Source organism: Aphelocoma coerulescens, chromosome 3 (genome assembly GCF_041296385.1).
Source record: "Aphelocoma coerulescens isolate FSJ_1873_10779 chromosome 3, UR_Acoe_1.0, whole genome shotgun sequence".
NCBI classification, from domain to species: domain Eukaryota; kingdom Metazoa; phylum Chordata; class Aves; order Passeriformes; family Corvidae; genus Aphelocoma; species Aphelocoma coerulescens.
Genome location: NC_091016.1, coordinates 122,404,316 through 122,543,680, shown reverse-complemented (window position 1 = coordinate 122,543,680; position 139,365 = coordinate 122,404,316). Strand labels below are relative to the sequence as shown.

The window sequence follows — 139,365 nt, the reverse complement described above, 5'->3', positions numbered from 1 at the left end:
GCACAGGAAAACCAGCGAGAGGGTGGGACTGTGGGGAGCTACAGCACTGGGTGGTTTTCCTGCTGTCTCTCTGATTAGGTGTGAGCTCCAGCTTTCCTCAGAACCCAGGCACTCGCAGCAGTGTGGATTTTCTCATGACCAGTAGAAGATTCAGCACAGCACACGCTCCATCTGCAGCTGGACTCTGGAGCTGCGAGATGGGCTTGGTCAGCTGGGTAAAGCAAGACCAAAGCAGCATCAAAGTCATGTCACAGAACCACGGAATCACAGAAAGATTTGGGATAGAAGGGACCTGAAAGTTCATCTCATTCCACCCCCCTGCCATGGGCAGGGACACTTTCCACTATCTCAGGTTGCTCCAAGCCCCGTCCAACCTGGCCATGGACACTTCCAGGGATGGAGCAGCCACAGCTTCTCCACAGACGAGAATTTCTTCCTAATACCTTATCTAAATCTACCCCCCTTCAGCTTAAAGCTGTTGTCCCACATCCTGGGAAATGGGATTTTATTTCAATGCCATCCCATGCTGGGCTCTTGTCTGGAGCACACTGGCTGGCACAGCTCACCCACATGCACAATGCCACATTACAGGAGCTCAGGATCTCTCCCAAAGGGACGACCCAAGTGTCTCCACCTTCTCTGTGCAGGACAGGGTGCCTGGAGCTTGCCACGCTGCCACTGAAAATCAAGGCATGGCTGCTGGGGAAGGGAGGTGGTGAGGAGCCCTCACCTGGCTCTGTTTTACCTCCACCCACACACAGCGGGGTAAATATTCCCTGGCAAACACTGCAGAGCAAACAAGGGCACCAATGTCCTGCCAGGCTGAGCTCTGGTCTCCGAGCTGCTCCACCAAAGGGAACAATGACCCCTTTTTCCAGGAGGGCTGCTTCCCCTGGCCAGGCAGCTCAGGAGCCCAGTGTCAAGGAGATTTCACCCAGCTTGCTTCTCCAAGGAATCTTGGTTCAGAACATCCCCAAGGGTTGTGGCGTGCCAGGCTGGTTCTGAAAAGCATTTGTGGCCATCCCTGAGCACCCCTAACCAAGGAGATGCTGGGGCCATGTGTCACAGCCAGGCTGTGAGGGTGGCAGAGAGCAGAGGTGTGTTCCTGGTGGGAAGCAGAGTCCTCATCTGCCCAAGGAAAGTTGTCTCCATCCCCAGTGGGTGCTCAGGGCAACATTCCATCTCTGATACCAGCCAGGAGAACTCTTGGTGGATAAGAGGACTCAAGGAAAGGACCCAAGGGAAGGATTAAGATTTTCCTTAATCACTCAGGGCCCGTGGCTGCCCCAAAGAGGTTTCAGTTGGGTTGCAGGCAGAGGGCTGGGGCTCTTTCTGGAGGATTGCTCATCCCTCAGGGGGCTGAGCCGGGTGTTACGACACCATGCCTGGCTTGGAAAGCTTCTAAATCTCTGATTTCCTTGTTCTGCTCTCCCAGGGAATGGGCTGCACCCTTCTCCAGGGGATCTGGGATTGCCCACCACTGCAGACAGGCTGTGACCTGCCATGGGTTCTCCTTTCCTAGGCTGCTTCCAGACCTCCTTTCTCCAGGGTTTCCTCCTCCCTCAATCTGTCCAAGGTCATTCCCAGTTAAAATTAGGAGTTTATCCAGCTTTGGAGAGAAGGGATGGGCAGCTGCTCTGGCCTGTTCACAATCCTGGGAGCTGGCAACAGGAAATCCAGCTCTGACTGTCCTTGGAGATGAGGATGGCCTTGCCATCCCCATGGTCACAAGCGAAGGATTTGCAGCCAGCTCATCCTCTCTGCCTTAAACCTGAGCTCCAGCTCTCTGCCAGCAAAGCAGGAGGAAGGAGCATCTCCCTGGAGTCTCCAGTTCCTGACACCATCCTCTAAATGCCAGATGTCAGCCTACTTGTACCAGAGACAGATGTTTTGCTGGCCATCATTGTCTCTGTGATAGCAGGAGATTCCCCTCAGCCTTTCAAATCTATATTTAACTCATCCTCACCTGAACCTTCTTTCTGGCCTTATCTTTTCTCTTTTTTTTTTTTTTTTATTTTTCCAAGGCAGGCTGAAGCCACAGGGTGGAGACAGTAGAAAGGTAGCTCTGGCAGGGTGGTGGGAATTTGGCTGTGGTCAGTCCACTGCCCTGGGCTGAGGATGCTCAGGATCATGACCAGAAATGGGAGTTAAAGCCATATTGGTGTCTGGGAATGAGAACACTGCTGGTAATGAGGGAACAGCGTGCCCAGGGCAGTGGCTGAATCCCCATCCCTGGAGGGATGAAAAGACACATGGAGGTGGCACTTGGGGACATGGGTGAGTGGTGGCCTTGGCAGTGTTGGGGGATGGTTGGACTTGGTGATCCCAAAGGGCTTTTCCAGCCTAAATGATTCCATAACCACAGGGAGCCTCCAAGCCACAGGGAAAAGCCTTGACTGGGGAATTTGCTCTGGCAAGCAGGGGGATCTTCAGCTGCTCTGAACAGGTGAGTGTGAGAGGCTTTACCCCTGTTTTCTTATCCAGATCAAATGCCCAGAACAACTCATCTGTCCCATCCAGGATATTAGAAATTAATATCAAGCCTTGCTTCTCCCATCTGCATCTGACCAACTTTCATAAAATCACAGAATCACACAATGGTTTGGGTTGGAAGACACCTTAAAGACCATCCAGTTCCAGCTCCCTGCCATGGACAGGGACACTTCCACCAGACTTTGACATTGCCATCTTCAAACAAAGACTTGGGGCCTTCCTCTGGCTTGACAAACACTGCCAGGGCTGCTCTGTCTGCTGTTCACTCTCCAGTACCTTAAACTTTGGCACCTACTCCGTACAGCTGTGCTGGTAAACAAAAAATACCAGTTCTTTCCCCTGATCCCGAGGCCAGTTGGTCTGCCCTGGCCATGTCCATGCTATTAAACTCTCTCAGCCTCCAGAGCAGTGTGGACAGATCCAAAATATATTTTGGGAGCAGTTCTTGGTGTGTGCTGTCTCCAGTCTGATGCCCAGGGATTGTTTGGGTCTTTGACAGTTTCTGGGAACAGGTTAAGAGTTTGGCAGTGCAGATGATCGGATTCCTGGCTGTGTTGAATTTAATGCTACAGATACATCCAATAAACCAAATTCTGCCTGAAGTCACCAGCATTGGTTTTCTTCTGGTGGACAGAGCCACCTCTCCATGTGCCAACACCACAGAGGATGCCAGTCAACCCAACTGGTCAGACTGGAAAAAGTCACCTCTGCCATCCATGGTCCGGCAAAGGTTTATCCCAGGTGTTTAGATGCTCCTGTACGTTCCCAGCCCTGGCTCTATACAGGCCAGGAGCCCTCTGTATCTCCAGATCTCATCCCCTTGGGCTGTGCAGCATCTCCCCACAGCTCCCCTCACACCCTAGGTGGTCCCCCAGCCCCACCGCATGGTCGCTTCCCCCTGATAACTCCAGGGTCTCAAAGGTCACCCCAAGGGCAGCGGGGGGACATGTATCAACCAGCCCCGGCACGCTGCACTCCAGGAGTAGCTGTGTTTAGAGCCAGCGACTCTCTGATCTTCAATAACCTGGCAGCAGCTTGTAAACAGAGCGTTTGACATGATAGCATCCTCCGTGAGCAATTTACACCCTTCCCCCCCAGCCCCCTGCCCTCTTCTCACTCCCGCTTTGGCTGCTCCAAGGCAAAATTGCTGGGAGAGGCTCAGGCTGGGGCTGAGTGTTGGATACAGTGGGCTGGGGCGTCAGGGAAGGCTGCAGGGGTGGGAGCACTGGTCTGTGTGTGTGCTCTGCGTGCGCAGTTTGAGTGTGTGGTGCTACAGAAGCACTTGTGGGTGTTTCTAAAATATTGCCTTGCTTTGTCTCTTATGGATTTGGTCTAAAAAGAGTGGGACAGTGGAAGACTGCAAAGCCTTTGGCATGGACCAACAGCATCCCAGCCCCAAGGTGTGGCCTGAAAATTTAAAGCCACTTGTTGGGATAAAAGCAACACGCACCAGGCTGGTGATCTAATTGTGCCTCCAGTTTCATAGAATCCTTGAATGCTTTGGGTTGGAAGGGACCTTAAAGATCATCTTGTTCCACTCTCCCAGGTTGCTCCAAGACCTGTTCAACCTGGCCTTGGACACTTCCAGGGATCCAGGGGCAGCCACAGCTTCCCTGGGCAACCTGGGCCAGGGCCTCCCCACCCTCACAGGGAAAAATTCCTTCCTAATATCCCATCTACCCCTGCCCTCTGTCAGTGGGAAGCCATTCCCTGTGTCCTGTCCCTCCAGGCCCTTGTCCAAAGCCCTGCTCCAGCTTCCCATCATCAGCTCCTTGTACACAAGCAAGGAGGGCCTGAGCCCTGGGGATGGACTGTATTTTACTCAGAGGGACTCCCACAGCCTTGTCCCACTTGGATTGAAAAGGAAGGAATATCAGGATAATTTGTTGCAGGGGAAATGCCCAACCAATGTTCCCTCTGAAGCAGGAGGAGCTCAAAAGATGGATGGAGGGAAAGGGGATGACCCCATTGCTCTGTCTCTCCTAGAAACATGGAAAAAACCCTTTGAAGCTCCACCTCCAAACAGTCCATCCTGCTTAGTCTGGCACAGGTCTGGCTTGGCCTGGGTAGCACTGACCCAGGTGAGTCCCAGGCATAGTTTGGGGGTTTTTATGAACCAGACACCATTCCCAAATTCCCAATAATCACTGTGAGTCTGGCCATCCTTTTCTGAAGGTGAAGAGAGCCTAACAGGATGGACCCAACCCATGCTGCAGGACCAGAGTGTCCTTCCACCTGGAAAGAAAACAAAGTATGAAAGCAGGAGAAACCAAAGAGCTCTGCAGCCACATCTCCCCTTTCCTTTTTCCCCTGGCAAAGCAGCAGGTGAAGGCCATGGGACGGAGCCCAGCTGTGCTGGCTATTTCCAACACAATCTCCCACGAAATCCCTGCTGTCAGCCCCACTCCTCCTCCTCCTCCTCTTGCTTGGAGCAGGATGGCAAAACAATCCTGCTGTGTCCCTGCTCGCTCTGGAGCTGCTCAAGGTGACTGTCTGTGCACATCTGTGCCCTGTCCCTCCCGGCCACCCCTCGCCTCCCCTCGGGAATGTTCTGTCCCCGGGAGCGGGAGCGTCACCGGGGGAGCCGCCTGCGTCAGGCTCTCCTGCCACGGAGACCTTGACTCCTGCCTGGGAACGGGAAGGACAGGCCAGGGCTGCGCTGGCAGACAAGTGTGGAGTAACGGGGTTGGGGTGCAGGATGCTCTGGTCCAATGTCCCCTCCCCAGGCTGGTGGCTCCAGGGTGATGCTTCAACAGGAAGTGCCAGATACCCCCAGCAGCAGGTTGAGCAGATCCCATGGGATATTTTTTAGATCCCATTCTTCTCCTCCTCCCTCAGACATAGGGGTTTGTACCCCTTACCAAGCCCTGGTGTGTTATTTAAAGTCTTGCTGGTATTAAATTGGGTTTTCTTTCTTTTATTCTTTCTTTCTATCCATATAAACATCCACACTGTTTTCATGTGGATTATAAATCCACCATGAATTTGACCAGGATTTTCCCTGGTCCACAGGCCCAGTCACCTGTTAGTGCTAATGGCCTGGACCCGAACTAGGACAAGGCCCTGGGATGCCTGGAGATGAGATTCAGAAGGGCACTGGAACCTGCACCCACCATGAACAGGGACAATCTTTCAGCCTTTGCTGCAGTCCAGTCAGCCCACCAGTATGGATAGTGGGGGAAAAAAAGATCTTTTCCATCCTAAAGAGAAGTCTGCATTTAGCCAGAGAACATTTCTCCTTCCTTGGTCACCCACTGAGCACAGCCAGCCCAGAGGACATCAGCTCTCCTCCTCGTGCCTTTCCTCCTTTAACCTTCTGTCAGAGGTACAACATCTGCAAGGTCCTGAGTGCCCAGCAAGATGGAATCAGTTCCTCCCTACCTGAACAGGAGCCTTGGAGCCACGGGAAGCTCAACCACCCATGAGCAGGGCAGCGCCTTTGCTCTGTGTCCCCGAGGAGAAAACTCAGCACCAGGAAGTGCCACAAGATCTCAAAGATAAGGCAGGACCTTGGTGGTCACCAAGACACATCTGAGCCTCCCAAAACCCCTCAGTGCCCTGTCCATCCAGCACACACCACAACTGACAGTCGGCCCTCTACGGCCCTAAACACAACTCTCAGCCCACACTCAGCAAGAAAACAACAGAATTTTGGTGAAATACAGCATCCAGTCTGCCCAGAAATGTTTCTTCCAGCTCCTTCACCTCCTCCTGTTGTTTCAGGAGATATCTCCATATCTGTCTGTTTTTTAGCTTTCCTCAGCACAAGCCAGGAGCAAGAGAGGTTGGCTGCCACTGATCTGCTGCTGCTGAGTGGATTTGGGTAGGCAAGAACCTCTTTGGCACCAGGGCTGACATGAACAGCTCAGGCTATTTAAAAAGGGTGATTTAATCAGCAGAGGTATTTCTGCCCAGCTCCCTGCACGGTGCGTTTGGCATTTTGCTGGAATCAGACCAAGGTGTTTTATCAGGAGCAGCGAGGAAGGGAAGGAAAGGGCAAAGCAGATGCAGGCACAGATGAAAAAAAAGAGACAGGCTTCCAAGGCTCTTCCATAAAGAAAGGCAAGGAAGAGAAAACAGAGTTAAAAATAATGTCATGGCATGTTCTGGGCAGAGATACCAGCATCCTAGGAAAAATATACGCGTTTATTTTTTGCCAAGAGGGAAATAAAAGGGAGGATGAGGGAGGATGCTGAGGCCATTCTTTGATTTGAAAACGAAGCAAGGCCAAAGAGTAGAGACAGTCACTGGCATTTTTCAACAGAATCTGCATTCTACAGCTAAGGCTAAAGCAAACTGGGCTTGAAACGTGCCAAGAGCAGGAATTTGCTCAGAGGAAGAAAGGTTAGATCCAGTCCTGTGCCACCAAATGTTTCTCACACTGTCCTAAAAGGAAATCTGTGCAAATCCTTGGATGGGGTGAATGGAATTAGTGTGAACTCTGCTTTTTGCTTTCAGTGGTTGTTGGTTCAGTCCCTTCTGCTGTCAAGAACAGCCATCACCATCTAAGCATGAAAGGCCAACGTCATCCAAGAATTAAGTAGTGACTCTCCATCATTTGAGAGGGAGTTGGGTACATGCATTCCTTTAAGGAGCTAACCATAAAGGCTTGTCTGGAAAGACTTTTGCACCATTTCAACTTTATCTCTTCAAGACAGCTCTGGGTTTTGTCTGAGCTGGCTGAAATTTTTCATGACCATCATTAATTCACTCAAAAATGCAGGTTTTGGCAGATCAAGTCTCTTTGCAAGTTCAGGCCAAATTTGGCAAGTCCAGCCAAAAAACAAAACAAAACAGAACAAAACAAAACAAAACAAAACAAACCCCAAACAAACAAAAACAAAAAATAACCAACCCAAAAAGAACCCCAGAGAAAGCTTGGAAGCATTTTGCCCTGAGTTTCAAAATGACTGAACAATGCCAATTACCTCAGCCTTTCCTCTAATCATTTCCATGGCTTCCCAGTTCTTCCTGTCTGCAATCACAGGAGGAATCATTGCAGCCAGGACAGCTAAAGGTACAGCCCCATATCCCACTGCCATGTGGACATCAGGGGACACCAGAGCATTTCTCTCTCTGGTTGGCACCTTTTCCACGAGCAGCTCTTTGGAAGAGGGGTCCCACTTTCTGGTGCCTTTCCCAGACTGAACTTGTTCATTATGGCTTTGTAAATGAGGAGCAAGTGCAGGCATGGACTGAATAGCGCAGCTTGGAGAAGCTGAAGGTCCCAAAATTTGGGAGAAATTAGCAGAGCAGGCACTCAAGGTCATCTCTGGTTTGGCCTGGAGTAAGGAATAAAGGATGTGGCTGCACCACAACTAAAGCCAACCTTCTAACATCCCTTGTGGAGAAGCTGTAACTAATATTGCTTTCCCTGGTGAGTTGGATCACTCAGCTCAGTTCACTGATAAAACATCAGCTCCCACTGTAAAATCCCAAGGTGGGAAGTGCTGAGCCACCGGGGTCTGCAGGAACCACTGGCTGTCTTTCAAGAAAACCTGCACACCTTGACGTCCTAAATGGCTCCAGAGATCAGCAAAAGGGCAATAATGGGGGTCCCATAGGGGTTCCTCATTCACTTCAGCCTAAAATAGTTGTACTGGACACCCCCACATCAGCTCTTTTGTCCCTGAATGCTGATTCTGGTCCATTTTCAAGCATCCCTTGCTGCAGAGACACAAAAGCTGCCACACCAGCTCATGGATCTACAGGAATTTTCGGAGTGCTGCTCTAAAGGATGGGCAGAAGACAGGCTGGGTCACATTCATGGGCTTTCTTGGCCACACAAACATCACAGCACGTCTCCTCTTCCCAGATAAATGGCACCACTCAGCATCAGAGCCAACGGACCCCAAAAAATGATCAAGGATGTTTTTAGGCATCTGAACTCATCGTAGCCCCCAGGCTCCACAGTCAGTGGAGCTTGGAGAGTAATTCAGCTGGATGGAGGTGTCTGCTTTAAGATGAGCTGAATCCCTCCAGGCTTTGCCGAGTGTCTGGGTGACACCTCCAGTGACCATCACAGGACATGTTCGACAGCCACCGTGAGCAAAAAGGAGTGGAAAAAGCCCTGTGCTGAGATATTTTCCATGCAAAAGCAATAAATTATTAAATCTTATCCTTCGCCTGGAGTCTGATCTGGAGGAGGTATTGAGATGTGTAGGAGCCTTGAGATTTGAGAGAATCCTTGCAGCACTGGGTTCCGCTTGGAGGAAATGGAAAATCCTGGTGGAAGTTTCTGTTCTCATTACAACACTGTGGCACAGAATGACTTGTGACAACACAGGGACAAAAATCCCCGCTGAAATCTTCACTTCCTGTTCCCTCCACCCGGCAAACTCCATTTCTAATTGTCACGGGTACTTTTGGAGAATTCCTTGGTTTGGGTGGATTTCTGTGTTCCAGGAGGGTTAAAGGGACAATCAGCTCCTGGTTTGCTCTGGAGGAACAATGTCCATTGCAATCAACCCTCGGTCACAAGACACAGGAAGAGCAGTGAACGCTGGGGTGAACAAGGAAAATTTGGATGTTAAAAATGCGGAGGGACTGCCAGGAAACACTTGGAGGATATCTAAGGCAGCAGGGGATATGAGATGGAAGCAAGGTCTAATTTAGGGATAAACAGTCCAATTTGCATTTATTATCCTCATCCCCCTCCCTGCCTTTGCTTTGACCATTTTTAGATCCAGAACCTTTTTTAGGCTCCCAGATATTCAGGTTTGCTTTCATATTTACTCCAGCCATGCAGAGGTAAATGATTCTGTGGGATTTGTTGCCTGTCCAGACACCAGACGTAAATGAAATCTGCAGAACAGATACATACACAGCTCCACTGCTTCCAAATCCATGTCTAGGGACTTCCTCCAGCTGGAGGAAAGGTGGCTTTCTCCTTACATTTCAGATCTTCTCCCTGGACCAAATTCCCAAAGGCAGGGGAACTGCAAAACACACAGTTGAGCACCAAAAATGCTTTTTTAAGATGCTCCTGCAGGTCAGGGCTTGCTAATCACAATCACCTTGCATGAGTGGTGACAAAATTTCAGTAGGGCCTGTTGTGATGTGGAGTGACGATTTTAAACTAAAAGAGGCTGTATTTTGACTACATATAAGGAAGAAATTTTTTACACTGGGGGTAGTGAGGCCCTGGCCCAGGGTGCCCAGAGAAGCTGGGGCTGCCCCTGGATCCCTGGAAGTGTCCAAGGCCAGGTTGGACGGGGCTTGGAGCCACCTGGGCTAGTGGAAGGTGTCCCTGTTTACTGCAGGAAGGGTGGACTAGCTGACTATTAAATGTCCCTTCCAACCCAAACTATTCCATGATTCTTAGTACAAATCCCAGAGGACCACAAGAGAGGGAGTCTGTGCCCATAAATCGGACTCCAGCTCCATCCCCACCTTCTCACTGCATAAGGCAAAAGCAAAGACAGCACAGCCACCTGTGCAGGGGAGCAGCCCAAAGATGAAAGGCACAGCCTTCCCTCCCCTCTGCTACCTTCACGCTCCACAAGTCACTTATTTTTTGTTAATAGACATGGCCACCTTCAGCAGGAAGACTGGAGAGAAGGTCATGGCTCCTTTCTGGGAACCAGATGATTCCAGTTTCACTTTCCTGAGCCTGAGAGAGGCTGTGAACTGAAATCTCTTCTTTTCTCCTGAACAACTCAGCCATGAGGCTCCCCTGCACCTTCCCTGCTGTGTCACAGAGAGAGTGTCCAGACTGGGACAGTGTTTGGGAGCATGGTGGGGATGGACACCCAAGCCTCTCTCATTAGGAAATCCCTCAGCAGCCTTTTGAGAAGGAATTTGTCCATTTGCAACCAAACCATGATGAATTTACAGTTTTCAACCATTCCTTCTGGTGACAGAAATTTCTACTGCAAAGGAAAGCAAAAAAAGACACACACACACACACCAAAAAAAAAAAAAAAAAAGGCAAGCAGAAAGCATTAAGAAGAAAACTAAATCCTCAGTCCTGTATCCCCCTTTCCCCTTCCAAACACATTTCAAGTGAATAATTTCTGGTTGCTGCCACTGCAGTGCCGTGGGCAGAGTGAATGGAAGCAGCTGAGTCCGGCCAGCTCAGTGCATGCCGGGCATGCAGGATTCCAGCTGGGAAGAACCACTGGGCCACAGATCCCTGATCACTCATCAGCAGGCCCTGAAAAGAGATGCGAGTCACTGCAAAGAGTCTCACTGATTTGGGGGCAGGGGATGGGGCCAAATCAGTGTTTTCTCATAAATCTGGACAACGTGTATATCACCCTAATTGATGTCAAACTTTCAGCCTGACATGCTTTATAAACCCTGGGCAGCTTTGATCTCCTTGTCTTTGCCTATAAATGCAAGGATTACAAAAACATTCCGAAAAACGTCACCAAAAAATGTCTTTCACCGAGGTACTTTGCTCCAGCAGATAAGGCTAATAAGCAAAGAGACCCCAGGTATTAGGAAACGAGGCTTTTCAGGAACGTACTCCGGGGTGGAGAGAGCGGGAGGAGAAGCAGCTGAAGGATATTGATGCTTATGCTCCCCCTGTCATTATTTCAGGATATTGTTTATATCCCTGGGAAGTGGATAAAGGTAGCTGTCACTTCTGGCACCGCTCTCCCCCCGGGAGATTACAGCGAACTGTGTCTGACACTGCCCAACGTTGCCCTGACTGACAGCCCCCTGTGGCATGGTTACTGTCAGAGCCCTCCCAGGGTTGGGGGTGCCCGGGTCTGGGAGCCATGGAAAAGGGAAGGGGGGTTTCCATGAAGGAATGGGCTCCGCTCGGCCTCCAGCACATCCCCAGGCAGGAGGAGGCAGCTCCTCTCCAGGCTAAGCTCAACAGTGAGAGGAGAGTTGAGGGAAGGTGTTTTTCCTCTGTACAAGACTCAAGTCCCAAAAGTTGGATGTCTTAGTCCCCTGCTCCCAGGGGATGCTCAGGGACAGAGAGGGAAGGGGTCCTGCAGTGCCTCCACCGAGCAGGGAAAGGGGAGTCTTTGCACAGGGAAAAGTGATGGGAATGGAGAAGGGAGATCTGAAATACCAAGGGAAGCTGTGAGACTTGGCATGCCAAGTCAGGGCTCAGTTGTGGATTAAGACTAATAAATTTCTCCAGGTCAGTGTCTTTGTGTGATCTGGATGTCTAAATTCCCTTTATTTTCCCTTTATTCCCTTTATACCCTTAGATATGATTCAGTTGGCTGAATAGAGGCACTGGGAAAGTCTGAAAGCACCTGAGATATCAACAGGAGGCCAACTGGTGGCAGGATCTCAGACTAAAATGACCTTAGACACCCCTGTGGCAACCAAATCCCACCCCAGTGCTGATGGAGCCACCACAGCTCCTTGTTCCCCTTGGCAGCAGAGCCCTAGGCTTGGCCAGGTGGATGTGGACACCAAAATGTCTTAGATCTGCATTCCCAGTCTCCTTCCACAATGGGAACTCCTCTTCCCAACCTCTGTGAAGCTGGGAAGCCTCTGAGCCGTTGGGAGGCTCCATGGAGTTACGGCGTTATCTTTGAAGTCAGCTCTGGAGTTATCTCCTTGGTGCTGGGAAGGTCTCAGCTGGAGCACTGGGCCCCCATCCAGGCTTCAAGGGAAAAAGGGGTCAGACTGGGGACAGCCCAAAAAAATGCCAAGAGAATGACTAAAGGAGCAGGAAAGTCAGATTAAGGAGGGAGCAGTGAAATTGGTTCGTCTGCAGAGACGCTTGAGGAGTGACATTCCTTCATGAGAGGTAAAAGAAGGGAGGGAAGGGACTTTTAATGGCAAGGACAGGGAAGTGAAGGAAGGAGAAACTGCCTGGGAAACTCAGCATTGCTCAGAACAGCCCTGGCAAGGGTAAGGAGGCAAATACTGACTCTGCCTTGGGGCAGGAGGGTGGGGGAGATGCCCTCAAGGAGCACCTTCACTCCCGGGGTTCTTTGATCCTTGGCTGGGGTTGTGGCAGCTGCCATGGAATGGGACTTGCCCCAGGCATCTTGGGACTTTTGGGATGGAGCAGGGAACAAGACCCATCTCTGGGGGAACCCATGGCAGTGTTTGGCTGCAGGGCCACCCCCTCTCTGCCTGCATCTGTCAAAGGAGCTGATTAAACCCTCTGAAAAAAGCAAAACCCACAGGCTGGGACTGGTGTGCGATGGCGTTACTTGGGTCACACTGGGTGAACTCCAGGAGATTCCATCAAGGAAAAAAGGAGCAGGGACTTCCAGCCCTGGAAAACACAGCCCTGGCTGTGCCATTCCAGTCTTGGATATCTTTCTCCAGGACATTTTTCCTTTTCTCACTTTGTTGGCTTTTATTTGCACAAACAACCCCCCTACAAGGTAGATTTCCTCTCCATAAGGCTGGGGAATGCAACTAAACTGCCCACATGATGGGTTTTGATCACAACATGGGTTTCTAAAAAAAAAAAGGGAATCAGGCATTTCTATTAATTAAATGGCATTGTTAATTAGCATGATTTAAGATGGCAGAACATGTAGAGCACACATTAACTCTCCTGCTTTGAGGTTGAAAGCAAGCTCCACTTTTTACAAGTCTGGATAAGTTTTGTTTGAGAAATGGGAATTTGGTTCCTAAATCAATTAGGCCTGCCAGCTCTACCAAGGGAAATTCATAACGGAGCACAGAATTAACCCTTGGACCTGGCAAACTGTCTGCCAGAGCTGCTGAGCTCTGCCTCTCGCCTCTTCCCCTGATGAAGTCGCACCGCCTGAAGAGAGAAATTACTTTGTAGTAATGCTGTCAATAGACCAAAGCAAATCTGATGCTCCCAGACATGTGGAGGGCACAGGCCTTGACCTGGGACTGCAACCATCTGCAAACACAGGATCCACCCCTCCAAGCACAGGAGGAAGCCAAAGAGTGCAGCTTCACTGGTTTTCTGCAGAATGCCTCTTGGCTGGACCTCAGCTGGGCTTGTGAGGAGCCCTGGAAAAGTCCAGGGTTGTTCTAAGATCCACCAGCACTGTCCTGAGCTCAGCTCCACACACATAAAATCATTGAATGGTGTGGGTTGGAAAGGACTTACATCTCATCTTGCTCCACCCCCCTGCCACGGGCAGGGACACCTTTCACTAGCCCAGGTTGCTCCAAGGCCCATGGACCAGCCTGGCCCACATCATCCATCTTCATGAAAGGTACAGTTGGGACCCTTCAAGGAAGCACTGGGCCACTTTGTCTGTCAGACATCATGACCATAAAGACTGATGAAGGTGGAGTTCATGCCTAAACAGTCTTGTAAATATGCCTTTGAGTTTGTTTTAAAGGATTTGGTGATCTCCCTCTTACAACAAACAGGTCACTCAACAGAAATCATGGATGGCCAGGCAATCTGACCCCAAGCCTGACTTCAGTGACGCTTCTTAACCTGGTCTAGTGGAAGGTGCCCCTGCTCGTGGCACGGGGATTGGAATGGATGATTTTTAGAGTCCCTTCCAACCCAGACCCTTCTGTGATTCCATGATTCTGCACAACTGTGTATTGAAGACATGATCAGCTAAGGCCAAACATCCAGAATCCGAGTCATCCACAGTGACTTTATCAGATTGATCCATTGCCCATGCCTTGGCATCAAGTGCCATTTTAGATGCCCTCAGCCTCCAGCTGTTCTCCAAGACCTGCACAGGCCTCCCACAGATCTGTTGTCCCATCTGTGTGACACCAGATAAATATAAACATCCTGCGAAAAATTGTCTTGGAGTTGAATCTGGATGATCTTTAATGTCCAGTCCATCCCAAACCATTCTGTGATTCTATGATTCCCACCCAAACCATTCTATTGTCCCTTTCCAGCCACTCCAGGTCTGAATCATTTGACGTCTTTCAGATCCTGTCTTAGTGTGACTCGATTGTCCCTCAGAAAGCGCCTGTCTCTCTTCGCTGACTACAGAGTGAGCTGGGGGTGATTAGCTCAGCTCTGGATGTTTACAGTGCATACAGCAAAATCTGACCAGCAGACTCTCACCCTCAGGCCTTTGCTGTGTCTCTGCGTCCCTTCCAAAGCTGGGTTTCCACCAGAAAAAGGGAAAAAAGAAAGCCAGAGAGGCCCTCCCACTCTGACTCTGCTTACATTGGCCTTACACTAAATGGAGAGGATCCTAATAGGATATTTAGAAGAGGTTAACTCTTCAGAAGCCTCCGGCCCTGCCCTACATCCTGGACGCCTGCCAGAGCAAAGCCAAGGATAACAAACCAGCTTTCGTTCAAGTATTCTGAGCCAATTAAAAAAGACAAATTAGTTTGTCCTTATCTCTCCCTCCTCCTCCCCCTTCCCACCCGAGAGACAAGAGGGGATTCGCGGAGGAATGTTTCTCCTCTGTGATGGCTCTGCCTCGCTGAACTCTTCAAGGTCTGTGATGGATGAAAGTTCTCTCTTCCATTACGCTTCCGACAGCCCGCTGGGTCCTAATGGGACGGGGGCCAGGGGCAGTGCTGGGGGGACCGGAGTGGCAAAGTGGGGGGAAAGCTTTACATGGAAAATGAAGGAGACGGACCTAATGGACATCTCCTCTCCATCCAAGCTCAGCCTGAGGATCTCTGCAACCTTGCAAGCCCCAGTGCGAGATAAACAAGAACTGCCCTGTGCTATCTGCCCTTTTCTTCTGCTCTTTATTCCCCGCATTTTTTGACATGCAGTTGCTGCACTTTCCATGTGCTACAAGCAGAAACGCTGGCATGACCTGAGTACAGCAGGAGTGGAAAAAAGAATTGATGAAGAAAGCCTTTGGGAAGAGCTATCAGGTTCAGCGCTGGGCTTTTTAAAGATATCCCGTGCTGGTTTGACCTCTGCCATGGTCTGAGCTCATCTGCATGAAAAGCAGGGCAAGAACATCTGAGCGGCTGCATGGAGTCAGAGCAGAGCCCTATCTGCTCACGGGCTCTTTCCCAACCCTGGCCACTCGCAAATGTTTATGCAAAGGGTCTAAGAAGCAGCACAAGAGGAGTGATGCATCAACAGGCTCAGCTGTGCTTGGCCACATGCTCCTTGCACCCAGAGGGGGTTCTTACAGGGCACCCCAAAACACTGGGTGTTCCACCAGGATTTTGTCTGGGTGAAGCAGCACCCCTGTGCTCTGCCCTGTGCAGATTTAGGGTGGCAGTAGCTGGCTGGAGCCAAAACTGTGCCAAGCACTGTGTCAACGACAGAGACAATCAAGCTCCAGTGTCTGTGTTTGGCACTGTCTTATTTATTAGTGGAGCTGTGTCCTGTGACAGAAAAGATCATCTCATCTCCAAGATTAGAAACACACTTGTTCTTGCAATTCATGATAACACCGAGCTCTCTTCATCCCACTCTTGCACTGCCTCTGTTTCATAGCTGGGGAGAAGCATGATGAGACACTCAAGGAGGAGAGTTTAAATCCCACCTCACTTCCCAGACCAACACTACCCAGTGGATAAATAAATCTGCCTCACTTGGGACACAACACACTCTCTGGACAACCCTAAGATACTCTGTCCCCACTCCATGGACCTCAGGATGAGGAAAGCCAAAACATCCAAGCAATTCTGGAGAACAAGACTCCTCAGTTTCCATCCAGTCTGAGTCTCCCAGAGTCCTCAGAGATTTTGCAACATCCTGCTTTTGCAATCTAAGAGGAACACTCCAGGATGGCTTCACAGAAACACTGTGTCCTTACAGAAGGAGCAGGAAGGACTTCTCTCCAATCCCCAAGAATTGCATGCACTTGATTTTCTGCTAATATCATCCAATAGTTGGGAATGTGGAAAACAACAGCAGGCTGGGATGTGTGGGGACAACCAGAGGATGGGCTCCCAGAGACAGAAACAGAATGGAAGTCACAGGTCCACAGGGAGAAGATGATGCTCATTGGTGCTTTGATATTTCCATGTGATTTAGGCTGAAAGTTGGGTTTGAACAGCTGGGAAAGCAGCATGTAGTGATGTTCTCCCTTCTTCCTATTTAATCGTCCTGACTAGAGACTGCTGTCGACTCCCAGGATACCAAAAAGGCACAGATTTCCCACAGCACAAGCACCTCCCAGACAACAGAAGTGCAGGATTTCTCATCTCACCCCACCCCTTGCATCTTCCCCACCAGCACCACGGCTCTGGGAGCAGATCATTGCAGGGAGGGTGGCTCCTGATCTGTATCCTAACACCTGCCCTGGCATGGGCAAAACCCAGGCTGAGGTAAAGGGCTCCTGGATTCTCTAGGAAGTGGTAGAAACAGAGCTCCTGGAAACAGGAGATGTGCACGACTGGGCAGTTCACGCTGCAGAGAATCACAGAACCATTAAGGTTGGAAAAGCCCTCTAAGATTGAGTTCAGCCATGAACCCGGCGCTGCCAAGCCCAGCCCTAAACCACGTCTCTAAGCCATAATGTGAAATTTTTCAGGACCTTGTCTCTGAATAGTGTCTGCAGCAGCAGAGACTTTGCAGAGACACAGGCAGAGCTGTCCCAGGGCAGAGCTGTGACTGTACCCCACGGGCAAAATGCCAGGAGGGTTTTCTAGGAACCACTTAAAGGACCTGCAGGGCTTGAGGTCAATGCTGCAGCACTTTCACGCCACTCCCGGGGACAGAGGGTGTAAGAGAGACACAGGAGCAGCCTCTCAGAGGGGCTCTGGCCAGGCTATAAAAGGAGCTGGTGTCTCCTGAATTCCACAGGGAGGGAACACGCTGTAATTACACTGGTGGTGTCTCAATGGCACAAACCAGAACCTTCCAGTTCTGCAGTGATCAACAGCTGAAAAAACGCCGGGTGCCCTTGAGAGAGGGAGCGTGCAAAATAAAGTTTAGTCTGAAGCTTCACTCCTCTGCAAGCTCAGCCCTGGCCTTGGGAAGGGGGTGTGCATGTGGGCTGCTGGGAGAGAGAAACAGTGGGAGAAAAAGCAGGAAAGGGAGAGGTTGAGGGGGAGACACGAAAAGGAGAAAAGAAAGATTTAGGATAAACATATCTCAGCTGATAAGCAATCAGGGTCAAAACGGGAGGGGCTGGAAAACCTGCTCAGAATGAATGGAAAGGCTTTTTTTTGTCTTCAGCCGTGTAATGAAAGGTATCAGGGCCTCTCTCTATGCAGGAGGCTGCAGCCCCTCCCCGCCCTGCCGAGGGCTGTGTACACAGGGCACGAAATCCTTGATGTCCCCCAGGGTTGGGAGCCCACCACCGCCTCATATGGATGGGACTGGTCTGACTTCCAAAAGATTTGGATCACCACTGGTTCTGTGGGAGTCTGAGAAACTCAGCAAGAAGAGAACACAGTATTTCCATTGGCATATCGGTATAAAAACTCCTGGAAGCTGAGTGTTTGTGAGAATACAGTAATCTCCAGGGAACAAAGGTTTGTGAGGAAAAGGTGGATTTAGGAAAGAGATCCTGCATGCAGTAAGGTGGGATTGATGGGGACCAGCCACAAGGCAGCATAGCAGGAGCAGAAGGGAATCTGCATTGCAGATCAGAGGCTGAGCATCAATCAGCTGGAGCAAGGGGCTTTTATTCCACACTGAGATGCATAAACTGGTCCAAAACCTGCAACAGAGGAGGTCCAGCACAGGGTCCAGCCTGGGCACCACACGGAGCTACAGCAGGAAGTGGGGGAAATGCAGAAAACAGCAACAAGGATGAGGAGAAGAGTGAAAAACACAGACGAGGAGGAGCAGCTGAAGGACATGGAGTGTTCAGTCCTAGATAAGGCACGGGGTAAATGTGATATGTTCCTCATTTCCCTGTCTAGGGAGAGAAGGGAGAGGAAGAACAGTGTCTCCATCACCAGTGGTTTACAAGAACAGGCTGCACAAGGAGGAAAGGTTATGGAGGTTTAATCCACTGTTTGGACTGACTGAGTTCTTCAAGGCCCCCTACCTGTCACAGTATCCTTCAGTCCTGTTCACTTTTTATCCCTCTGTTGCTGAAAATTTGCTCAAAATTCCTTCAAGTTGCTCTCTTGATGCTCACACCTTGCAGCCTGTGGTCTAAATGGGGTTTTTACACCCTGTTTAGCTGCTGGAGGCTCTCCCCAACAGAGAATCCTCCTCAGAATGGCAGGCAGAGCTCAGGAAGAACATTTTTCAAGCAACACATTTGTTGAAAGTCTCTCCTGTAAATCTTGCCCGGTGAGAAAACCGAACATTGATAATGAAGCAGCTGGGAGTGAAATATGCCTTCAAAGAGAAAAAACAATGAAACAAAAGAAGGAAGAAGAGGATGAGTATTAAAGAAAGGACAAGTCCATTTTGAAGAGGTGAAGTACTAAATCCAACAGCCTTCCTGTTTGCTTATGACCTGCACACCCAGAAGGATAAAGAGTGTAAAAACACCAGCAGAAAAGCACAAAAACCCATAGAGTCAGAGAATTATTTGGGTTGGAAAGGACCTTACATGTCACCTAGTTGCAAACCCCTGCCATGGGCAGCGACAACTTCCTCTATCCCAGGTTGCTCCAAGCCCCATCCAGCCTGGCCTTGGACACTTCCAGGGATGGGACAGCCACAGCTTCTCTGGGCACCCTGTGCCAGGGCCCCACCACCACCCTCACAGGGAAGAATTCCTTCCCAATATCCCATCTATCCCTGCCCTCTGGCAGTGGGAAGCCATTGCCCCTTGTTCTGTCCCTCCATCCCTTGTCCCAAGTTCTTCTCCAGCTCTCCTGGAGCCCCTTTAGGCACTGGAAGGGGCTCTGAGGTCTCTCTGGATCCTTTTCTTCTCCAGGCTGGACGCCACAAGCTCTCCCAGCCTGTCTTCATAAGCAGAAACATTTCCTGGACTACTCCAAGATTTCCCAGTGGAAATTCCAGTTGGACTAGATGATCTTGAAGGTCTCTTCCAACCCTGATGATTCTGTGATTCTCACTATGGCTTCCCCATCACCTTGATTTGCTGAGCCATTGCCTTACCCCAATCAGAAGCTCTGGGATAGGAATAAAGGCTGTGCCCTCAAGCCAGTAAGAAATCTCATAACTCCCATAAACCAGCCAGCAAGGAGGTGTCAGGTCTCCCTCTGCAGTCCTTCCAGAACTTCTGAAGCAAATCCAACTGGAATCTCCATCCCTCAGAGCTCATCCCGTCTCATTTCAGCACTGTGAGTGTGATATTCAGATGCAGCTCCTGCCTGCAAACTCAGCAGCTTGCACCTGACTGAAGCATTGCTTCCAGAAATCCATCTGCTCCTAATTTAAAGGTATCCAGGGATGAAGAACCTGGTGACTAATTCCCCTCAGCAGCAACCACAGGTGACTTAGCCAGGTGACTAATTCCCCTCAGCAGCAACCACAAGCCTGGGTGTTTTGGCTCTGCTTTGCAGCCATGTCAAGGCCACTTTTTGCCAGATTAAAGACACTTTTTTCACCAGACATCTTTCTCCCGAGGCAGTGCTTCTCCAGTTACATCTCCATCTCCTTTTCTGATAAGCCAAGCAGCCCAAGCTTTCTGAGCCTGTCATGCCAAGGCTTCCTCTTCACTCTTTAGATAATCTCTGTAGCCCCTTTTCCATGCTCTTTCTCATTTTTCAGGGTCTTCTCTAAAGCAGCAGTTTGGCTTTACCAGTGTCTAACCACAAACTATCCCAGCATCCACTGAGAGAAGATCCCTCTGGTTTAGGCCACGTGGCCTGGTTAGAAATGACAGGAAAAGTCTGGTGTTTTATAAAGATAAAGAAATAAGGATGTTTTCATCTTTCCTTTCTGCATTCTCATATTTGGCCTCTTCGCCCAGAGAACCAGAGATAGGACAAGGGGAAATGGCCTCAAGCTATGCCAGGAGATGTTCAGGTTGGTTATCAGGAAAGATTTCTTCACTGAAAGAGTGGTTAAGCACTGGAACAGGCTGTCCAGGGAAGTGGTGGAGTCACCATCCCTGGAAGTGGTAAAAAAACGAGCAGACGTGGCTCTTCATGACATGGTTCAGTGGGTGTGGTAGTGATGAGTGAAAGGCTGGACTTGATGACCTAGGAGGCCTTTTCTAACCTTAATTATTCTATGATTTGTTCCTTTCTACTTACAGCGAAAACTCAAAATAAAAAAATCACTGCAGAATCTGTATTTGGGGGAACTCGTCTATCTGGGTGCGTGTGTCTTGTTTTTCACCTTCATTTTCTGAAAAGAGCAGGAAAGTTTCAGGACTGGAATCATCCCCTGGAGATTCTTGTCTTTCCCCCAGTCATGGAAATGGGGCCAGGAACACCCGTTGGCACCAACCCCCATCACCCACACCAATGACGTCGAAGTCTTTGCCACTGGCCTTTGCCCTTGGCCAACTGGCAGTTGAGTTCCCCAAAAAGCAGCTGAGCTTCCAAAGACCTGACTCCTACCTGGAAGACACAACCAAGCCCACAGCAGCACTGAGCCTGGACTGCAGGGATTTCTGAAAATCCCAAGAAAAGCTGGCTAATTAACAGGAGAACCAAAGCACAGCGCTGTTGGGTGGTGGGGAGAAGTGAAGGGGAGGGAGGTGTTGTTCAGATGGGGACTGGTGTGGGTGTTTTAGGGGAGATTTCTTTACAGCCCCTCAATATTCCCACCCTGACCAGGTCCCGGGAAGACCAGGACCACCTGGCTTAGAAGCAGAATCCCACTGAATGTTGGATGTGGTGCCCAATGTTGGTTTGGAACAGCAAAAGGGAAAGGTCCCCGGAGGCTAAGGAGTGCTGGGCTTCAGGGGCAGAGCTTTGCCCCATCTTGTTCTACAGCCAAAACAAAACCCATGGAGTGCACAGAGGTGAGTGCCCCACCTCTCCTCCAGGAATGCCATGGAGAAATACAAAACGAGGGCAAGGACAGAGCAATGCTTCCCCAACACCCTCTTCCAGCCTTCAGCGCCTTTCTGCCACGTGACATCCTGAGCTGGATAAGCTGATCTCGTATTTAATCGCCCTTGATAGAACATTTTTCCTCCACCCAACTGTCCAGTTGCTTTCTTGAACCCGTATGAACCTCCAGCTTGCCCTGGAGTTGATCCCATGCCCCGGTGTCAGGAGGCCAAGCTTCTTGCAGATGTTTGAGGACGCAGTGGGGGCCAGAGGAGCCCTATCAGCCTTACCCACCGCTGAACTCCCGCTGACTCCGAGAGGAGCCGGCCAGACTCCCCGGGATGCTGAGCGCGGGCCACATCCCAAACAAACAGGAGGGAAAAGGCAGAAACCGGCCTGTGTGAAAAATGAGAGGGGGAAATAAGGGGCGAAGTGAGAAGGGAAACGGCTGATTCATTATGCGCTTGTTTTGCTTTTGTCTTCTCCAAGGAGGAAGAGAATGGAGCGCCGTCGAAGACATAGACAGAAGGATGTTTCCTGGCCCAGCCTGGGAGAGGATCAGATAATGGGCAGATAACAATAGAAATGATGACTGAGACGAAACCGCAGCCACTCGCTGTGAGGAGAGAGCAGCCAGCCCATCCTGGGCAGGGGAGGCTGAAGAGGAAGAGGTGAGAGCAAAACAGCTTCAGTGCATGAGATGGCTGGTCCAGGTAGGACCTCTGCTAGATGAGATCCTCCAGGGCTTCTTCACCCCATTGCATGAGCCTTTCCACACATTTATTTGTGGCCTGAGGACACAGCAGCCCCTCAGATGTGGCTGGCGATGGGCAGTAACCATTTACCACAACTCTGCCCACCACAGTTTGTGTTTCTACTCTTGCTTTCAGAACTGCCACCCAAGCACTCCATTTGAACTCTTCTGAGTCCCCATCGTGTGGGATTCTCACTTATCTGATGGGTGCAGAGGAGAAAGAGCAGCAAGTGAAGGAGCAAGAAATGAAATTAGCTCTGAAGGTCTTCTCAGAAAGGCCTGTTTTAGTTTCTCTGCTGCAAGTAAAACATGGTGTGGTCTTCACTCATCTCCAGGGCTCAACATGCAAACACACTCACCCAGGGTATGCAAACACAGATGCAAAAGTGCCGGTAGGCAAACGCCAAAGCCCCAGGCTGAAGCCTTTTGGGGATGGATGAAAAGTCCAATTGCTCCCCCAGCACTGCCAGGGCCACCACTAACCCACGTCCCCAAGTGTCACATCCATGGGGCTTTTAAATCCCTCCAGGAATGTGACTCCAGCACTGTCCTGGGCAGCACATGTAGGTCCCACTCACCCTCTCCTCTGCTGTGTGTGAGAACTCCATCACACCCTGGGTGGTGGCACAGAGGATGAAGATTGCATGTGTGCACAGAATTTTCCTGGGGCTGTTATTTGCAGTTCACTGTAAATTCCTCTAGTCTCAAGGATACATTTTGAAGAGATGCAAATGGGTCCTGAGTAGCTTTTTGGAGCTCCACGTGCTACAGAAAAGCCTGAAATCTCACTGTTGCTATTTAACAGGTGTTCAGGGGTCTACAGCAAGACATGTGATTGCTTATTCTTCCATATCAAACAAAACTGCTGAGCTAATCAGAGCTACCACGCCGCTGGGGTGGTGGATTTGCAGCAGGCACCTGTCTAGGGCCACAAAATACAGCCCCTCACACATGGTGCCCCACCCAGCATTTGAACCCAAAGTCCAAAATCAATGTTACCCTCTGCTTGGTCACCCCACGAACTGGGCACCAGTGAAACAGCAAAGGAGGAGTCAAACCAGGTCATTATTAATGACACAGTGATGAAGAGGAGGCTGTAGGGAGACCTTTAAGGGGCTTATAAAAAGGAGAAAGAGGGACTTTTTCTATGGGCAGATAGTGATGGGTGTCATAGGCCAAGGGGTAATGGTTTTAATCTGAGAGAGGACAGGTTTGGATAAGAAGTTAGGAAGAAATTCTTTACTCAGAGAGTGGTGAAGCACTGGAAGAGGTTTCCCAGAGAGGCTGGGGCTGCCCCATCCCTGGAAGTGTCCAAGGCCAGGTTGGACACGGCTTGGAGCAACCTGGGATAGTGGAAGGTGTTCCTGTCCATGGCAGGGAGTGGAAATAGATGATCTTTAAGGTCCCTTCCAACCCAACTGATTCTATGATTTTATGATTCTATTTCATGTATGGCTTCTACAAGCAAACACTTTATGAGGGAGTATCCTGACAGCAGCATCTTTACCAGGCCACTGGGCTTGAGTGAAGCAAAATACGAAATTAATAACTTCATTAAAACAAGAGGACAATTAAAAACATCTTCTGGTCCTACCTTCACACATGGAATCAGGAGCAAAGGATAAACACGAAATCCCACCAAGGAAGGAGCAGAGAGCTCCTGATGGGGTCCATCCCTTCACCCCAGAGACTGCTCCAAGAGGAAGTCACAGTGGGCTTGAAAAGATGATTTTGGTCAGTATTTGGTGCTGCTGACTTTGGCCAAAGCATGGCTGCCACGTGGGCTGGGGGAGCTGAGTGAAACCAGGCCATGGTAGTCACAGATGATGCTCGGAAATGGTTCCAGATGTTCTGTGCCCTGCCTTGACAACCTCATCGCTGCTCTTTCCACTGCTGAATAAGGCAAATCTGACATATAATTGATCCTACCTGGCCATAAACCTCGTGTTGCTGCAGTAACAGAAATCCAATCTGCTCCTCCCTTCTTGTGTAACAGCTGAAGTGACTCTGTCCCTGTTGCTGTCATGGAGCTGGGTCCTGAGGGTTTAAACTTAAAATATTCTGAGTTGGAAGGGACCCACAAGGATCATCAGGAAGCAAAGCCTATGAGACCACATCATTATCTTAATACTTCATGCATGAGGATTAATTTATCCTTCTCATTCAACCACAGATTTTTATTTTTTTTTAAGTGGTTTTAAGGATGCTCAGTTGCTGGCAGGATTTTGAAAATAGATGTTTAGAGATGTAAAAAATCTGGGGGAGAAAATGACCCTAAGTGCATCAGCCAGTGAGAAGCTGCCCAGGAAAATGCTCCTAGGGATGATCCACACTACAGGACATGTCAGGACTCACACTGCCAACAGCAGCTGAGCCAGTCCTGCTGCAGAAAGCCAGGTCTGAACCTTCTGGGACTTGCAGAAGGAACCAGAGAGGGCATTCATCCTGATGAGCGAACACTCCGATTAAAAATATTGTCTGGATGGGAGGAGCAGAAATCATGCTCATTAAATTGTGGGTTGAAAAAAAAAGTCTGCTTAGTTTGGGCTGGTAGACCCCCTCCACCACCCAGCCAGCCCTCCCTCCCTGCTCCGTGCAAGAGAAGGGTTCCTATCTCCTGAGAATCCCGATAAACCCTCCTCTCGCACCCTCCCCTTCCCCCCCCCCCCGAAATAAAAGTGAGCTGTCTTAGTGCTAGGATGCAGAAACCACTTCCAAGCCAGCATTACATCAACATTGCAGCTGATAAAGGGATGCACAATGGAGTGTTAGACTAATAGAAAAACACAGCTCAGATAAGGCAGGCTCCTGATAGCCTGGGCTGATGTAAAATGCCATTGTCTCCCTTTCTGTCAGCTGAGTCACTGGAGTGATAGGGAATTCCAGTGGCAACGGGCAAGTCAGGGGTCAGAAACCACAAACCCTGGGCAAGGCAAATCCCCTGGTGTGGGCACTGCTGGGCAGATGGAGCTGGGGTGGGAGGATGTGGCTGGGAGTGCAGCTGGTGGCAAATTCCCTGCAGGGATAGGGAGGAGGATGAAGGATGGAAAAGGTCCAGCCTGCCAGGACTGTGCCAGGCTCTGTGTGCAACACAGATCGCTCAGCACCACCACTCCTGGCATGGGACCACCACTTTCCACTGCTTTTCCTTGCTGCTTCACCTCCCTCCCACTGCCTCATCCATCTTCTGTGTTTTCTCCGGGTGTTCTGAAGTCAGGGAGAGTTGGGAAGCCAGCGGGAGAATGCAGGGGAGGGCATGCTGGTGGCACTGCAGTCTCCCAAGTTCTTTTGGGTCAAGAACATCCCTTCCGTGGGATTTGAGCAGGCACAAGAGGAGCAAAACCTTGTCTCCAGCTGCTGTCCCACACTAGTCTGAAAGATAAAGTGGGAGAGGCACGGAGGAGGACACCCTGCCCGCACCCAGCCGGTGACAGGGGCCAGAGGATGTCTGTCTCCATCCCTCCTGTGAACGGGAACTCCCAGAGCCCGCCGAGGGCTGCGATAGTGCCCTGCCTGGCGGGTGAGGGTGTTTTTCCCTCTGTGGGCTCCTCTCTCGTTTTCCTGTGCTGCCCTTTGATCTCCTCTCACAGGGCCCCGGCGCGAGCTGCCCCAGAGGAGGAACTCCAGATTACGTGACGGGGTTATGTCATTTTTCCAGCAGACGTGCTGGCCTGGCTCGCAGTGGAGAGGGCTTTTTTTAGTGCCGACACTGCACTCGTTGGGAAGGCAGGTCCTACAGAAAGCCTGGAACGGGGATGCTGCAAAACCTTGTGTCGCAGGGAAAATGTGGGACCCAGGATAGGCTCAGGAACCAGCTCAGGTCTTTCTCTCCGTGTTTGTTCATCCCTCTGTGGGAGCACTAGGGGTTCAGAGCCTGCCACAAGGCAGTGGGTGCAAGATCAGCCCCAGCTGGAAACTCAGTGTAAAAGCAGAAAATGGGTTTTGTGCTGGGAAATGGGTGATGTTTTTGCCCAAATCCCCAGAGGTGGAGCAGATCTATGAGGACATTGCACATTACAGGGGTAGAGAGCACAAAATTCCACTGAGAGAGAATCAAATCTGGCTGAAAAGCTTCATAGATTGCCCTTCTGTTTCATCAGGAGTCAAGACTTACAAACAAAAATAAAAATAAAGTGCTTTTTCTACAGTCCTTTTTACATGTTTTTCTGCTGAAAAACTTCTGAGTATGACCTTTGTCTTTCTCCCAAACTAGAGGACTTTCTTACCCATCTGGTCAACTTGGGGACCCAAAGGTAGAAGCAAACCCTAAAACCCTAAAATGTTGAAGAGTGCAAAAAAAGGGGATGGAGGTCCGTGTTTGTGAAGAAGCCAAGATGCCCAGGGAACACTGCTGAAGGTGGAATATTGCTGAAGGTGGAAGCCTCATAAGAAGCTCCGACTCTTGCATCTCCATCCTTCCTCCACTCTCTTTGCTTCAATAAACTGATGCTGGCCAAAGACACCTCATGACAATCCCACCCAAGACCTCATGAGTGTAGAAGGACCCAGTCTGGATCTGGTTTCTGACACCAGCTAAATGGTTGGAGTGAAATTTCTTGTTGCAGTGCCTGGCTTTAGTGCTGAGGTGCACAAGGAAGGAGAGGAGGTCCTCTCTGGCTGGATAAAGGGAGGGATGAAGGCTCAAACCCCTGTACTCATCAGGACTTCTGGGGGTACAGTTTGTGCCCTGGGTTGCACTGGTTTGTAGAGGTCTCTGAATCACAGAATCATGGAATAGTTTGGGTTGGAAGACACCTTAAAAATCATCTAATTCCAACCCCCTGACGTGGACAGGGACGCCTTCCACTACACCAGGTTGCTCCAAGCCCTGTCCAACCTGGCCTTGAGTCAATCAATATTTCAGAGGTTGACTTCTGTTCCCTCAAAACTCAATATCCCGTTGGAAATCCCCATTCCCGGAGGGAATTCCCTGAGGTAGACAAGAGCCACACTCTGCACACATGGGCATGGATCAGGGATTGCAGTCTGCCTGCACTGACCACCTCCGGGACAGAGCAGGAGGAGAAATCTGGCTTTGTGTGGAAACTCCAGGGACATGCTCACAGGAGAAATTAATTGTCTGCTCTGGAACACCAATGAACACCTCTGTTCCCATGGGAAATCTTTAATGACCACAGACTGTGAAATCACCATTCCACACAATGAAATGCATCAACCCTTCAGGAAAGAAAGAGTCCTTGGAACAGGCAATCTCTTCCAGAAGAATCCATGATCCCTTTGACTCAAGACTACTTGAAGAAGGGCTCTGCAGTGCTGAAGTGCAGCCCACAAGAGGAAGGTGATCAAAGATGCTCAAGGATTAAAAATCCAGTTTATACAACCTCAGTGCTGACCCGTTTCCCTCCCCTGACCTCGCTGGTTCTTCGATCTGGCTTTGAAAGGTGGAAGTTGTGCTAACAGGAGAAGTGGTTGGGGACTGGGAAAGAGGCTTCAGAAACTCAGGGAGAAGGGATGTGTAGGGTTAGATTTGGGATTTCAGGAAAGACAACAGCCAACCAGCCTGGGTCTGGTCTCAAATTCCTGCAGATGGTCTGTGTTGTTTTTTCATGGAATCATAGAATCAGTAATGTTTGGAAAAGGCCTGAAAGATTATCAAGTCCCACCTTCCATTTTGGAAATGCTTTGGTGGGAATAGTTACGTAACACAAGAGTCTCCAGACCACATCCTCCAAGACCTCCTGAACCCAATGGGATTTCCTAATTGATGTGGCTGTGGGGATACTGGGGTCTTCATGAAACACCCTTTACCTGCCACAGTACAAAACCCCTGGGGAGATCTTTAGCTGCAGGGAAATGCACAGTTTTTATCTTCCTGGGCTTTTCATCCCAAAATATTGGGATGGGATTCAACTGTAAGTTCCAGGAACCTAAATTTAGGGTTTAAGATGGTTTTCCTCACTGAAGATGCACCAGAGCGGCCAAGATGCCCTCATGGGGCTGGAAGGCAAAAGGAACACAGGTGACCCACGCTTTGCTGTCCAGCAACTGGAGATTGAGTGGAATATGGACTCAGTGATCCCTGTGGGTCTCTTCCAACACAGGATTCTATGATTCCATGATATCCCAAGGCTGGGACGTGGTGGGAGAGGAGCTATGAGGATAAACCCTGGAGAGTGCAGCTGGGCTGCTGCAGAGAGCTTAGCTCTGGAGAGGCAGGATCCCACCCTTATGGGATCCTCACCCTTTTTCAGGAGAGACAGAGACCGCTGAGTTTCTGCCAGGGAAGAAAAATACAGTCTGGCACTGAACCCTTGAAAGGTTTCCGGCCCCTGGATTAGATGACCTCAGTATGCCTTTTCCATATCTGCTGCCGCAGATATAAGGCTTACTTGAGTCTGCTGGGAATTCTTGGACAGAACTACTCTTTTTTTTCTGTTTTTTTTTAATAGAGAAAACCTGTTTGTTTAGTTGTTGTTATTGTTATTGTTACATTTTTATATGGAAATGTACTCACTGTAGTGAATCATGTAAAAATTATCAGTGCTAAATGGAATTTCTGCTCAAAATTATCACATTTCTCACCCAATAGATTTGAAGACATTTACAGTCCCAGTCAGGCATTTAATTCTCCATTTCGCAGTACGGGATCAGTTTTGACTCTTTGGCCATCTCATTTTACTGTTTCTCCATGACAATCCAGAGTTAGGCACAAGGCTTGTGGCTTGTTGCTTATAATCAAATGTTACATTACCTTGTCTCCCTTCTCCAAACCCCTTGTAGGTTGCTGGTCCTGGCCTCCCATGCACCACCACATCCTCTGAAGGAGATACGGGAAAGGAGGACAGCTGTGGTTTGGATCAAACTCTGGTGTGATCCCAACTTCCCTCCTCGAGGATTGAAAAGGATTCAGACACGAATCAGTTTTCTACAGAGCACAGGTGTTGTTGCTTGCAGGTGGTGCCTTTCTGTGACCTCTGCCTGCTTAGGTGTGAATACAGATCTGTTGTGATGCTCTGTAACGCCAGAAGGTTTCCATAATATTTATTAGGAAATCTGGAATTGGATTCTTTATGGAAAACAGGCTGGCTTAAAAAGATGACTTTGTTTTGGAAGTGATCAGGTTTGCATGCGTTGAAAACATCTTGTTTTCATCAGTACCAAAAACATCCATGGAATTGCGGAATCATGGAATAGTTTGGGCTGGAAGGAACCTTAAAGATCATCCCATTCTGCCCCTTGCCAAGGGCAGGGACACCTTCCACTATCCCAGGCTGCTCCAAGCCCCATCCAACCTGGCCTTGGACACTTCCAGGGATCCAGGGGCAGCCACAACTTCTCTGGGCAACCTGTGCCAGGGTCTCACCACATTCATCATAAAAAATGTCTTTCTTATATGTAACATTTATCAACCCTCTTTTAGTTTAAAACCATTAACCCCTGTCCTACCTCCTGCCCTCAGATTGTAAACTTGTAAATTGTAAAGTGGTCTGGAGTCCAACCTTCCCAAAGCCATTATTGAATATTCTGGCCCATTTCAAGAAATTGATTTTCCTGAAGGAAACACCTCCCAGTCTGATCATTGCCACCACCAACCTCCTGAGAGCAGCTGTGGGGTTAGGAGAGACATCAGCAACCAGGAACCTACATTTTGCCCCCAAATTGGGGCATGGAGAAATCAGTGCCACTAAAACATATCTGTGTGAAAGCAGCTTTGCAAGGATGCCAATGCTCTATCTGAACACCAGCAAGTTGAAAGGTCCAGGTTGTTTTGTTTTGTTTTGCTTTTCAGGGAAGGGAAAGGAGTTTCACTTTCAATCTGTGTCTTTATGACAAAGTTTGGAGTTGTAAAGACAACTTGTGGCTTGAATCGATTTGCAACTGAGGCAAAAGGAAATTCTGCACCCAAAGAAATTCTGAATCAGATGTGTTCATTTTATAAATGTATTTTGAAGAAAAGCAGCGACTCACAGAGGGTGTCTTTCCATGGGAGCAGAAGGGTTTATATGCTCTTGGGAAAGATTATGCCTGAATTCCCCTTTTTAGTCCCAAAAATTCCATCCCCACCTCAGAAGAACCCAGAGGGGAGACAGGATGGGACAAGTACAGCATCACTTTGGGCTGTCCCGTCACCCCAAGGGGAATATCATCCTCCCCTTCCCATGCTGCCCATGGGAAAGGGTCCCAGAGCTGGAGGTCCTGGCATGGAAAGAGACCAGGGCAAGCACTCAAAAGGAAGGGGGATGAGGCTGGAAAGGGCAAAAGGAGGGGGGACGAGGATGAAAAGGGCAAGGGGAGAGGTGAGTTGTATCGATTGGTGTGTGAAGGGCTTCCCGGGAGCCCCGTTGCTGAGAGACAGCCCTGGGAGATGCAAGGCTGGAATTAATAACTGCTCCATTGGGGCCCTGTTTGCTCTCCTTGCCCAGAGCCGGAGGACTTTGGTCGCAGCTTATCGCCCGCCGAAAGCCCCAGGAATGCAGTCACAGGCAAATGTGTGCGTTCACACGACATCTATTAATCAAACGGCTCCCCCACCCTTTAACCCTTCGCAGCTCAGGGAGGGGGAGGAGGGGAGCATGGCTCTGCTTTGTCTAAAATCAGGGTCCCAGGAGTCTCTTCAGAGCAACCAGAGATAGGGGTAGGTTACTCCCGTTAAGATACCGTCCCCTTACTCTGCATCCAGGGTTTTCTGGAATTCTTATGGAATTTGTTTTGGTACCTGCACCCGAAGGCATCCTATTCCAGTAGGGGCCAAGCACCTAACCACCCTAAAATGCCTTGAAAGCCCCAAATATTGGCACTGAAAAACTATCACAGACTTTTCTTCCTCTTCACTCTGTTTCACATTTCAGGTGCTGTTTGTGCTCACACCACGGTGGTTGTTCCGCAGCTGCCCTGAGCTGTGGTTCCTCTGCAGCTGGACACATCTGTAATGGGGTTTTCTCTGCTCTGAAAGGCACAGAGCCCATCAGACACACCCTGGGGACACAAAACACCACAGGCAAATGTCTCTGCTGCTGCTTACAGCTGGTAGGATTTACCCCAACTTCACAGAATGAACACAACCATAGAATATCCTGAGCTGGAACTTGGCGTCTCCATGGCAACACCCACCACCCTAGAATTACAGAATCATGGAATCATCAAGGTTGGAGAAGATCTCTAAGGTTATCGAGTCCAACCATTAACCCAGCAAGGCCCCTAAACCATGTCCTTAACTTCCATGTCTCTCTTGCCTCGCTGCTGGGTGCTTTAGTCTCTGAAACGTGCGGAGAAGTGCGTTCCTGCCTTCAGACACGAGGCTGAGGAAGATTTTTCTTGACCTGGAAGCAGTAGTTTAGCCAGTTAAATTAACCAGAGAGGCTCTGTAGGCCCTCCATGGTGAGGGAAGAGGCAGTGGCACCTCCTGAGGACAATTTAGCATGCCAGAATTAGGCTCCTGCTCTGTAACACCCCCTAGAAAACATCCCACTGAATTTAGTGTTGTAAACTGGCCAGGATGGACATTGCTGCATTGATTACCCTGCGATGTCACCTCATCCTTGTCCACACCCTGAAATCCATGGGTAGAATCAACAAGTCAATCAAAAATACCCTTCAGGAAGGTACCAGGGATGCTTCAGTGCTGTAAGACACATGTGAGCCTGAGAAATGTCAGCTGGACCTTAAGAGATGGCTCCTACAGGGGCTCTGGAATGGCCTCCCAGGAGCAGCAGCTGGGACAAGAATCCCTCCCATCCTATGGAAGGACTCTGAGCAGCCTCTGGTGTGGTGACCCAGAGTAGAGGCTGATGCTGCTCCTCCCTGTCGTCTCTCCCCTGTTCCTGGACAAACAGTGCCCAGTGATAAGGAGACCATTTGTGAAAGGGGTGGGGACTCAGCAGCCTCAACAAGCGTGGTCAGTTCCCCATCACCTCAAGTTTTCCACCCTGGTCAGCATCTCCTCGCCCAGTGCCACCCCAGGAGCCCTGTTGGGTGACAGGGTGAGGCTCTGGCTTTAGCCCCAGACCAGGCCAGGCTGGAGGACGGGGTGGGTGACTTTTAGCCTTCCCACACCAGGAAGGAAGGATGGATTTTTGTGCGTCATGTCCTGAGAAGTTTTTAGCCCTTGGTCCCGTCTTGTTGGCCTCGTGTCAAGAAGGAGGAGCATGAGCTGGAGGATTTTGAAGAAAGGCAGAAGGCACCACACCAGAGGTGGGATTTGGGGCATTTTTACCTGCATTTGGGTTCTTTGCCTAATTAATGAAATCTCACAAGGCAAAGGTGCCAGGATCACAACCCCCTTCTTGTCAGAGCAGGTTTCACCTGTTCATGACATTGGGAAAAAAAGGACACTTTTATTAGCTGGCATTTTCAGGTATGCAGAATTTGGGTTTTCTTCTAGCTGTCAAAGAACAATTCTTTTGGGATTGAACCAGCTCATTTCTGAAGCATCACCACACTCCAGTCTCTGTTTTGAGCCTTCAACATTTTCCCCTCCAGATCACACGGTGCCTAAAACCCTGGATTCATTTTGGATTAAATCAATCCGAAAGATGCACTACAGCTGCCCATGGGTCTGTTTTCTACAGGACCAGAGCAAACCCCTTCTGAACCATCTGCCGTGGGGACATCATGTGCTCAAGGCCAATATTTTGGCTGCTTTGTCCTACTCCTACATGGCCACCTCTCCTCTTGCTTTGCCACAACTTATTGAGTAGGACTTGCCACATAGAAAAGGGACCCACATGAAAAGACAAACAGGAATCAGGACTTAACTGGATTACAGCATCCCATTCCTTATTCCTGATGGCTCAATGAACAGAGAAAAAGAAATATAAGCAGGAAAAATAAAAGTATTATGAATTTTGCAAGTCAAACAACCTCCAGCAAACCAGGTTTTGAGAGGGAAGAGGAAAAAAAAATAAGTCACAAAGCAATTTGACACTTCTACCTGTAAGTAATTATTCATCCAAGCTCTAGTGATAAGGACATGACACTCTCCATGCAGATTAGGACCTCATAGGAGAAGAAAACCCTTCTTGCTTCCCCTCTTCCCATATTGTTCCCAAAGGGTTAACAGCAAAGCAGGTCTGCAATTACCCGGGAATAATGGGGTGTGATTGGGGCACTAAAGAGCTGGAATTGATTTTTTTTTTCCAGGCTTTCAGCTCTAGAAGCCCCTCCCTGACTTCCTGGTAACTCATGACCAGCAGGGTCAATAGAGCAGAAATCCTTCTAAAGGGCCAATCTGTATTTGAATTATTTAAACAATGTCGTACAGCCAAGTTAAATGGGGCTTATCAAACGTTACACCTCTCCAGGCACAATTGGAGACAGAAGCATATTAACTGCTGAACACTCCATGGATGGCCTGGAGAGACTGAAGAAAAAGGGGGAAAAAAAAGGAAAAAGATAGGGGCATCAAGGCAGGCTGATTTGGACAAGGGGAGAAGAAGGAGTCTGCCCAGAGATGGTCTCTTCTCCCATTTGGAGACTCTCCATGCTTTTCCTGGAGATTGGCTTCACCATCCTAATAAAACCACGAATTTGGGGGTATTTAATCCTTAATCTGCATCATCTCCTCCCTTCCCAGGATGAGAGCACCTGGAGGGATCTGGAGGATCCCAGTCTTTTCTTCATCCTTCTGGAAATGAAAATAAGGAAGGAGCTGTTTCCACGTCACATAGGCTGGGGTTTATTATCCCCAAGTGTGCACTTTGCCCTGGGAGGGCTGGGACATGGAGCTGCCTGCAGGGCACAGTGGAAAAAAAGAGAAGGATAATAATAACAATAATAATAATAATATAATAATAATAATAATAATAATAATAATAATAATTTCCCTCAAATTTAGGAGCGATACAACAAACTTTCATCAGTTGAGAAAGGTTAAGGACTTTGCTGAGCAGCCCCAAAAGGTGGCTGAGATTATTTTTTCCCCTAAAATCATAGAGTTTGCTTAGGTTTGGGAGCTGAGAATTCATCCAGGAAAACAGCTCTTGATTTTCTTATGAATGTGGAAGCAAACAAGAATCCACCTGGGATTTCCTGGACGTTTATCCTGCTTTACCCCAAAACTTTCCTGGTATTTCAGGTGACCGGATGTACATTGGGAAGCTCAGGGGGTCCCAGGTGGGACACAGGGGGTAAATAGTTCACAGGTAATTAATGCACTGACATTTTCACATGACTTATTTGACCTGGAGAGAAAACAAATGTGTTTGCAAGTAAGAAACAAACTGCAAACAGACCCCAAAGGAGCCCAAATTCACTAGATGATGTATGGCTGGCTGGGAAATAATTCACCCACATACAGCTCTGCGGTAAGGATAGAGAGGGAAAGGATTTGTACAGATTCATGGATCAAAAATGTATAAATATTGTTTAACTGAGCCACAAGGGTTTCAGCAGAAAGCCTCAAGCTCAAAGCACATGAGAAAAGAGGGGAAAAAAGATTAATAACACTGGCTTAAGGACACACATCCTTCACTTACCCAGCTACTGAGCTGCCTCTGAGCTAATTAAACCTGTTAATTAATGGGGGCTCAGGTATCAGCCCCCTGAGAGCTGATTTTTGTGGGGGCAGGGGATCTTTGCCCACCCTGATCTGAGCTGCCATGCCCAGGTTGGACCTTCAGCTGGAACGTGCAGCCAGAGCTGGCCAGGAAAACCCAGAGGGAAACATTTCCTGCTGTGAAAGGCTCTCCCATCCAAACTGGAACATTTCAGGAGACGTTGCTGATTTCACTGAGGTTGGGTTTTTTGGTTTTGTTTTTTTTTTTTTTTTAAAGAAAAATAATGAGGGGAAGGAGAGGAAAGTTTTCCTGACTCTGTTCCATCCTTTTTATCAGAAGTTAGGACTATAAGAAGGTGCCTCGCGGCTCAAATCCAGCCCGGTGCTATCTCAGTATTTGACATTATTTGTCATTTGGGGAAGAATTTCAAAATGTTTAGATTTCGTTATGGTTCAGAATGAAGCCCCAAACTCAACCCTTCCTCCCCCTCCTCTCTAAGCGGCGTTTGCTGCCCCTCCCCAGCTGTGTTTTTAGGGACTGCAAATCCCCAAAATGGGTTTTTCGGGGACAATGTCCGAAACACAACCAGGCACTGGGTTTGCTCCCTCAGATCCAGCCCCAGGCAGCCTCTGCCTCCCCTCCATGGGGGAGTCCTGTCCCTGCCAGCTCTGGACGTCACATCTCCAGCGGGTTCTGCCACCTTGGACGTCTTGGTGAAGGTCACCGTGGCCAGCAGCCCCTGCTTTCGCACGCTGCCTTCGCCGGGCGATGCTGGGAGGGGATGGGACGGTCACAATATTGGGAAAGCTCAGCCCAAGCAAGCTCAGGGTTTATAAACTCCTGGCCTACCCCGCAGGCTGCAAGGTCGCCCCTTATCTGAGTTTGCAGAGGGTTTGCAAAGTGCTGGCCGCCCTCCAAATATGTTTGGGAGTTTTTTACTCGAACCTAAGGCTGCCGGACTCCCACATTTGACATTTTCCAAGTGCTGCACAACGGCGAGGGAGCAATGTGTGGTTATGGCAGCCGGCTGGGATCGGGAGAGCTGCTGGCTGAGGCTTTCCAAGAGCCAGAGCAAGTGTGAAGGCTCGGCAGCCCCGCAGGAGCCGCCTTCATCAGGGATGCTGCGGGGTGGAGGGGGTGTTGGGCAAAGCCAGTGCTCACCCCTTGAAAGCCTTTGAATTGCAGCCCAAGGATGGAATAATAAAGTTTTACAAAGCAGGGAAGGTTGGGATAACCTGGTTGCCTCTGCTTTGCCTGCACAGTTTTGGTGCAAGACTCTGCAAGATACTCAGCCCATGGGATGTGGGCTGAGGCCCCCATTTCATAAAGAAATGAGACAAAAAGTAGCCACAAATTGGTAAAGGAGCTTGTGGACTTGAACCAGGGTTTCTCCAGCTCTGCATTAACCCCTGCATTGACTCTGCTTCCCTTTCTTGCCTTAATTAATCCATCAGTAGCAAGGGCTCGCCATAATTAAAGAGCTGGGTTTATTAATAGGTATTCTCAATATTGTACAATAAATGAGCCGAGGTGCCCTAATTCTCATTCTCAGCTGGGAATATTTCCATTATTTGGGGGGGGGGGGGGGGGGGAAGGGAAGAGAGGAAAGCCACACTGAAGACAGATAAAAACACAAACTCACTCGTTGTTTTATTTCCCCTTTTTCTTCCTTTTATCTCGCTGGAAAACTGAGAGTGCAGGACAGGGAGTAAAAGAAAACAAAAGAAAGAGGAAGGAAAACCAAAAAACAAAAGTACTGTTTTTCTTTCTTTCTCAAGAAAAGAAGTCCAGAAAATTTCTTCCAAAACAGTTTTTCACCCAACAGCTGCCTGCACTTAAAAATAAATTTTTTTCAGAGAGGGAATGAAAGGAGAGGAATGGCTGGGGAGAAACGGGATGTGCTTAAATACAAATTGCACTGGAAGTGCAAAGGGGGTTATTAGTCAGATAGGGAGGATTATTTTACATCTTGACCACCTCCACAACCACGCGTGCAAGCGCCTGCATGAAATGTTGCCTTAATCATCCTGGTCAAAGTCCTTTGGCTACAAGCAAGGCCTTGTTGTACTGGGGATTAACAGCAGGGGAAAATAATAAGGGATTCTATATATACAATTTTCTGGCTTTGGTTGGAAGCCCCAGGGTCAGAGCAAAGCTCTGATTTCAAACAACTGTATTTTGAGTGATCCTGTTTATTCCAAGTGTCTGCTGAGGCTTTGACTCCGAGCTATTAATACAAAATAAATAATTTTCGCACAAGCTATTTTTACCTCCCTTGCCAGAAAAATGAAGCAGAAGTGACACGTGTGAGCAGCAGAGAGGGTGTGAGGTGGGGCCGTGGGCTCCTGGGATTTTTTCTGGCTGCTGGATGACACGTGGAGCACCGCTGGCTGAGGATGCTAAGGGAGACCAGCAGCCAGCACAGTTAAAGATGCTTCTGCAGCACATAGGGGATGGTGGGACACTCTGAGGGTGTGTTACAGCATTTAAACTGCTGCTGTTTGAGAGAGGCTCTGAGCTGACCCTCTGTGTGCAGTATGTGAGCTCAGGTGATGCAGATGTGCTGGTACAAGATCCTGTGCTGCTGCAGATGCATCCACAGCACTGTCCTTCCATGTGGCTCAGTGAAAATGTGGGTTTTTTGGGAAGCACCATCCCTCCACAGAGATCCCTCGAAGTCTCTCATTCCCTGTGGCATGGGAGCCAACCAGGCTGGCTGGAATGCACTCGGACCCACAACATTTGGATGCTCAGGGCAGGGAGTAGGAGGTCGGGAGATAAAAGCAGCGAATCCCTGCTCAGCTGTGTTCCCAGCAGATGCCAGGGGTGAGCTGTATTTGCACACCTGAAGCTGAGCCCACTCCCATGCTGATGGCTGTGCAATCACAGCCCACTTCCCTTCTCCAGCAGCTGCTTCCCTGCTCCCCTTCTTGCAGGTTGATGTCAACTGGGTACAGAATTTCAGGCCTAGTGATGGAGTGAGATGGGAGGGGAGTTCAAATGGTGCCATGCACGGCACATATGAGGGCCTCAGGGATGGCAAATAATCATGCAAAGCCTCTGCAGAGGCCACTTGGCTTCCTAGCCTGTGCCTGAAGGGCAGTCTCCTGCTATTGCTGTCCAAAAACCACTTTAAAGTCTTTACTGCTTGCTGTGCATCTCATAATAAAGGAGCTTCTCAGAGTTTAGGAGTTCAGAAATGAGGGTGGGCTTGGGGGCATCAGCAAGGTGAGGAGAAGGCAGCTGGTGAAGGTGCCTCTCAAAATCCCAGCCCTCAGGAAGGAATTCTTCCCTGTGAGGGCAGTGAGGCCCTGGCACAGGGTGCCCAGAGAAGCTGTGGCTGCTCCATCCCTGGAAGTGTCCAAGGCCAGGCTGGACAGGGTTTGGAGCAACCTGGGATAGTGGAAGGTGTCCCTGCCCATGGCAGGGGGTGGCACTGGATGAGCTTTAAGGTGCCTTCCCACCCAAATCATTCTGGGATTCCATGATTAACCTGTGTCCATGTCAGGCACTCAAATCAGCCTGGGAAAAGGGGGAATCCCTGCTCCCTGCTCCCACCATGACCCCTCCATCAGAACAAGCACCAGAGCTCTCCCATCTCTGCTGGATGTGCATCAGGGAGGGATGCACCTGACCCGGCGTGTTTTCCATGCTCAGACTCACACAGGCACGAGGTAGGACCTTCAAAACTGCTGGACCAAGCACCTGATGTCCAAGGCTCCTTCCAGAGCCAGCGGGGGAAGCGGCTGCTGGGGAGATGTGGGAGGCACTCGCTGGAGTCTGGGAGTCTGAGGGGAGAGCAGGCAGCTGGAAAAGTGCCTGGCATTCATGTCTGGGTCCTGTCCCTTTGGTGCTGGGTTTTAAGGATCTATCGAACTACGCATTGATCAATCTGGAAAACCAGTTCAAATCATCAGGTTATAGAAAGACATAAATTTATTTAAGCTGTAAGGTCTCCAAGACAGGGCTGTGTCCCACAGTGGTGTAAAAACCCTGTTAAAACTACTGGGATGCAGAAGCAGACAAGGCTTTAGATACACAGGTGCTTCTTAAGGGAAAAAAAAATGAAGATAAGGATTTAAACACATTTATATCGATTCTGGTTCTGGTATCCATCACCTGTAATTTTCCATAGGCAGGGGGAGCAGAGCAGGGGAAAACCACTGCAAGATCTACTTGGTCTCATCTTTTTTTTCCACCAGTATCTCCTAACAGCCACTCTTTCCAGTTTGGAGCAATGAGGTATGAGCACAGTTCATCACTGTCACAAGTTATACATTTCAATTTTCCATGTTTGGCAAAGTCAGGGCTCAGCTTAACCCTAGTGCAAAGCACCAGCTTGATTTCGGTGTCACCCTTGGAGCTTCCAGATGTCACATTAATGAGGTCTGGATCTCAAACAGAGCACCTGGACACCCAATAATGTAATTAAATACCAATAAAGTCATGTGGATCCTGCCCACCATTCCTGACACAGGTCAGGATCTCCAGTGTGCCAAAGGCAATTCAGGAATAACCCAAATCTGGGGTCCCACCAGCATCGAGGCAGGAGAGCAGAGGAGCCAGCTGGCTTTCCATGAGCCATAGGCATCTATTAACAACCAGCTTTTGGGCTCCTCTAAGTGCACTCAGCCTGACTTGGTTTTATTGGCATCACCCATCTCCCAGTAAATGTGATAAGAGAGGCTGATTAGCCATGGCCATCAGACTGGGCTCGGAACAAGTCTCCAGCACAGCTGTCTGAAGGCTCCTGACCACATGTGCTTCCCATGCCATGCTTCCAGGCCCAGGAGGCTCTAATGAAGATTGTCCCTGGACCTCATTGTTTACTCTTAAGCCAGCATCAGAATTAAGACCAATTTAGCTGCCCCTTCTTTTCCTTTTGCTTTTTTCTCCCAGTCAGTCTAAACACGCATCTCAAGAAAGAGACTTTTTTATTGCCAAGACAACACATGATAAGGAAAGATCATCTGTCTGGGAGAAAATTACTTCTATGGGGCTCAGAAAGTGGTCCCCAGGGCCCGATTCCAGAGCAGGAACAGCCCCTGGAGAACATTAAGGAATTATAACCCTCACGATAAGGCACTTTTCTTTTACAGTTTTTTATTTCATAGCAATAGTCACAGCTCAGAGATAAGGGCAACACACATTTTGTTTAACTAGGCTCTTGTTCCTTGGTGTGGGGCTCGGAGTGAACTGGCATCCATCAGACCCTTTTGTGATTTACATGAATACCTGATTCTTCTGATAAGGGAAAGTGTAAGTCAACACAGTTCTGTTGTAATTGGGTGTTACCTGTTGAGATACTGAGCTGCTATCTCGGCAAGCTCCACTTTACCTTTCCTTGCTAGGTGCACAGAGAATGTCTCCTGCTTCTGCACTGGCCCCAGGTGTTGCAAGAAGCTGCCTGGATCCTTTCAGTCTCGTGGAGGTGTCCACAGGATGCTGGTGATGTTAAAAGTCCATGAGCATCCAAACACTGACAGGAAAAAATTGCAGAATTAAAATCCCCAAGTTAAACCCCAAATCCCCACTTCAGGCTCAGCACAGCCCTTGGCCCCTCTCTGTGTGTTCTACCAAAGATGTGCTACCATATTCTTATTTTTTTGGTATAATTATTTATCTTAGTGAGCAACATCTCATGTTTATAGTATAAAATAAATATTCCTGATGTCTGTATGACAGCAGCAATCTCTGGGCCTCGGCATACCAGGACCCCTTTGCAGTAGATGATAGGGATACTAAGGCATCTCGAAGCCTGAGAAGTTTGCAGCCTAAAATCAAACCAGAAATGGATCCCAGTAAAGGATTTGATGACTTCCACGAAGCAGGAATTCTCAGAGGAGAGACTACAGCTCCTGCCACCTTTAACTAGATGTCAGAGCCCCAGGAGCAAACTGCTTTACTTCTAAAAGCACCTGGACTTCCATAACAAGCATAACTTGAAATGAAAAAACAAGGAAGGAAAGACCACAAACAGCCTGAATCTCTCACCTAAAGCCTCTGAGGGCCAGAGGATTGAAGAAATGAAATGTAAATCAGTAATCAAACCCACTCATTTTGGATAACAAATGACCCAGAGGCTGCCCAGGGTTTTCTTTCTGTGTGACATCTTCAGGAGAGCTGAGCTCAGCAACCTGCAGTGGAGAAACAGAGCAGAATCTGGCCAGGTTTTAGTACCAGCCTGCCACAGTTCTGATCTCCCTGGCCTAAGTGACACAGAGCTGCAGGGACCTCACAGCAGCTGCTGGTGGAGGGGTCAGGAGACCACATCCCAGTGGGATGCAGACTGGGAAGATCCCAAGGGCTGTGAATGGATATTTGGATGCATCTCCCTCCCCAAACCCAAAAATGAATCAGAGTGATTTGCCATCTCCCAGCTGGGATGATACAGGAACACCCAAAGGTCTTCTATTAAACCAAATTATCCTCTTGATGTAGCAGCACCTCCTTGCCATGGATGGGCTGCTCATGGCAGATCTCCCCAAACGCCACTGAGAGCCATGTGCTCATCCTACACCACTGCCCACATGGGAAGGATGTTGTTTTGTGCCAGCAAACACCCAGGGCTGGATGAATGAGAGGAGAGGCAGGGCAGATGCAGCCTTCTTCCCTGAAGTGGGATCCAGGTCTCCACCAAGAGTCAGACTCAAAGCCTGATCCCTCTTCAGCCTTCCCAAAAGCTTCTGTTCCATGCAAAGCCTTGCTGGTGCCTCCTATTTCCAGTCATGAATCACCTAAAACATCATTGTGGCCATACCTGGCCAGGGCCCCTCTCTGTGGAGCTCAGTATGGGTTGGGTGGGCACCTCTCGGCAAGGAGAGATCACGGCTCTGTGGGCTTCAGGTGTCCTTGGAGGCTGGGAATATTTGGCACTGGGAGAGACCTGGAAAAATGCTCCAGCCCATGTAGTTGAAAAGATTGCATTGGCTTGGGCTTACGAGTTTAAAAGGATTTCTTGGCCACTGTGCAAAGAGCAGGATTTTATGGTGGTATTGAGAAAGGCAGATGTGCAGCTATGCATTTATATAAAATGCTGCCTGTACCAGCACAGGAGAGCCCAGGTTTAAGAGGCAATTTCCTGGCTTAGTCTAATTCTCTCATTAGATGTTTTCCTTCACACTAAGTGAAATTCTGACTGAATTAAAGACCCGCTTTTCCTCTTATCTGCTGTTGCTCTTATCTAACTCCGAGGAAAGGCTGGGAGCAGAGACAGCCAGGGCTTGCCATTTTACAGCTCTCCTTCCCACTTTTCCCCTGGGTTTGCATCAAACACCAGGAAGAATTGTTAAAAAACAGCTTGTCATTCTCAACACATCCATACAAGGGGAACAGCAATGGAAAAGCCACCAAATAGGTCCATTTCCTGAATATATATATATATATATTTTTTTTTTTTTTTTTTTTTTTTTCCCCTAGGGGGATCTCCCAAAGCCTCCTACAAACCCCAGTGAAATGGTCTCCCTGGAGCAGGGACCATCCTTTCCATTAGAAGATCCAGGTCTATTCACTTGTGTGAGTCTCCAAGGGTGTCATGAAAAGGTAAAACCCCAACCCTGCTCATTATTTATTGTCACTGCTCTTTTCTGGGTCCTGAGCCAGGTCAGTACAACCAGCAGGAGCCAAGACACCTCAGGCCCCTCCCTGACTCCACCACTGACTCACTGCTTAGCCCTGGGCAAGTCCCTTCACTCATTTTCATAAAATCATAAAATAGTTTGGGTTGGAAGGGACTTTTTAAGGGTTTCACCTCTTTCTCAGCAGAGTCTCTGTCTTGATTATGGAGTTTCTCAGTTTTAAGCGAGTAGGACATGTTGGTCCAGCACCAAATACAATTTTTCAGCTCCTACTTCCAGCTGATCCTCTTCATGCCATGGTGAAGCAATGCTCCTGCCTAATTAGGGTAGCCCTTAACTAAGAACCCTCTTTTATCCTTGGATTTTTCACTAGAGTCTTGTCCCGCTGTTATTCAGTTTTATCCAGGTTTCCTCCACGTCCTCCCTTGTCCCAAGCCTCTTCCACCCTCCGTGTTTGAGTGTCCCAGACTTTGCAATGGAGTTGGCTCTGCCAAGAGCTGCACTTCTCACTCTGGCCAGCTTTATCAGGGCTGCATTTCCACTGCGTGACGTGTCTGTTCCCTAAATTCCCAACACACTTCCAGGCACAGAGGCGTTTCGAGCCCTTGAAACCAAATTAGCCACTCTCCATTTTCCTCACATGCAAGTTTTTTATATTTCTCCCTAATTCAGGGCTCTGGCAGCCCAACTTCTTCCAGCAACCTGCTGTCTCTGGCAACATCAAACAAAAAGCACCCCCAAAAAGGGTCCTTTCTCACTGGATGTGGGCATCCTTCCAGGAAGGGCCCTGCTCCACGATCAGCTGGGAATTTCAGCAATCTTTAGAAGAGAAGGCTCTGGGGAGATCTCAGAGCCCCTTCCAGTGTGTAAAGAGGCTCCAGGAGAGATGGAGAGGGACTTGGGACAAGGGATGGAGGGACAGGACAAGGGGGAATCCCTTGTCCCAGAGGGCAGGGAGTGATTGGATATTCTGCCCATCCTCCCAGCTTTCCCCCTCACCTCCTGGTGAATTTTAGGAAAGTCTCCTGCTTTGATTTTCCCCCCTCTAAAACCTAAGAGAAATCTCCTTCCCCTGAGACTGTAGTGAAAAGGGGTGTACAGCATCATGAAATGGTGGCTCCTGGATGGATGTGCCTCTTCCCAATTGGAACAGATGCAGATCTGCCACAACAATTCCACAAAAGAATCTCAGTCTGAAAATCTTTAATACACTGCTCTGATTTAAAAAGAAACAGAAACCTGGAGTCAAAAAGCAGGTGGGTTTTATCTACTCTTTCATTATTTAATTTGGCTGGAATGTCCTTTCTTTTCTTTTAAGATGAATGAACATTCTTGCTGACAGCAACTCCCTTACTTTTTACTTTCAGGCTAAAATTGACGGGATTTTAGGGGATTTTCTGCTATTAAAAAAAAACACCACCTTCCTCATTGGAAAGTGCATTCACCTGTGGTCATGAAAAGCTCTGGAAAACCACAACAGCCTTCTGGGGAAGTTACACCACGTTAGAGTACAATCATGGAATGGGTTGGGCTGGAAAAGAGCTTAAAGATCATCTTGTTCCAATCCCCTGCCATGGGGAGGGACATCTTACACTACCCCAGGTTGCTCAGAGCTCCATCCAAAATGTCCTTGAACACTTCCAGGGTTGGGGCAGCCCAGAACATTTGTGGTGTCTCTTGCTCCAGGTTTGGACACCCAGTCCTTCAGTTGTCCATATAAATTGGGCCATGGTGAGGACAGTTCTAGGGTTCCTGAGATCAGGTGAGCATCCCTGCACCTACGTCAGGGCTTGGGACCCTATAAAGTTCTGATGGATCAGATTTGGGGCACTTCGGTCAGTGTGCTTGAGCCCCATGTTGGATCACCACAAACATCACCTCAGTGACAGGTAAGCAGGGATAAACCTCAGGATTCCTAGCATTTGCTTAGTAAAATGCTTTTTTAAGGAGGAAATTTGTGGCTTACCCTCCAGACAAATATCCTTCTCAAAGTCCTCCGTCCAGCACAGCATAAACTGGAGACCCCCAGAACTTTCCTGAACTACATTAGATTTTCCAATAGAAAAGAATAGAGTCACTTCTTTGCATTTCCTCTAGTCATCACATGGGCCTGAATAAAAAATGCAGCAGCCAGCTACACATTTTCTTTAGACAAGGCTTATCCCAGACAACTGGAGCCTGGACTTTGCTTCTTCCCATCCTGTGGATTATAAAGGCTTTTTCTTGCTCCAGCAATAGCCTGTGCTCACTAGAAGCCACTTCTGCATTTCATGGGCTCTGCCAAGCAGACAGGAAATTGATGAAGTTTAAATGAAGAGCTGCTCCCTCTTCCAGCCTTCTGATCCTTGCTTTTGATTCAGTAAAACCCTGGCAGAGGACTCCTGATCTAATCATGGGAGCTTGCACTTGGTGATCCAATTACTGCCAAGTTTCTGGACGTTGTTTTTTCCCTTGATGAGAACATTTAAAGGTGTGAACTTCTCAGGGGCTGGCTGACGGCTGTCTCGGCTCTGCTATCTCATTTGGGGAAGGGAGGAATGAAATACTGTGATTTTCTACAGATTTGGACTTCTTCAGCCAGAGTCTGTGAATCCTGATACCCAGAGCTTATTTCTGCTCTTGCCTGCAGGTCTCCACCCCTCTGCCAAGCCTGGCTTGAATGAATCAGTCCATGCAAATACCATCTGGGGAAACGTGCAGCCAGCACATTCACACAACCTCGATTTTAGACAGAGATAACATCGGGACTCTTCTCCAACAGCCTCCTCCAGTCCAAACGTGCACAAGCTTACAATGGCCATAAACTAAAACACAAGAAGTTCCACCTCAGCATGAGGAAGCAATTCTTAATGTTGAGGGTGGCAGAGCACTGGAACAGCTGCACAGGGAGGTTGTGGAGTTCCCTCTCTGGAGACATTCCAAACCCACCTGGATGTGTCCCTGTATCACCTGCTCCAGGTGACCCTGTCCTGGTGGGGTGGTTGGACCAATGATCTCCAGAGGTCCCTTCAACAATTCCTGTGACCCTGTGAGAGTTGGGCTGAGAACTGAAGATTTCACTTCATGAGAGAGCCCAGGACACCTGCTCTGCCCACTGATTTTCCAGCGCTGTTGCCCAAACACCCTCACGTCGTACCCTCAGTCTTTCATGTCCGAAGGTTGCCGCAGTCACTGATCCCACCTCGTAGGGGAAAGAGGCTCCCAAGGTCTGCCCTGCGAGATAACATCACCCCAGTGACTCCTGGAGCCTGTCTTGAGGAGCCGCTGCCCAGTGTTTGCTCATGTCCTCGCATTGTCCCCACCGCTGATAATGCCTCTGGTCAAGGCTATCAACTCATCAGCACAGCGGCATCAGCCCCCGCGTTCGGCAGGGAGGACACCAAGCCCTACCCGCTGATAGACTCATCCCTAATCCCATTCAGGAGTGTTTTGATCAATGGATAAATCTCTGTTTGTGCAGCCAAATCCCTCCCTGCCTTGTCTGCAGGCTGGGTGTGGGGATGAATGTCCTCAGTGTCCCCCTCGGCTCGTGCCATCCCAGATCCTGACGATGTGGAGAGCACGTCGCAGTCAAGGATTAACCCCATGGGGCTTTATTACTTTGATTTGAGCAGATGGGCAGCTGAGGTCCCAAAAAAAGTGCAGTGGCCTCTCCAAAATCCCAGGACAATTGAAAACTGAGCTGGGATTTCCCAAACCTTAGGGACATCCTTCTCCTCCAACAGCACCGCACCAACGCAGGGTGTTTTTGTGCTGACACCTGAACACAGAGGCCTTGGCCAGAGACACTTTTCCATCTGAATTCCCGATATCTTTTGAAGACATGACCATTTGCTAAGCTTTATTTACCCAGCAACCCTCTTCCAGTCAATGGGGAGGTGATAAGGACATGTAGAGATCTTGATGCAATCAGGACTCATCTGACAGGATAAGAATAGGCTGGAGAGTAAGAAAGAAAAATGTAAAAGTAAAAGCTCTTGATGATCCAGACTCCAAGAGAGGCCAAATCTGAAGGGAAGAGTTCTCCCCTAAATAATTCTATTTTTTTCACAGATGTCAATATAAGGCATTTGGGCTCCAGCATCAAACCAGCAGCAGAGAGAAAAAAATGAGAGAGGACGAAAGTGAAATCAGAAAAAAAAATGATAAAAATAGGAAAAAAGCTCTATATTTTCCTTCCTGTTTTTTTTTTCCCCAAACATGAAAAATATTAAATTGGTCCAGAATTATGAAAAAAAAAGGACCCCAAAAGCCCATCACCAACAGAAGATGTTTTCACCACATGGTCAACATTGGTGGTCAGCTACAAGGGAAGGAAACCAGGAGCATTTCACAAAAGGTTCTGCCCTGGAGGCCCAGCTGGAGCCTCTTCAGATGCTTCCCAGTGGTGCCCAAATTCTTGTCAGTGGAGAGGGACAACCCTTGGAGGTGTCCAAGGAGGGACTGGAGGTGGCACTCAGTGCTCTGGGCTGGGGGACAAAGTGGGGACCAGTCACAGGTTGGACTTGATGATCTTGGAGGTCTTTTCCAACCTCAATGATTGTGTGATTCCACAATTCTCTGATGTGAACTCATGGCATCTTAACTCACATCACCTCTGCTCTGGGGATGAAATCCCAAGGACAGACAAAAGGCAGGAAATGAGGCAGGCACAGGTAAGGCCCAAAGGTGTTCTTCACACAACCAACCACTGGGAAATGGAAGCTTCTGGGGTGTCCTCAAAAAAAACTCCTGTGATTTATTCCAAATGGGATATGAAATGTGGAGATCAAAGAACCATAGAGCCATGAAATCACAGAATGGTTTGGGTTGGAAGGGACCTCAAAGACCATCCAGTTCCACCCCCTGCCATGGGCAGGGACTCCTTCCACTATCCCAGGTTGCTCCAAGCCCCGTCCAACCTGGCCTTGGATACCTCCAGGGAGCCAATAAAAAAGCACTGGGGACTTATTTATCCTGGTATTTGTGGTGGAGATCTGCGGTTCTCTTATTTTTAATTTTCCATGTAAGAGGAAAAGCCAGGAATAAAGGATTAAACACAAACAGCCTCTTTTTATTTTTTTTGCCTTTTTTTTCCCCCCTTTGTGTGTTTGGTTTTTGCTTGCAAGAATATAAAATGTAACAACTTCTGCCCCCGCTGTGGTTTTCCCACTGCACGCTGTGAACTGTCAAGGCTTTTTCACTGCAATAAGAAGGCTGAATTCTGAAAATGTTCTTTATTCCCTATATGAACTACCCTCCCCCAAAACAAGAAGGAAAAGAATTAAGTGTTTTAAATCTATAATTAGTAAACCCCATCTGAATTCACGCTCCCATTACATTGTCCTTTCTTGAAAAAAACCTAATCCCAAACCTAGCTGAAAATTATTAGAAACATTTAAACTTCTTGCTTAGAGCAGTTCAAGCCCAGCTTTCCTTTTCATTGAGTTTAAACAGCAACTCATCCAGAAAGGTCGTAGAATTTTCTGAAAACAAGCAAACCAACCAAAAATCCCAAAGTGAAAGTAAAGTTCAATTAAATTGTAAAAAAATGGGAAAAAAACCCCAAACTATTAAACTTTGGAGATCTGTCCAGCCAGAAATGACAAATATTGAACCTTCCAGTTTGCTCATTTTGTCTTTCTACCTCTTCCAGATGGAACACAAATGACATTTTTCTTGATTTCAGGAGTATTTTCCACTGAAAAAAAATGTGATCCTTAATGAGTTCTACCTCTGCCATGTGTGTTTTCCTGGAGCGAGCATTACACAGCAGTTTTACCACAGCCTGGACGGAAAGGGGCAAAAAATTATCCTTTCTTCACTGCCAGAAAAAGGCAGTTAATCCAAAGCAGATATTTTGGGAAGGAGCCCTCCGTGGGGTGCCTGCAACCATTTCTCCATGGTGGTTTAGGTATCTTTGGGTGTTAACAACTGGAATATGCTCCAATGCCTCTGGTGTCCCGCTGGAATTACAGTGAGATGTCACAGCTGCTCTGCCAAAAATCCATAATCCTGTGGAAAGGCACGGGAGTAAGTGCTCTGGGAGAGGCAGGTCCTGTCCTGGATCTGCTGTGCCCCACAAGGCCTTTAATCCCCTTTTCCCTTGTCTTCCCAGATAATAAGATCCACCTACCCTGCAGTGTTATTGCGAGGCTTAACGTGGTAATCTTTATAAAGTGCCGTGGGATCTTTTGGAAAAGAGAAAAGAAAAATAAAAGAAAAAAAGGAAAACCTAAGGTCCAGCCTGATGCTGGTGTCACATAGCCAAGGAGTGACGCCCAGGGAGATACAGGTGATCTCTAAGTTCCCTTGCAACCCAAATCATTCAGTGATTCCATGATTTTGTGACAAAGACCAGCCCAAGGTCAGCTGTCCCTCTCTGAGTTATCACTGCAGAGCCCAGCAGCCATCCTTCATTCACGCTCCTGGGTGCCAGCAAGGGTGACACTGCAGGGGCATTTTTCCAGCCCATGGAAAGACCTGTCCCTCTGAGATGTCTTCACCTTTCTGTATTGAACCAAACCTGCTTTGTTCACCTTGTCCCTGGTGGGTAGGACAAGATGGGGCTGAGCCCGAGGTGCTCTGTGTTGTGCAAGTCAAAAGCCAATTTCTGGAGAAGGGAATTCTCTGGGGGGACCTCAGAGCCTCTTCCAGTGCCTAAAGAGGCTCCAGGAGAGCTGGAGAGGGACTTGGGACAAAGGATGGAGGGACAGGACACAGGGAATGGCTTCCCACTTCCAGAGGGCAGGGTTAGATGGGATACTGGGAAGGAATTCTTCCCTGTGAGGGTGGGGAGGTCCTGGCACAGGGTGCCCAGAGAAGCTGTGGCTGCCCCTGGATCCCTGGAAGTGTCCAAGACCAGGTTGGACAGGGCTTGGAGCAGCCTGGGATAGTGGAAGGTGTCCCTGTCCATGGCAGGGGGTGGAACTGAATGATCTTTAAGGTCCTTTCCAACCCAAACCGTTCCATGGCTCCCTGATTCTGTACAATGGCCAGAGCTACACATTCAGGTCCAGGATTCTCCTGTCTCTGATTGGTTTGGTGGGATTTTTGTTCATTTCGACTAAAACCCTTCAAAACTCAAACCATTGTCCAGGATTCCACCTCTCTTTCACAGCAAGTCCCAGGACTCCCATCATTCCTGACTTGTCCAGTGCATGAAAACTCAGAGGTGCATCAGTCCCCCAACAGATACCACAGTTTATCAGCAATATCAACTTAGCAATAGTGATCCAAGAACGAGGGCTAATTACACATGAATTTGGCAACACACCTGAGTATTCTTTCCCCATGTGCTGCCCTGGAGTTCTGCCTGATGATAACAATATCATTTCCTGATAAAATGAACTTTCATGTTATTGTGTCTTTTGCAGTTACAGCCTGTGGTGCATTTCCCTGCTTTCCCCCATGGATGACAATATGCCGCCATCACCCAGGGTATTCCATCCTGGACAGCATTCCTAGGTGGGTGTGAAGCAGCAGGATGGGTCCAAAAGCCAAAGGATTTCAGCAGATTTAAGGGACCATCAGCTCTGCTTCTCTCTGGTAACGCTGATGTATCAAAAATATTATACCAGAGATCATTTTCTTTACAAACCCAAAAGAGAAGGAGAAGAAGGAGCAGGCTATTCCTGAGGGTAGAAGGAAACTGGGAGCTTTATTTTGTGCAGCCATAAGAATCTCAGTGGCATAGTCTGAATTCCTGCTGCCCTGAGTGAGGCCGGGGAAGGCGGCACTGTTCACTTGGCTGGAGAACAGCAGTGCAAGGGGGATTTTGGTGGGATATTTCTGGAAATCTGGGTGGATGTTAATTAGGAAACAAACAAAAAAATCCCATGTTGCCACCTCAGCTACAGAAATGGTTGTGTAAATTACATGGAAATTAAATACAATCCAAAGGAACTCCAGCAGCACTTCATAGAATCATTGAACTGTTTAGGTTGGAAAAGTCCTCTAAGATCACCGAGTCCAACCATTCCCCCAAAACTGCCCAGGCCACCACTGACCCATGTCCCCAAATTCCACATCCACACGTCTTTTAAATCCCTCCAGGGATGGGGACTCCACCACTGCCCTGGACAGCCTAAGCCAGGGCTGGACAACCCTTTGGATCCTCCTTTCCTTTACAAAGCTGAGGCCAGGGGATCTGGGAGAGTCTGAGTGACCATCTGCTGGGTCCCAGCCCAGTGTCCCAAGCTCAGGAAATTCACCTGTAACAGATCTAGGACAAGAGAGGAAGACTCCCAGAAATTCCCACCTGCCCCCAGTGTCCCCTGCTGGAGGACACTGCCAACCTCAGATCACAAATTCACCCTGCACCAGGGAATTTTTTTTCCCTGTTGGAAAACACCAGACATTTTTCACCTTTTTTTTTTTTTCAAGGTTTCCTTTTTAAAACTGTCAAGATTTTGTGTTTTTTTTGACTGGCATCTTGTCCAAGGTCAGACCATCCTCCTGCATTACCACTCAGTCCTGCCAGCGCTGCCTGCACATGAAACCCTTCTTGTCCTTTCCTCATGCGAGGGCATTTCTCATGGATTTGGGCTTGGAAGTCCAGTGCTTGGAATTTTTGGCGCATGAAAAACTATTTTGGCTTCGTGGCTTTACTTTTATGTGAAATCTGCCTCTTTTTTTTTTTTTTTTGCTTTCCTCTCCTGAGTAAGTGGATTAATTCAACCGATGATACCTCAGTGCAGAGAGAGAAACAATTTTTTCAGCCCAGAAGGAACTCAGCGATGAAACCTCTGTCCCGACCCTGCATCTGCCACCCAGGGGCGGAGGGTTTGGGTCAGGATTGGCTTTTTTTCATCATCACATCCAACCTCGGCGCTGCACCTCCCAGCACCCGGAGCCCGGTGCGCGATGCTCGGAGGGAGCGCTGGGGCATCGCCTGCGGCTCCGGCCCTGCATCCCTTCCCTTCCCGGCGGCGGCGGGGCTGCCCGGGGCACTGACCCCAGCGCCGGGGAGTCTGGAGCGGAGCCGGCGGCCGCCGCTCGCCGCCGTCAGCCCACACCTCATCAATAGGGGCTGACAGCCCCGGCCCCGCCGCCCCGACGGCACCGCTGCCGGCACGGCACGACTTGGCACGGCCCGGAGTGCGGGCTGCGAGCAGGGAGACCCCCGAAGGTGGGGTTGGAGGCGGCCCCATCCATCCGGGATGTGTTTGGGGAGACAAGTGGAGGAGTCGGGGTGCAGAGAGCCCCACGGGAGTCAGGGTGAAGGTAACCCCACAGGGATCCAGGCATTCCCGCAGGCAGCAGCCCCACGGGTCTGGGATAGCGGCAGCATCACTTGTCAGGGGGTAGGAACTTCCCAGTGGGGCAGATTGAGGGGGTCAGGGGGGCTGGAAGGGGGGTACAGGGGTGTAGGGGACCCCACAGTGACAGGTAAGGACATCCAGTGAGCGGTATAGGCGAGTAGGAAGGTAAGACACGTAGGTAAGAGAGGTGTAGACACACGGAAAAATGTACGGACAAATAAATCAATATTCTGGCAAAGTAGGCACAAAAAAGCAAATAGACATAGGAATGAGTAGGGAGTTACAGAGATGTATGGACATAGGGATATAGGGATAGATACATGGATATATGGCTAGATGACGGATAAATGGACATATGGCTAGATGATGGATGAATGGATATATGGATAGATGATGGATAAATGGATATATAGATAAATGATGGGTGGTGATACTGACTGAGGTTCCACATTCCCAGGGCTCCAGCCCAGGCATTTCCAGGCAGAGCAACCTTCCCCGCCTGATGCACGCGGCTTGTCCAGCCTCCCCGAGAGTGAGAAGGGGTTTTCCATCACCGCTGCTGTTCCTACCAGACGCGAGGGGCTCTGCCGGGGCCGGTCAGTCCCCGACCGCCGGGATGTCACAGCAGGTGTGTTCCACACGAGTGGTTTCACTGTCGCCGCGTCAAGGAGGGGTGACAATGATGACAACAGAACCACACGTGTGGAGGGCGCTGCGAGTGGGCGGCGGGAGCCCCGCTGCTGACGCACCCCCTTCGTCCCCAGCGGGTTCCCCCCACCGCCGGTGATGTTCGCCCACTCGTCCCTGTGCTGGTGGTCCCGGGACATCCCCCAGCCACGGGTGACGTGTGCTCACAGATGCCACGCAGACATTCGTCACACCGCGGTGACACAGCCCCTGACCCCCAGGGGAAGGTCCCTCCGAGCTGGGCTTTCCTGTCTCCCCACCAATTCAGAGAACCCCGGATCGGGAAATTCAGAGCCCCGACATTTTAGGCTCAATTCCCCCGATTTTGGCAGTAAAGCTGACAGGAACGCAGCGCATTGATCCACGCTGTGTTTTCAGTGTCCTCTGGGACAGATCTGTGCCCTCCACGCACACACAGTGGCACAGACACGCAGGGCAACACGTGTCCTGTGGTTCCCGGTTCCTAAAGATTCCCGTTCCAGGTCGGTCTCAGATCCTGCCTCTCCCCAAATTGCCATGGCACTGACCCTCACTTCTCAGCCTCTCCCCTCCTGCTTCATCAGAGCACGGATCGCTGCCCCGCGCACCTCTGCATGCCATGGTTTTGTCCCCGAGGAAGTCACTTGTATTCATTTCCACTGAGGGTAGAAATTAAAAAATAAAAAATAAAAAAGGAAAAAGCAATAATATAATATTTGGGGTTAGACTGGGTGCTCAGAAGGGATTTAGAAATTCTCCTGAAGCTCCACTGAGCCATGATGCTCCTTGGCCACCCTTCTCCCGAGGGCAGCACCCGGCCTTTGGGATGGCGGGGGCTGGAGGCGGGGGGTTGGTGGCATTTTAGGACCACTGCTGTCCTGTAAACAGATGTGACGTTTGTTTGGGAAAGCGTCTCTGAAAGGCGCGACAAGAGCCTTTGGTTGAGCCGGGGCGGGGGTGGCAGCCACAGCAGGGTCCCCTGTGAGCGGCTCACGCTCCCTCGGCTGTGGTGGCGGGGTTGTGCCGCTGTCCCTTCCAGCTGTGCTGCCCCTTCCAGCTGTGCTGCCCACGGTGTCCCGTGGGTTTTCCTTGCGCTGGGGTGTCCTGGCACGCGTCTGTGGGCAGGGGGGTGCAAGGGGGCCTCAGAGCGGGGACTCCAAGGCTCCCTAGGGAGGAGGGTCCAGGATCTGTCCCCCGGGAGGGTGGAGGGTTCATCCCTCCCCCCGCAGAGCTCCACCGGGGGATGACGCTCGGGATTCCCCCCCTTTGCTGGAGCAGGGGAGGGCTGGAGGGGCAGGGCCGGGGACAGCAGCCCCCTGTGCATCCCCACACCCCCAGACGGGTGGGAAGAGGGCGGGAGGAGGCGATGCCGCCCCGAGACGTCTCCTGGCTCGCAGGGAGCTTCGTCCTCCCCTCCCGGCCATCCCCCCTCCCAAACCATCCCGGTCCTGCCGCGCAGCCCCAAAAAATCGGGGGTGCATCTTGGGACCCCCCTTCCCGTCCCCGATTGCACCGGCTGCTCTAACACAAATCAGGGACAGCCTAGAGATACCTATAGATAGATACCTATAGATAGATCCCTAGAGATACCCATAGCCGATCCATACCGCCCGCAGATGCCACCCAGCCGAAGGCACCGGAGTTTTTGGAGCCGATTTCTCCCCTCTCCGCCGTCCCAGGGTGTCCGGTCCCTTCCCGCAGCCCGTAACTCTCAGACTGCCCCCAGCCCCCTCCTCCAGACCCTCCCCGGCCTCAGCCAAGGCAAGGAATAAATAAAATAGCTAAAATGATATTGATAAAAATCCCAAATACTCCTAAATACCCAATACACAGCAGCTGCCAGCCGAATTTATCCCTTTTGCTCTGCTAAAACCGCATTTCCCCCGCTGATTTTCCCCCCTCTTTTTAACCATTTTTTTTCGTGATTTTTAAAAAATTTTTCAGCACAGAGAAAAATTTAAATTAACTTTCTCCCCTCTTCTCCTCCGCTCTCCCAGTTCCTAAAGTGGCTTTGGGTGGGGTTTTACGTTTGTTTTTTGGGTGGTTTCTTGGGGGTTTTTTTGCATCCACCAGCACCCGGAGCTTTAACTCTAAAACCGCCGCGGAAGTTCGATACAAGGAAAAAAAAGCAAAACGAAAAAAAACTTTTAAAATAGGCATCGAATCGATTTTTTTCCTGCTTGGGGCAGAAGTGGGGGCTGGAAAGGAGAGAGACCAGGCCAAAGTTTGTTCCCCTGGGTTATTTTCAGCCAGATTTCGTTAATCGCAAGGGGAAAAAAGCTCCACCGAGTTCAGAACAGAGTTTTGGGTTTGATTTGGGCTCTTTTTTTTTTTGTCGCTGCGCTTTGCTGTGTCCCATCTGCTTTTTCCGGGAGAAATTGTGTCCTAAATCCATCCTGTCCTTCCCGGCTGTTGGGTCACGCCAGGCTGGGCTCAGCGCGGTTCCTTAACTCTCCGATTTTCGGGATGCGCGTCCCGGCGATTCCCGGCTCCACCGACCGACAATTCCCCGCAGAAAGAGGCTGGATCCGGCCACAATCCACGGGAATTGCTTTTGTACGTTTTTTCCTGGAAGTAGCAAAGCCAAAACAGGTCCTTGAAATCGTCTCTGCTCCAGGTATTGCTTCTTGGCTGGGTTTAATCAGTTTAAATTGCATTTTTGCTTTTTTTGCCTTTTTTTGTCTTTTTTTTTTTTTTTTTTTTTTTTTTTTTTTTAAGGAAAGCGCTGATTTTCTGCAGGAATTCAACGAATCTTTAGAAAATCGCTGTTTTGGGAAAGAGAACCGTCAGGGATTTTGCAAAGGAAGGGAAGATGAGCGTCCCGAACCCGGCACATCTGGATAGGCAGCTGCTTCGGAGAAGGGATATAAAAAGAGACATCGAAATATTTAAATCTCCTTTCTTTCCCTGTGTGCTGACAGCCCCGAGTTCCAAAGCATATTTTTATAGATACATGTATTCATATACATTTTTAGATATAAGTATTTACACGTTTGGATATTAGACATGAACTATTACACATTATAGTTTATATATTATATATGCATTTTTATATATTTCATAGTTTACATATATTAAAAAAAACAATTTGTACCACAGGGCGTTACAAATTATAAACAATAAATTATTTAGGTATGAAAGTACATCCATGTTTGCATGCAACACACATTCCTGTGAATTATAACATACATCGAGTCCCGTCTGTACTCAATTTTTGTATCGATCTGTATGAAATTACACACTTTTTATTAAATACATCTTTTCCCCCGTGTGCTGAAAGTACAAATACCCACAGTGACACCGTCGCTGACATTTATTTGTTATGCATTTCTGTGCCCATAACTTTATTTCGATACGGATCTAGAACTGTTTTCATCCTGATATTTGGGGCAATCTCTAACGGTGTTTTCCCACCTTTTGGGTTTGGGGAGTCCCTGTGCCCCCTGGGTATTCCAGAGTAACGGGAGGGCAGAGCATGAGGGGATCCCACATCCCCAGGGACTCATTCCCGACCCGGGAGCAACCCCCAGGAGCTCCCTTCAACTTCCATCCCCCTTCAATAAATCTCTTCCCTCATCCCCTCTTCCCCCCCCCCACCCCGTCTCTTTCATAAAGAGATTTTTAATTTTAATTTAATATTTTTATTTCCAAGCACCACAAGCCGCTGCCACCTCCCCCCCCACACACACCCACTTAGGGTAGGAACCCCAGCTTTCCACGGGAAACTCCAGAGTGTGGGAAATACGAATGGTGCGAGAGTTAATCCCGGGGAACTGGGCAGGGGGATCCCCCCGATGGCCGGAGAGACCCCAGGGTGAAATGACCCCCGAGAGAGGAGGGGGCTGTGGGTGCAGGGCTGAGCCCCACGTGGGATGGGGACCCCAAATTGCAGAGGGGTGCAGCACCCCCCCGCACTTCACCATTAACCTTTAAACCCATCAGCCTCTGCAGAGCATGGAGGGACAGGAAATGGGTGTCCAGTTTGGGGGGAGCACCCCCAGACTGGCTGGGATAGAGACGAGAGCAGCTGCCACCTCCTCACTCCATGATTTGGGATCACGATTTGGGGCACGGAAAAATCTTCCCTGCGCAATATCGCCAACGAAAGGGAATGACTGCAACGGGATTGGGGGGCTGGGGGGTGTCCGTACCCCTCGGAAAATCCCCCTGATTATTTCTGGGAGCCGGGCACGGGCATCGCTGGGGTGCGCAGGGACGCGGGGCTGCCCAGCCAGTGGGGCCATGCCCGTGGGGCTGGTTTGATTTTATTATTTTATTTTATTCCTTTTTTTTTTTTTTTTCCCTTTTCTCTCTCCACAGGCATGAAACCTGGCGCCCGGCTGATGGTGCAACAGATACCGGCCCCCCCTCCACCCCCCCTTCCCTCCCATCGCCGCCCACTTCCACGTGATGTGGGCAAACCAGTCAGCGAGTGGGACTGGGCAGCCTGGCCATACTGGGGAGCCAGGAGGGGGGCAGCGCTGCCCCTAATCCCCCAAGGAAGCAGGAGCCGGGCATCTCTGAGCCCTCTGCCTTTCCCACAGCGGGGGGGAGGGGGTCCTGCCCCACGGCCTCGCCCCCCTCCACCCCTGTGCCCCCCCAGCACTGAAGGTGGGTAGCGCTTCTCTGTCTCCTCGCTCCTCTTCCTCGCTGTCACGCTGGGACCCCAGCGAGCCCCTTCCTAGAGGCCTCCCCGAAAGCTTCCTCCTATTGTCTCCTCGGGCTTGAAAAGGGACTCGAGTTTGCTTTTTTTTTTTTTTTTTTTCCTTTATTTGGTTGTTTTTTTTAATCACCACTGTTATTTGTAGGGCAGGAGGGGAACTCGCTCCTGGTTCCCCTCCTGTGAATCCTGCTTCTCTTTAGGGAATCCTGTGGAAACGCTCCGTCCTAGGCCGGTTACACACCAACCATTCCCCGGGGGCCGGGGGGACACAGACCTGCCTTAAACCCGCTTCTTCCCGGCTCGCTTCTATCCTTACCCCTTCCCAGCGCTGCCTCCGGCTTCTCTCCTTTTCCTCGGCCGCCTGCCCGTCTCCCGCTGTCCTCCCAGGGTATCAGTCCTTATCTGCCGGTTATCTCTTCTGCTGCTAAATTCAGCCCAGCGGAGGGGTTCAGCCGGGGGAATCTGTTGGTTAAACCTAAAGCAGTCCCAAGAGTTATCTCTCCGGCCATAACTCCCCCCCGCGCCCCATCCAGCCCTTCTCCCGGTGTGACGTGGTTTTCATGGAATCCTACAATTCCAGAATGGTTTGGGTTGGAAGGGACCTAAAAGCCCATCCAGCTACGACCCCCCTGCCGTGGGCAGGGACCCCTTCCAGCAGACCAGGTTGTCCCAAGCCCCGTCCAAGAGTCTCCCTCCATGATCTGAAGAGAAAACAGCACCTCAAATCATCCTACCCCCTTCCTGGGCACTCCTTGGGAAAGGGGTTTCACCCCGACCCCTTTCCACAAGTGGGTTTTGGGGTCTTGCCATTGCAAGCCACCCGCAAGGCCTCGATGGCATCCCAAGGCCCAAATCCACCCCGAATTCCACCAAATTCCTCCAAATTCGAAACCGACCCAACATGAGGTAAAGCACCCCTTGCTCCCACCCTGTCCCATGACTCTGGGACATTCCTCCCCATCCAGACCTACGGCATTCCCAGCTCCCAGCGGGTCACACCACCGTGCTCCCAGCTTCTCCCAGTTTCCCATACGGGAAAAATGGGGGAGACGTATAAAAAACACGCGGGAGGGGGAGTTTTGTGGGCGCTGCTTGGGGTCTGCTGCCCACTTTGGGCAGCACTAATGGGGGCTGCAGTGGCTAATGCCCCCCTTCTCCTTTGAGCCCCCTCGGTCACGCGTGGCCGGGCTTTAGGGGTTGCGGACACACGCGGGGCAAGTGCGGGGTGGGAGGGTCAAGCCATCCTTCCTCCTTTCCCTCTTTTCCCCCCACTTTTCCCTAATTTAAGTCCCCCCCACCCCAGCCCTCCTCAGCCGCCTCCCGCCGCCCACTTCAAACGCCGGCCCCGGGGGCCATTAACAACTTAAAGCACCGATCGTACCTGCGGGACAAAGGTTTTTGCTCCGGGCCAGAGGAGAGAGCATCGCTGTCTCTCACCTTCCCGGCTGTGTTCCCCCTCCTTTCACCTCCCCCCCTTCTCTAACCTCCTTATCTCCCCGCCTGGGGGGGTCCCGGCCCGGCCGCCGCCGCATCCCGCATCCCGCATCCCGGCAGCATCTCCCCCTGCTCCCCCGGGGGGTGTTGGAAGGGGCGGGCGGGGGGGGGAAGGAGGGAGGAGGAGACTGACCGAGGGTTTTAAACAGCCCAGCCCCATGGTGGAGGGCGGGGGGGGGGGGGGGGCGGGAGGTGATGGATGGAGCCCGGTGGGAGCAGCTAAATCCAGGCGGGAGCTAAATCTCCCCTCCGGAGGGACCTGGACTTCTTGCTTGGGGTCTGGAAGAGGCGGCGGGACCTGCTGAAGGTGGGGAAGGAGGGCGGTGGGGAAGGTGGGGGGTTGGAGAAAAATCGCATCGCTGGTGGTGTTTTGGTTTTGGCTGGAAGGCTCTGCCCACGCGAGACCGCTGCGGGGGAAAGTGGAGCCGAGGGTTTTCCACGCGCTCCCCATCGCTCTGGATCGCGGCCGGGGAGCCGGCTGGGCTTTGGGGAGGCCCTGCACGAGATGTACCAGAGCTTAGCCATGGCAGCCAACCCCGGCCCTCCGGCGTACGAGGGGGCAGGTGGCTTCATGCACAGCGCGGCCGCAGCGTCCCCGGTCTATGTGCCCACCACGAGGGTCACCTCCATGCTCCCCAGCCTGCCCTACCTGCAGAGCAGCGGCTCTTCCCAGCAAGGCAGCCCCGTCTCCAGCCACTCCATCTGGACTCAGCCCGGAGCCGAAAGCGCCGCTTACAACCCTGGATCTTCTCACCCTCCCGTGTCACCTCGGTTCTCCTTCTCCACCAGCACCCCCATCCCGGCCACCTCTTCCCGGGAAGCGGCGGCGGCTTACAGCAGCTCCTTGAACCTTTCTGCCAACGGGAGGGAGCAGTACAGCAGGGGCTTCGGCGGCTCCTATTCCAGCCCCTACCCGGCCTACATGAGCCCCGAAATGGCCACGACCTGGACTTCCTCGCCCTTCGACAGCCCCATGCTGCACAACCTGCAGAGCCGAGGGACGCCCGCGGCCGCCCGCCACGCCAACATCGGTGAGCACAGGGCTGGGAGACGGGAGGGAAGGCTTCATCATCCCATTACCCTCCAGATTTTGGGGCACGCACCCCTCTGTGCGTAGGCGCAAAGGGCAGGAGGGAGGAATTTGGAGTATTGGGGTTGGCGCTGTCGGAGTGGCCTCTCTGGCTGGAAAATATTGGGGTCCTTGTTCTTACTTACTCTGCGAAATCACCGTTCCAAAATATCCTCAAAGGCCACAGTTTCCAAAAAGTAAATGAAATTTAGGGCAGGCCCGGAGCGGCAAGGAATGATGAGCTGCGCTCGGGAGCGAGGGCCTGCTGGCTCCTCAAATAGCTCCGAGGGGATTTAGGGGCTCTGATGGGGATGATTGTGGGGGCAGGACCACGATGTTCTCTGGACACGCAGGCAGCCCCTTCCTGAGCTGGCTGTCGGCGTAAAAGTGGGAGCATTAAGAAATCAACATTTGGTCCATGAATCCCAAATCTTCCCTTTGGGCTGTTTTACATTCTGGATTTCTTAATTTTTTTTTTTTTTTTTTGAAAGGTCAGGCTACAAAAAGGGAGAGCAAAGAGAAATTTTGAGCTGAGGTGGGAGAGATGATGGAGAAGGATTAAAAGAAATGCATCCACATTTATATCGGTGCTTTTTGGGGAACACGGGCACATCTGAACAATACAACCTTGGTATTTCAGAATCTCCTCACCCCAAAAAAACTCACCCTGATCCCCTGTGATGAATCCAGTCTCGGAGCCTTTCATTTCATTAAATTCCTCTGGTTCCTATGACGAAAAATTGGTCCAAATGGCTTAAAACACTGTTTTTATATTTAGTGGGGAGGAAGAGGGATAAAATGGGAGAGAAATGCGAGCACATCTTATGTAGTTTCATAAACCCTTTTTTCCTTCCCGCCTCCTCTCCGTGAAGGTATTTCTGTTGGCTTTGGGGTCGGGGTTAACAAAGAAAACACCTCAAATTTGTTTCCAGAGCTATTTTATGATCATGTTCTCTAACCTGAATTTTGGAAGGTGATTTTTCCATCGTGTCCAGCAGGATTTGCCTTGTCTTTAGCATTAATTTTAGATGTTAAAAGAAGGAAAGTTGGGCGTCGGTGAAGGCTTGGCCTTGCAAATACCTTGTGCTTTTCTTTGGGTGCTATGAAATTTCTCAAAACGAGGAACAGATTACGGATAAAAATTTAGCCAATCGGGCGATGTTTTTTCGGAATCCATGAAAAGGTAGAACGTAGAGGGAAAAATCAGAATAAATTAAACAATCAAATATTAATTGACTATCTATACGCACATATGAATATTTGCATTTTACCACAGTGCCACCTCTTCCTTGGGGGAAAAAAAAAAAAATCACCTTTTTGCGGTGGTCTCAGAAGGGCTCTTAATAATAAAAATAACCTAACCCCAAAATAATGCAAATGAAGATTTGCCGTTGCAAAAACACCCATCAGCTTTCAAAGCACCAGGGGTTGAACGTGGGGATTTGGGGGTTTTGAGCCCGGTGGTTTGTGCTGCAGCTCCGCATTTTGATGGCAAAAAATGGGGTTTTAAATAGCACTGGGAAGAAGGGATGAGTTGAGCCAGCCCAGAAGTTGATTTTTAATGAAGGAGGAAGGAGCCGGGACTCCTCTCCAGGTCCTGACTCGGGTGCCGGATTCTCGGCAGCGCAGCCGAATCCACGGGATTCAATTAGCACGGGGCTAATTACGTCTCTGCCTTTCTCGGATTTTAAACCAAAAGTGAGTGAGTTTTTGTAAAACAAATAAATAAAATGAGCTGCCTGAGAGCTGGCAGGATTAAACTCAGGATTAAAACGGGTTTTTGGAAGGCAGCTCCTCCGGGAAGTAGTTTAAGGTCCAGACCTGCCCCGTTCCCTCTTCTCCCTGAGTCGAGAGGCGGCCGCTGCCGGGTCCCTCCTGGAAGCCGAGCGATGCTTTGGGCACCGAGAGGGCTGTGTGAAGCATGTAGAGGCTGACTGGGGGGTTCTGAGCTGGGAAAGGGTTTTGTTTTAATGGTTTTAAGGATAAAAAGCCTGAAAAACTGAAGACACTGAAAGATGTAGTTGGGGGGGGGGGGGGCGCGGGGAACACCGTTGTGGATTGCTCCCATCACAGACCTACTTTAATGCCGCATCCGAGCCCTGGTCAGCACCTGAGAAATCCCTGGCACGGTGGAGTTGACTCCTTCTTTACCTTTTCTTAGGGCTAAAAGTAATTTTATTCTCCGCCCAGCGAGGAATCTCACGGTGGAGACGCAATCCTTTTCAATCAAGCTGTATTTGCAGCGCTCTCATCTTCTTTTCCTAAAGAGCCACCAACCTCCGGGCAGTGCTAAATGCAGAGCACCCCTGGGGTCATTAAAATTTTAATTATTATCATTTTTTTTTAAAAAAAAGATCAAGTCTGGGCAGGTACAGCTGGATATGCAGACACGAATTCACAGTATGCAGTTGGGCATGGTTCCCCCCCCCCCCCCCCCCCCCGTTTTATATAAATATATCCCTGTAAAAACAAAGCAACACACAGGGAAAAGAAGATTAGTGAAAATGTATTCGAAGAAAATAACACTATAAGAAATACAAATCTTGTTTTTCCCCAAACTGAGGGATTTTGGCTTCGCTTAAACCGTGGTATAAAGCACTGGGAAGGATGGGTGGGTAAAACACACGGGGCCGTTTGAAAAACTTTCCCTGGTGAGAGTTTAAAATACCAAATTTGGGCTTTTCAGGGTAATTTTGGTGACTGATTTCATTACCCTGAAGAGCAGGATCAGACCCTGTGGTCGAGGCAGTGAACTTGCCCCAGGCATTGCCTAGGATGGAGTTACTGTGAATTCCCGACTTAATGAGGCATGAAAAGGACCAGCTCCAGAATCCCCTCTCAAAAGACTTCCCCGCCAGCACCAAAAATCTCTTGAAATCGCTCCCAAAATGAGCCTGGATGGGCAGTTTGGCTCTTCCCCCTTCTCCGGGCAGAGGGGAACGGGGATGGAGGGCGGCACGGGGGTCCGAGCGCGTCCATCCCACAGCCCCTCGCTGCCTCCTGGATCTTTCCAGGCTGGGGATGGACGCTCAGATCCCAGAGCGCCATCCCCATTCCCTTTTATTTTGCCCACAGCGGGGGTTTTACTTTTGCTGTGGCATCGCGGAAGTTGCTGTGGTTGGGAATAAATCGGGGCGAGGGCTGTGGGCATTCCTGGTGGGTGCTTTTTGGTTTTTTGGTTTTTTTTTTTGGCTAAATCCAAGCCAGGGCTACTCAAACAGGCGCTGCTGGAACACAGCAACAGCGTCCTGGAAGATCAAAGCCTGGAGCAGACACTGGGTTGGAAAATGTCCCTTCTGCTGCTGGCTGGGGGAGAGATTGGGAACCAGATCTTAAGCTTTCCCATAGGGATGCTAAAAGATCTGCCCTGTCGCATCCCGGGGCTGACATTTCCAGTGATTCATTGGCATTTGTTACAACCCTCTGCCCTACCAGCAGCCCCTGACCTTCCCCACGCACCACAGGACAAGGTGGCCCGTCCCTGTGGGGTGGCAGGCGATGAGGGGGGCCCAGCACCTCTCCCGTCCCTGATCCCGGAGGGATGGGGCTGTAGGACGGAGGGATGGGCCATAGGACAGGGAGATGTGAACGTAGGATGGCAGGAAAGGACTGTGGGACAGCGGGAAGGGGCTGTGGGACATCGGGATGGGGCTGTAGGACGTGTCTGCATTTTTCTCCATCCCCCGTTTCACAAGCGGCCGCATTTCTCACCTCAGCCCCGCCGGCGGGGAAGGTTCGCCCAGGGCTTTGTTCCCCCCTCTTCGGGTTTGAATCCACCTTCTGCTCTCCCTCCTAATTTAATTGTCACCCGTCAGTCTGGGATTTGGGATGAAACCCACAGAATCGGGGTTTTTAATCTTTGAGCAAGATCAAGCTTGAACACACAAGTGTTTATTCCCCCCTTGGAGCCCCTCAAGCAGTAGAATTTAAATTGCAAATAAATCAATGATAATAATAAAAATAACACAATCACAGGCGTGATTATTAATAATTCAATTCCTTAATTAAAAATTGCACTGTATTACCAAATACAAGTCCTTATGTTGCACAGAATAGCCGTGGGGTAGAATTTAATACACGATAAATGTTCACAAATTTTCGTAGAGCAGTAAAGTTTAAGGCAGTGGATGGTGGTGCTTAATCTAAGATTTTATTAAACCAGGATTAATTATTTTTCTTCTCCACAAATGTGCATGTGCATTTCTTTACCCCTGTAACAATAACAGCAATATTTTTTTTCGAGAGACAGTCTATATTTTGCTCTCTGCATATTTTTTCGCCAGAAATTTTAAGGGAAAAAGGCAAAATTCTCAGAAACAGATGAGTGTTTATCAGGCAGTGTATTCCAAAGGAAACCAGGCCAAATCCTGACACCTCAGTGCTCTTCAGATGATGGGAAGAAAGGGCAGAAAGGGGTTCCCCAAAACTGGTTGTCCCAAATGCAGAGGGGTATTTTGAATGGGGAAACCATCTCACTGAAATTTAAGGATGCATGAGAAAAAAAACCCCATCAATAAAGCACCAAACAGCAAATAAAATCCCAAACTTGGCAAAAAAGAGACACTTTATGTGCCTGAAGGTCGGCAGCCTGTTGTTTCTGAAGGAGGACATTTGCAGGGGCTGTTAAAAGTAGGAAAATGCAATTTTAAGGAAAATTCAATTAAAAAAAAAATTACAGTGTTATCCCAAAACCTTCAGAGGTTTTGTTTCTCATCGGCACAGGGCTCTGGGCTGAAACTTCTGCTCCTTGAGCCCTGCGGAGCTTTGCAAGCAGAGGAATAAAAGGAATGCAAATATATCAACCTTGAGAGGTTTTATTCCCAAATTCACACACCAGCGCAGCGTGTCCTTCCCTCCCTGCAATTTCCTTATTGAAAAGGAGGTGCAGAAATGAGATATTCGGGGATCTCGCCCTGCTCGGTGATGCTCCCGGGCATTCACGGAGCAGAGGAAGCCAAAATCTTGGGTTCTTCGAGGCTTTTGCAACCCAACTCTAAAAAACTTAACAAAGGGTCTGCTTCCCCTTTGGGGCTCATTGCTGGTTGCAAAACCAGGTGGGACTTTACCTCAAGAGCTCAGTCCACAGGCTTAGAAAAGAAAGTTTTGCTCATGCTGGGAGGGAAAGCCAGAAATGCAGATTTTTGCTGCGCCAGCCCCGCGTTTTGGGGACGTGGGATCCCGAAAAACACGATTAGGCTGCCAAAGTCTCTCAGTTGTAATGGCCAGGTTGGGTTGTTACAGGTCTGAGTTGCTTGGGAGTGGGGAATGTGTGTAATTATGCCTGCAGGATTGCAAAAAGGGAGATGGGAATATCTGGAAATGCCGAATATCCACCTTGTCGGCGGGTCGGAATCCGCGCTGCCGTCTGGCACGAAGGTGTAAATTTGCCTTTGGTGTGCGAGTGTGAAATGCTGCTTAAATAACCAGGGAAATAGGTGAGAATTTGCTCTGACCTCCCAAATTAACCCAAATTATAGAAGCAAATTTCATTATAAGGTCGGATTGTTTTTTTTTTAATTTTAAGAAAAATTGGTGTTTTTCCTTCGTGGGACAGAACCCTCACAGCTGTTTACGGTCACGTCCCGCACTGTGGCAAAATATGAAAACCTCTCCTGCCTTTCCAAGTCTTCCCCACATGGTCGGTCACGGTGACCGGGCCCGAGCTGTAAATACATCTGTAATGACAAATTAAACCCAATTATCTGCCAGGCCTGAGCACTGAGGTCTTTCCACACACGGCTGCTTGCAAGTGCGTGACAGCCCTCGAAAATAATTCCATCACCGTTGGCATGAGTGGCACTAAAGCGTCTTTTGAAAACACCTGTGGTTTTCAAACCTACTCCAAAAATGTTGGTTTGGTTTTTTTTTTCCTTTTTTCCCCTTTTTTTCCAGGAGCTCCTCGCTGTGGGGCATGTTGAGCTTGCAGCATTCCCCGCGCTCCTGCGCGCTTTTAAACGCTCGCAGCGCTCGGCGGTGATTTCTTTTTCAATATGATAAGCTCGGGCTGGATTTTCTCACTCCCCAAAAAAGAAGTGGCGGGTGCTGAGTCTGCTCCAAAAGAAGAGCCAGGCAGAGATTTTCCAAGCTGGATGCAGATCTGACCCCGCCATCAGCGCTGAAATATTTCAGCTTTGGAGTTTTGGCAAGACCTGGATTTTAAAGCCAAGTTTGGGGCAGTGTCAACAACTGGAAGAGAAAATAACTTTTTCTTTTCCAAGAAGTGCCCGGTGATTAATTTTTTTGCTCCATTATTTTTTGGCACAGAGGTTTTTTTTTGCTTAATGAGGTGGATACCTAATTGCAGAATGAAGTCTTCACTTGGGGGGAGCAAGACGGGTCTTTCCAATGTCTTTCTGCTTTCTCTGTCTTTCTAAGGCCAAACCTGCCCAGGTTTTTAGGATCAGCCATCCCCTAAAAAACAGATTCTGCATGGACTGTGACCAAAAAAAAAAAAAAAAACCAGCCTCAAAAATACCCACGTTCCTTGCTCAGAGCTGAAACCATCCCTGTTTTAAAACACAGGGAGGTTCACCGGCAGCTGGTGCAGGATCAGGCCCATGCAAGTAGAATCCATAGGGAAGAAACTCGGCCCACTGCAAATTACATGGGAATTTACATGTGTTCTCAGGGAGGTAAAACCCCAAAATCCAGTGGGACCTTCCTTTTTTGTCCTGAAAAGTGGCCACTTGGTTTATACGTTGCAGCACGAAGGAATTCGTGGTGGTTTTTTAAATTATTTTTAGTCACCCCTAAAGCTTGTGAGACCCTTATTGGAGCTCGAATCGCTCCCACCAGCCTTGGGAGAGACTCAGTAATTCATTTTGTTTGTGAAAGAGGAAAAAAAAAACTCCTGGAAAGCCAAAAAATAATAATTTTTCCAGCAGAGGTGGGGTGAGGGCAGCCGGATGAGGGATCCCGCAGGGCTGATCTCCCGTCTCCACCAGGGACTGGTACTGGATTGCTTCTGAACCTGGGATAACAAAATCACTGCCTGGAAATGCTTCCTCCTAATCCCTGGGAATTAAGTTGGTGTCTGCCGGGGGAGCATTTCAGGAGAGGTCCCGTGGTGGGACGCTGCTCCCTGCTCCTGCTCTTCTTCCCAGAGCTCAGCCCTTTTCCGCTGGGCGATGCTTCCAGCACAGCGGATTTACAGGGAGCTGCCACGGGGCTCGGTTCCCGTCGCCATCGGACTTTCCTAAACAGTTAAAACCCAAATTTGGGGGCAGAGATGAAGCAGGGAGGGAGAAGGAGACCCCACCAGTCCCTCCAGGCAAGGTTTTGCCAGTCCCTCCTGGTTTTTCCACATGGAGCTCTCTGTGTCTGTAACATTTAAACAAATTCCAGGTTGTCCTCTGACCTCGAGGGACAGGGGACTGAAATGTCCCCTTTGGCTCTGCAAACACCTCCAGACAGTTCAGGACACATTTCCCCCTTGCTGGATTCCCAGCTGCCCACCCCCGGCTGTCACCAGCCCTCATACTTTCTTGCACCTCAATTTTCCTTCAAGCTCCAGCTTCTGGAGTGCTGTTATCATATGTCAGGCTCTGCTCTTTCAGAAAGCAAAAGAACAGCTTTCCTGGACAAGGGAGAGGCTGGAAAACCCTGACTCCTTCATGTTGAAATCCTAGATGAGGCAAAAGAAACCAAACCCTAATATTTATTATTTAAACTCCTATGAGTTTCCAAGCCAGACTCCTGGACTTGCAAGCCAGTGAGCCACCATTATTCAACATTCAGGGCTTGCAGTGCTGGAGTTGTAAAAGAAATCAGTGAGGCCCTGAGCCCCAGACATCAGGACTCCTCCGAATGACGTGTGGACCCAGATGTCTGAGATTATTTTGGGAAGGGAGTGCTGGCCCCAGGGGCTGCCTGCCCAGGGGGCTAGCTGCTGGGAAGGACTCTGGGTTTGGACATGCCTGGGTGGTGTGGAGCATGAGAGGGGCAGATGGTTTGGGGGGTGGAATGTCTCTTCCTCACACTCCCCTGGGCTGGGATGATGCTCTGGATCCTGGGCATAACTTTTCCCATGTTCAGTCCTTCATTACTTCCCTGGGACAGATCAGTGATGCTGTAATTTATCCTGACCCTCTGGATATGAAGACCTGAGCTTGAGGGTCTTTTCCACTTCCCAAAACAAGCAGGACCTCAAGCAGGAGGGTGAAATCCCCCTTGCACCCCCTTCTCTTTGCCTTGAGCCAAGGAAAGGTCTCACTCTGCCAGAGCTGCCTGCCCTCCCCAAGCACTTCTCTTCCCAAACCCACATCCCAGTCAGGCTCTGCCACCTCCCTCCACACAAATCAATAACAACGGGTGAGCAGGTTAATTATAATCACAGAATAAACGCCGCAGTCTCAAAGTTCACCCAACTTCAGCAGCATTTCAAAACGAGCGGACGGCGCCAAGAAACTTTCATTGATTCCTCTGGGGCAGGTGTGGGAGTTTGAACCTGTCCCCAGGCTGATCTTGATTCGAGGCCTACTCAATTTTCCTCCTTATCTCGACTTTCGCCTATCTTATAATGCCTGTTATTTTAGATAAAAAGTCCAATCAATTGAGTTAGAAAAACTGCAAGTTATATGTGGCCCTGATAAGTTCAGTACCTGCCTTTTATTGGCCTGGGCTGCAAAGTGACCTTTGCAGATGCTTTATCATCCCCTCCTCCTGCCCCGCTCGGGGGCTGAGTTGACTTAACATCCAGAATAACTAATAAAAGAGGAAAAGAGAAGGGCCAGGGGTTAGACAAACTCACTGTCCCCTCTAACGTGATGAGCCGTAGCAAACACCTTTTTGTTTGTCCCTGGCTGCAGTCCCGCAGGGAGGCCGGGATGTGGCCTGGCTTGTGCTGGTGCAGCTCCTTGGAGTGGGATTTATCAGTGGAACAGCTCAGAACTGGAGGCAGAGCCTGTGTCTAAATCAGTGAAATTAGAAGAAAACTGGGACAGGGGTTTGGATATGTTGATATTGGTCGGTGCCCTCATGCCTAGGGAGGGATTGGGCGTGTGGAGCTGTCCTACATATTCCATATATTCCTACACATGGTGTAGGCATGTTTTATAAGTGAGGGGTTTTTTTATATATTATATATGTTTTGCACACATAAAATTAGTTTTTAAAAATACATGTGTGTGTATTTGTGCACATATATAGATATATATATGCACACACCCTTCTATATAGCTAAGTTCTATGCAGCCACAGAATAAAAATAATAATTTTAATAGCAAAACCAGAAAGAATTGATTGGAGATGATTCCTACAACAGCATTCTTAAGGACATCCCAGGCATCCCTGCCTATGAAAGAGGGGCTGGAACTACATGATCTGTAAGATCCTTTCCGACCCAAACCATTCTGCGATTCTATGACACGCTATGTGTATATATACAAATACATACATTTATAAATATGTATAACACACACACAAATATGATAACAATAATACAATTGATTGTATTCCTACAAGAAAGATTTTGCCTGTTTGCTTCAGATAAATGTCTCCTTCTGATCTGGGAAAAAAACTCACCCCAAACTTTGAGTTTCTGGAGTTGTAGGATTGTGGAAATGCACGTTGTAAGATCCTTAGCAGGACAACCACCTCAGTAATAGCTGAGGGCATGTGGATGAGGCTTTGGAACGCCCATGGATGGACATTCCCCCATCTCCTAATGAAAACCCAACAGATCATGCTCTTCAGTCACTGGTGAAGAATCATCTTGGGGTGTCCTGTGCAGAGGCAGGAGTTGGACTCAATGATCCTTGTGGATCCCTTCCAGCCCAGGATATTCTGTGATTCTGTGACAATTGTTAGCCCCTGGCATGGTCCAACCTCAGACCATCTCAGTATCTCCTCATGCAGCTCCTGGGCAGTTTGGGTGCAAACATTCTAGATTGGGGTCCCAGAACATCTGAACAGGGCCAGACACTGCTGGCTGGGCTCAGGGTCAGGCTTCACCACCTACCCAGTAACTGGCCCGGGTTCACCAGTTACCCCGTAGCCATAAGGCCAATTCCCACGGCTCAGCCACGGAGCAGTGGCTTGGCAGGACTCCACAGCACACCTGCTTGTGGTCCCCTGTGGGGACACCAGGAACAGCTGCTCATGACCTGTTCCCAACTCAGAAACAACGGCCAGGAGGGATCATGGCACTGTAAATCCCAAGCTTTCCCATTCCTCTACATTTTTCCCCACTGTCCCTTCCCTGAGGCCACAAAAGAAGAGTCTCTTGATGGGCACATCCACTTGGAGATGGGCCAGATTTCAAGGAGGGCAAGGCCGTGGCTCCTTTTCCTTTGTCAAAAGAGAGAAAGACCATTTCCAGGTGCCTCCTGCCAAGCAGACCCCAGGCTGTGGCTGACCCCATCTTGCCCATTCCCTGGGCTCACCATGCTAATCTGAGATTTGTTAAAAAATATTTGGACAGTCGATAAGCGGAGGAATCTCCTGTTTATCAGAGGAGCCTCGGATATTTACAAGTGTAAGAACTGCAAGGAGGAGTAAGGAAGGGGAGGTCACCTCGGTGGGTGGGAGTTCATTCAGGCACAACTTGACAGTCAGCAGAAGCTGCTGCTGGACACCAGGTCGCTCTCAAAGAGGTGGCCAAGAGGCTCCCACCAGAAGATCCTCAGGGATGTCTGCATTCCTGTCTCCTGCAGAGCGGGCTGTGCACCTTCGGGATGTGGGACACGGTCCTTCAGTGTGTGTGTGGATTGTCTCTCCACTCAGCTCTGGAACAACCACGGGGCTGGATGGTTTGGGGTCTGGTGGGTTTGGTACGCTGGAGAGCTGTCAGGGCTTTTCCAGCTCCTGCCCCTTCCCAAAACACTGTTTAGCTCTGAATTAGAGGAATCCAGCTTGTTTCCAGCCATCAGTCTTCCATCCATTTCTTGTCTCCACATCTCTGCCTGTGGCCTTTGAAAGTTGTCCTCTTGTGCCCCTCCAGTGTCACCCCTTGTCACAGGGCAAGGACAGTGTCACCATGAGATGCAAAGCCTTGCTCAAGGGCATCCTATTGCAGAGCCAAGCCTGAACTCAAAGCCAGGCCCAGAATTTGCCCAACCTTCCCATCATGGCCCTCTTGCACATGATCTCAGCTGGTCCTTTGGCTGCTTCCACCTCCACCGTCCTTCAAAGCGCAGAAAACATATCCACAAAGGAAAGGAGTATTCCTGGCTGCTGGCAACGGTGTGCACCACAGACCTTGGTGTGCTGCAGGCAGAGCAGGGAGTGCTGCAGGGGAGGGACACAGTGTTCCCTTTGCCTTGACGTGAAACATTTGGCCTGGGAAGGGTTGCAGGGGAACAGTCTCGCCGTGATGTTTTGCGAAGCCGGGGAAAAACAGATTTCTTCGCCTTCTGGAAAGCCAGACTGTAGGGTGAATGTTTCCTCAGCAGTAAGTGGAGTCTTTATGTTTTCAGAGGGAAAACTGTTTGGTCCAGGCAGCCAAATGGGTACACAGCCATCCTCCCCACCATAGATGTGTCAGATAAACCTTAAAACCTTCTGGAACGGCATCAAGCCATTTCTATGAGGCTGCACAGTGATGCTTTTTGCTTGAAACCGTGTTTCTGGCTAAGTGTGGGGAATTTACCTGCTTCCCCACCTCCTGCAGATCCTCAATCACACTGGTGATGCTTTCTGTTAGTCCAGACCAGGGGAGAGTAGGGAGCCACATTCCCACAGCACCCAGCCCAGTGATGGGCACTGCTCAGACAGGCACTGTCCCACTCTCCCTGTATTTAGATCCCATTTGTCTCTTAAAGAGTGGGACCCTGGGTGAATTTCCCCCCAAATTCTGTCAGAGAGGGAACAGGAAGAGAAGAGGGAGCAGAGCGGGAAAAGCCAGTGAGCAAAACCTGTTTTTACAGAAACACCCTTGGATCCTTTAGCTCCATCCTCACTTTCTGATCCCAGCCTGTGTGCTAACCTGGTGAAATCCCCACGGATAAAGGAAAGGCTCACTGACAGCTTTCCTTTGGTTACAGAGCTCCCCCAAGCATACATTTGGGCTTTTTAAATTAGCAGTCACTCCCTGCCCATTCCTCTTTCATCTCCCCTCTTTTTTGTTTGCTGCCACCTTCCTTTCCAGTTCAGTCCTTCTCTGCCACAGTCCTGGACCAACCGGCACTTTTAACTGCTGTTATGTAACCAGAAACCTTTTGGTGGGTTTTTCCCCTTGAAACTTTGGCTTCTGGAATCATGCAATTCATGGGAACACCTCAACCCATTCCAAAGAAATAGAAGATGTGACTTTCAGCTCCTCTAGCTCCAGCAAAATGCTGGCTAAAAGGACCCCAAAAGGCTTGAAGAGTAGGAAGGATTTCCAAACTGCCACTTTTTAATGGAAACAATTTTGGGATTTGGGACAAAGCGGCTGAGAATGGCAAACCCTGTTTCCCCTACCATGCTGTTGTGGCTGTCTATTGGAGCAGAAGGTGAGGGTGTCCTGGGTGGGATTCCACGGTGTCCATGTCCTTTGCCTCAGCTGCGAGTGCCCCTGAGAGTCCATTTGGGATTTGTGTATACACAGGATCGTGGCTCTCACCTCTTACCATAACAAATTGTTTTAGGAAACTGCTTCTCTGCTGGGAAAACTGCTCTCAGGCTCTGTTTAGAGCCTGTAAGTGGCCTGGCTGTGTTTGAAGAACAGTTTCTCCTTTGCTGAGTTGCTTCATTGGGTTGAGAAGATACTTCTGCAGGGGGAACTGTTGATATCAAATATCTCTCCAGCTGTAAACAAAACTCCAGTGCTGTATTAATGGAAGTCTCTTTCCATCCAGAGAGGGTGAAGGCAGGAGGGGGCTGGAGGGACGTAGAAGACAACCTGGTTGTTTCTCATGCAGGAGGGTCTGACCCAAACCAGGGTAGGGAGGGCTCTTTGTCCCCTTCCATGGGCTGGTTTGGTAAGAGAAATTTATAAATCGGATGCTGGCTCTGAACTGAAGGATTAAAAATATTTCCTTTTTCTGTTATCATTCCTCAGTGTCCTGATCCGTGAGGTTTATGCACTCAAGATGATCTCTCCAATGTGAACAGATTTAATCACAGAATCCCAGAATGATTTAGGTTGGAAGGGACTTTAGGGATCACCCCATTCCAACACCCTGCCATGGGCAGGGACACCTCCCACCAGACCAGGTTGCTCCAAGCCCTGTTCAACCTGGCCTTGGACACTTCCAGGGATGGGTTGCTAAAGAAAAGCCCAAAGGTCTGGACCTAGGAATGGAAGTAGTGCCAGGCTGGCAGAGTTGGGGTTTGCAGAGATGGTGGGAAGAAGTCACTTCAAGCCACTCTCCAGGCTCAAGCCTTGGGTAGAGTTGCAAGTGGGTGTCTGGTTCTCCTGTTTGGGAAGGCAAAATTCCTCAGACTTTTGGTGAGCCAGAGGTACTGGAGATGTGGGCTGGCTGGGGGGGCTCCGGTCTGCTTTCCTCTTGATCCCAGCAGTGTCTGTACAGGCCGATCTCAGTGGATGTGAAGGACTCCTCCCAATGACCAAGTGTCACAAAAGGCCACATCCAAGAATTCTTTTTTCCCTACCAGACCCCCGTGCCCCGCTTAGGAGTCACTCCTGGCTCCCTGGGGACTGGATGTCCCATTGTGGAAAGTGTTTCTGACATGAGTGTGCTCAAGGCCTCACCCAAGATTAGGAGGCTGTTGTGCAACACACAAGTGACATTTCCTGCCCTGGGAACCTTGCAGTGCTCATAAACAGTAGATGTGAGGGGAAAAATCTTGTTTTACACAGCAAGCTGATGATGACCAGGATAGGGATGGAATACAATCCATCCTCTCCGCTGGTCATTCACTGAGTTTTCATGACCTGCTTTCAAGTGAGAAGCTCCTTCATTGACTAAAGGCAGGGTTTTATGAAGAATTAAGTAGAAGGCCATCAGGATTAGTCAACACCAGGGACCCAGCCCATAAAAAGGACCGAGTGATCCCAAGATACAAGATAAGGGCTCGGCAAAGGCACGTGGGGAAGCTGAACATTCACAGAGGAAGATGAGGCCACACAGCACACACGAGGCTCCCCCAGCCATAGGCTGATGTCCTTCTCAGCCTGATCAGCAAATCCTTCCCTCAACCCTGTCCCAGTGCTGGCTGTACCTGGCTTCAGGAGAGGGAGTAAATCTTTCCAGCAGAAAGGCCATTACAGAGGTCACCGGATGGACCCATAAATCTCCATTATCAGGCAGCGGCTCCTGTGCCACAGAACGGAAATCATTGCCCTGAGTGTGACTGGGGGAGCCTTTCCTTCCCCCCTCATTGTTCAGGGCCCTCCGGGAGCCGCTCGGGCCATTTGCTGCCTGAATAAACGTTTCCTTTCCCGGCTGCAAAGTACAAGGAATAAGTGTCAGGGGATCTCATAATGCCAGGATTTAGAGCTTCAGCCCTGAGCCAGAAGCCAAGAAAACACTTTGCTGCTTTTTCCTGGGGAGTCTCCTTAATCCCCATTATTAATAAGAGTGACAAATTAAACAATTAGTGCACTTGAAGCCTGGTGGCCTCCATGCCCAATATAGCTGAGCCTGATGGTGGTCCCAGCTCCCGTGGGCTCTGAGCCCTGGGAACATTCAGGTTTCCTGGGTCCTGGACACCCACCCACATCAAACTGCACAGGCTGCAAGTCTTCAGGTGATACTTTCTCATTATTTTGCAGATCTTCAGGGTTTTTGAGAGTGGGAGGGATGTGTGGCCAGAAGGACAGCTCAGAAAGCTCCCCTCGGCAGCTTCATCCTGGAGTTTAGTGATGCTGGGAAATTATATATATATATATATATATATACACACACATATATATATATATATATATATATACAAAATAATAATTACAAAAATATAATTTCTTCTAGAAAGAAATCCAATCCCTTGTTTCCCCACTTTCTTAGGGCCCAAACACCCTTTGTGCAATAAATGACATGCCCCAAGCCTCTATCATCATCTCTATGCCCACATCCAGCAGTGTCCAAGACACCTCCTGTGCCATCCCAAAGCATTCTTTGAAGCAGGTGAGGATATTTCTCCTCCAGGCGATATCTCCTGAGGTCAAAGAGCTCTCCCTACTCTGACAGGGCTGCAGGAATGGTTTTAATGAGGTTGCACTCTGCGGATGTCATCTGACTCAGCACTGGGTGGTACCCAGAGGGGACACACCCATCTGATATGGGCTCTGATTAGGGAGAGCCACCCATTGCGTGGGGCCTCGGTGTCCCCTGGGAACAAAGTCTGTCCCTTCCCCTCTCAAACGCCAATGATTCCTCTTTATGAATGTCCACAAGGATCACCTTTGCCTGCAGCTGAGAGGCGAAAGTCTCACAAATGTTATTGCCATGGAAGCAGAAGGGGACTTTTGGAAACTTCAACCAGTGAAAGTTTGAATGGGGCTTGGAGCAACCTGGGATAGTTTAAGGTGTCCCTGCCCATGTCAGGGGGTTGGAATGAGATGGGCTTTAAGGTCTCTTTCGACCCAAACCATTCCATGATTCTATAAAAGTCCCTCAAGAGAGACGCTCAAGTCCAAATCCCATGGAAACTGGCCCCAAAACCCAACCCAAAGGCACCAAAGAAATAGGGAAGAATATCAGCCAAATGCAGATGGAAAAGGAGAGCAGGTCTCAAGACAGGTTTGCACTCGTCTTTTGGATGTTGATGAGAAACCAACACTTTAAATATTGCGGGCACTGGAGTTGAGTGTCCCACTCTTGGGAAATAACAATCAGCATTTCACAACAAATTATTTATTGCCAGAAAATAGGAGACTTACATTCTTCTAAAACCAAAAATATATCCATACCTGACATTTTTTTGAGGGACCTTCTTATTCAAGAGCTAGTCCAAGGCTTAACATTTCTGAGGGACTGTTAGGAATTTTCTCCTTTGTCTTTGATCAAAAACTTTTATATTTTGGTTTCCTGATGGAAAAACCTCCAAGAAAGATTGTATTTTGTAATTAGTCACAGGCAAAACTCAAATCATTCAAGTTTTAACTTTTACATTTTGATTACCTCTGCTCTGCTAAATGCTCCCTGGATTATGTCCACAACTCTGTACTGAATTATTTTCGAAGAAGAAGGGATGTTTTACAGGACAAAAATTACTGTGAAAATACTTGGGCTTTTTCTTTGGAAAATTATAATCAAAAACCTCAACAACTTCTAAGATGAAAAAAACCCCAGTGAAATGTTTTCCTTTCTTGAGATTTTTCAAGGAAACAAGTTCTTTCCTGACCAGCTGTTCCAATCCCTTCTCTTTTCAAAGGAAGTTTATTTGATCTAGATTTTGGCTGTGACTCAATTGTCATTTTAAGGGGGAAAGTGAGGGTTATGGTATCACTGAATCCGTGTGGACAAAAATTGCCTGGAGGGATTCCCATCTTTTCAAAACCACCAGAATTTCTCCAGGGTAATGAGATTTTCCTAAACTGCTGGGAAGATACTGGATTCCTGCTTTTCTGGCTCCAGAGCTGCTTGGGTACAATAAATTACTGCTTTCTACCATTTCCTCGTGGGCACACGGTGTAATCTCCTGCCATTTTTAGCCTGATTTTCTAGGGAGAATTAGGCTCACGTGAATATTTTTCTCTGTCTCTGTTTACTGGCGCCACTTCATTAAATTTTTTGTCCTTTGGCCGCTTCACAGTTATGCAGTTTCCTGCAGATTTTCCAAAAATAGTCTGGGGAAAAGAGAAAATAAGGCCACGTCTGAACATAACCCTTGCTAGACATCAGAGAATCCACATGGGATTGAGGCACAGCTCGGCAAGAAGCCAAATTTTGTTGGTTTGCTCCTTGGGGAGCAATTGTCTTTGAGCAGGAAGCTGAGATTTTCATGTAAAAAGCAGGTGGACAAGCAAAAAATATAGTGAAGTTCTTGGCTTCTGGAAGGCTTTGTATGGGACAGGGAGTGAGCAGTGTCTTTCCAAAGGATGATGCAGTCGAGCTGTGTTGTGCTGACCTTTCCACCTCCTGGTCCTGCCACAGCCAGAGGGACTGGACTGGCCCAGCCCAGGGCAGTTCGTAGAATCCCAGAATGGTTTGAGTTGGAAGGGACCTTAAAGTTCATCTCATTCCAACCCCCTGCCATGGGCAGGGACACCTTCCACTGTCCCAGGTTGCTCCAAGGCCAACCTGGCCTTGGACACTTCCAGGGATGGAGCAGCCACAGCTTCTCTGGGCACCCTGTGCCAGGGCCTCACTACCCTCACAGGGAAGAATTCCTTCCTAATATCTGATCTAAACCTGCCCTCTGTCAGTTTAAACCCATTCCCCCTTGTCCTGTCACTCCATGCCCAATTGTCCTCCCCCTCACAGCCCAGCTGCAGCCGAGCCCCAGTGCAGGAGGTACCAGGGAGGCAGTGGGTGAATGCAGCAAGCCCTGGAGTGTGGCATCAAGCACGATGCAGACTTCCATCAAAAGCTGAGCCTCTGACACACATAAATTCCCAACAATCCCTGTTATCTGTCAGCCTGAGCTGGGGTTAGAATCCCAGAACCATGGAATGGTTTGGGTTGCAAGGGACCTTAAAGACCATCCATTTCCAACCCCCTTCCATGGGCAGGGAACCTTCCCACTTTACATGTGGATTCCTGTAATCAGGAGATGTTTCCCGTGCAGAGAATGGGGTGAAGGCACACGAACCTCCTCTCCCTTGGCTCTCCGCAGCCATTCCCCCAGCAGAGGGGCTGGGTGAGGAGCATTCCCATGGCGAGCAGGGCACATGGAATGGTTTTCCTTGCCCAGCTGAGATGCAGCTGCCTGATCTCTGGGCAGTTCTCCTCTGTGGGGTTTGTGTTTATCCATGATCTCAGGAATCTGCCCTCATTGTAAACAGGGCTGTTCGCCTGCCCCAATCTGCTTGCCCTGGCCATGGTCAATCTCAAAAATTGGATAATGTCAGAGCACAAGGGATGGTTTCTCTTTCTGTCTCCTGGTATCTGTATCCCTGCTGCCACAGAAGTCCTGCAGCCATGGCAGGGAAAGGAGTCGCTCTTCCCAATAATCCCTGGGGGCTTCCTAGGGGAAGGAAGAGCTGTTTCTTGCAACCTATAAAATCTGAATGTGATTTCTTGAAATGTCCCTTCTGGGCTAAACTGAGAACCAGAGCAGCAATTAAATGTACAGCCACCTAACTAACTGAGTCTCTTCCCTTCTCTCCCATCCTGGCAGCAGAATTTTTTGACGATTATTCCGAGGGGCGAGAATGTGTCAACTGTGGGGCCATGTCCACCCCGCTGTGGAGGAGGGACGGCACGGGGCACTACCTCTGCAATGCCTGTGGGCTCTACCACAAGATGAACGGCATCAACCGGCCCCTGTTCAAACCCCAGAGGAGGCTGGTAAGTCAAGATAACACACCTGGGGTGAGGAGGAGGCAAAGAGACCTCAGCCAGCTGGAGATGCCAGGGGTGCTTCAACTCCATCTGCCCAGCTGAGATCCAGATTTTCAAAACAAGACAGATTTTCTCATGCTTGGGACACTCCAAGACCTTGTACTGCCCAGAGCAGTCCTCCAGAGGCTCAGCCAGGCAGTGGAAGGGGCTGACAGACACAGGGTGATTTTGGGATTTGTGGTGTTGATTCAGCAAAAGCCAGTCTTTGCTTTAGTATCCTGCAGGCATTTCAGGAGGAATGGCAACTCTCCCCAGTTCCAGGACAGTACCAGTCCATCTTCTCTTACCCACAGGGGTCCCTGGTCACTGCTGGGTGACCCCCTCACTTCATGGTGACTCTTCTGGATACCTTTTTTGGATACTCTGCTCCCAGATCCGTTGGGTGAGGTGAAGCCCCCACTGCAGGTCAGGTCAGGGCATCCCAAAACCTGTGGGGTCAGGGTGGGGTACGCACAAGGAACCTGGGGGACAGGAACTGGATTGTTCAGCCTGGAAAAGAGAAGGCTTTGGGTTGACCTAATTGCAGCTTTCCTGAAGGAAGCCTACAGGAAAGATGGGGAGACTATTTCCAAGAGTGACAGGACAAGGGGGAATGGTTTCAAACTGACAGAGGGCAGGGTTAGATGGGATATTGGGAAGGAATTGTTCCCTCTGAGGGTGGGGAGGCCCTGGCACAGGTTGCCCAGAGAAGCTGTGGCTGCCCCTGGATCCCTGGAAGTGCCCAAGGCCAGGCTGGATAAGGCCTTGAGCAACCTGGGCTAGTGAAGGTGGTTGGGACTAGATGAGCTCTAAGGTCCCTTCTTAACATCTTAAAATCCTCCGATTCTACAACATCCTACGACTCCATAACGTTCCACGACCGTGAACCCAAGCTAAAAAGCAGCCACCAAGCCACCCCCGAGAGCCAGGTTTCCGCACTCCTTGCTTCCCACGAGGCTCCATCCGCACCCTGCCCTGCCCTTTGCATCGCCCAGCCCGGTCTGTGCCCGAACACAGCGAGTGCCAAACGCAGCCTGAGCGCTGCCAGCAGCCACGGGCACCCAGCGCCCTCTTGTGAAACGCCTTTCCGGACACCGACTGATCCCGGCAGGATCTCACCCCGGCTCCCAGGACCTTCCCTCTCTCCTTTACCGGCCTCTAAAGCCTCAGCTTTGAAGGATGCTGGGAAGAGTCAGGCAGCTGTGGAGGACGTGGCTTTTTCTTCCTCCACCTCCCACTCTGCTTCCAAGATCAAAGCTTGTATTTTATATGGCTTCAAGCCCGTTGCTTTCTCCTCTGGCCTTCTGAGCCTGACTAAACGAGTTCACCCAGAAAGGGAACTTCGGGTCTGCTCCCTGCACTAATTCAGTAGTGAGAATTCCTATTAATTATCCCTCTTTATCAAGAGGAGGAAAATGCTGCCGGAAGGTTCTTCTTTTTTTTTTTTTATCTTCCCCTCAAGCTCCTTGAGCAACATAGCACAAAGGAACATGTAACATTTATGGCATTGGTAACATTTTCTTGGGATAGCCAGGAAGGTGAAGGGCTTGGGAGCTGGAAAAGTCAGGATGGTCTGAGATCCAGACACCTTAGTGTAGGTGTGTACACGTGCAGGGGGGTCTCTAAGCTGCCACCAGACCTGCTGGAGATCTGGGGATCTGTTCGGGTGATGTGGGATTCTGGAGAAGGAGGCTCAGGGGGCACCTTCTCACGCTCCACAACTCCCTGACAGAAGGTTCAACCAGGGGGGGATTGGACACTGCTCCCAGGGAACAAGGGACAGGACAAGAGGAAATGGCCTCAAGCTGTGCCAGGGGAGGTCCAGGTCAGACATCAAGAAGAATTTAGGTGGTCAGGCATTGGAATTGGCTGCCTGGGGAGGTGGTGGAATCCCCATCTCCAAAGGTGTCCAGAGGTGGATGTGACACTCACTGCTCTGGTCTGGTTGACAAGGTGGGGATCGGTCTCATGTTGGATTGGGTGATCTTGGAGGTCCTTCCCAACCTTAATGATTCTATTTCATGTCTCTGGCACCATCTGAGATGCCTCAGGACACCTGGGACCTCCTGGAGGCTGTGGAAAGGCAAGTGGGGCAGAAAGAGGTAGCTGGACAACTGCAAAGGGGCGAAAAGAGAGGCAGGAGCAGAGGGGGAACCCTGAGGCGTGCTGGAGCAAGCTGGTTGGAATCTGGAGCGCTGCTGGGGAGGGCACTGCAGGGCTGACGTGTTTCCTTGCTCCGCTGTCCCCACAGTCAGCGTCCCGCCGCGTCGGCCTCTCCTGTGCCAACTGCCACACGACGACCACCACGCTCTGGCGCAGGAACGCCGAGGGAGAGCCCGTCTGCAACGCCTGCGGACTCTACATGAAGCTCCACGGGGTAAATCCTTGCTGTGGGAGGGTGGCACCAGGCTGGGGGCTGGGATCCTTGCACACCTCTGTGCTCTCCTGGAGCTGGTTTTCCTGCTGTCCCTTTGGTTTAGTCCCCCTCAAGGTTACATCATGTTTATACCTGCAAGGGGGGGTGCACACTGGGTATTTCTCACTTACTAATTAGGTCCCATTTGCAAATAAGTCTTAAAACCTAACAAAACGAGGCCCAGATTCTTTCCACATAAATGCAGGCACTTTAGTTAAAAAGGGAAGTCAGAAGCACAAGGAAGGGCTGAGATCCTTCACATGAGCTGATCCCAGATCCCAGCTAAGGCTTGGCTGTAGACTTGTCAGGGACTGATGGGTGACTTTTCTTGTACAGGTGTCCAGATAGTCTCTTCCTGCCAGTGGTGGCTTCATGTATTGATGTCACGCCTGATATATCTAGAAGAGTCCTGCTGGAGTCCAAAGCATGGCAGGAATTCAGGATGTGAATCTCCAGCTTTTCTCCCATCACTCAGTGGCAATGGGGCCACCCCCATGGCAGAGACAGAAGCCCTCAACACCCTGGTGATTGCTCAGTGGCAGCCCCCTGTTCTGTTCCTCATGGCACTGGCATCCCTGCCCATGGCAGAAGGGTTAGAACTAAACGATCTTTAAGGTCCCTTCCAACCCAAACCATTCCTGGTTCTGTGATTGCTGCTCCTAGGGTTTTTATATACCGTTAGATATGGAAAAAAACAACCCATATGAGGCAATAAATAATTGCTTTACATTTTGCATTTCTTGCTTGAACAGTTTGTGCCTGACTAAAGATGCTCTCGGTGATGTCCAGTGCTTGAGAGTAGATGACAGAATATTCAGCAGGGTCCGGTCAAAACTGGAAGTTATGGTGGATCAGGGGAAGTCTCACCTAACCCAAAAATTCTTCCTAGAAATCCCAGTGTCTTTCTGACCACCTCTGTGGGATGGGCTCCTAAGGGAGGTCATCCCACATAGGTTTGGTGCCTTTTGAAAAAGCAGGTATAAGCCAGACAGATATTTCTGGTCTGAGTTAAACAGGAAAGTCAATCAGATGAGCTGGTCTTCCCTTCTGGCCCTAAACCACTCAGAACCATGGTGTGAACTTTCTTCCTATTCCCATTTGGATGCACATCTTGAATCTCTCTTGACCAGGGAATTTGGGCTCCATCTTGATGTTGCTTTCAATTAAACTAGCTCGACCACAAGTTAGAACTGGAATCATGTTCTCTTAGATGACCTTAAGGACATTCAGAAACCAATGTGCTTTTCTATTTGTATCCACAGGTCCCAAGGCCTTTAGCCATGAGAAAAGAGGGAATTCAGACGAGGAAACGCAAGCCTAAGAACCTTAACAAAACAAAGGCACAAGCAGGTAACTGTTGAATGGAGGAATTTATTTTATGATGTGTATTTTTGTGTGCACTTGTGTTTTTGACCACAGTCAGAGACCCAGTGACAAAACAGGCCAGTTTTCAAAAAAATGGGGGATGCCTAAATACCTGAATATCCTTCCAACTATTTTTAAATTTATTTTTACCACACTAACTTCTGGGTGGGTGGGCAGAGCTCTGTGCTGAAAGCTCTTTGGAAAGAGCCTGTTTTACCCTCTGGTTTCTCCCAGGCCCATCCAGCAGCGAGAGTCTTACCCCGACCACCAGCTCCACCAGCAGCAGCAGCAGCAGCACCACGACCACCGAGGAAATGCGCCCCATCAAAACAGAACCCGGGCTCTCATCTCACTACGGGCACCCCAGCCCCGTTTCTCAGGTACGGAGAGGAGGTGCTGGCAGAGTAAAATAAAATGGGAAATAGGATGGAAGACACGGGGAGAACATCCTCAAAACCTTAATTAGGTACTTAAAGATAAGCACCTGGAGGAAGGCTGCAGGAAAGATGGAGAGAAACTATTTGCAAGGGCCTGGAGTGTTAGGACAAAGGGGGATGGCTTCAAACTGACAAAGAGCAGGTTTAGATTGGATATTAGGAAGAAAATTCTTCCCTGTGAGGGTGGGGAGGCCCTGGCACAGGTTGCCCAGAGAAGCTGTGGCTGCCCCTGGATCCCTGGAAGTGTCCAAGGCCAGGTTGGATGGGGCTTGGAGCAGCCTGGGGCAGTGGAAAGCGTCCCTGCCCATGGCAGGGAGTTGGAACAAGATGATCTTTAAGGTCTCTTCAAACCCAAATCATTGTGTTTCTAGAATTAGAAGGAAAAGCAGAGAGCAGGAAAGAACCTGCCCAAAGTATCCCATGTTTGCTGCAATCTCCAGCCCTGCACCAAATCCAGACGCATTTTTACAACAGCACCAGCTCACATGAAAGGGATTCACACGGTCCTCTAAGGTTTGAAGCTTTTTTCACAGCATTCTCCTTTTTCCATAGGCATTCTCAGTCTCTGCCATGTCTGGACATGGATCATCCATCCACCCTGCGATCTCAGCTCTGAAGCTTTCCCCGCAGGCTTACCAGTCAGCCATGAGCCAGTCTCCCCAAACCAGCTCCAAACAGGACTCCTGGAACAGCCTGGTGCTGGCTGAGAACCACGGGGACATCATAACTGCATAACCTGGCCCTTTCCCTATGAACTCCAGGCTGATCCGCTCGAGAGATGAAGAAGATGCCACGTAATCATCAAGTCATTGTTGTCTCCCACCTCCCCTGCTCTCCTGCCTTCTCTCCCCTTGTGAGATGTTCCATCAGCGAGGTAAAGAGAACTTATCCGAGGTGTAGGGGAGCTCTCATGAAATGAACAGAGAAGACTCAAATCTCAAAGTAACTCAAGGATTTGAAGCCTTTTCTCCCCACTTTAAATGAGCCTCTCTGATTGTCACCACTTACTATGAAACAGCCAGAAACACAGAGATGGACACAGTTCTTGAGTTTTATTTAACAATATCTGGCATTTAAGACTCAGACAATGGTGGAGCAGAGACACTTCTTCTGTCGCCACCCATTCTTTTCCTGAACAGAAGAAAATGCCACCGTCTTCTCATGAGCCAAATTCAGTGATCTTCCACCAAACAGAGCCAGTTCCAGCACAGTTTGCTGAACAGACTTCACTAGAGATTCTTTAGTGGCTTTAGTGGATTTGAAATGATGTAGGGCAGAGAAAAAAAGAGACATCCCCCTTCCTCCTCAGCTCACACATGTAGAGCATTGTCTTCGTTTTCCTAGTTGGTCTGGAAAGCTCATGAATGTCCGTATTTAATAGTAACTCCTTTCCTATTTATCACTACAAAATCGTGGGACTGTGTTTCCAAAAGGTTGTTGGCTAAGCCTGGAGTAGGTCTGTCCAAAGTCAAAGAGGGATTTTTGGAAGAAGGAACCTTCTGGAAGAAAGTAGATGAGACCCATGCTGGTCACCAAATCCTGGAGGAAATGGCTGGGCTCTTCACTGATGGATAGCGACAAGACAGGCTTAGAGATAATTCAGGAGCACAGCAAGTGAAAGATGCTCTTCTAACGCTGCTGTGTCATTGCTTTTCAGACAGATAATTTAATTATTTTGCCTATTTTCATGTTGGTTTGGATGCCACTGATGAAATCTGACGGTCACTTTTTTTTGGCTGTACTGTGAGTGCCCACTGTCCCCCTAACAGCTGGCTTGTGACCATTTCCCACATCTAATCCTTTAGGATTTCACTTTTTGCAACAAGCAGTGGCTTCAGCCCCTACTGGAGGTGGCAGGGGCCGTTTTCTTTACCAAGCATGTGCACAGACTTGCTTGCCTGCAAGAGAAGCACAACTCCATTAAACAAGACTCATCTGTTTGCTTGCCCATAAGGCTCTCAGCTACCGGGGAATCCTGGCAAATGGAGTTGGAAGAGATGCTAAGAGCCCGCTGGGATCAGTCCTGCCTAATCCAGCCCTGACTGCTCTGTCTCTGGCTTAACAAACTCAAACTCCAGCACTGCAGACGCCACAGCTCCCCTGGGCAGTCCAAGTGCTTCACCAGATGCTTCCCATGACGTTTGCATCAACATTTCCAAGGAAGGACAGCTTTGCCTGTCCACGCAGAGAATTTCTGGGAGACCTCATCCTGCAAGATTCTTCACTCTTGTTTCTGTCTGCTCCCAAGCTCTGTGACCCTTCCTGCCTTCCCAGATCCTCTCTTTTCCTCCCTGCATCCAGAACTCGAGTACTGAACTATCAAGTGAAAAATCTCTAAGGGGGATTGTGCATCCCTCCCAAATGTGCCACCCTCTGTCTCCTACTGTTCAACATTCCCACAAGGAGTGTTTTTCCACACAAACACTAAGGCACATGGCTTGGTGAAGAGAAGAGCCATGGACAGGTTTGAAGCAAAAGAACGGCATTGTGTTGTCTTTGTCTGAACTCAGCCTTTCCCTCCTGGTGGTGTAAAAGCTTCTCTAAGGAGAAGGATTCAACTGGACTGGTCATAACTGGAGAGTCCTGGACCCTCTCACATTCCCCGTTCTCTCCATAGCTCAGATTTGCAGGGTTTTGGAGGGGTGATAGAGCCTCCACACTCCCTAGAGAAAACACCATGGCAATGATGCCATGGGAACGGCTGGATGGTGTCTGCACCAGTTCCCACTCTAGTCTTGCAGAGCTAATGCAGTGTTTATGCAGCCTCATTAGTGCTAATTACAGGTGAGGGAAAGACATTAATGAAACATGAATAAATAAAATTCTGTGATTCTGTTCAGACCTGCTAGGCTTCAGAGAAGAGGCCAGAAATAGCACTGAAAAATACAAATTTGAGGTGAAAACACAAAGGTGTTTCTCCATTGGCAGGAAGATCTTTACCCAAACTCTTCCTTCAAGTAAATCCCTTTGTAAATGGCAGTAGAGCTCTCCTGGGATCTGGCTGTGAATCCCTGACCATAACACAGCAACCTGCACCACAAAATCCCCCTTGGCTCATGCCAACTTTTGAGATATCCACAACTACCCTGGAAAGCCCAAGAGGGAGTAGAGGCTCCTAGAGAGGAGCTAAAGTCCAGACCAACAAGACCTCCCATTTCTCTTTCCATCTGGAGGCTCACAGTGGTTCTGTCCACCTTCCCTTGTTGCTGTGTTCCTCCTCCTTCCCTCAAAGCCAAATTCCCCAGTGGAATTTTTCTCCCACCCTTAAAACCCACTCAGAGATGCCAGAAAGGGCTCTGCTTGTAATGCCAGAGGGAAAAATCCCTGCAGAACATAAGTCTGCCTTATGCCCACTGGGTAGATATTTATAAACTGGTTTTTAGCCTTCCTCAAAGCCTGAGAAACAATTCTTGAAACAGAGTGAGGAGCATTTACAAGTCCCTGCTAACAGAACAAGAAGTCTGCTTTCAAAAGGTGAAGCTTTGGGGGCCATGAGGGCAGCTTTAGGGGTAGAGGACAACTCTTTAGGGGTAGAAATTAGCTCTTTTGTCCCTGCTTTTGCACCAGAAGCAGAAGTTTGGATACACCAGGTCCTGTGGTTCTTTTCAATCACCCAAAACTGTTATAGAGCTGTTGTTGGCCCAGGGGAATTCGTCTTTTTCAGGCCAATGCTGACACCAAGATGGTGACACCTCAGATGCAGCATCACCATTTCAGGTGGGGTACAAACACACCATAATTGATGGGTCCCCTTCTTCTAATGATCAAATAACAGAATAATTCAAATCAGAAGGGATGAGATCAGGTTTCCCAGGGCCCTATTCAGGCAACTTTTGAATATTCCTAAGAATGGAAATCCCACCACCTCTCTGGGCTCCTGTTCCAGTGTTTGACCACCCTCATGCTGGGATTTTTTCCAAGAATCACTGGCAAATTAATTGCTCAGACTGGGGGATTCCCATGTAATGAGTCATTGTGGGAGGCTGAACGTGGTCTCCAAGCCCAGGAATCACTCAGAGCCACGTCTTGCAGGGGCTGGAGTGGACAATGCGGGATGGCAAACTCCAGAAGTGACAGACAAAGGGATACTCACAGGACAAGAGGATTAAAGTGCCACCACTTGCAGGACACTCAGCTCCTTCTAGCACGAGGGGCCACTTACAAAATTCCAGGTTCCCCCGTGATGGGGGAGGCAGTTAGAACCTGCTTTGGTAATGAATTAGATACAATTATTAGAGACCCGTTAAGGCAAAGTAATTATTAGCTTCATAATTGCTTTTATTGCTGGAGAACCCAGCGAGATCCATACCAGGTCCTACACAAATACAGGACCGAGAATTAATCCTTCCCTGAGAAGCAGGGAAGGGCCCATTCCTGCAAAACACCTCAGCACGTATGAAAACACATTTGTGGGATTTGTTCCCCTCAAGATCATCCCTAATCATGAAAATTTTGATGCTGAAGGGTTTGCAACACAAGGTTTGGTTGTGTCAGACCACACCTTGGCAATGGCTCAGTGGCCACCAAAAAGAGATGGGCATATGAGAACCAGGACAGGGAGCCAAGAAAGGTCATTTAACCACTTCTAAGTGTCTTTGCTCCTTGTGGAAGTGCAATATCTTGATTCACTTCAGCTATTCTTTGTAAACTGATCAGACAAGATCCACAGATCACTTGCAATCTTACGGGCTTGGATGGAGAGGGTGCAATCAGGAGGAGCTCAGGAATATTGCAAGGGAGCTTTAAAACCAATCAACAACTCTCAATGTAACACTGAAGCTGTGACTATGTCAGGGGTGGTGTTTTGTTTTGCCTTTTTTTTTTTTCTTCTCCCCATGTATAAAGTTTGAAGCTTCCCAGGTCATCTGGGAAGGTCTCATGGAAACAGACACTTATTTGTAAGGGGGAGAGGGAAACCAACCAACTGAACAAGCTGTAATTATTTAAAGATGTAAAAAAATATCTATTATGAAGTAGTATGGCTACCAATCCACGTAACTTCTACACCTTTAGAACTAATGGAAATAAAACAATGATAATAAAACCAGAAGGTTTCTGCCTGACTCTGTCTACCCTCGTGGGCTTCTTGGAGAGGGCTGGGGGTAAATGATGAAATATTGAAAATATATGAAATGCACCTGGAGAAGAAATGGTGTAGTGGGTCCTGTCCCAGGGAGCTCACAATGAAAGAATTACAGAGTAATTTTAAGTCAAAAAGGACAAAATCAGGTTTCTCAGAGTCCTGTTCAGTCAAGTTTTGAATACACCCAAGGATGGAAATCCTACCACCTCTCTGGGCTCCTGTTCCAGTGTCTGACCCCCCCCCCCCCCATGGTAGAAATGTTTTTACAAATCATGGAATGTTAAGGGGTTGGAAGAGACCTTAAAGCTCATCTCATTCAACACCCTGCCATGGGCAGGCACACCTTCCACTTGGCCAGGTTGCTCAAGGCCTTATCCAACCTGGCCTTGGACACTTCCAGGGATGGGGCAGCCACAGCCACCCTGGGCAGCCAGTGCCAGGGCCTCCTCACCCTCAAAGTTAATAATTTATTTCCAGTATCTAACCTAAATTTCCCGTCTTTCAACTTGTACCATTACTCCTTGTCCTACATAAATGTCTAATATAATAAATATTAGATAATTAACGAGAGCTAAAATCTTTGGTAAATTAATTGCCTAGACCTGGGGATTCCCATGCAATGAGTCAGTGCAGGAGACTGAATGTCGTCACCAAGCCCCAGAGCCTACAGAGCCTTTATGTAGGATTTGGGATGGCCAATACAGGACGACAAACTCAGAGGTGACAGACCCAGCAGTGATGCAACTCAAAGCCAGGCTGGACAGGGCTTGGAGCAACCTGGGATAGTGGAAGGTGTCCCTACCCATGGCAGGGAGGTGGAACTGGATGATCTCTAAGGTCCCTTCCAACCCAAACCAGTCTGTGACTACAGTTTTAATACAAATGCGGAAAAGCCCCAGTACTGGTAACACCCCTAACACAGCAGAGAGGGGAAAAGCCCTTGGGGGCACTTAAAAACCGTCATGATTTAATGGTCTTCTCACCGAGTTTTACTTAGTAGGCCTAGTTCAGCCTGAATGCTTCCAGCTGGACTCAGAGACAACACCCTCAAGCCAAAATCAGGTTGTCAGCAAGGGCTGTGCCCCTACACAGTGGGAGGTGGCTGAGCACAGCCCTCCTATAAGCACCCACTCACCCTCCCAGGGTGCCCAGCTTCCTTCCCAGTCCAACCAGTTCCTACAGACCAGTATAACTGGTGGGGTGAGTGAGGCCAGCACCTGGAACCCGCCCATTCCTCCCCCAGCAGCCAACTGGGGAGTTCCCCTGCTATTTGGGGGGGAAGGATCTTCGTCCCCTATAAAAGGAGGTGGGTGGAAGGGGTTTGGCTGTAGGAGGTCTTCTTGAGTGTGGGTGGAGGTGTTGTGGGAGGTGGTTGGGGGCAGAGGAAGGGCTGTGCAGAGTAAAAGGGAGGCAATGGGGTAGGGGGGGAAAGGCTGCCCAGCCTGCTCCCCAAATGGATGCGCAGGGTGGGCCTGGGGAGAGCAGTGGATGAGAGCTGGATGGAGGAAGGTGGGGCTTGGGGGGAATGCTGAGGGTGCTTTCACTGCCCTGGGGAGGTGTGGGTGGGAACTCAAGGCTCTGTTTTTTACAATGGCTGCAAATTGATGCTTGGCTGAATGTGAGAAGGTGGGGAGCTCTGCACCGCGAGTGCAAGCAGAGGGTCAGGGCGGTGCCTTAAAGGCCCTGCAGGAGCCTTGCCCAGGGGTGTAAGGTCACAGGGAGCCTTCCTGCAATCCCTGGCTGCAGGCAGAGCTGGGGTGAGCTGCATGAGCCTTGTCCTTGCTCTGTTCCCCCGTGGGTGCTGGGTTGCTGTCCAGCCACAAGGACTGGGAGTGAGCCCACACAGGGGGAGGATTTCTCCTGTAGGCCTGGCTCCCTGCTCCAGACCTGCGGAAGGCACCAGCTCAGGTTGCCATGCTCATGGAGAGATGGATGTCATGCCCTGCAGAGGGCTGGGGATGGTTTTCCTCCTCCTCCTTCTTGGAGGGCAGAGTGTTTTGGATGAGACTGAAGTGAGTCTGGAGTAAAAAGGCGAAATGAGGAGGTACAAGGGGATCAGATATGGCAAATACTGTTCTTTTAATGTCCTGGGAAACAGGGCAGTCTTCCTTCTTGAGGAGAAATGTTACTTTACTGTCAGACAGGCTACAGCTGGGGCAGTGTGAGCATTAACACCTCCCAGCACTGGAAGCTCCCAATGCTTCCAGTCTCTCACAGTGAGCCTGTGGAGAACCGACTGAGCAGCAGTCAGAGCTCGGCAGGTGGTGAACTTCCCTGGGATGTGAGCGCTGTCTGTGCTGCCTGACATGAAGCCTGTGCTTGGAAATTGAGGCAAACCCCTTGGATGACCTGTGGCCAGCTGCATCCAGGGGTCCAAGCTGCTGCTGGTGGTGCCTTTGGCAGCAGGAGTGTCTCTTTAGCTGTCTCCTGATCAACATAATATGCAAGTTTTTGGGTGCAAATGGAGCAGGCCTGTGAGTAATTATCACATGCTCTTGAAGGCAGAGGACTAAAGCTCAGTCCTTTACCCTTGGTAAATCTAGTTTTGATGACCACTTAACATCTGTACCTTGATATAAAACATTAAGTTAATGTTTCCTAACATGCTTTCCTCCTGAGCCCTTCCAAAAGGGATTTGGTTTGTGCTGCAGCACAGGAAGGCCTTTACAGCCATCCTGCCATGCCTGCTGCTCTTCCTCAGAGCCATGCCTAGAATGTCCCCTTGCTGTGGAAGGAGCGTGTGGCATTGGAGGCTTTGGTTTTAGTCACTCTGAGCCAGCCCAGGCAGTGGAGAAGCAAAGATGCTGGCATGAGGTGGGAATGGCTCTTCTGGTGGGGGACCCCAGGCTTGCTGTCCATTTTCTCATCAAGCTGTCTCACGGCTATGCCAGGTGCCTCAGAGCCCTGTACTGAGTGCTGTGGAGCTTGAAGCTGAGCCTCTGGTCAGTGCTGGTCTCCGGGATTAGTCTGCAGGGAGAGCTGGCACTGTGGGATGAAAGCCAAACTGAGCTTTCCTTGTACACCCACAGCCAGCAGAAGTCTGAGAAGAGCTGCAAGTGATGGAGGCTTCATGCCTGAAATAACTCCTTATGTATTGGTGTGAGTTCCTGGAGGGAGCTGCAGGATGGTGCTGCTTCATCTCGTCCTCATCTGGAGCCTTCTGCTCCCAGATGCTGCTGGCAGAGTGTAGGAATGCTCCCCACTGGTCCCATGCCATTGCAGTCAGTGGGGCAAGCAGTGGGTAAAACAAGGGGTGGAGATGTTCTAATTCCAGGGATGATCGTTCCATGGGAGCAGCACTTCCCACGGTGTATCAGGGAAAAGATGGGTCACTGGCCTGTGCTGGTTATGGGTCATTAATCATAAAATCACAGAATGGAATGGGTTGAAGGGACCTTAAAGACCATCTACTTCCAACCCCCCTGATGTGGGCAGGGAAGCCTTCCACTACTCCAGGAAAAAGGACTTTGGGAGATTCCCAGGCCAAATTCCTGCTTGTGGGGTGAAAGCTGCCATGAGAGCAGGTTGTTCAGGGCTCTGCTTGGATAAATTATATATATCCACTAGGATGGAAGCTCCCCTACCTCCCTGGTCCTGAAAGAAACCTATTCATCTTCATGGACTTTGCCACAGGGACATAGGAAGGAAAATTAGGAGAATGTTTTGTGTATTTGAGTTGCAATTTCCCTTCAAGTCTAGGGCAGAGTGTGCCAAGAACCTGCTAATCCCTCAGCAGCTACTGGAGATGCCAGAAGGCCCATCAGTGAGGAAGTTCCAGCTGCTGACCTCCCCTTTTGTGGGGCAAGTGGTGGCCAAGGTGGGAGGAAGCAGCCGGAAGCTCAATGTGAATGACCTGAATGCGCTGAGGCTCCAGGACTCCCAGGTGAGCTGTGGTAAAGTTGAATTTACAGATCCATGACAAGTCTGGGGGAGGCCACCATTGCCCTGCACCTGGGTGACAGAAGGCGCAGAACCTGTGAATGTTTCCCTGAGGGTTTCACCTGGCTGAGTTGAGGTGTCTGTGCTGTGGGTGATGCCACGATAATTTTTTGCCTTTTCTTTTACACCCCTTTTATACCTTTTTACAACTTCTGTACTCTTAGTGCTTTTTGCCTACATTCTTGGACTTGTTTGTCAAGCTAGGACACTCAGCATCTTAGAGGCTTCATAGTTAGGGATCAGTGTGCCCCAGACCCCAAGGTCCTCTCCAGAACACATTCTGTAAACTAAGATAGAACCATCCAGGGGAAGGTTCCTTGGGGATGGGGGCTCATTCGAGCCTCTCATTGGGGAATTTTTGATAGATATGCTAATTAGTAAGGCCTGTAAGATTATACCAGATCTTTTGGGGGTGGGCATTAAGGTGCATTTGACCTGGGCATAGTGCACCTAAGGATCCTTAAAATACATACCAAGGTAAAATTCCTTTTTCCCTTCTAACTGTGTTTGACTCTTGATTTTAAGACCAGGAAAAGGAATCACAGGCACTTGTCAGAATTCACAATGGGTTGGTCCTGCTGGGGCTTCACTGGCCTGACACACCCCAGATGATGATTTGGACCTGACTGGCCAAACCCTGGTGCAGCCTCACCTCTGATTAAAGGTGGGGAGCAAAACGAAAAGCGTAAAATGCACCCAGCACAAAGTTCGAAGGTGAATCAGAAGCAGTGATAACAAATTTCAAACCACTGAGTGTCTGTCCTGGTGGGCCTGATGGGAGCCCCTGGGAGGGATTCAGAACTGAGTGGCATCTGAACACCTCATGCTTCAGGCAGGCAAAGAAAGGAATCTGCAAGGATGACCCCAGCTCTGATGGGAATAGCTTGGATGCTGACTAATCCTGTGTGCAGGGTGGGGTGATGTGTCCTCTAATAGATGCTGTAGAAAATAGTCACTTGCATGGAAACAGCCAAAGGTTTTATCCCTGGATGTGTTCAAAGTCGGGTTGGATGAGGACTGAGCAACCTGGTCTAGTGGAAGGTATCCCTGTCCATGGCAGGGGAGTGGAATGACATCATCCTTAAGAGCCCATCCAAGCCTTTCTAGAATTCTATGATCCTTTATGGATCATCAGTACATCCCAGCTCTTTTTCTCAGGTTCATGGGAAGAACTTGTACCTGGCATTTGTGGCAGCCGAAGGTCCCTTCCGACCAACCGCAGAGGAGACGGTGCTGCAAAGAGAGGCTGCTTGTGGGGCACACTGTCCTGCCCAGGGAGGCCAAGGACAGATTTGTGCTCCACATCCCCATTCCCAGGATGAGGAGCTGCAGGACCCCCAGCACTCAAGATCTGAAGCCCCAGATGGAGCCGAGGGTCCGGGCAATTGGCTGCGCATCCACTTTGGCATGTTCGGCAGCGTCCGGGCAAACGAGTTCTCAAGGGCAAACAGAGCCAATAAAAGGGGGGACTGGAAGGACCCTGTGCCCAGGTATTTCATGGAATCTTCTCTCTCCCTGCCTTTTCTCTTTTCTCCCAAACTAAATTTGTGTGGGGATGCTCTTAGCCTTGATTTTCTTGGATATATGCTAAAGCACAAGAGATGGCATGAGTGGATGTGGGGTGTATTCAACCAGAGAATCCCCAGTGAAATTAATTGTAGGGTGTGTTGCCTGTTGGCCTGGGGATCACAGTACCAGTTCTGCTAAGATTTTATCTTAAAGAGTGAAGTTTTAGGATGCCAGGCTGCATCATTCCCTAAAAGTGTCAGTTTCTCCCAGTTATGTGGTTTTTAAAAAGCTCTGGATAAATAGCAAACATCTCAGCTGGAATCACAGGCTGGAGTGATGCTGTTGAAGGCAGCAGTGAATTGAAAACATGGCTATGGTTTGTGTCCTGTATCCCACTGGAATTGTACAGAGCAGGGGGAACAGCTTCCCAGAGAAGCTGTGGCTGCCCCATCCCTGGAAGTTTCCAAGGCCAGGTTGGACAGGGGTTGGAGCAACCTGGGGTAGGGTATCCCTGCCTATGGCAGAGGCGTGGCCCAAGATGATTTTTGGGTTCTCTTCCAACCCAAACCAGTCTATGATTCTATGATTTTTTGAAGGATGATTTGATTTCTATACAAGTATTTTTAGACACAGTTTTGTGTGCTACTTTTAACATCCATTTCCCTGATTTGTCAACCCTCCTGCTGGAGCCCTGGTCATCCAGGGAGCACAGGGCAGCAGAAGGAGCAACTCTCCACCAGTTGTGTGTGTTCACCACCACGTTTCATGTCTGAAATCATGAAAGAGGCCACCTTGCCTTGAGACCATGGCCAGCTGCAGAGTACAGCAAGTAGGTCAGAGATGTTTCTGATGAGAGACTCCCAACTTCCTGGCTTCTCCCAGGCTGGTTCTGCACTTCGAGAGTGGAGGCTTCCTTGTTTTCTACAACTGCCGGATGCTCTGGTGCTCCTCTCCGAGGGCTGATCCTGCTTCTGACATCCTGTCTGTGGAATTCCACCGTGGCCGGGCGCTCCGTGCCCTCCGTGCACCTGATCCCATCTGCTACACCCTCCTAGACCAAAGACATTTTTCAGGGCTGGGTGAGTTCCAGGGAATAGTGGCAGAAGGAGAAATGGAGGAACGTGGGTGGGATGTCTACAGATGCAGAAGTGCATGTCTGGGCAGTTTTTTCTTTAGTCTAACAGCTTCTGGTTTGTCCAGCGGAGGGCATGTGGTCATCTTCAAGGTCTGTAACAAGGGTAGAGGGAAGAAACTTCTTCCAGCCCAGTCCCAGATCTAAGTCTACTCTTTGGATGCCACCTCTGATACAGGGAATGGCATTGCTGGCTGCAATCCTTGAGGCAGAAATCACAGGTTGGAGCCAGCAGCCTGTGTTACCTCTATTAGAAATATCCTTATTGTCTCTTTGTTTCTGACCCTTTCCAGGGAACATCATTAAGAATGAGATCTTGTACCTGGCCAGGATCCACCCATTAACACCAGGCTCCCTCTTGGCTCCCTCAGATCTGGAGCATCTGCTGGACTGCGCCGTTCAGTTCAGCTCTGAGTGGCTGCACAACAAACTGCGTGGCCAAGGGCTGCACCCCAGGGTGTACCAGAAGGAGCAGTGTCCCCTGGGCCATCCCCTGATGAAGGGGACTTTTGGACCCTTGGGTGGCTTCAAGAGACTTACGTGGTGGTGCCCTCAGTGCCAGCCTGCAGTGCTGCCAGGGGATGGGGACCCTTCCCCAGTCACTGAGTGACCTGTCCTGGAGGGTGCTAGGCGGTATTTCAGCCATGCTCTTCATTGTCCTAAAAGGTCTCGGTGGTTTTTTTGAGGCTGTTGAGTTTGGTCCTTAGGGAGCTGGCAGAGTTAAGTGCTCAGTGGGGGTCCCAGGTCCCCTGAGTGGCTGTAGAAAGGAAAAAGTGGCTGTCCATGGTTTGGTTTGGTTTTTTTTTTTTGTCACAGTGGCACAACAGTATAGAGTTTGACCAGTTCTGAGGTGTTTTGGTCGCCCTGTTCAGGTGGCAGTGGATGGGAAGTATAAAGGGTTGAGCAGGGCACTGCTGTGGTCTGAAGTGACCCTGTCCCTTGACCCTGGAGGAGTCAGCAAAACAGAGGATACCCCTCTGCCTCAACAGCTTGATTAATTAGGAATGAAATAATCCTGCCTCTGTCTGGAGCTGGATACCTGTGGGATGGGTGTGGTTAAACATGAGGGGCTGTTCCCTGTGTCAGATCTGACAGGAACAGCTCCCTCCTTCCACATCAATGTACACAAAATATACATCAGCAGTGCTTGGTGGAACTCATCTCTGCCACCAGTAGGTTTCAGCTTTGTGGCAAGCTGCCAATTCCAGATCTCACTGTAGAAGTAAAAAAAAAAAAAAAATTAGAAATACATTGTGTGACGGGGATTGCATAAAACTCAGGATCTCCAAGGAAACCTGAAAGCAGAAAGGTTTGGAAATAGACCTGTGTCCCTAAACACTAGGTGGGAACTGCTGCTCTCCTCTCCCCCTGGATTTGAGTTTATTTTAATAATAACCTGTTGAGTGAAAAAATAAAAGCTGGAATTAGAACTTTCATTCATTGCAAGTGTGTCCTTTCTGGCAGTTTCTTGGTTAAAAGCTGAGGTGTACAGGGAAATTCCAGCTGCATGGAGTTGGTTAACAGCTACCTCTGAGGTGCTGCCTGTAGAGGATGGTACCAGCAGCTTTCCTCAGTGGTGTAAAGGTTCTCATTAATGGGAATTGCATTTAAAGATGGATTGCAAATCAGCTGGGAATGCCGGAGGTAAACACCTCCATTGTCGGCAGCTGCTTCCCAAGGCAAGACTTGCACAGCCTCTCCTCTGTGAACTGCAACACCCTAGAGTGGTTGCAGGTTATGGGACTGATGAATAAACCAATTAATGGGGTTATGGGACCAAAGAAGGTGGTTAATGTCCCTTCTGCAGGGTGTCAGCAAAGCACCCTTTCAATGCCCTTCCAAAACAAAGAATTGTAGAATATCCTGAGTTGGAATGATCATCATTGGTTCCAAGTCCAACTTCTGGAAGAAAACCACCCACAAAAAAAACCCCAAAACCCAAATCTTGCACTTTGAAAGATGATGATGAAGCTGGGTAGGTGTTGGGTTCTCAGCACAGGAAGGATGTGAATGTTGAAGCAAGTGCAGAGGAGGCCATGGCGCTGCTCTAAGAGCTGGAGGACCTCTGCTCTGCCGTCAGGCTCTGAGCTGAGAGTGTCCACCTCGGAGAAGAGAAGGCGCCAGGAAGACCTATTAGAGTCTCTTCCAGTACCTTAAGGGGCTCCAGGAGAGCTGGAAAGGGACTTTGGACAAGGGGGAATGGTGCCCAGTGCCCGAGGGCTGGGATAGATGGGATATTGGGAAGGAATTGTTCTCTGAGAGGGTGGTGAGGGGCTGGGAAGCCCCTGGTCTAATAGAAGGTGTCCCTGCCCGTGGCAGGGGCTTGGAACTGGAAAGTCTTCAAGCTCCCTTCCTTCCCGAGCCCTCCCCTCGCCCCATGGCGGTGCCGCTCCCCTCACGCTCAGCCGCGGGGGGTCCGGGCCGCCGGCTCCTTCCCGTTCCGCCTGTGCTAACGCGCGCCTCCGCCAATCAGCGCCCGCGGCCGGCCGTCACACCAGCCCCGCCGCCTTCCTATTGGCTGGCGCTGCCCTGGTGCGAGCGCGCCTCCGCCAATCGGCGCCGCGCCCGTCCCACCGAACGATGTACCGGGCGCTGTGATTGGCTGCGGGGCGGGGCTGGCGCGCCCCCGCCCTTTCTGGTTAAGCGGCTGCCGGGTCGGGGGGCGGCGGGAGCGCGCGGCGGCACCCATGGAGCTGCTGCGGAAATGGCTGGGCCACCCCGAGGACATCTACAACCTGCTGCGCTTCAAGATGGGCGGCTACCGCGCCGTCATGCCGCGGATGGACACGGTGAGCGGCGAGGGATGCGCGGGCGGCGGGATGCGCTTCGCTGTCACCGGTGCGAGGTGCCCCCGGTGGGGAGACTGTCATGTCCGGGTGTGGATACGGCGTTGCCATGGGTGACCGTTCCGCGTCCAGCGTGTATAGGACCAGCCCGGCTTTGTGCCCCTTGTACGTGGCCTCGGTGCTTCCCGGCGTTGTACCGGCTCCGGGCATCCTCTTGCATTGCTCGTAGCCTGCGTGCATCCCACCGGCTCTGCGCGTCCTGTGCATCGCTGCATCCCACGGGCTTCAGGTGCCCCGTGCTCGGTGCTGGTACCCTGCGAGCATGTCGCCGGCTCCGAGCATCCCTTGCACTTCTCGGTGCCGGTACCCTGCGCGCATCCCCGGGGCTCCGCACATCGCACGGCGCCGGCGCTGTCCCTACACGGCCCCGTCTCCGGCCACGGCGCGGCCGCGGAGCCGAGACGGGGCGGGTTAAGGGGCGGGCTCGGGGGCGGGTTTCGGGCCGGGGGCGGAGTGGCCGCAGCCCCCCGCCGCCGCCCCCATGGCGGCCGGCTCCCGGGCCGTGTCCGTGCTGCGGCGGACACTGACCCTGTCCCCGCCGCGGAACCCCCCGCGGGCAGCGGGCCGGCGGCGGGCGCAGCAGCAGCAGCAGCAGCAGCATTGCGGAGCCCCCGCCGCGCCCCCGGCCCCGCCGCCCGCCGCCCCCCGCCTCCAACCCGCGCCCTGCGCCCCGCTCTGCCCGCAGGACTCGCTGGGATGCGGCCTCCGAACCTGCTACCGGTACCTCAACCAGACCAGCCGCAGCTTCGCCGCTGTCATCCAGGCTCTGGACGGAGAGCTGCGGTGAGCGGGGGGACCCTCTGGAACTGGGTGTCCCTGGGAGGTGGCAGATGGGACGCCACGCCAGCACTGGGGGTCCTCGGGAGGGCGTGGGTGCAGCTTCCCCCCTGACACCGGGCATCCCCTGGAGGTGGTGGTGGTGGTAATTTTCCTCCCTGGGAGGTGGTGGGTACAATGCCACTCCAACACTGGGGAGCAGTGGGTGCAGTGGCCCCCCAGTATCAGGTCTCCCTAGGAGTTGGTGCGTGTGATGCCCCCCAATAGCAGAGCTGGCAGGAGGTGGCCCATGCAGTGCCCCCAAACACCATTTTTCTCTAGGGGAGCTGCACCCTCTCCTATCATGAACTGGTTGGGCTCACTCAGCTCAGCCCCACCCCGTGCAGCAGGACGTGGGATTTTTCACGTCCCAGCTGGCTGTACCACATCCCCTCTCTGCACCACTTCCCCCCCAAACTGAGTGTCTGGGCTGAGCCTCCTGGCCAGCAGACTGTTAAACACAGTGCCTGGCTCTGTGCCGTGTGTGACACCCTGGGAATGTGTCCTGGCAGTGCCAAGGCTAGCGCTGGACAAAAGGCTGGAGGGAGGAGGTGAGGAAAAACCTGGGGCTGACTGAGGGTCTGGGCCTTGTCTGGGAGGTTCTCTTGGAAGCAGCTGCCTCAAAACGTGCACAGTTGTCGCCGGGAGTTCGTTGCACACTCATTTTTTGCTGTGCAAATTTTGCTGCCCCATGCAGGAAAGCTTCAAGTGGGAATAGTAAAAGAAGAAGTAAAGCTCAGCTGGCCCGTGGGCCTCGTGCCATGTGATTACTCTCCATATAATTCCTTATATTCGTTTGGTAATTGCTGATTTCAGTTTGTAAATCTCCAGTGAATCCCAAGATGGGTTGATGATCAAATTTAGTGGTTCTGGAAGTTGTTCCGGACGCAGTTGCAGGCAGCACTCCAAAAACACTGGGTGCTCAGTGGGGCTTCTGAGCCCTGGTTGGGCATTTTGAATGGTGCCCCGTAGCTGTGTCCTGTGTTTATGAAACGCTGTTTGCAGCCTGGTTGACAGGAAAGGCAGAGAAGTTCAGCGATTTGGCTGGAATTGCTTGGAAAAGTACAACTGGGGCCAAGAATTAAGCTTTTAATTTTCCATGCTTTTTCTATGCAGGAATTAAGAAAAAAATATTAAGAAAACACTTTGAAACCTGTTAGCAATGTGCCTGCCTTGTGCTTGCCTCAAACTTCCTGCAGTTTCTCTGTCTGTCTTTTTTGTCCTTTAATCCTTGCCATGCAGCCCGCTGAGATCAGCATAACCCTTCAGGGCACAGAAACTTCTGCCTGGCATCCTAAAAATGCTCTTGCCGGATCTTTGCAACCCACGGGTGGGCAGGGATGGTGGTTGGATTACAGCTGGCTCAGTAGTGGATAGGGAGAGACTCCTTTTCAAAGCTCTGCTGGAGAATTTAGGGACAAACAAAGGAAATACAAAACAGAAAGGATATAGAAATAGGTGGAGCAGCAGCCTTATGGAAGGAATTGATTTTGGTGGATCAGAACAGTGCTTGCATTGATGTTGACCCCATCATGGAGTTCAGCTGAGCCCCTGTGGTTACAGACAGGCATCCCAGAAGAGCTGCTGGAAAATGGGGAACTTCTGGAGGAGTGCTTGGAGCAGTGCTTCCCTGGCCAGACGGGGTGCGGGTGGTTGAGATGAAATGTCTGGTTCCTCCTTTCTTGCTTTTTTTGGCCCCTTAAACCACCTGTTTTGCTGGCCAGAGCCCTATCCAGCTCGTTGCTCCATGGTTAGGGTGTTTTCTTGGCAGGTGGGAGGCTCAAAACTGCAGTTTCATCCACGGCTCAGCCAACAGCATCATAACTGCTGCTGGTCGAAAATAGTTATGATCTAAGCTCATAGCTCCTCTCCTGGTGATGGAGAGGAGAAGAGGATGCTCCTGCCTTTCTCTGCTGCCAGTTCCATGGTCCTGCCTGTCCTTGGGACTCTTCAAGATCCATTCCTGAAGGTTCAGCAGAGGCTGCAGGTGCTCGCAAGAAGAAAGGAGACCTCCTTACCTGGGCAGGAGGGAGCTGCACCTGGGATGGGGCAGGAGTTTGAGCTCTGGAAGATCCACACTTGTTCTTGGAAGTGGGTGCTTGCATTTGTGCCCTGTGCAGCCTGACCTTGAGTGTTTCCAGGGATGGGACATCCACCACCTCTCTGGACAATCTGTGCCAGTGCCTCCCCACCCTCATAGCAAAGAATTCCTTCATTAAATTTGCCAAAATTGCCACGGATCTAAATTCAGTATGTGATGGAAGTTAGGGAGGCAGGTGAGGTCTGGATGCAGAATTGGGGTTAAGTAAGTGCTTTAACTGTCTTGGGCTCTGGAATTACTGCTGGCTCTTCCCTGGGCATGGTGCCCCTGTGAGAGGTGCCTCTGGGATGGCATTTCAGGTTCTGCCCTGCCTTTCTTGGTGGCTCCTGGAAGCAGGTTGGAGCCTTGGGCACTTGCATCCTGTTGGATGAACGTTTGCAGCCCAGCTGGAATGGAAAAATGGAAAAACTCAGTCATGCAAAGGAACAGGAGCATGAGAGAGCTGCCTGCTCATGTGGTTTGACAGAGGTGTTAAATACCCTTCTAATTGAGGAAAAAGAGCCAAATTTAACAGTATTGGCTCTGAGAGCAAGTCAGTTTTCCCTGGATGCTTAATCACTGCTTGCACGTGTTCATTCCAGGAGGACAGCACTGTCACCTGGTAATTAGCATTTAGCAGACTACTTTCCATTTGTTAAACAATTAATAAATGCCTCGTCTCCTTGATGTATATCCCTGTGCTTAGGGAGGTCTGGGGATTATTTTATATAAATCCTGGAGTTGCAAACAGCATTTCTTGCCATCTGGATTTGTTCGTTTTGGTTTTGGTTTTGGTTTTTTTTTTTTGCTTCAGCTGCAGAAATGTCAAAGCAGAGATGGGGAAGGCAGGGAATGGGGAAGGAAGCAGGGATAGGGAAGGCGGGGGTGGTGGGAGCAGGAGGGGAGGTGGCTCTGCAGCAGCTTCCTGCCAGGGTTCTGGGACCCATGGGCTGCCTCCAGTGTCCTGTTCATGAAGATTGAAAATACAGGGTGGTTTTGGCTCTTCCTGTCAGTCCTAATGTTCCTGTTGCACAGTGTGACCCCTTTATTGCCCCCCAACAGGATAAAAGGTGTGCAGAGAGGGGGAAGTGATGGGAATACCACACCTGGTTTTGTCCCTCTTCCCTGCCTTACATTTGCTTTTCCCAATAAGCCAACCTCAGGCTCTGTCCTCTGGGTCCAGCTAAGCGCTGGCCTTGCTTGCAGGGTTAGGTCTTCCCTGCTCAGGTTGGTCACAGGCCTAGACCTTTCCCTGATACACATCTCAGAAAGCCCAAAGTCATGCTGTAGTTCTCCTCATGAGGGAAAATCCTGGATTTCCTCACCTGGCTGGTATCTTCCAAAGGCACCAAGGGGCTGGCAGTGCCAGTGTGTGTCATGTTGAGCTCCAAGTGTCTCTATTAAAGGTTCTCTGGTTAATCCCAGCTGTTTGTCCTCCCTCATAGGCACTCCCAAGTAAGGATTACTGTTTTTTCTCCCCTCCCAGACATGCAGTCTGTATATTCTACCTGGTTCTCCGTGCCCTGGACACTGTAGAGGATGACATGAGCATCCCCTTGGATGTCAAGGTCCCGATGCTGCACGAGTTCCACTCCTATCTCTACCAGCCAGACTGGAAGTACATGGAGAGCAAGGAGAAGGACCGGCAGGTGCTGGAAGACTTCCCAACGGTAAGGCAGCCTCCTCCTTGCTCCTCGTGGCACCTTTGGGTGCCTGCTTGTCTCCACATGGTGCCTGCAGAGCTTGTTCGGTCCCACAGCTCTTCCCAAGGGCTCCATCACCTCCCTGTGGGGCTGGGTGCCAAGCTGGGGTGAGAAACCCAAACTCTCTGCAACTCTGTGAGCCAGAGGGGATCTGGCTGTGGAAAAGTGCCAGCTCTGATCCAGCTTTTTGCCTCCTCTGCTGGAAGAGTGGATAACCATTGTCTTGTGGAGAGAGATTTGGGGTTGTTGCCCAACACTGTGCATTGCCTGTGTCCCTAGTGGGAGGTGTCCCTGCCCATGGCAGTGGGTGGAATGAGATGAGTTTTAAGGTCCCTTCCCACCCAAACCATTCCAAAATTCCATGGTATAAGACAAAAAGCAGCCTCGCTGTTATTGGTAACAATATTGCATTGATTTTTTTATTATTGAGTTGATTCTTTAGGGTTTTTTTCTTTGTTCTGTTTAAGAAAAAATATAATAGTTCTAATGAGAAGCATCTCATTTTCTGAGGAAGCTTTGTTCAAGTTTTTGCCATTTTTAATTTACCCTATTCAAGCTTTCCCTAGCAGTGGGAATGGGGTAATTGTTTGGAGAACTGAGGCGTGTCGTGAGTTTTGTTGCTCAGCCCTGGGATGATCATGGCTGTGCCCTGTCTGGAGGCTGGAGTGTTATAGGGGATGTCTGTGTTGGGATTCTGGATGTGTAGGGGTACAGTAGTGATGTCAGTGGCTTGGCTTTAGAGGAGCTTTTGAGAAGGTGTTTGTGGCACTTTGCTGTTCTCTCTTGGTGTATATGTTATTTATTTGAGGCAATCCGTGCTCAGGTGTGATTTTAATTATCACAGAATTGTAGAACCATGGAATAGTTGGGTTGGAAGGGACCTTAAAGCTCATCCAGTTCCATCCCCTGCCATGGGCAGGGACACCTTCCACTAGACCAGGTTGCTCTAAGCCCCGTCCAACCTGGCCTTGAGTTTTTTGGGGGGCATTCACAGCTTCTCTTGGCATCCTCTGCCAGTGCCTCACCCTGCTCAGATTGAAAACCTTCTAATAATATTTGCTAGAGGTACATTTGCAGGCTGTGCTTCTCTCTGCCGGGGACTGAAGCCACAGAGACAGAAGCAGAGTGGATACTTTCATTTTACTGACAAACCCTTATTGCACACAAACCCTGGGCTGGCTGCATTCACCCACTGATGGAGGAAACAGCTTAGCACAATAAAACGTGATGCTCCACAGGTTTGGGAAAGTGAGGATGCATTTTTTATATTTTTTTTTTTAGTGTGAGAGCGATGGAGACACTGCAGGTGTCCCTGCCCCATGGCAGGGAGGTTGAAAATAGAAGTTCTTCAAGTTCCCTTCCAACCCAACCCATTCTGTGATTCCATGATCACATTACTGGACATGCAGCAGAAGGATTTCACACTTCCCTCACTGCTTGATGCCTTTCCAGTTGTGCAAAATGTGCCCTGTGAAGCCAGAGCTGGAGAGGGCTCGGGAGAACAGAACACCAGAAACCTCCCATGGGTCTTTTCCCGTGGCTGGTGCGATGGAATGCTCTCAAGTTACAGGGGAAAACAACTCTGTGTACCAAGCGCAGTCAGTTTTGTCCTGCAGCTCCCAGATGACACCAGTCCAAGGCCACAGAGCCTTCCCAAAGACTTTGCTGTCTCTGATCTCCTGCCAGAGACCGTCCCGTTTAGACTGGGAATGGGCTGAGCCTGAGCTCCTAGGACCTTGGAACAGCTCGGGCTGGGGGAGTTGTCCCAGAACTCCAGCCAGGGCAGTATTAGAGCCTGGTAAATAGTATTTCTCTGATTTCTTGATAAATGTTGAGCTCCGTTGGTTTTTTTCCTGAGCATTCTCTTTCTGTTTTTACCATGCTCCAGATCTCCATGGAGTTCAGGAACCTGTCCAAGGTCTACCAGGATGTGATTTCGGATATTTGCCACAAGATGGGCGTTGGGATGGCAGAGTTCTTGGAGAAGAAGGTGGATTCTCAGCATGAGTGGGATAAGGTGAGTCAGCCCAGACAGAGGAATGGACTGAGCATGAGTAGGATCATGGAGTTAAGGTTGGAAAAGCCCTCTAAGATCACCCAGTCCAACCATTCCCTCAGCACTGCCAAGGCAACCACAGAACCATGTCCCCAAGTGCCACATCCACAAGTTTTTTGAACGCTTCCAGGTAGGGTCCACCCTGTCACTATGGAAGGAGGAGACAGAGCATCCCTGTTGGGAAAAGCTGTTTGTTTTCATGGGAAGGCTGAGACATCGGAGGGCCATGAGAACCTGCATAAGATGAACTGTCAGTTGCTTTTTGTAAAACTCCCTGTGGCAAACAGGCAGCTCTTTGTAACTGCTCCTCTTACCTTGTTTTTTCCCCACCCTTTCCCAACTTGGCACCTCCTTGGCAGTATTGTCACTACGTTGCTGGGCTGGTGGGGATTGGCCTTTCCCGTCTCTTCTCTGCGTCAGAGCTGGAAGATTCCATCGTGGGGCAAGACACACATCTGGCGAACTCCATGGGCCTCTTCCTACAGAAAACCAACATCATCCGTGACTATCTGGAGGACCAGATGGAGGGAAGGGAGTTCTGGCCCAGAGAGGTGAGGGAAAACCTCATCAAATCTCTACTTTTGGCTGTGTATCTTGGTAATAACAGTTCTTCTGATGACAGCTGGCTGACATCTGTCTACAGCTCTCTGGGTACAGATGTGGGGACAAGGTGATGTCACCCCATACTGCCAAGAACTACTTAGGCAGCTTTTTCTCCTCTCTGCTAGGTTTTCTCTAGGAATGAGGGAGGATAAGACTGGCTGAGATCCCAGGAGGGTACTTGTTCTGCTCCCAAAAGCTGGATCAGCTCTGCCTGTGCCTGACATGATGTCCAAGAATTTTTCTCCCCCTTTTCCATGTGGCTCAGCTGCCTCACGGGGCATTTCTTGATGTGTGACTCACCTTTTCCTTGCCCTACCTAGGAAAGATGTGGAGATGAGTTGCACCCTCCTCCTTTACAATCTCTTTGTGTACACCAAGGCCACTGTCACATCTCCACAGCCTGCCCTTCCTGCTTTTCCTTATCCCAGTGGTGCTCCAAGGCTGTTGTGTGGGGGTTTTTGGTGCTTCTTGTTGCTCTCCCAGACGTGGTGTCTCTCTGATGACATCGATGCACCCTCCAAGTCCTGAGCCCTTATCTTGGTGTTCAGGTTTGGAGCCGATACGCCAAGAAGCTCTCGGACCTTGCCAAGCCAGAGAACATCGACGTGGCCGTGCAGTGCCTCAATGAACTCATCACCAACGCCCTCCACCACGTCCCCGACGTCCTCACCTACCTGTCCCGCCTCAGAAACCAAAGTGTCTTCAACTTCTGTGCTATCCCCCAGGTGAGTTGAGCTTCCAAGTGGTCCCTCACCCTCTGCAGCCCAGCTGGTGAGGAGTTGGAGTTGGAGGAGGTTCTGTATCGTTGGTTTTTTCTTTATTTCTTGGTTCCTGCCATTTCTGCTGTTGTTGAGATTGTGGCTCCAGTCCATGGATGTCACAATGGACAAGGTGACCCCTCGGCAAGTTCCTTGCAGTGCAGTAAAGGCTCTTCCTGTCTCTCCTCAGGTGATGGCCATTGCCACGCTGGCTGCCTGCTACAACAACCAGCAGGTGTTCAGGGGGGTGGTGAAGATCCGCAAGGGACAGGCTGTCACCCTCATGATGGATGCCACCAACATAAAAGCTGTCAAAGCCATCATGTACCAGTACGTGGAAGAGGTAGGCCCAGCAGTTGGCTTTGAGTCATTTCTGGCTGTTCCTGTCCCCGTTCTTGGGGTGGAATTGGGAATACACGGGAATCTGTTCGTTCCATCCTTGGCTCAGTGGTGGTGGGGAGTGGTGACCTGATGTAGTTTTGGCCTGGACCAGACTGTGCTTGATGTGTTCCCTTGAACGTACCCGTGGTCTGTGCCTGGACCAGCAGTAATGTGTCCAGCAGGCCCAGGGCAGTGCGTGTCCCCCGACCCAACCCTGTGGTCAGTTCTGGGGCATTCACAAAAAGAAAGACATTGAGGGGCTGGAGCATGTCCAGAGAAGGGAACGGAACTGGGGAAAGGGCTGGAGCAGCAGGAGCGGCTGAGGGAGCTGGGAAAGGGGCTCAGCCTGGAGAAAAGGAGGCTCAGGGGGACCTTACAATTCCTGACTTCAAAGTCCTGTGGAGGTTAAAAGTTCACGTGGAGAACCAACCAGTGGGTGATTTAATGGGAAAAAACCACCCCACTCCCCAAACTCCCCAACTCCATTGAGGGCTGTTAAATAAAAAGACTTTGCTTCTGCACCAGGGAAACCCCAAACCATGGGTTGTTAGAGCTGCCCTTGTGAACTGGCCAATCCCATGGCAAGGGACAGTGACACTGCAGGGCTTCAGCCCAGGAGAGGGTCTCTGCTTGTGCCCACCGTGCTCAGACTCCTGCAGACGAGTATCTCAAAGGCCATGAGAAGAAAACCCCGAATAGTACAGAATTAGGTGATGATGTGGCTGTTTCCAGGCAGGAATGTCCCCACTGGTTTGAGGTGGGCTATACAGTGAGTGAGGGTTGCAGGGTGAGAACCACTGGTCCCAGTAACGCCACCAGGGGTTGGGAGATCGTGTCCAGGCCCATGTGGTGGTCCGTGTCCCATCATGGGGTGCCCTCAAGAGGCAGCTTGGCTTAGTGCACTTCCCAAGGGAGATGGGCCCTGGACCCATCCAGGTATCCCTTGCTTCACAGCATTCCACCACCGAGGTCACTGTTGAGGGTGACAAGCGGCCCTTAAAACTTCAGCCTTGTCCCATTTGCCTCCTAAACTCCCTATGGGAGCCATAACTCCTCCTCCCTTCTCCCCTAGATCTACCAGAAGATCCCGAGCACGGACCCCTCGTCCAACAAGACGCAGCAGGTCATCGCCTCCATCCGCGCCGCGAGCCTGCCCGGCAGCCCCGTGGCCTCCCGCCACCACTACTCCCCCATCTACCTGTCCTGTGCCATGCTCCTGGCGGCCCTGAGCTGGCAGTACCTCAGCACCCTCTCCAAGGCCACTGAGGAGTACGTGCAGGCAGGGGACAACTGAAGGGCAGTGGCCAGGTGGGGGCACAAGTGGTGGCAGATGGGCAGCAGGGGCAGGAGGCTCCTCGTCCCCTGCTGTGGGGGTGACCCAGCACCTGGCACTGGGATGGTGACAAGGATGGGACACCGGGGAGCTGCAGCCCTGGGGTGACAGTGTGGCACTGCTGGACTCCATCCTCACCGCCCTTGCTGACTGCTTGGATGGCTGCAAATGCTGATTGGAGTCTCAGTGTTTGGGGTTGAGTATTTTTTTTTCCCCTTTTTTTCCTGTTCACCTGAATATTTTTGGTTTGGGTTGTTTTTTTTTTTTCCCATTAGGATGGTTTGAAATCGAAACTCCAGTTGTTTCTTTTCTTCCATGAGATTTGAGGCATCTTTCCAGCTCAGAGCCTGCCTTTCTTAGGCACCCTCTTCTCCTTCACCTCTGGTGCCTGCTCTGTGCTGGAAGTACGCTGCTTCAGCCGGGAGAGGAACGTGCTTCCTTATCCATGGAAAAACCTCTGGCTGCCTTCTGGCCCTCAGTGACTGACATCCTGCAGCCTGGAAACAAGCAGAGGCCGTAGTCACATTTCTGTTGTGCTGAAGGATGCTGAAATGAGCCCTTTTAATGTTAAATATATGGGAGGTGAGGTCTCTGTCCACATGAATGTGACCCCAGCTGGAAGGCAGCTGTGCAGCTCCCTGCCCTGGGACAGATGGCCCCTGCAGTGACACAGCTCTGGTTTCGGCAGTGGGGAGGTGGTTAAGATGAGAAGGGAGCTGCCAGCACAGCCCCGAGCTCGTAACCCCAGGCCTGACTCCACTGCAGGCGCTGGGCTCTGCACTAACTCAGCCCCAGGGGACGTGTGGTTCTGGCAGAGCAAGGCAGGGGAGCGAGAGTTTGCACCTTGCTTGTCCCTTATGGGATGCTTTTTTGGAGGGGCAGGAGTGATCCCTGCCCTGAGCTGGGAAGGCTGGAGCCACCAAGGGAGTGACCAGGGCAGGTTTCCCTGGCCCACTTGGCTCTGGCGTTGGGTCAGACTGACGTGTGAGCTGGGAGAGGCTCCCAGTGCTGTCTTCAAACACACCAGGCTGGACTTAGAAGAGGAAACAGCACTCTGAAGGCAAGTCCTGTTCTCCTGGGGTGGATTGTTGTTTTCAAGGTCCCTACCCCCCCTCAAATGCTGCGTGAAGGGAGTGAGGCCTGGTCCAGGACAGAGCTACCAGGGGCAGGGTGGTGGCCTTTGCAAGGCCAAGCCCCTGTGGCCAGGCTGTTCCTCAGAAGGAGAACCCCTACTCCACAGTTCCTGGTGTAGATAGTTTTAAGCTGTTGTTCTACAGAAACTCGCAGTAGCTTTCTTTGTGCAGCTTCCTGTCTTGTTGAAATTAAAAGTTTTCTTTGGGAAAAGAAAAAAAAAGTGTTGGATTATCTTTTTTTGGTTTTTTTTTCTCAGCTGTCATTTCTTTTATACCAGTGATTCCCCCACAAGTTACAAGCCCTCAGCTCATGAAATTCCAGTGCTCCCCTGGTGCCAGCTCTGGGTATCAAAGTACAGCCCCGTGTGCCAGACCTGGAGGAAGAATTTTAACCAGGGGGACAGCTGAGGATCCATAAATTCACCTTGGAAGGAGTGGTGGCACAGCCCTGGGCTGCAGGCTTGTGCTCCAGGGCCCTGGTGCATCCTCAGGGCTGCTGGAAGTCCTGGCTGCTCTCTGATCTGGGTGGAAGCACCTTCCCCCCACCAGCACACACCCAAAGGGGTGGCTGTCACCAGCAGGGCCACAGGACAGGGCTGGCACTGACACCTGCACAAGGGAGGGGATTTTGCCCTTCTGCCCCCCTCAGGTGAGACCCCTGGGGCCAACAGCAGAAGGACGTGGAGCTGCTGGAGCAAATCCAGAGGAGGCCACAGAGATGCTCCAAGGGCTGGAGCCCCTCTGCTCTGGAGCCAGGCTGGGAGAGCTGGGGGTGTTCATCTGGAGAAGGATCCAGGGAGACCTTAGAGCCCCTTCCAGTGCCTAAAGGGGCTCCAGGAGAGCTGCAGAGGGACTTGGGACAAGGCATGGAGTGACAGGATAAGGGTGAATGGCTTCCCACTTGCAGAGGGCAGGGATAGATGGGATATTGGGAAGGAATTCCTGGCTGTGGGGATGGTGAGGCCCTGGCCCAGGGTGCCCAGAGAAGCTGTGGCTGCCCCTGGACCCCTGGAAGTGTCCAAGGCCAGGTTGGACAGGGCTTGGAGCAACGTGGGCTAGTGGGAGGTGTCCCTGCCTGTGGCAGAGGGTGGAACTGGATGAGCTTTAAGGTCCCTTCCAACCCAAACCACTCTCTGAAGACACAAGGGTCTCACCTGGCTTCCACACCAGACAACCACCTGAGGTGGTGGAAGTCAGGCAGAAGCAACCACAGGCCAGGAGCCGAGACACTGGAGAAATCATTTATTGGCACAGGTGTTCCAGCCAAATACAGCACAGCTCTGCCTCACTGGTGTCTGAGCAAGCAGAGGTAAGGGGCTATTTTACAGTGCAGGGAGAGCCTGCTTCACACATTTCAGAGCTGTAGCCTCAGCTCAGTAATAGATTTTGTGCTTTAAAATTAAAAAAAAAAAAGCTCTTTGCTATATTAGTGTTGGCAAATTGCATGATTCCTCCTGTACACAACCTGTTACACCTCCCCCAGTAACAAAAATAAGGTTTTTTACCTTCCTTAATGCCTGTGGTTCAAGAAAAAAAAGCTTTAATTGTGTCCAAGTTAGTGAGACATCTCCAAGCATCTGCTTGAGCTGCCTGCAGCAGACTTGGGAACCATCCCTCATCTCAGCATTCAGCACCTGCAGCCCAAGAGCACCCCAAATTTGGGTGCTGCACCCTTGCCCAGCCATGATCTGCACACATCAAGCTGCTCAGCCACGGAGGAGAAGGGCTTTGCTTTTCCCAGCTCCCTCACAGCTGCTTGCAGGATATTTGATCACAGGCTCATGGAGCTCCAGCCAGGCTCTTCCCCAGCATCAACAACCCCAGAGTACAGCAGATAAAAAAGCCAGGGAACAGCTGAGAAAGAAGTGGTTTGAAAAGCCAGAAGGATGGAGCAGAGCAGGTGATGCACGAGGGACTTGGGGCAGGCAGCCCTGGCCAGAGCCACCCCCACATCAAGTTCAGCAGTATTTTGTCGTTGATAGGTCTAAATTTAGCCAATTCAAGGCACGCACTCACAGGAAATTCTTCCCTGCTTGTTTCAGGTGCTAACAGTCAGATCAACCCATCTGGGGGTGCACAGTCCCCCCTAGCCATGGCTTTCCAGCAGCATCGACCTCTGCTGCCCCACCAAGTCCCTAATCCCAGCACAAAGCTAGTTTCCTGCCCTCCCAGTAGCAAACTGGGCTGGAAGGGGTCCAGGCTAACCAAATTCCAAGAGGCCAGTGAGCTCTCCAGCAGTCCTCTGAGCAGGGAATGCCCCCAATGTCCTGCTGTGACCCACCAGGAGCAGGAGGCTGCCAGAGAGCAGTTCCACCTCCAGCTCCACCATACCATTTAAAAAACAAATCCAAAAATTTAAAACAAAACAAAAAAAACCCAACCAACAAAAATGGAAAAAAAAAAAAAAAAGATAAAAAGCTTTAATAAAGTAACCTGAACTAGAGTCTCTTTTAGAAGGGGGGTCTCTGCACCCAACCCACTATCAGTTAAAAGCATCAGGGACTCAGGATTATTTGTGGTTTGATCAGAGTTACATCCTCTTCCAGTACTGCTCCGTCCTGGGGATGCCGGCCACAACCTCGGACTCGATGCCACAGTGGTCCTCTCCTCGCAGGATTTTGAAGAAGCCTGGGAGAACACCAAGAGCAAAAAAAAACAAAAAAAAAGAAAGTCACCCTCTCCACCCATCCATCATCCCACCACGGGAACGGGGCGGGGATTCCCGGGGCTCTCACCGTTCTCCCCCCAGTCGGTGTTCCAGGAGTTGGCCACCAGCCAGTACGGAGTGTCATTCTCCACGCCCCAGCCCAGGATGCGGATGGCGTGGCCTCCCACCTGCTCCCCAGACACGTGCTGGTAGACCCCTGCAAGGGAAAAACACCCCAAAATGTCCACACTGCAGAGCGCTCACAGCCCGGGGCACAGCCGGTATCACAACCCCCAGAGAGGCTGAGGAGGGGCTTTTGGTTGAATGCAAAACTGAAACTTAGTGCAGAGTCTGGAGGAAGGAGTTCTGCACGGGGGGATGGTGATAGGACAAGAGGGAAAGGTTTTAAACTAAAAGATGTGAGATTTAGGTTGGGCGTTAGGAGGAAATTCCTCCCTGTGAGGGTGGGGAGGCCCTGGCACAGGATGCCCAGAGAAGCTGTGGCTGCCCCTGGATCCCTGGCAGTGTCCAAGGCCAGGCTGGGCAGGGCTTGGGGCAACCTGGGATAGTGGGAGGTGTCCCTGCCCATGGCAGGGGGAGGAATGAAATGATTTTTAAATCATTATCTTCCCACCCAAACCATTCCATGATTCTGTGACTGATGCTCAGCACCAGCTGAGCACACACCAGAGACATTCCCCAAGGGGCTCAAAGGCAGTTCAGAACAAGAGATTTGAGGTCCTAAAATCTGAGCTGTTGCTGTCAGCTGGACTTTGGGGTGGCTCCCTTTAGGGCTCCCTCCCTGAGCCAGTCCCAAGCACCTTTCCCCCTTGCTATAAACCCATGGATGCAGGAGATGGCATCTGCCCATGTCCTTGCCACACCAGATGCTCGAGTGTGAGCTTGAGATCTCCTCCCACACTGGAGTAGACAGACCAGGGACACAAAAAAAGGGACCCTACGGATGAAGCAGGGAACAGGGCTCCCCCCACAGCCCCAGTGCTGCTGCTCACCTGATTTGTACATCAGGAAATCCTCATAGACAATGAAAGCTCCTTCCACTGGGCCATTCTTGTAGATCTCAGCCATGATTTCCTTCTCACTGCGAGGGACACCGTAGGATGTGATGCCTTAAAGGAAAAGAATTCCCACCATTAGGATGGCATTGACAGGCCACACAGGATGGCTCGACCAAGCCTGCTCAGTGTGACCCTGCAAGAGGCCTCTTGCATCTAAATTCAGGTTAAATTCAAACCCAGCTGCTCCAGAGGCTCCTGACACAGCCAGGCAGGAAAAGTGGGCTCCAGCCACCACTCTTCCACAGGGAATTATTTAATCTGAGTCCTATTGTACCCACAGACCTATTCCAGAGAGCTTTAGTGGGAAGGGACATTTTCTCCTTGTACATCCTCCTTTTTAAAACAACCCAAAAGGCTCAAGGAGAAGACAAATCTCCAAGAAACAGCCAGATTATCCTAAATGTACCAGGCTGGCTGCTGCCAAGGAGACTTGGAGTTGGCTTTGACACCAGATGGGGCTCAGCACCACACTCTTCAAGCCAGCCACGTGCACCACGAGGACTCAAACCAGTTCCACCAGTTCCCTCTTTCCCAGCTGAGTCTCAGCAAACACAAAACTGTGCATCTGCCCCCGCCCAGGTTTGCTCCAGGACCACCAGACTGGAGCCTCCAGGGACAGGGCACAGGAAATAACCACCAGGGATGGGTCTGATCCTGCCAAGCCCACCCTGATGCCACAAAGAGCAGCTCCCTTACCATAGTGCTTGTCCTCCTTGTACGAGGGTGAGTACCCAGGCTCGCAGTGCCGGCTGCACCTCGGGGTGCTCCCTCCCTCCCCGGTGCAGGGGGGCCGGCTGCCGTTGACGTGGTGCTCGCAGGGTGGGATGGAGTAGGGCCGGCAGCCTGTCCAGGACAGAGGTGACATCAACTGGCTGTCCCCAAAGATCCCAACAGCCACACTGGAGAAGGCACCAGAAGCCACAAGAAAGGGCATCTCTGCCCCAGGAACCCCACAAATCAGTGGGGTGCAGGAGAAGGTCTTCCCCTGCCAGATGGGCAATCCCTCCAACAGCAATGGGTTTCCCTCCAGACCTGCTTCCCACCACCTCCCTCTCCAAAAGGTGATGGAAAAGGTGGAAACATGAACCAACTGATGGTCATGCCAGGAGGAGGCAGAGGGCTCCAGTCTAGAAGTTATTTTTTGAAGGGGAAACTTGTCAGGAAGACTCCCCACCTCATCCAAAGTGTATTGAACTGATTCAAAACCAGCAACAACACAAAATTCACAGCCTGATTCATTCCTGCTATGGAAACAGGAGCCCTGGGAGGTTGTTAAGGGTTCCTGGCTCCCTTCCCAGATGGGCCTCCTGCCTCTAGGTGCTGCTCAGGGACCCTTGTCCCAAAGGAGTGACCAGAAGGAGCCATGGGGGCAGGAGCAGCCAGCTGGGGCTGCAGAGGTGCTTGAGTTGAAGGAGGGAACAGCCACAAGGATGCAGACCAGGAGAGAAGCATCCCAGAAAACAGGAACCTTAACCAAGCAGAGATGCTCCTCTGCTTTCCCACAGGTATCTGCCAGGACTTACCCACGTGGGAGTCGTAGAGACCCCCGGACACGAGGCCCCTCTCTGTCCAGTACCTCCACGCGCCGGAGGGGTAACCACCATTGCACCTGGGGGGAGAGGCACCAGCTCCAGCCCCAGCCATCCCATTTTGGGAGAGGCAGGGGAATGGAGCCAGCCTGGGATGGTTCAAGGGAAGCTTCGGGCACATAAAACCTTTTTTTTAGTCCGTTCCTGCCTTCCCTGGGATTTGCCTTGAGACACCAAGGCCTCAGGAAGAGAACCAAGAACACCCATGGCTCCACATCCCAAAGTGCCTCCTTACCAGGTCTCTGATCAGCTTCTGCTGCCAGCAGCAACAGGACCTGGAGACTCAACTCCCCACCCTGTGCTCAACAATTGGAAAAGCCATAGTGCCTGAAAACCAAGGATCTGGGACTATGAAAGATCTTTCCTTTAGCTTCGGCAGCTGCCAGCTCTGTGTGGGACAGCATCATTATGTGCTTGCAGCCATCACCATCCACGATGCTGAGGGCAGGATGTGTCCCAGAGGGACTTTCAGTCCCTGGAATCACCTTTCTGTTCCCACCTAACTCCCTCATCCACCCCACAAACCTCTGGAGGAGCTTCCTGCTCGTTAGGGAGGTAATGAAGGTAGGGCTGAAGCAATCAGCACCTCCAGAGTCTGTCCCTGCTCCTCCCAACCACCTTCCCAGTGCACAAGGACCAGGAGCAGCTCACCCCATGCCACACTCGAAGCCACAGCATGACAGCAGGTCCTCAGCTGAGACCTCCACGCTGACCTTGGCGTTGGTGTGGACACAGATCCGGTCTGAAATCGCTTCCACGGCACCAAAAGCCTGAGGGCAACCCCAAAACACCCATTAGAGATGGTCAGGGGAGAGAAATCAGGAAACCTCCTGGAAATGAGTGCAGCAGGCATGGTCTGGCTGGGAGAAGCCACCCAGGAGCTCAGAGACTGCAGCATCCCACAGCGTCCCCCCACAAAGCAGAGATGCTTAAAGGGCTGGAGCCCCTCTGCTCTGGAGCCAGGCTGGGAGAGCTGGGGATGTTCACCTGGCGAAGAGAAAGACCCAAGGAGACCTCAGAGTCCCTTCCAGAGCCTAAAGAGGCTCCAGGAGAGCTGGAGAGGGACTTGGGACAAGGGATGGAGGGTCAGGACACAGGGAATGGCTTCCCACTGCCAGAGGGCAGGGTTAGATGGGATATTGGGAAGGAATTGTTCCCTGTGGGGGTGATGATGCACTGGCACAGGTTGCCCAGAGAAGCTGTGTCTGCCCCTGGATCCGTGGAAGTGTCAAAGGCCAGGCTGGGCAGGGCTTGGATCAACGTGGGACAGTGGAAGGTGTCCCTGCCCATGGCAGGGGGCTCACCAGCAATTTCAAAAGCATGGGTTTTGCCCAGCAAATTTTATCAACACAACATGAAACCACCCCTATTCTTACCCAGCAGGAGCCACAGGAGCCCTGGTCTCTTATCTCGCTGATGGTGGGGCAGTTGGGCCACTGCGTCCGCGAGTCGAAGTTATCGGGCAGCTCCATGTCTGCAGCAAAATCCACCCTGTGAGGAGAGGGAAACGCTGTCACAGGAGCAGCAGCGACCCACGACTGGGTGCACTGCACTCTCCAACCTCCTCTGAAGGTGACCTGGAGGACGAGGGCTGTTGTTTGATTACGGAAGGAGCATAAATACTTGTGATGTCCTCAGAGGAGGTCAGCAGCTCCTCTGGCGGGTTCACTTTCAAGGATAACAAATTGCACAACTTGCTCAAGTATCTGGCAGAACACGGGATGGATTTTCCCCCTCACGTGTGCTCCGTGCTTAATTCCATGAACAAGGTCCACCAAGCTCCACCAATGTCCACTCTGCTGCCCACAGCCTGCCAGGAGAGCCCCTCACCCACTCCAGGTGCTCATGGAAGATCCACACAAGCTTTTACTGCAGTCCTCCCTGCACTCACCTCTCAGGGAGCTTGGGCCCACCCAGGAAGGTGCCACAGAGCTTCTTCACGTAGCTCATGTCAGCATTGTGGAAGTTGTGCCCTGCCTGGGAAGAGACACACAGAATTGGGACACGACTCTCCAGAGCCTCCAAGAGCATCGCTGGGACTGCAGCCCGGTGCTCCAGAGCTCCCTGAATCCCAAACAGAGTCTGGGATTGCTGCACAGCCCAGGGGCCAAAAGCCAACCACCTACAGACACAGAACACAGGCCAGGATCAGCCCATCAGGACCAGTAGGGTCCAGCTCGAGGCTTTGGGCACAGCAAATGGGCCAAGGAGGGACAGGTCACCAATAACTGGACACTCGCTGCTTGTTTCCAGCCTCCTGCAGAGTTTCCTCCTCTTACATTGCTCCTGCTCCACAAATCCATCCTGCTCTGCTCCAAGGAGGAGCTCCACAGTCCCCTGTCACTGCAGGAACCCCTGAGACCATCACCTCACAGGAAAAATCAGCTGGGAACAAGGCTGGATTGATGTCACCACCGTGGTGACACTCCCAAAGCTCAGCCACTAAATCCCACACGGAGACTGTCAGCAGCGCGTCCAAAAAAACATCCCCAAATCATCAGCCCAGTACTCACCTTCCAGGTGGTGTTGAGCTTGTTTATGTGGTTGACCAGGTCATCGGAGAGAGGAGGGAAGTAGGGAACGCTGCGAGCGTTGGCGAAGGCCACCAGGACCCACAGCAGGGACACGGACGGCCACATCTTGGCTACGGAACGGGACACTCCACCTGCAGCCAGATTGGAGCATCGTTGGAAACATCCCCACACTGGGCTCAGCTGCAGCAACACGTGGGAGGATAAAATGTGTGGCTGCACCAGGTGTCCCTCCAGATCCCCAGTTCCCCCAAAGGTCAGGAGAGACACAGGAACAGAGTAACAACCCCCCTCCTGCAGCTCAGGAGAAATCAGATAAAGGCAGCCTTGTTTGTTGACCACTACAGGATTAGCAGCAGCAGGAAAATACCTTTTGAAGCAGATCCAAGGGATTTGGAGGGTATTAAAACCTGTGTTTATTTCCACAAAAACAAAGAATAAGGACCAGGAGAAGGAGTAAGTGGCATCCCACCTCCACAGCAAACTTCAGGCACAAGACTTGATAGGCCCTGGCCCTGCTCTTCCATTTAAAGATATTACTCCAAATTACATTTTTGGACTTTACAGCCTCATTTTGCCCAACCTGCTGCCCTGGGGACCCAGATTGGGGTCACAGCCCCAGGTGTGACCCCCTGCCCATGCACAGGGGGGTCAGCATACACCAGAGCTGTCTGGGGCTGCTGTCCCCTGCTCCCCTGCCACTGGGGCTTTTCTCCAGAGAGGTGCAGGGCATGAGGAAAGCCCCAGTTTGGGGATCAGAGGTGCAGAGGAAATCCAAGAGCAGGAAAGAATGGCCCAGAGCCTCCCGTGCAGGAGCACAAGCACCACGAAGCCCACAGACATTCCAGGGCTCCCTGGTTTCCCTGCTCTCCTTTAACCTAATTCACACTGAATTGCCCAACTCCAAATTAACCCCCAGCGCCAGCAGCCACTTGCTCCTCGTCCCCTGACTCAGACACATCACGAGGCCACGAGCTCCTTTATCTCTGCAAACACACCTGGGCACCCTCCTCCTCCTCCAAACCCTCCCAGCTCCCTCCCACCAGCCCCACATCCACCCCGGACCTTGGATCCTCCACGGCAGAGATATCCAGGCTTTAATTCCTGCTCATCTTATCGAGCTCAACGTGTAATCACCTTTGCAAGCCTGGGCTTAAACCGGACACGCAGCTCCTGCCAGCAGCTCGGCAGCCCCACAGCAGCAGAGCTGGATGAGCAGGGGATGGGGATGGGAGACACACACACACCTCCCTGCCGGCTGCTTCCACCCACTCCCAGCCAAGTTTAGCCTTTCCAGAGTAGAAAACCCAGCAGGAGTGTCCTACTTTCTGGCAGCAGCGAGCCCAGGCGGCTGCAGCTCACTGTATAAAAGGTTTGGTTTTTTTTTCTCCTTTCCCTCTCTTCCTTCCCACCATTTATTTATTTGTTCCCCCCTCTCTGCGCTTTCAGCAGGGACGCTCAGCCCAAAAAGACAGAGTTTCAGCAGCACATGGGTCCTCCCACTCTTAAATCTCACCTCTCTGAAGGGATTTTATGCGTATTTGCAGGGGTTTCATGAATATTTTCTTTGCTTAGAGGTTCCTGCAGGCAAGGGACTCGCTGGCAGCGCTCCCCTGCTTACACAGCAGGAAGGAGGTTACACCCAGGAAAATAAATATACATTTCTAATGCAACTGTGCTTTTTTGCCTACGACAGGCCACAGGAAGCCTGCAGGTAACCAGCCTGAGCTGAAGCACCTTTTTAATGGAAAATCTTCAATAAAATACGCACCTACACAAATATCAACCCTCAAAATCCTCTGCACTTCCTGCAGTCAGCTCGGTGTTTCCCATAGCACAGGCAGGAGGCGTTTTTGAGGCCTGAAGTCACATGATTACACTTTGTTTTTTCCAGCAGGATGTTTGTTAATCTGCTGACAGGCTGAAAACCACCCTGCCAGGCATCGATGCTCTTCTGAGGGACGGACATGGGACATCTCCTGGCCTCGGGTTACCAGACCACACACTCCAGGCAACCCGAAACCGAACTGAAAATCGATCCCAGAAGTTTCCCCTCCAACAGGCAGAGTTTCAGCTCTGCTGCTTTGCATCTGCACCACGGACATGGCCCAGGGCCAGCAAACCCAGCAAAGCAAATAGCTGGGAGCCAGATAGATCTTTAGGCAAAAAAAGAAAACCCTCTTGACAAGTCTCCTGTGGGCATGAAGCCTCCCTATGGGTCATGAGAGAGCTGGGGGTGTCCAGCCTGGGGAAGAGAAGGCTCCAGAGAGAACTCAGAACCCCTTCCAATGCCTAAAGGGGTTCCAGGAGAGCTGCAGAGGGACTTGGGACAAGGCATGGAGGGACAGGACAAGGGGAATGGCTTCCCACTGCCAGAGGGCAGGGATAGATGGGATATTGGGAAGGAATTGTTCCCTCTGACAGCGGTGAGGCACTAGAACAGGTTGCCCCAAGAGATGGGGGATGCCCCATCCCGAAAAACATTCAATAATGTCAGGTTGCATGGGGCTCTGAGCAATTTGATATACAGCTAAAATATACGAAGGTGTCCCTGCCCGTGGCAGAGGGGTTGGAATTAAATGCCCTTTAAACATCCCTTCCAACCCAAACCTTTCTATTATTCTACGAGGTCTCCTATGGGTGTGAAGTTTGGGGTGGTGGGCAGCTGACACTCTCAGCTGGCACCAGGTATCCCAAGATCTGTCTGGAAAAGGAAGGGGAAATCCTCAATCCCGTGGGATTTTTTCCTCCCTAACCCCCCCTTCTCCCTGGCTTTATCCTGTGTACAGCAGGTCTATAAATAGGACACACAGGCACGGGACTGGCAGGACGGATTCCCACCGGCCACGGGTCACGTGCAGCCCAACCACAACAACCCCCGAGACCCTACAGTGAGAAAAAGCTGCTGGTTTCCTCCCTCACCCCCCTGTCCCAGCTGATCCGAGCAGCAAGAGCTTCCCCTGGCAGCGTTATCACACTGCTGCTTCCCCCAGCACCGCTATCTCCTCCTCACACCCCTCCTCCTCCTCCTAAAACCTCACAGCCGTTTAAACCCCAGAGCAGCAGGCCCAAAACCAAAATTGCATCACAGCTGCTGCACCCCACCATCTGTGGCCCTTGGTGCACAGCAAGCAGGTCAGAGGAGTTTCTCCAGGAACCCCAGCAGACCCCTTCCCTTTGCACCCCCAATGTCTCCAGAGGTGCCTCGGTTTCAGGATAACACTGGCTAAGGCTGATCCACAGCTCTCATCCCACCACAGCCCATCAGCCTGGAAACAGAAACAAGGCTGTGGGCTTCCCAGGACAGGGCAGCTTCACCCTGCAGAACCCCCCAGGTGGTGGCAGGAGGATGTCTGGGGCTTGCAAAGAGCCCCTCAGGTTGCTCCACCTTCCCCTGGACTGAGAGCAGAGAATACTTTGGGATCCAAAGCATCTGCTGATGCCATTTCTTGAAGGATGAGCAGGAAATAAACACCCAGCAGCACACCTGACGCTGCGTGGGACAGGACACTCACCATTCAGCCAGCTGAGTGCAGCCCCTCTCGAGGAGGGGGCAGCGAGGCCGAAGGCTCTGCAGGAGCTGCTCAGAGCAGCTGCAGCCTGCGAGGGAGGAGAGCACCCGGAGGGCTGTGGCTGTGCTGGTGCTGCAGCATCCACCCACAGCCCTCTGTGCTGTCGCAGAGGAGGAGGGAAGGAGGAGACACCACCCAAGTGCCATCTCCATCCCTCCTGACCGCATCTGGGAGCCAGGGGCAGCTCCCTGCCTGTTTTCTCATGGACACAGCTCCTGACAGTTGAACCCTGTCATTCCAGACATCAGCAGGATCCCACACTGCTCTCCCAGCAGCCAAGGCAGTGCCCACAGCAGCAAATCCCTTCACCTCTGCACCAAAATCAAAGCCCACAAGTACCATTTAACTTTATTTAAGGAAAACAACAACAACTACAACAACCCAACCCCCAAACCGGCTATTCCGAGCCCAGCTCACATGACTCAGCCGGGGCAGGTCAGACCACAGGTAAGTCACAGCCCTGAAGCATCTCCCAGCTCCTGCACTGTCTGGGCCAACCCCCTGCAGGCACAGACAGAGGCATCCACACCTTCTCCAGGGCTCTGAGGAAGGTAAAAGCTGTCCCACCCTCCCTTCTACAACACCCCCCACTCCTCCAGAGCCAGGGGTGCTCAGCACAGCCCAAGCCATGTGTCCTGCTCAGCACCAGCCGTTCGCCCGGGCTGAGCTTTGTCCTTTGTTCTCTTTGCCAGGGCTTGTGACTCCGAGCCAAAACAAAGCAAAGCCATAAAGGTTCAGCTGCGGCTCCCGATCCAGCTCAGTCTGCTGTGTCACCAGGTGAGCTCGGCGGCACCAAACCCGTGGTCTGGTGACTTCATCAGAGCTCTCGCTGCATTACCAAAGCTTGAATTACTTTTTCTTCAAGAAAAAAAAACAACATGAGGCGCTCCTCTCCATACTTATTCCCTTCCAACAAAGCCAGATCACTGGCACGGGTCAGATAACAGAATCTTAGAAAGGTTTGGGTTGGAAGGGATCCTAAAGATCATCTAATTTCAACCCTACTAGACCTGGTTGCTCTGTCTCTGACAAAATAACTCCCTCCTGAGACAAGCTACAGCACTCACCTCTGCAGCTTCCATGCACACAAAGCACGAGATTCCTCCCCAGTGAAGCTGCACTGATTTTTTTTTTTCCTCTTTTTCTTACAGACCAATCCATTAACCGGAATCTTGCACAAGCCCCCAGACACCCCGTGCTACAGAAATCCCTTCCCTTCATCTGCAACCCAGAGGGAAATGCCAGAAGGAAGCTCTCTTTGCTGCATCACGCCCGCAGAGCATCCCTGAGAGTGGGATACAGGGGTGAGAGATTCATTCCAGGCTAGAGGGATGCACGGCAGCTCCTCCAGCGCCATTCCCAAGCCATGGTCCTGGTCCAAACCAGGCTGGGCTGTGCATCACGGGACGTTCCCAGGGTGCCAAACCGACCTCGGCGTCAGCTGACGAGCAGGGCTGCGGCGTTTTTCCTGTCTCTATCATAAAAACAAGGTTTCCTCTCTCCTCCCGCGACCCTTCCTGAAGGTTTGACGAGTTTTGAGGGTTCATTTTCCCTGCAACAACCCGCACCGCTGCGCCGCAGCGCATCCCCCTCCCTCACCCCGCATTTCGCACCCCGCACTAGCCACGGACAAAAGTCCCCCAAAATAGCCACGGACAAAAGTCCCCCAAAACGCCACGGCAAAAAGCGGGAGACGCTGCTGCTGTTGCCCCCGCGGGTGTTCCGTGGCCCTCACGGAGCCGTGGAAGGGGGTGTCCCATTCCCCCCGCCCCACAGCATCCCCTCCCTTACCGGTCCCCGCCGCCGCCGCGCCCGCACCCGCACCCGCTGCGCTTCTTATGCGCGTCCCCGACACTCACCGGGACTCACCGGGACTCACCGGGACTCACGGCCCCGCGAGCGCTCGGTAGCCACGGCCGGGGCGGCTCCCGGAGGCTGAGTCATCCCGGGCCGGCCCGCCCCCGGCGTGACAGCATCCTGCCGGCTGCCCGCCCCCGGAGCCCGCCTTCCTCCGTCCTTCCATCCCTGCTCCCGGCTCCATCCCTGCTCCTGACTGCTTCCCTCCTTCCATCCCTGCTCCTTGCTACATCCCTGCTCCTGGCTCCATCCATGCTGCCGGCTCATTCCTTCCTCCTGCCTGCTTCCCTCCTTCCTCCTGTCTGCTTCCTTGCTCCTGCCTCCATTCCTTCTTCTGCCTCCCTGCTCCTGCCTCCATCCTTCCTCCTGCCGACACCCATCCCACCTACTTTTCATACCCCTAAGATGCCTGCATCCTTCCTCAATTCCACCTCCATCCTGCCTGTATCCCTCCTCCAGTCTGCTTCTGACCTTCCTCTAACCCACAAGTGTTCCATCGTCTGCCGTCCCATCCCGTCCCATCCCATCCCATCCCATCCCATCCCATCCCATCCCATCCCGTCCCGTCCCGTCCCGTCCCGTCCCGTCCCGTCCCGTCCCGTCCCGTCCCCTTCCCTTCCTCCTGCCTTTCTCCCCTCCTGCCGTACTCCATTCCATCTCATTTTCCTCTTTCAACCTGCCTGCATTCCTCCTCTGTCCCACCTGCATTCCACCTTTATCCCCTCTTGATCTCATCCATATCCTTCCTGCTTCCCTCTTCCATCCTATCTCCATCCCATCTAGTTTTCCTCCACCTACCTGTCTGCAATTTTCCTGAATCCCACCTGTATCTCACCCTTTGCTATCCCATCTCCATCCCTTTTCCTGTCTGTTTCTCTCCTCCAGCCAACTTCTCTCCCATCTGGTTTTCCTCCTCCAACCTGCCTGAATCCTTCCTAAATCCCACCTACATCCCACCTCCATCCCTTTTCAACTCCACCTGCATCATACAGGGTGCCCAGAGAAGCTGTGGCTGCCCCTGGATCCCTGGAAGTGTCCAAGGCCAGGCTGGACAGGGCTTGGAGCAACCTGGGATAGTGGAAGGTGTCCCTGCCCATGGCAGGGGGTGGAACTGGATGAGCTTTAAGGTCCCTTCCCACCCAAACCATCCTGAGATTCCGTGATCCTCCTGCTTCCCTCCTCCAGCCTGCCTCTATCCCATCTGACTTTTCTACTCCACCCTCCTTGCACCCCACCACTATCCTGTCTCCATCCCACCTCCATCTTGCCGGCATCCCTTGAAGTTTTCATCTGGAAATGCAGGAAGATTTCCCTGTGTTACTGTGCTGACTGACCCTTTTTCCCTCATTTTGGCTGATTTTCAGGAGTATGAGCAACAGAAAAATCATCTCAGGAGCCAGTTTCAAGCCCTGTTCTAAACTACAATGGTACTAAAGCATCTCTTAAATGACAAAAAAATCCTTTTTTTATTCTTTTCTCACCCTTCTCTGTGAGAAGGAGGGAATGAAATGTACTCCCTACCATCCTCAGAAATGAAAAGACCATGTGCCCTGGCATCAAAAATAATTAATCAGTGAGCATATTTCCTTTTTTCCCCCTGGCTCCATTTATATCCAATCAAATTTTGGTCACACTCACATTTTAAAGATTGATTTTGGCTTGAGAAGGTTTCCTAGTGAAGTGATGAAAAAAAATCAGAGAACTAAAATTTAATACACTTGACTGCACATCCCAGTACTTCTGCAGTGAAATTGAAGATGGTTTTGATGTGTTTAAATGTTTTTATTCTGCGATACTCTGTGTGCAGTGGCCCTTGGACCACTGCACGCCTTTACATGTAATATTTAACCGCCCCTTCACGATGTTTTTATTTGTGCTTTAGCAATTAAAATAATTTTTAAAAAATATTGCTTGTAACCTAACTCCCCTCTGACTCCACAGGATTTCTTCGCTCTCCTTGTGAAGGTTGATTTCAGTTTTCTATGTTGTCTGTGAGGTTTTGTTGACAAAAAACATGGGAGAAATAACCTGGATTTTGTCCTGCCCTTTGTACGATCCGGCTCCGAGGGCCTCAGTGTCTCCAGTTGTGGAGCTACAGTCAGGACATTACTAACATTTATTTCTCCCAGTAACTCCGTCACTTCCCTCTGAATTCCCCACACCTCCTCATTTCCAGCAAGGTTTTTGCCCAGAATCCACATAAGAGCAATTTTAAGCCTGTGCAGTCCCATAAAACACCTTTTATTTTGCCTTGTTCTGAGCCACCAGGGAGCCCATCCTTCAGGCTCTGCCCATGTCCCCTGTGGGTTGTTCAGGAGGGAGCAGCCACCTGTTTTTCCTTTTTGGTGTCTTTTTCAAGAAACGAAAGCATGAACTAAAACTTTGCACAGACTGATGACTTTCTGCCCTCTTTGGGGAAGTGTCAAAGCTCTTGCCCCTATTTCAGTTGGTTTGGGCTGAAAACATGTCAGTTTTTGAAATAAGTTGATAATTTTTAAGATAATTTGTTCAGTTTTGAGATAAATTGTCCCTCTGCTCTGGAGCCAGGCTGGGAGAACTGAGGGTGTTCACCTGGAGAAGAGAAGGATCCAGGGAGACCTCAGAGCCCCTTCCAGAGCCTAAAGGAACTCCAGGAGAGCTGGAGAGGGACTTGGGATAAGGAATGGAGGGACAGGACAAGGGGCAATGGGTTAGATGGGATATTAGGGAGAAATTCTCCCCTGTGAGGAGGGGGAGGCCCTGGCACAGGGTGCCCAGAGAAGCTGTGGCTGCCCCTGGATCCCTGGAAGTGTCCAAGGTCAGGTTGGATGGGTCTTGGAGCAACCTGGGATAGTGGAAGGTGTCCCTGCCCATGGGTGGAATGAGATGAACTTTTAAGGTCCTTCCAAGCCAAACCATTCTGGGATTCCACGATAAGTCATTTTTATATATGATGCTGAATGCAGCCAGGAAAATTTCCCCATTAGAGACTTCCCAGAGAGTTCAAAAATCCCTTGTGTGCCCAAACCAGCCATGAAATAAACCTGCCCTTTTTTACCCTTTTTTCTCATGGTATTTTTTTAGTGTATCAGAAAAAATGAATTATGTTTGCTGAGGCTTTGGCCTTCGGAGCAAAATCCACCACTACAGGAATGAGATAAGGAAATGGGTCAGGAGGCCTTGGGCAAACCTCTCTTATCGCTTGTTTGATCAGTGCTGATTGAATCATGGTGCCCCTGCTTCTACACTGAGCAGCAAATAGCTCTTAACGAGGCTGCTGCAGGGCCAACACCTATAAGTTCCAGAAAATCAAAAGGTTTTTTTATGTATATTCTCCTACAATTAAAAAAAAAAAAAAATAGCCCTGATTAATGCAGGTATGGGTTTTTTTGTTTTTCTTCCTCGGGGTTTAGAACCATCATTGCTTACAACAAGGGTAGGAAATGCAGGTTTATTTAATGACCAAATAGCTTGGCTTGGCTTGGGGTAGGAGTGAACTGTGCTCCTCCCTGAACCCAAAGCCTGTCCAGCTGGGCTGCCAGACCTCCTTTGGGGAGTATCCACCCTGATTTTTTCTGATTCACCCTTTTCAGCCACTTTTAAACACCATAATTTTACTACTGAAGCAGCACTACAAAATTTGTGCCTGAGGTTCTTTTACTCTTGGTTTCGTGTCCCTCTTTGAGCAACATCCCTGGAAGTGCCCAAAGCCAGGCTGAACCCCTTGGAGCAACCTGGGATGGTGTCCCTGCCCATGGCAGGGGTTGGAATGAGATGAGCTTTAAGTTTCCTTCCAACCCAAGCCTTTCTATGATTCTAACATTTCTGTGACAAGATTTTGCAGCAGACTTGCCCTTCCTGGCAGCAGCAGCACATCTGTGAGGCCTTGATGGGAAAAATGATGGTTATTACACGGCTGCATCATCTGCCAAGGTAAAATACTCACCCAGGGCAATTAAAACAGGGTTTTATAGAGCCATAACGCTTCCTGATAAATCCTTGCTGCAAGGGTTGGGCACCGACATAATCCTCACCTCTCCATGGGAGCTGGGACATCCTGAGCTCAAATCCTCCCCCTCCAAGCATTCCGTGTCTGCCAGAGTCACTGCTGGAGCACGTGGCTTCAAAAAGCTCACTGAAACATGCCTTGGGTGGGTTGTTGGCTAATTCTGATGGATTTAGGCTCCTCTGGTGGAAGTCGGGGTTTGTTGACCAGGTTTTTTCTGTCCAGACAGAAAATGGGCTTTGCTGCCTCATTGAGCAAGAGAGGCTGCCCTGGCTGGTGGGGGCTGCGTGTTCCTGGTGTGGATGGGAGATAATTTAAGGCACCAGCAGAGCTGAATCCAACACCAGGCCTGGATTTCCACCCATGCAGCAAGGCAGTGGGACCTGGGAGGGTCTTGGTGTCCTACACCCCCTGGCCACCCATCTGCAGCACCCTTAGCCTTGTGCTGATGATGCTGCTTACAAGGCTGAAGGCCCCTTCTAGATCTGGAGGATGCTGCAAAATCCTCGCCCCTGCTCCCAGCAATTCTGTGGAAACAGGGAGCTCTGGCTTCCTGAAAATCCGTGCGAACAGGGAACTCCGGTTACACAACCGCGGTGACTCAGCCGGGCTGGCTCACGAGGAGCCCTGTGACCGGCCGGGAGGTGACTCGGGAGCAGATGACATCAGCACAAAGCTTCTTCCCACCATCGCTGGGACGAAGATCTGGGAGAGCAGCGAAACTTCGAGGGCTGAACTTGCTGGCCCTGGATGGATGGGGGAGGCAAGGACAGGGATATTATTCGTTCCTGCAAAGTTTATGGCCCTTTGCAGGGTGACAAAATGGATCCTCAGCACCAGCATAAGGCAGAGTCCTTGTCTCGATTAAACGTTAACAGTTTTGTGTATTTTTATTGAGAATTTCTCCTTGGTTCCCTTACTCCATGCATTGTGTCTTCCTGGGGTGTCTCCCCTCGTAATTCTTCACGCAAACATGATCAGCTGTGCCCATGGAGGTGCCCAGCTGCTCTCATCCAAAGGTGGAAAAGTTTTTGTTCACGTCTGGCACATCAGAGAGGCTGAGAGCAAACTTGTCCTGTGTCTTGCCTGAGACAGAGCTTTGTAGACCGGTGAAAATGTCACTGCTCAGCATGGCCAGACCTCTCTCCCCAGCTCTCCCAGCAATTTTTGGCTGCAGCACTCCTCGAGCCAAAGGTAGAACTTTATATTTATCAGAGCTGAATTTTCCTCCATGAATCTGACAAATTTCTGAATCTATGGGAACTTGTTCCATGCACTCTCTCTGCCCTGACAAGGGATTGTGTTTCTCAGCTTTTCGGGCTGGGGAAGCTCCCCAGAGCTGTATCCCCATCAGTGTGGGGCTGGTTGGGGCAGATGCTCTGGTCCCAGGTAATCCAGGATGTTCCTTTTGGGAAACACCTTAACTGCAGGGCACTTTTGCCTTGTGCTTTCCGTACGGGGTGTCATAGAATCATTTAGTTTGGAAAAGCTCTCTGACATCATCAAGTCCAACCATTCTCCAGCACTGCCAAGGCCACCATTGACCCGTGTCCCCAGGTGCCACATCCGCATGGCTTTTAAATCCCTTCAGGGACGGGGACTTTACCACTGCCCTGGGCAGCTGTGCCATGGCTGGACAACCCTTTTGGTGAAGAAATTATTCCTAATATCCAATCTAAACCTCTCCAGGTACAATTTGAGGCCATTTCCTCTCATCCAGTCCCTGTTCCCTGGGAGCAGAGCCCAACCCTCCCCTGGCTGTCCCCTCCTGTCAGGGAGTTGTGCAGAGCCACAAGGTCCCCCCTGAGCCTCCTTTTCTCCAGGCTGAGCCCCTTTCCCAGCTCCCTCAGCCGCTCCTGCTGCTCCAGCCCCTTCCCCAGCTCCATTCCCTTCCCTGGACATGCTCCAGCCCCTCCAGGTCTCTCTTGTCAGGAGGGTCCCAGAGCTGCCCCCAGCACTGGAGGTGCTCCAGCAGTGCCAGCACAGAGGACAGGCACTGCCCTGGCCCTGCTGGACACACCAGGGCTGGGGACACACTGGCCTTCTTGGCTACCTGGGCACACCTGTCTCGTGTCCAGCTGGGTCAGGCACGTTCAGACACTTCGGAGCAGACGCTGTGACCTCTATTCCCTTTGTGGTACACACCTGACTTTGCTCTTGCTCCTGCCATACCCCAGCCTCCAGGGAATTCAGGAGCAATGGGAAATGCTCAGAACTCAGCTGCTCTGCCCCATCACCGGATGCTGACCTCCTGCTTCCGCCACTTGCTGAGGTTGTGCTTTTGAGCCACTCAGCTGCAATTTGTGTCCATCCATCCTGGCTTGTGACAGAAAATGGGACCTGACTTCCCCTCTGTGCCCCTCTGTGGTCACCCCCTGCTCAGATGACAGCTGTAGGATGGGGACATCTAAAGATGAGGACAGCTGTTGTGATTCAAAAAGCCAACTGGCTCCAGAGGAGAAAATCCACTGAAAAGAAGAAGTGAGAGAGAAGTGGGGACAGTGACATGTGAGAATTTGCACCCAAAGCACTTTTCTGTGGGTGTTGTACAGATGGAAAACAAACCCCCTGGTCCGTGTCCTCTGCTCTTCTGCATGACCAATGTGTCAGTCCCTTCCAATCAGACGAACTTTGCCATCCTGACTTTACTGAGACAGCTCTGGGAGCAGTTTCTGGGGGAGTGTTTCACAATTTGGCCTTTCTCTGCAGGCTCAGAGATTGGCCATGGCCCAGAGCAGAGCCTGAACAAGGTGGGCACACGGGCTCTTGGCTGCTCCTACACTCACCTGAGTCTTCCCTCCCAACACAGAGTTGGGAAGGTGCTTTCCCAACGTGTCTGGCCAAGGACCAGGGCTGTGATTGCCCTTGTCTGTTCCAAGAGATCCCCAGACTCCCATTTGTGTCAGTGACTTCATCTCTTGATCTCTCCTGCTCACAGCATGAAATGCCCGTTTTGTGAGGGGATTCCCTAGGCCCAAATATTTGTTCTGTGTGGTTTTTGGCTTGGAAAGGTGATACAGGGATGGAGACTGTGTCTGCTACAGGCAGAATTTGGCTTCAGGGAGAGACCAGAATTTCTCTGCAGAGCCACTTTCAGTGTCTGCTTGACAGAAGGGAAACTGAGGCCTGAAGGCTCCATCCCACAGCGAGTCCAGGTGGAGAAAGCCACGGTGCTGGCCCATGGAGAGCTCTGCTGCAATGACTTTTTCCTGCTGCTGGCACCCTCTGACTGCCTGCAAAGCCAGGAGGGCTGCTGGCTCCTAGGAGGAAGGGAAGCCTCCCAAGATTCTTTGGAAAAGGGTGTTTTTGGTGCTCCAGTGAAAGGTTATCTCATCAGGCACCGTGCCAGGCTCCCGGTGACGTGTGAGGGTCTGTCACATGCCGCCGGCCACTCGGGACCCGCTTTCTCCTGGTAACCCTGCTTTTCCCTGCTCTCTGCTTTGTTTATACATGAGCCTCAGGGGGGGAAATGGAAATAGGAGGAGAACTGGTGGGACTGGAAATTGGGGTCATTCATAAGGAGCTGGGGCAGGAAGGGCAAAGTGCTGGGAGGGTTTTCTGAGGGTCAGCAGCAAGGGACCCGTGAGATGGGTACCCAGACCTGTTTGGATTTGGAAAAACTTGGAAGGACATTGAATTTAATTTAAATTTAATTTATTTAGAAAAAACAAAAAAGTTCAGGACGAGGGAGCCAGCAGGGAGTTTCCTGGGGCAGAAGGGACGCTCCTGTAAGAAGAGACACGCTGTGCCATTCATCCCAGCAGGATGAACCTCCACAAGTCTGGGTTTGCTGGAGGAAGCCAGACCAGAGGGAAAAACTGTCTGGTTCAGGCTGCTCTGGTTTTTAATGCCATCTCGTGGTTCGGGAAGGTTTTACAGACGGATGTGTGGAGCAAATTTCCTTGGCTGAGCAGGAAACTGCGGAGTTGGGCAGCTCCTGCTGTCACTTCCCTGGCAGAATCACGAAATCTGCCCCTGGCCCTGTCACTTTGAACAGGTCTCATTCCTGGAGGATGATTTCCATCACCGCATCCCATGTCTGTTTGGGAATTGCCATCCTGAATACCTCAAGGGAGCTGGGCTGTCTCATCCTGTCTTATTTTAAGTTCTGAGGGCTGGAGCCCCTCTGCTCTGGAGCCAGGCTGGGAGAACTGAGGGTGTTCACCTGGAGAAGAGAAGGATCCAGGGAGAGCTCAGAGCCCCTTCCAGTGCCTGAAGGGGCTCCAGGAGAGCTGGAGAGGGACTTGGGGCAAGGGATGGAGCGACAGGACACAGGGAATGGCTTCCCACTGCCAGAGGACAGGGTTAGATGGGATATTAGGGAGAAATTCTTGCCTGTGAGGGTGGGGAGGCCCTGGCACAGATTTCCCAGAGAGGCATCCCAGCACAGAAAGCTAAAACACATTCAGAGCCCAAAATGCCAGGCATGTGTGCTCCAGTAATGAAGAGGAAGCTGAGCACCATAAAACCGCTACATCCAAGGGGTTTGATCCCGTGTTGCTGCAAGCCTGGTTGCCCAAGAGCAGCCCCACGTGCTGTGGTGTACAGCAGGAATCTCTTGCACAGCTTGCTCAACATCTGCAGCTGCAGGGATTTCAGGGAGTGCCTCCAGGCTGGCAGGGACAAGGTTCCCAGCTGCGAACAGATCTTCCCAGGGGATGCAGAAAAGTGAGGAGCAAACTCTATCCTGTCTCACTGTGGAGGTGTGGGAGAGGTTCTGTGTGTTGTTCTCCTCTGGCCTCACTGCTACAGGAGAGTGTGGGGGTGACAAAGCTTTTTTAGGTACTTAAATGCACCGATCTCACTTGTATCTGTAAGAACTTCCAGTTTAGGGTGAGATCCCTGTGGGTTCAGAGAGTGACAAAAAGTTGATTTGAACAATCTTCTGAGCAGAAGAAAAGTGGTATCATTTCTACCTGGAAATCTCTGTTTGGAGATGAGGATTGTGAAGATTTGGGAGGGGAGCAGATCCCCAGCACAAGGACAAGCACAAGGGTGTTAAAGACATACAAATTATCTGTAGAGCATGAGGAATTCACCAACTGCTGAGCAGCCTCCCAGGCTTACACTGGAATTACCCTGAGGGGGATGTGAGACCATCTCAAAACAGCCACATGGGGCTGGAGGCGGCTCTGGGTTTTCTCCCATGGCTGATTTCCAAGGTGGCTCCACCCCCGCTGCATCCCCAAGCACTTTCCAACCAGCCAAATCCTTCTGATAAATATAGCAGGAGGAAGGCAGCAGGTTTGGCTTGGGACGAGCGGAGGGAACTGGCTCTGAGACAGCTTCATGCTCATTGCAACAGAGTCATGTGCACGTGTTTAAACTGAGACCTAAGTGTAAAGTTATGCTTTCCTGAGACTTTCGAGAAGTCTTGCGTTTGGAGGGGAAGTTGGCAGCTGGTTCTTTTTCCCACCTGATGGGGTAACAAGTCAGCTGGATTGGAATGGGCCGTTTTTTAGTTTTGAGGTGACTTTGCTCTCCAGGGAACAGGGTGGCAGATGTCCCAACACACAGCCGTGGTGCACAGTCATGGAATCATGAATCATTTGAATGAATTTAATGGAATGGAATGGAATGGAATGGAATGGAATGGAATAGAATAGAATAGAATAGAATAGAATAGAATAGAATAGAATTGAATGTCACTATCTCCAGCTATGCCTGTGCTGTAGGAGAAGCCGTGATCTTCATTTCCCTCCTACCCACCATTATTCCTCAATATTCCTCTTCCAGGGTCTTTTATTTGTCTGCCAAGGCATCACTTGGCTGCAGGAGGTTCCTGGCATGGGGACAGAGGGGGTGACTTCTGGCTGCAGCTTCTGCTGTGCTGAGTCCCCTGGTCACCCACCTTGGGATGGACCTCAGGGTCTGAGGGCTGACAGAACAGCACAGAATCTTCCAAGAGGGGCTTTGCTGCATTTTCCAAGCACCTCCAGCCTCTCCAAGGACTTGTAGCTGACAAACTCTATGTGCTGGTTCTTGCAAGAGCCACAGGCTCCTGAGAATGGCCCATCACCCATGGAAGTCCCCACACAGCAGGCAGCTGTCCCATGGGATGGGCTGTGCCACCAGGTGCCTGTATGTCCCATCTGAGGGGTAAGGGATAGCTCTGAGTCTTTCCAGCACCAGGCGCAGCGAGATCCTAACCCTGAATTGGCACCCACCCAAGGCAACAAACACCACAAAAAGAGGGAATCCTCTCCTGGGAATTGCCCTCCCAACTTTGTCTCCCCATGACCTTGAGCATCTCCCTCGCCATCACAGTGCTGAGCTGCACGTTCCAAGGTGAGCGGAGGCTGAACAAACAATTGCCCCTCAAAATGACACTGGCGCCTGCTGGGGAAGCCCAGACTGGTGTTTGTGCCAGAAGACACACAAACATCTCGGCTGAACAGCCCTGACCTCCTCCTCCTTCCCCCTTTTTCTGCTTATCTGTGCATCCCTGGGGTAACTCTGAGTGGAGATATTCTGGGAGCCCAGTGCTGCTGTTTCCTCCCGGCGCCGTTTCCTTTGGCGTGGGGTCAGCACCGTCACCCTCTCCTGACGGGACCCCACGGGATGCCCGTGGTCCCCCAGGATGCTCGGGGCTATCACTGGGAGGACATCGGCCAGAGAAGGAGGAAGCCCTTAGACAGGAGCCGATGGTCCAGGAGCCAGGCAGGCTGGAGGGTGCTGAGCAAGGAAGAAAAACAGGAAAGTGGCGGCAGATAAGGAAAAGGACCTGGACGAGGAATATTGAGGAATAATGGAGGGTAGGAGGGAAATGAAGATCACAGCAGATGCTGTGCTGCAAGAGGAAGCTGCTGAAAGGAAAGCAGCCCCGAAATATCCTCATTGTACTGGGAAATGGGTCTCAGACTCACAGCAGGGTGGGAGCTGGGGATGCTCCAGCAGATCTGTGTGCAGGGGTTGTCACACACCCACAGGGTCATACCTGGCTGGGAAACTCCAAGCACAGTCCTGTGGGAAAATGGTAACTAGCCTGTTGTGAAGACTGCTAATTAATCTATTACTGGCTTGTTTCCCATTGTGGTGAGACCGAGTCACTGCCTTGCACAGGCTGTCCCTAAAGAGGGACAATCCTTGGAATAGGGACTGTCCTGGAGGCTGGATGGGACTCTGAGCAGCCTGGTCTAGTGGAAGGAGTCCCTGTCCATGGCAGGGTTTGGAACCAGATGATCTTTACGGTCCCTCCCAACCGAAGCCATTCCAAGACTCTGATTCTATGATTCCATGTTTCTATGACTCGATGTGCACCAGTGCCTTGGATCCTGCCAGGGTGAAACAAACCAGAGAGAGGGACTTGTGTCCATATCCCAGGTGTGTCCTGCCTCAGGTACCCTATGCAGGTGTCCTGGTGTTTAATCTTAATGTGGCAGAGCACAACAGCTGTGTTTCCTGGCTGATTTCTGCAGACACCACCACCTTCTGCTGATCTCTCAGGCACTGATCACTTCCACCTTCTCACTTTGGAGCAGGTCACACTTGTGGCACATGGAAGTCTTGTCATTACTCCAAAACATTGCCTTTCTTCTACACTTGCATGGATAACTCCCCAGTCCAGATCCATCCTGGTCATGGCTGTAACCTGTGGAGGAACGCTCCCCAAAACACAGATGGGTGTGATGGAGGGATGCCTAACCTGGTGTTCCTTCAGAATCATTTCTCTGGGACCTCTTCGCTACAGGAGAGCCTGTTGGGAATGCACTGATGGCCAAACTTGCTGAGGGCTTGTTTAGCTCCATGCTCACAGGTCAGCATTAAAAGCAACAGACAGCTAATTTAAAAGTGCAGACAAATTTAAAACCCACCTGGATAGGAAGGATTATCCCTGTCTTGCCAAGGTAACTGTCTTGGTTTGAAAGACAAGTGTCTGCCAAGGAAGGCTGGAGGCTGGAGCCCCCCTTGAAATGGAAAATTGCAACCCCTTTCCCTCTGAATTATTATAATTTTGAAATTAAGGGACTTTCAGGCAAAGATATGAGGAATAGGAATAACAGTTCTTTACTATTATATATCTCTATGTGTATAACAAGGCAAACAAACAGCAATAACTATGGCAGTAACAGCAAACAATCCCAAACCCAGTCCCAGCCTTCTCCGCTGTCGGGCCCTTTCCCCTCGGGTGCAGTTCCGCTCGCAGCCGGCAGGGGCGCTGGCGGCTCCCGCTGAGCAGGGCAGGTGCGATGGTTCCCCCGCGGCTGCAGGGGGCGCTCCGGAGCGAGCTCGGGGAGCAGCGGCACTGGTGCCCTGGGATCCCGGGAAGGGATGGAACAAAGGCTTCACAAACCCCTGGGCAGCCGATCCCGGTGTCCGGCCGGACCCTCAGGAACAGCAGGCTGGAACGGCAGGGACGAGCACAAATCCCGGGTGGCAGACGAGATGTATCGAACTCCGGAGCTGCAGCGGAACCCCCGGAGGTCTGGGCAGGCAGGGCGAGCACGGCTACAGAGTAGCGAAGGCTTGAAGCAACGGCAGGGGCAGGGTGGCCACGGCCTGGCTCCCAGCAGGGCACGGAAAGGCGGGCTTGGGATCCCGGGGTTCTCCTGAGGCACCCGAGCAGACGGTGGAAAGGTCCCTCTCTTAGTAAGGTGGGGTGTTAGGGTCCCAGTGCAACAGCCGCTCCAGCGAGCAGGCTCCACTCACGGTAGAAGGAAGGCAGCTGAAAGCAGAAGCCTGCAGCACTGACAAACTCCCTCCACAAGGATGGGAGCCCTCCTCTCCCTGCGGATGCTGAGAACACCAGCCAGCCAGGGGCTGTACCCAACCCCTTTTTTCCCAGCTCAAACCTCGTGGCATCCCCAGCCCGACAGGAGAAAACCCCAGGTGGAAGAAGTAGCCAGCTGGACCCCTCCCCCTGCAGCCAGGTCTTTTGTTTTTTCTTAAGCACTCAGTAATTTGTCCTCCTGGCAACACATATAGGAAAAGTCTTTAAGATAGAAAGAAAATAGGAGAACTCCTAAAACCCAACAGTAGCTTGCCAGCAGTGAGGGTCTGGTAGATGATAACCCCAGAAGGGAGGAGGTCAGTCCTCATACAGCAGAGGTTGAGGAGACCTCAAGGGTGCTGGTGTCCCCCAGGATGAGATGGGATGCAGAACACCCTCCTGCACTGCCAGACAAGGGGTGTGGGCAGAGGAGCCTGAGCAGAATCACCCCAGTGACCTGGTCCAGGAGCCATCACTGATGGTGCTGGGGATGGAAACTGAAATTCCAGCCTCAGAGTCACAACCACGAGCCCACAGGGAACTTGGCCAGGATGTGGTTGGTGACACATCCTGGGCATGGGATGGGATATGAGAAAGTGGTGCCTGGGACAACTGTGAAACAAACTGCACCCAGTTAGGGAAAGAAAGGAGGGCTCCGTGAGTGGTTTGTGCATGGGCTGCAGAGAGGAGCAGCCTCTCTTTTCTTCTCCAACATAAAAAAGAATGAAGTGAGTGATATACATTGGGTCCGTCTCTGGGGTCACCAGTACAGGAGAGACATGGACCTCTTGGATTGAGTCCAGAGGAGGCCACAGAAATGCTCCAAGGGCTGGAGCCCCTCTGCTCTGGAGCCAGGCTGGGAGAGCTGGGGGTGTTCACCTGGAGAAGAGAAGGATCCAGGGAGACCTCAGACCCCCTTCCAGTGCCTAAAGCGGCTCCAGGAGAGCTGGAGAGGGACTTGGGACAAGGGCTGGAGGGACAGAACAAGGGGAATGGTCTTAAGCTGAAGCAGGGTAGGTGTAAATTAGATATTAGGAAAAAATTCTTGGCTGTGAGGGTGGTGAGGCCCTGGCACAGGGTGCCCAGAGAAGCTGTGGCTGTCCCATCCCTGGAAGTGACCAAGGCCAGGTTGGATGAGGCTTGGAGCAACCTGAGATAGTGGAAGGTGTCCCCATGGCAGGGGGTTGGAAGTGGAAGAGCTTTAAGGTCCATTCCAACCCAAACCATTCAGCCCTGAACTGATTTGAACAGAATCTGGCCTTGAACACTCCCAGAGCTGGGGCAGCCACAGCAACCTGTTCCAGAGCCTCACCACCCTCATTGCAAAAATATCTTCTCATATCTAATCTTAACTGACTCCCCTTTAATTTAAAACCATCACCCCTTGTCCTGTCACAGCAGGCCCAGCTAAAAAGCTTCTCCCCATCTTTTTTTGCACCACCTTCATCTACAAACCTCATTTCTTGGTCTAAGGCTGACGAGAGAGTCACTGCTGCAGATCATCCATGAGAAACCCACTCATTTCTGTCCCATGCCCTAGTCACAGAAGGTGTCCACACATATTTTGGGATCCACTTTTACCTCAGGACTGTCCAGCTGGTGGCTGGCAATGGCTGGTGAGATGACTCTGCCCGTCTCTGAAGGCATTTTGCAGTATTTCACCATGTGACTCTGGTGAGTGACAGGGCTGTTGTGGGGGCTGATAACTGGATTAGCTCGAGCCAGAATTGCTTCTGCCTACACTCAGAAGGACCTCGGATCCTCCCCGACCGTGTCAGCTCACAAAATCCAAGAGCCCCTTTTCCAGCCTGTGCTTAACCCACCGCAGTCTGTCACCCCCCAGGGGACCCTGCTAACGAACTGTGCTTGAAGAACAGCATCTCCCAGCAGATAGCAGCTCCCAGAGCAGCATCTCCCAGCAGATAGCAGCTCCCGAGGGAACAGGCAGCTCTGGAGTGACAATGCCGACGCTGAAACCTCCCATTAATCACAAAAGCACAGCCGCCACCTCCCCATCCCAGCTACCAGAACTAATCACAGCCCCAGTAGACAAAACATCCTCATTTTTCCCCTCCCGTGTGTTTTGCCTCCATGTGCTCTGTGTCAGGAGTTGTCTGGTGCTCAGATAGGGCTGCCCCTGGGCTGTGGATCATACATTGAAGGATTGTGTTGTCATCCAGCCTCATCCTTGGAAACATCAGCCTGGAGAGCTCATAATGCAAATCCTTAACTGTTCATGGTGCAGATCCTAATAGGCAAATCCATAACTGTCCTCCCTGGGGAGATAAAGCTGTTCCCATGCCAGCAAGGGGGACCTCAGCTTCACCTTTGCATCCAGAGCTGGTGGTTCCTTTGGGCAATCACCTCATCATGGTCTCAAGACAGCACTGCCAAACTCCTCACCTTGAATTGAAACCAGGACAGCATTTTCTTGGGCTTTCCTTGAAAACAGCAGCCTGGAGGGAGGGATTATTTAATCTCTTTGTTTTTCATTCCAGCAACTGTGGTCCATTTGAAGTGGCTGCTGTGGGCCAAGAAGAAACCCAGAGCTTTGGGAGAAAAGGGGCTAATGGCAAACTTGGAATATGCATGAACTTGGAATAAACGTAGTGATTTCCAGAGCAAATGTACAGAGCCTTCAAAATTAGGAAGAAATTCTTTACTCTAGGGGTGATGAGGTTGCCCAGAGAAGCTGTGGACTCCCCATCCCTGGAAGCATCCAAGACTCAGCTGGGTGGAGCTTGGAGCAACCTGGGATAGTGGGAGGTGGGGGGTGGAATGAGATGATCTTTAAGGTCCCTTCCAAACCAAACCGTTCTGTGATCCTGTGAAATCACATCTGTATTTTTAGCTTGTCCTGCAGACCTCACTGGGATGTGTTGTCCTTGCAAGTGCTGCCAGCTCCAGATCTCTATCTGAAGACTCACAGCTCTTGTAGTTCCCTAAAATTCTCCCATGACCCAGCTGCAGGTTTGGTTTTGTCCCCACGGCTCCTGCAGCACAAACTTTGCTGTTTCTTGGTGCCACAGGACTGTGGCATCAGCTCCTCCAGACTGCAGATGAACTTCCAGTCTTAAAGAACTATTCCCTACTTCTCCCTCCATCTCCTCCAGATGAAGACTGTGAAAGCCAGGCTTCAGCTTCTACTCTACAAACCTGGGTTGTGGGCCCAGAGCTTGAGAAAAGTGGCAACAGCAAAAACCCAGGGAGATGCAGCTCACAGTTCACAACCACAGATGCAGTGCTGGAGTCCCAGTAGCTCTGTTGTGGTCTGACACAGCTGAGATTTTTTCCACATTAATGTCTTTCCTGCTGGCTGGAGTTTCCCCCAGCCCTGGGAAGGATCTGACTGACACCAAGGAGGGGTCAGACCCCCTGAGGTCCTGCTAGCCCAGCCAACATCCTTGCAGAAGGTCTCCTCATTTGTACGTTCACCCATATGAATTAAGAGATGCTTTTGCAGGAAGAGTGTTTTCGGATCTTACCCGAGGAATTTAGGACTGGCTTGACTGGCTCAGGAGGTCTTAGGTCGGACACAACTGCTTTGACAACACAGTCCTCCAAAACCCTGTTTTTCCTCTCCTTCTTCCATAGATGTGGGATCATGGGTGGGTGGAGGATGGGCTGGGTGGGCATTCATGCCCATACACCTCCCCTCCTTCCCTCCTCCTCCTCCCCATCACCCTCCCCAGCCCCTTCCCCTCTTCTCAGCCATGATAAGCTCTCTGATGGAAAAAATGTTGTCACACATATCTCACTTCCAGTGTGTGGGAGTTGCTGATAACGATGCGAAGATCTGGACAATAAAGATTCCTGACAGCTTTCGTGTCCATCCCGGGCACGGGGGGATAGTCCTGGAAGACGACCTGCGTGCTTGTGGAATCTGGGGAAGGATCCTGCAAGCTGTGGTCTGGGAAGGAGGCTGGAGAGGGGAAAGGGTGCATCCACCCTCCTCATTTGGGGTGCAAAGCCATTCCCCTGCACATTCCCCAAATTCCACACTGCCTTGGGGCGTCTCCAAACTGAGAGCCACAAACTGAGATTTTGGCTTCAGGTGGCTTTGCTGTTGAGCTGGGGAGCAGCCCAGCAGCTGCTCACCAGTGTTTGTTTTGGAGCTTCCCCACCAGCCAGTGCTCCCTCCGTGGCGAGAGGGGGCTGTGCTGCTCCAGCGCTGCCGTTCTTCCACGTGGAGCTGCTGAAAGAGCCTGGAGCAGCTTGCCAGAAGGGTGAAGTCATTTATTTATGCCTAGACGAAAAGTGTACTTTATTGCACAGCCTCTGAGGTGCTGGGGCTGAGCCACTGCCAGGCTTTCTTGCTGATGTGGGGAGCTGAGGTCAGCACGGGGCGGTGCCAGTGGCTGCGTTTCTTCCCTGTCCCCTTGTCAGGATGTACAAACAGGGCATCAATTTCTTCATGGAAAAAAAATGTGCCAGGGTTTGGCTGGCAGAGGTGCATTTGACACAGAATCACACAATCGTTTAGGTTGGAAAAGACTTCCAAGACCATTGAGTCCAACCTGTGACCGATCCCCACCTTGTCACCATGTCCAGACGTTCCCGTGGACACCTCCAGGGATGGGGACTCCAACACCTTCCTGGGCAGCTCTTTCCAATGCCTGAGCACCCTTTCCATGAAGAAATTCCTCCTGATGTCCAACCTGACCCTCACCTGGCACAGCTTGAGGCCACTCCCTCTGATTTTATAGCCCTCCTAGTTTGTCAGTTTCTGTTTTCTCACTCTAGTTACAACAGCTGGGATTAACTTTCACAGAAAACCCTATTTATTCCAAGCAAAAGAAAATCAATTTTATACATTTTCCAGCTGGAAGGAGACCTACCAGTTGTTTAGATTTCTGTTCCAAACCTCAGGGGCTGTAGATGCTCTCCCCAAAATCTCCCTTTCCCTGTAGAGCACTGGTCCCCAAAGTGAGCATGATGTTCCATCAGAATGGGGGAAAAAATATTCTTTCTAACATTAAGAAAGAATACAAAATTAAATATATTTTAAGACAGTTGCTGTAGGGAGCTGTCTCTCTCCTTGGGCTCCCATGTCCCAAAAGACTTTTCCCTTCTGAAGGCTGTGTTGTAGGAGATGGGAAGCTTTCCCTGGATTTAGCCAGAAATATTTCACACTTTTCTGATCACACCACGTTTCTGGGGGAGAGAAGAAAAGAGGGGGTGGTGTTAGAATTTTCACTATTTCATGGAGAACGAAGGTTTTCCATCCCACCTTGGAAAAAAGTTGCCAAAACAAGAAAAGGACACAATGGTCCATCCCAAAACCATTTCTGTGGTAAATTTGTACCCAGCTCTGCTTGAGATCACTCCAGACCCTGAGCTTTGGGTATGGGACAGACGAATTTATCTCCCTCCCTCTGCCTTGACTTTCTCCTTTGATGGCAAGGGGCATCATCTAACCTTTTTCAGTTGGATTTTCCAGGTTGTCTGCCTGGATCCGAGAGGTTAAACCCTCCCAGGAGCAGAGCTGGGTGACAGCATCACCCTTGACTTGTCTGGACTTTGGCACAGAGGCGCTTTCCCCTTCTCCGGAGGCTGATAGCTGGCTCCATCCTGCTGGGAGCGATTTCCCTGCGGCCAGCGAGCTCACACACACACAGACACATCCCTGTGCACACCCAGGCTCTCACAGGGCTCACATTCAGGGGCTCCCCACCTCCTTTCCCCGGCAGCTCCGGCATCCCGGCCCCGGGATGTCATCCTGCCCCTGATAAGGCGCAGGGGCGGCTGCCAGAGGAAGGCTCCCAGTTGCTCCCGGCGCCAGCCTGGGTAGAGGCAGACGTGCCTAACCCTTGCTCCTCTGAAGGGCCAAAAACAGATGACATCACCCCCTCATCATGTTCATCCTCCCCCCCAGAATCCCTATCAGCCCCACGGAGAGGCTGCGCTTGGAGGAGTGAGGAGGAAGAGGGAAGGTAAGGGGGAGGAGGCCAGGGAAAAGGAGGGAAGGCAAAGGCTGGAGCTGGAAGTTGGTTACTTTGGCAAAAAGACAAAGTTCTGCAAAACTTCACCGGCCAGACTTCAAAAAGGTGGAAAAACTGGAGGCTCAGTTCTGGCAGGTCCTGTTATCAAGGGGAGCCTTATCTCTCGATGGGGCTGATGGCTCATGTGAGCCGCAGTGGCTGCTAACCTCTGGCTGAGCTTTCCGAGGTCCCCGAGGAGTCAGACTGTCACTCAACGGAGAGGAGAAGCATCCAAGAGAGGGGACTGCCTGGAGGCATTGCCACTGTGTTTGCAGCCTGCAGAGCCACAGGAGCAGGGATGGGATATGCCAGCATGGGGCCCAGCAGTCCCTCGCTGCTTCAGTTCATGG

The 139,365-nt window shown here is 50.8% G+C and overlaps 4 protein-coding genes and 1 long non-coding RNA gene across 19 annotated transcripts; 3 read left to right on the top strand and 2 right to left on the bottom strand.

Moving 5' to 3' along the window:
• Positions 1–54,036: 54,036 nt before the first annotated feature.
• On the bottom strand, positions 54,037–58,136 carry LOC138108756 (uncharacterized). 2 transcript variants are annotated; one of them, XR_011150066.1, is made up of 3 exons: positions 58,031–58,136; positions 56,863–57,021; positions 54,037–54,731 (listed from the first exon to the last, which is right to left on the bottom strand). It is a non-coding gene; the product is annotated as an uncharacterized lncRNA (long non-coding RNA). The 2 variants fall into 2 exon arrangements; XR_011150065.1 differs by lacking the exon at positions 58,031–58,136 and adding an exon at positions 57,928–58,024.
• Positions 56,286–86,736, top strand: GATA4 (GATA binding protein 4). 4 transcript variants are annotated; one of them, XM_069011842.1, is made up of 7 exons: positions 56,286–56,494; positions 58,830–59,071; positions 77,272–77,441; positions 79,726–79,851; positions 81,153–81,240; positions 81,490–81,635; positions 82,245–86,736. In XM_069011842.1, exons 2-7 carry the CDS (start codon positions 58,963–58,965, stop codon positions 82,425–82,427), a joined length of 822 nt encoding a protein of 273 aa, XP_068867943.1. In that variant the 5' UTR covers positions 56,286–56,494; positions 58,830–58,962; the 3' UTR covers positions 82,428–86,736. The 4 variants fall into 4 exon arrangements, with proteins under 4 accessions (XP_068867943.1, XP_068867942.1, XP_068867941.1 ...); XM_069011841.1 differs by lacking the exon at positions 56,286–56,494 and adding an exon at positions 58,276–58,347; XM_069011840.1 differs by lacking the exon at positions 56,286–56,494 and having other exon boundaries at positions 58,361–59,071; positions 77,275–77,441.
• Positions 86,737–87,889: 1,153 nt separating this feature from the next.
• On the top strand, positions 87,890–94,791 carry NEIL2 (nei like DNA glycosylase 2). Of its 6 annotated transcripts, none has more exons than XM_069011838.1 (5): positions 87,890–87,975; positions 90,470–90,658; positions 91,873–92,204; positions 93,106–93,302; positions 93,649–94,791. In XM_069011838.1, exons 2-5 carry the CDS (start codon positions 90,521–90,523, stop codon positions 93,963–93,965), a joined length of 984 nt encoding a protein of 327 aa, XP_068867939.1. In that variant the 5' UTR covers positions 87,890–87,975; positions 90,470–90,520; the 3' UTR covers positions 93,966–94,791. The 6 variants fall into 6 exon arrangements, with proteins under 6 accessions (XP_068867939.1, XP_068867934.1, XP_068867937.1 ...); XM_069011833.1 differs by lacking the exon at positions 87,890–87,975 and adding an exon at positions 87,995–88,081; XM_069011836.1 differs by lacking the exon at positions 87,890–87,975 and adding an exon at positions 88,005–88,081 and having other exon boundaries at positions 90,475–90,658.
• Positions 94,792–96,001: 1,210 nt separating this feature from the next.
• Positions 96,002–107,279, top strand: FDFT1 (farnesyl-diphosphate farnesyltransferase 1). 3 transcript variants are annotated; one of them, XM_069011830.1, is made up of 9 exons: positions 96,002–96,144; positions 96,887–96,984; positions 100,584–100,767; positions 102,689–102,817; positions 103,216–103,407; positions 104,008–104,184; positions 104,408–104,560; positions 105,671–105,867; positions 106,207–107,279. In XM_069011830.1, the coding sequence occupies exons 1-9, from the start codon at positions 96,043–96,045 to the stop codon at positions 106,214–106,216; spliced, it is 1,242 nt and encodes a 413-aa protein (XP_068867931.1). In that variant the 5' UTR covers positions 96,002–96,042; the 3' UTR covers positions 106,217–107,279. The 3 variants fall into 3 exon arrangements, with proteins under 3 accessions (XP_068867931.1, XP_068867930.1, XP_068867932.1); XM_069011829.1 differs by having other exon boundaries at positions 105,671–107,279; XM_069011831.1 differs by lacking the exon at positions 96,002–96,144 and adding an exon at positions 96,162–96,306 and having other exon boundaries at positions 105,671–107,279.
• A 1,012-nt stretch (positions 107,280–108,291) lies between these two features.
• Positions 108,292–120,445, bottom strand: CTSB (cathepsin B). Of its 4 annotated transcripts, none has more exons than XM_069011825.1 (10): positions 120,342–120,445; positions 114,893–115,044; positions 114,271–114,356; positions 113,756–113,870; positions 113,031–113,149; positions 112,314–112,399; positions 111,487–111,633; positions 110,725–110,841; positions 109,800–109,928; positions 108,292–109,692 (listed from the first exon to the last, which is right to left on the bottom strand). In XM_069011825.1, exons 2-10 carry the CDS (start codon positions 115,016–115,018, stop codon positions 109,595–109,597), a joined length of 1,023 nt encoding a protein of 340 aa, XP_068867926.1. In that variant the 5' UTR covers positions 115,019–115,044; positions 120,342–120,445; the 3' UTR covers positions 108,292–109,594. The 4 variants fall into 4 exon arrangements, with proteins under 4 accessions (XP_068867926.1, XP_068867927.1, XP_068867928.1 ...); XM_069011826.1 differs by having other exon boundaries at positions 120,352–120,445; XM_069011827.1 differs by having other exon boundaries at positions 120,362–120,435.
• Positions 120,446–139,365: the final 18,920 nt, after the last annotated feature.

What these genes read in the sequence shown, in the direction of transcription:
- GATA4 (XM_069011839.1), top strand. Translation starts at nt 58,546, where the DNA reads ATGTACCAGAGCTTAGCCATGGCAGCCAACCCCGGCCCTCCGGCGTAC. An exon ending in CAAAACAAAGGCACAAGCAG is followed by an intron (nt 81,241 to 81,489) that starts GTAACTGTTGAA and finishes GGTTTCTCCCAG; the next exon opens with GCCCATCCAGCAGCGAGAGT. An exon ending in ACCCCAGCCCCGTTTCTCAG is followed by an intron (nt 81,636 to 82,244) that starts GTACGGAGAGGA and finishes CTTTTTCCATAG; the next exon opens with GCATTCTCAGTCTCTGCCAT.
- NEIL2 (XM_069011832.1), top strand. Translation starts at nt 88,264, where the DNA reads ATGAGAGCTGGATGGAGGAAG. An exon ending in TGGAAGGACCCTGTGCCCAG is followed by an intron (nt 92,205 to 93,105) that starts GTATTTCATGGA and finishes GGCTTCTCCCAG; the next exon opens with GCTGGTTCTGCACTTCGAGA. An exon ending in AAGACATTTTTCAGGGCTGG is followed by an intron (nt 93,303 to 93,648) that starts GTGAGTTCCAGG and finishes GACCCTTTCCAG; the next exon opens with GGAACATCATTAAGAATGAG.
- FDFT1 (XM_069011829.1), top strand. Translation starts at nt 96,043, where the DNA reads ATGGAGCTGCTGCGGAAATGGCTGGGCCACCCCGAGGACATCTACAAC. An exon ending in TCATGCCGCGGATGGACACG is followed by an intron (nt 96,145 to 96,886) that starts GTGAGCGGCGAG and finishes CTCTGCCCGCAG; the next exon opens with GACTCGCTGGGATGCGGCCT. An exon ending in TGTACCAGTACGTGGAAGAG is followed by an intron (nt 104,561 to 105,670) that starts GTAGGCCCAGCA and finishes CTTCTCCCCTAG; the next exon opens with ATCTACCAGAAGATCCCGAG.
- CTSB (XM_069011825.1), bottom strand. Translation starts at nt 115,018, where the DNA reads ATGTGGCCGTCCGTGTCCCTGCTGTGGGTCCTGGTGGCCTTCGCCAAC. An exon ending in CAAGGAGGACAAGCACTATG is followed by an intron (nt 110,842 to 111,486) that starts GTAAGGGAGCTG and finishes TTTTCCTTTAAG; the next exon opens with GCATCACATCCTACGGTGTC. An exon ending in TTTCCTGATGTACAAATCAG is followed by an intron (nt 109,929 to 110,724) that starts GTGAGCAGCAGC and finishes TTTCCCTTGCAG; the next exon opens with GGGTCTACCAGCACGTGTCT.